Here is a 116,369-nt window from a genome sequence, read left to right on the forward strand (position 1 = left end):
TTGTCCCCGAGGCCTAGGCATGTGCGTTTTCCCAGCGAGGAGGTAATCCCTCGCCCCATGGGTCGCACCAGTGGCACCCGGGGTACCACCGCTGCGCGACGCGTGGGCCCCGTTCCCGAGTTCTTGGGAAGTTTTCATCCCGGGCAGCGTCTATGAGCAGCCCGGCAAACTACCAGCCCGGAAGGGTCTAGCGGGGCTTCGGGGAATATTCCCGCCTGGGCACCTCCCGGGGGAGGTTCCCGGGTGCTTCCCGGGGGTCGACTTGCCGGGACAGGGGGTTCCCGGGCGCATGCCCCCGCCTCAAGCGTGGGGCCCAGTAGCCAGATCAATAGCGCCACGCGGGCGCATGGCGGGCGTGGGATGCGCGGTCCCACCGAGGCAAGGAGTAAGGCGCGCGGCTCATTAAATGAGCCGACCGACGGGGCGTTACCCATCCGATCAAGGAAACAGTGGCTGTCCAATCCTACTCTAGGGTTTTAGACCCCTAGCGGCGGAGGTGGCATCCATGCACGCCACCAGCTCATCGAGGGGAGTTGTATGCCTCCCCGCTCGACACTTGTAGCTCATGCACGGTGGCACCTGTGACATCCCCTTGAGTATAAAAGGAGGACCCACGCCAACGGTCAAGGGGTTCGGAGGAAGTTCAGGTTTTGGTTAGTTCGGTTCAGTTGGACTCTGAGTCGACTCCAGTGGACAGTAGGGTTCGGTTGAGTTCGACTAGCTCACAGTTAGTCACCAGCGCTAGAAAAGAAGAGTAAGGAGTGTCTAGCCAAAGGAAGAGGGTACCCGGGAACTCACCCGGCAACTTGTAAACACTTGATTCTAAACCAATACAAGCTCAGACAAGCAGGACGTTGGGTTTTACACCTCCGGGTGGCCCGAACCTGGGTAAAAACGTGCGTGTATCTGTTCTTTGATTAGCGCGCACTTTCAGTACCTCATTTCGCCGGCCCCGCCGGGCCTCATCGGCCGTGCCGGCGATCGCCGGGCCGAACCCGACGCCCCTACCGAACCTAAAAGGGGGCCGTGACCGCACGCCCCCGGTGTCGGAGCACCGTGCGACGACACCATGCATGGAGAGCGAGTGGTGCATTACGATTTCATCACACGCGGTTTAGCATTCCCAGTCTATCATTTCCTTCGTAGCTTGCTTTTGGCCTACGGGCTCCAACTTCATAATCTTTCTCCAAACTCCTATCTCCACATCGCGTGCTTTGTGACGCTGTGTGAATGCTTTCTTGTTATAAACCCACACCTGGTTCTTTGGAAGAGAATGTTCACAATCCAGCGCCAGGGCAAGGATGCGATTGGATGTGTGGACATCAAAACTCAGGCAGATGCCAAATTCTTCAACCTCCGAGCGAGGGAATCACTTTCTCGATGGAAATCGAGGTGGTTTTATGTCATGGATGTGCCGGCCGAATGGCGTGGCTTCAGTCTCCCTGAATTCTCTGCGACAGCTTCGGTGAAGAAGACGACGACCTAGAGTCATAAGTTGGGAGGAAGAGAGGGCGAAGAGGCCGAGACTCTGATGGCCCAAGTCTTGTCTCTTATGGAGACTCCTCAGCTGAAGGTGACTAGAATTCACCTCATTGTTGCTTTTATTCGGAGAAGAATCCAACCTCTGCAAGCCCGTGCTCATCACATGTGGGCATATCAAGGGGTTCGTGACCCGGCCCGGATTAGTACCGTGGAATTTCGTTCGACTGAAGTGTGTCTAGGAGTTCGGCAGCTCACTGACTTGGGTGAGTCAGAGCCATGCGAGATTGACCCTCCAGTGGCTGCCTATGGACCACGCAGGCCTCGGGAAAAGATAATCATCGAGCCTTCTGACAAACTTTGCCGTCTTGACATGAATTGAGACGGCCTTTTGTTTTTAGCCGATCATCCGCTCCATGACAACTCTTATTGAAGAGTTTGAGGAGATGAAGGCAGAGCGGGAGCGATTTCGAGCAGAGCTGGATCAGTGTCGTCAAGAGCTGAAGGAAGCAGTTGTCTAAAAGAGTCATCTCCAGCAACGTATGGACTCCCGTCTTTCCGCGGAGAAAGAGCGAGAAAAGATTTGGATCGAGTGACTCGAAAGTGCTACTCGATCTGTTGCTGTTGCTGGTGAGCGTTTGTGTCTGTCACACAGGGGGCTTTACCTTCTAGTGTAAAGTTTGAATGTTGCTCTATCCTTTTGCAGGAGTCCTTGATGCCTCTGCTGAGGTTCAATTTAATAAGAAAAGCCAGAGCTTCAATGAGGCTCTAGAGAATGTCGAAGTTATCAACGTCGAAACCAAGGGCAAGCTCCGGCAGGTGACGAAGATTCTAACCACTGTAATCAGGAAGATGTTTCCTGATGGGTCAGTGCCGGAGTCGCTGAATGGGCTCATTGACTTCTTTACTGCGAGTCAAGACCCGGTAGAGAAGTACTGCCAGCATCAGTCGATGACCGACGTTGAATTATTCTTCACGCTTGCTCTTGCGCATGGCGTCGAGGAAGACACTCTCCGTCGAGTAGCCTCTCAATCGACTCGATCGAGGCAAGTGACACGATCAGCCTAGGTCCCTTTATGGGAAAAGGCAAAGAGTTGGCTGAGGTTTCGTTGCGGCAACCTCGCAGCTCAATCGAGGAGATAAACCTAGCTTCATCTGGTGGCCCAGAGGTGGGCGATCTTTCACTAGATATATTCAATTCTCTTTCTCCCTTGTGAATTTTCTTCTTCTGTTCTTTTGCTTTGTAAAGAACTGCTCTAGCTGAGCCTTTTTTTGGAAAGAAATCCAAAGTCTTTATCTCCACCCCTGAAGGAGTTTTTAGGATGAATGATGAGGTAACTTGAGTCTTTTTTCGTGCAGAGGGAAAAAGGACAATCAAGTCACCCGGTTCCAGCTGCAAAGACAGCCTCTCCCAACGATGTTCCAGCCAACCCTAGCGAAAAGGGTCAAGCGAGAAGACTCGGTCCCAGAGCAGTTGCAAGAATTTGAGGCTCGGCTCGCCAAGCTGAAGCGTGACACGCTGGGTGACGCTCAAAGTAGCAAGTCTAGCCTGAAAGCTACAACCAACCGGGAGGAGTTTGTCTTTGGAGAACTTCGTAACCTGAGTGGTCAAATCCAAGGTATAGGTTCTCAAGACTTTGCCTTTCATGTCGGTTTGTAAAGTAATCTTATCGTCTTCTGTGCAGCTGTTCGCTTTGACCTGCAATTCAAGCTCGCCGAGCTCATGACCCATCACCCTTTTGGCTGGATCAGTCGAGGAGCTATGACTTGATGCTGTTGATCGAGCGGATCAAACAGGTCAAGAGGTACTTCACTTCCTGCCGTGACATGCTACTGTCGACTCATCATGCCTTATGGCCACGGGAGAAGGTGCCTCCTGGACTGGGCAGCCTGATGGTGACGTTTCATGGCAAGGAGAAAATGAAGGAATTGGTTCGACTCCAACTGGTGAAGGGCGCCCAGATTGCCCTCGCATTTGTGCGAGTCAACTGCCCAGAGTTGGATTTCTGGCGAGTTGCTACCCTGCCAGCTGCTCTCACCCAAAGTATAGGGTCGTTCCTGGAGGCCGGGCAAGCGGCCGCGCAACAGATGATCCGACAGTGGGAAGCAGCCGAGGAGGAAACCATACCTCGTAGTAGATAGTCATGTAGTTCATATTTTTTTTGTAAAGAATATTCTACCGGGTGCGGGGTCAGCGCTCCCGGTGGGAGTAGCCCTCGAGTTCGGTTGCGACTGTGTGTAGTGGCGACCGGACTCAAGGTTGTAATTTGATATCCTTGTATTTCTTGGTGAAGTTGTTCCCCTTCTCTTTTTTTGGAAATGGAACGATATGATTTGCTAATTAGCACCGAGTCGAATTCTGACTTGTGGAAGTCGAATTTAAGTCAGAGTTCAAGTACTCCCGGTGGGAGTGTCTCGCAATTGAATATAAATAACCGAGTGCGGACTCGAGTGTACTAACCAGCGCAAAGGATTTGCCCTGCTGATTAGCATTTTAGTCTTGTGGGAAGAGATGGGTTCCTCCGACGCACACGAGGTTATGCATATCCGTTTGGGACATGTTGAATACCAACTTGCGCAAGTGTGGGAGGAGATCTCCTTGCTTAAGTCGGAGAATCGGACCGCGTCGGGCCGAGAAGATTTCCTTGTTGGGGAAATCGTCAAGCTGAGTTCTGATTTGCAAGGTAACGACTGATTCCTCCGCTTGAAATTGTTGGGTCAACTGAATTTCGACTGACTTGGACGCGCCATCTTTTGCAGATATGATGCCAGAACCATATGTTGAAGCTGAAGGCGTAAAAAGTCGTCTTGATGCTGTAGCACGGTCTGGTTCAATGACCCCATCATTCTGGTCAAACCGCAACAAGGGTTATACCCTTGCACTGCTGCAAGATCGAGTTGCAAGAGCTGCGGTCGGCCTGAAGTCCTGCGGCCACTGCTTGACTGAGGTGCACCATAACTTGTTTCCGGAGCTTCCTGTTCCCGTGGACCTGAAGGGATTGATCGAGAGATTTTGCGAAGGAGCAGTGGTGAGAGGGGCTACACATGAACAATTGGTGGAAGGGGCTATTCTAGCCCTCTCGTTTGTTCGGCTTCGCTACCCCTCATTAAATCTGAACTCCCTGCATTTGACTCCCTCTACTGTTCCAGACGATGCTCAGCTTGGACCAATTTACGACCTGATGGAGAACATGGCTCGTCAGCGGGTGACTCTTGTGGCTTTGGAATAGAGTAGTCTTTGATATCCGTTAAAGATATAGGCGTAGTTGCCGTGGTAGTATTTTTACTGGGTGCGCGACCAGCGCTCCCGGTGGGAGTAGCCCTCGGGTCTGTGCATGACTGGTTTGCAGTCATGCGGAGACCCAAATACTTTGAAATCGTTTGTAACTGGAAGCTGCTAGCATCTTTGAAAGAGGTCGCACCTTTTTGTTATGTAACTTCTTTGATCTTGTATGAGAAACAACGTGATCCCAATTTTGGATACATGGAAATTGCCGACCATTGAATGATTTTTTGCTAATGTTTGTTACGCGATAACCCGTGAATGTCGGGTGCGTCCAATGAGAAGCTTAGGGTCGATTGGACGCAGCCCCCGAGTGTCGGGTGCGTCCGATGACGAGGTTAGGGTCGATTCTTAGGTCGATTGGACGCAGCCCTCGAGTGTCGGGTGCGTCCGATGACAAGGTTAGGGTCGATTGGATGCAGCCCCGAGTGCCGGGTGCGTCCAATGACAAGCTTGCAGTCGGTTGGACGCAGCCCTCGAGTGTCGGGTGCGTCCAATGACAAGTTCAGAGTCGATTGGACGCAGCTCCTGAGTGTCAGGTGCGTCCAATGACAAGTTTTAGGGTCAATTGGACGCAGCCCCCGAGTGTCGGGTGCGTCCAATGAAAAGTTCAGGGTCGATTGGACGCAGCCTCCGAGAGTCGGGTGCGTCCAATGACAAGCTTAGGGTCGATTGGACGCAGCCTCCGAGTGTCGGGTGCGTCCAATGACATGCTTAGGGTCGATTGGACGGAGCCCCCGAGTGTCGGGTGCGTCCAATGACAAGCTTAGGGTCGATATCTCAGCTTTGAGTTTGATGCGACTGCAACAGGGTAAGTAAAAGAAAATGACTCTGAGTAGAGGAACATAAATACTTTTTATTACATACCGATGGGACAAGAAGGTACTTAGAAATGCGGAGAAAAAAGGAACATAGACGAGAAACTAAAAAAGAACCAAGCAAAAAGCCTGGCGCGTTGGCGGCGCGATTGCGTGGCATTCCGTGCCTTGCTTCTTGTGTCCCCTGCTCTGAATTGGAGTCTGAGGGGGAGGTTCTTGGTTCTCATATCCCGCGGTCGATTTGGCTGAACAGCCATGTCGAGGCGTGGATGAGCTCGCAGGTATGTGCCTGAACTGACTCACTCTTCGGCAGGCGTCTTTTGAGTTACACTGCATGGGCTGCAAAGCCTGCTTGGTGTGCTCGTTGTTTTAGTGCGCCTGCTAGAGGGGCTCCCGTTGTTGCGATTGGGGGAGCCCAGCGAGCCAGTGTTCCTTACTTGAAGAGGCTGTTGGCTGAGTCAACGTTGGTCTCCTTTGATGAAGATGCCCGCGCTTCCTCTGTCCGAGTCTATACCTCCTGTGGCCTCAAGGGCTCTTTTCTTAATGACGGAATTTTGGTCGTCGTCTGTTAAGAAGTAGGCCTGGCCATCCTGGTCCTGCGCGGCGAGTGACTCGGAATTTTTATGAAATTCGTGGTCGCAGTGGTCGGACCGCAAAAAACTCCCAGAGATAGTTATCACGCCGTTGGGTCTAGGCATTTTGAGCTTAAGATACGCGTAATGTGGGACTACCATAAAGCGTGCTAGTGCGACACGACTCAAGACCACGTGGTACTAGGATGGCCAGTCAACCACTTTGAAGTCGAGTCTTTCGCGTCTGAAGTTATCGGGTGTGCCGCACACCACGTCTAGGTTAACTTTGCCCAGTGGGGTGGCTGCTTTTCTTGGGATAATCCCGTTGAAGGTTGTCTTTGTGGGGGCTAGCTTTGTTGTTGAACGTTTCATCTTTCGTAGGGTGTCGGCGTAGATAATGTTTAGCCCACTTCCACCATCGATGAACACTTTGTTTAACATGTATCCTCTGATGTGTGCGTCGAGCACCAATGCTGCGTTCCCCGGTTGCGGGATGCAGGGTGGGTGATCTTCTCTGGAGAATGTGATCTCCACTTCAGACCAGTCGAGGTACTCTGTTGAAGGGGGAGGTGACCTCACGGCCATATGGACCTGCCGAGTTATTGACTTCTGGACCCGATTGGTGGGTTTCCCTTTTTGAATCATGCAAATGTGTCTGACCGGAGTCGGATATGAATTGGCGACCGTTGTAGGTGCTTCTGGTGGCGGTGCAAGTGCCACTGGGTGCACTGTGCCGGCAAAACTGGCTAGGCGCGGAGGAGGTGGAGGAGCACCAATGGCTAGGGCTCTTGGTATGGGAGGCGGCAAAGGCGCATTGACTCCTTCGTTAGCGTACGGGTGAGACCCAGGTAGCTGAGAGAAGCCAGCACTGGTTGCCGACTGCTGTGTCCTGGCAAACTCAGCCTGTAGTTCCTTGAAACGCCGGCATTCGGCTAGAGGGTGACTTGGCTTGATGTTGCCTTGTTCATCCCTGTATACGTGAAACGGGCAAGGGGAAGCTAGCTGTTGAGAGAGGGTAGGTTGGTTCCCTTTTCTCTGCCATTGTTGCTTGCGCTTGTCACCACCTCGAAAACCTCCACCGCGACTCCTGTTCTCCCGAGAGCCAAACTCTGACGGAGAGGCGGCTGCGATGAAGTCAGGTGGGTGTGATTCTTCGAATGCTTGGTTTTTGCGCTTTCTCCTTTGATCGTGACCATGATCGCCCTCTTTTTCTGGAGATCGGTGGCGTTTATTGCGAACTGAGTCTTCATCGTCAGCCCAGCGATTGACGATTTCCATCAGGTAATTGATGGTTGCGGGCCGGACACGACCCAATTCTTCCTTGAGTTCGACTCGTCGGAGTCCTCGTTTGAAGGCGTCTATGGCGCTTTCATCGGAGACTTCCTCAAAAGCATGTTTGGTGTTGGTTCAGCGCTGGATGTACGAACGGATGGACTCTCCCTCTTTTTGAATGCAAGCTCGGAGTTGCTCGAGGGAGACGGGTCGTTTATACGTGGACCTGAAGTTGCGGGTGAAAGCTTGGACGAGCTCATCCCACGAGCCAATGTCGTCTCGTGGTAAACCGGTTAGCCACGTGTGTGCAGGGCCTCTGAGTTGCAACTGCAGGCACTGCATGGCGGTAGTACGAGAACCACCTTGGCAGCGAATCCCGGTGAGGTAGTCTTCCAACCAAGTTTTGGGCTCTTGAGTGCCGTCATACTTGGCTAGATCGGTCGTTGGTTTGAAATTTCTAGGCATCCTAGCTTGGCGGATCCGACGGCTGAAGCAAGGCGCTCCGCATGTCTCGTCCTCGTAATCGGAGTCCGGCGAGCGGTCGCGATACCTGTCTCGCCGGTCATGGTTTGCGACCCGGGGGGGCCCCATGTTTCCCTTGGGTGCGAGTTGCGCTCCCTGCGGCCTTGAGGAGGCGGGTCGAGGTCGTGCCGGATTTCTTCTTCGCGATGGGATGCAGTCCTGTCCCGCGGCGGCCTTCGATTGTTGAAATCTTGGCTGATAGAAGAAGCCCCTGCCCTATTCAATCCTTCCAGAATCAGTTTGTGAAGCCGCGAGCGCGGGTCACTGTCGGGTGGCTGGATTGTTTGTACGTAGGTATTGGCTGCAATCAAGACAGCCTCCAGGGTTTCTGGTATCATATCGCCGTGGCCGTCAACCGACATGAAGCTTGGAGCAAGGTTTCGGTTCGTGTGGTCACGACGCGAGACGTTTCGTCTGGGAGAGCTCTAGGAGGGGTGGCCCCATTAGAATCGTTGGGTGATCCCGAGCGAGTTCTTTTGTGTGCCTGGATATCTTCATCCAGTTTATTCAACCTCTCAGCTTCAAGCTTTTGCTTCTTGACGAAATCCTCTTTCTCTTTGTTCAGGTCGCGTTGGGCCCTGGCAAGAGAATTGGCATACAATTGCAATTCAGCGGCGGTGGGATCCTTCATGAGGACTCCCGACTCAAGAGCTGCCTGGACTCGAGCCTTCTCTGCCGCTGAATATCCAGCCGGTGGATTTGCGGATGCACTCGCAGCCGGAGGAGTCAGCTTTGGTGCGATGGGATTTGTCATGAAGACTTGAGCGATGGCGCACTTGGGCACAAGATCACTGCTGCTATGGCAGCCTTCCCGCTCTAGGAAGTTGCCGGTGTCGACTAGGACGGGGCTTTCTGCAGACTGGAGTGGATGGCTCTCCGAATAAGAGGAGGTTCCAAGGGAAACCTGTTCTGTTTCGTCGGGTGAACCCGACAAGGTGAGGTCGTCATGGCAACTTCCTTGTTCCGAGCGGTCGCCAGCGTCGCTATGGACGGGGCTGTTCACACGCGGGGACGGATCTGCTTTGGAATCAGAGCAAGTCCCAGAGGAGATTTGCTCTGATTCATTGAGTGGCCCCGCCGAGCCTGTCGGCGGGTCTTTCTCTGAGGGAGAAAGGAGAAGCAACTCTTCCGGAGTCGAGACAGTCGGACACGGTAGTCGAAGGGTACCGGATCGGACGTGGAACTCACCGAATATGAGATCCAGTCGAGCATCAAACTTGTCGAGGACTGCGGGGTTTGGCTTGGAGGCGAGCGGTAGAGGACTCGAGGGTCTCCGACTCCGCCTGAGTCGATGTTGGTTTTTCTGAATCTGAAACCGCTGAGATCACGACTCTAACACACGTCTTTCCCACAGACGGCGTCAATGACGAAGATGAGACTTCGACAATTTCCATATCGATGGACTTGTATCAAGGAAAGATATCGAGTGTGAGTTGGCGAACTCGTCGGCTAACAAGAACACAGGGGACACGATTTACCCAGTTCAGGGCCCTCGATGCGGTAATACCCCTACGTCCTGCTTGTCGGATATGTATTGCTGAGTCGATTACAATGGGGTGTCGCAGAGTCTAGATGCACAGAGTCGACGAGTGCGTCTAGGCGACTTGTATCTAAGTTGGGGGTGTCCTCTTGGCTCCCCCTCCTGATTCTTTATATATGAAGGAACTCAGGTCTAAGGTAGAGTCCAAGTCGGTTACAATGAGGGAATATACTGTAATTAATCTTCCTTGTCTTGAGTCGCAAGATTTGGCATGTAGACTCCTAGAGTTGTAGTAGGCTTCCTTGTGGGCCCCCAGCTGGGCTGTACCAGGTATACTTGAGTCAAGTACGTGGTTATTCATAACCACGTCAAGGAGCTTTTCCAAGAAGCAACACATCAACTAGGAGCAAGCGCGCCTCCATGGATAACAGAGGTGTCCCTGTGATGAGGACGTCCCACCTACAGATACAATCGCCGCGCCTACGGCACCATTACAAGGACCAACTACTCGTGCTCGTGCACATCAATTAAATTATCAGGTACTTTCTCTCCTTAGTAATCTAAAAGAGAATATGATGCTCCCTAAGTCAGATGCTCTTGTGTTGATTAGGAATGAAGGACCAAATCATAGGAGCACATCATCCCCGCGCGCCCCGGCCCGGCAACGTGCATCATCCCTGGGGGCCCCGGCCCGGCAACACGCATCATCCCTGGGGGGCCCGGCCCGGCAACACGCATCTTCCCCAAGCCGCCCCAGCCTGGCAACCAACCATCCTCTGGGACAAGAATACGAGGAGGTGCAAGCCAGTTAAGTTGCAGGAAGAGAAGCGATGCTTGGGCTGCCAATTTCACGTCGTGTGGGCCCAAGACCATGTAACAGCCCAAGCCTTCGTTCACCTCCCCCTCTATATAAGAGCAGCCACCGCCCCTGTGGCTAGTGGGGTTTTGTTTAGAAAAAGTTTGACATTGCTGCAACTTACGAGATTCACTCTAGTGCTCAACAGCCTAGTGCAGAACTGGCAATCAGAACCCCACCCCGATACTCGTCTCCTTGAGGCTATTGCACCTCATATCTGTATCTGCAATGTCAGATTCCCTTATCTCGATTCTTACTTGTTCTTGATTGTTAGCAGGGATTGAAACTTCGTGGTTGACGGCGCCTTCGGTTCTGTCAATAACTACAGGGAGTTGGTGTAGCGATTGCTAAGACACATCGTCGTGTGCACGGTGTAGTCAGATTGTCGACGTCTACTTCTGCCCCAAATCGTCTTGTTGATGGTGTAGTCGGGTTGTCAACGTCTTCTTCCACCAGTTATCCTTCTCATCGAAAGATCGGGCCACCCCAAGGAGCCTAGCGGGGCCTTCACCCTGTGTTTGCGCACACGGACATGGTAACTAATGCTTGCACAAAATAAAAATTTCTACATGTGTTGTTAATATACCACGAGATAGCTGCTAGACATGCAGATTCACAGAGGAAGTATAGTTGGGGCATCGCGTTGATGTAGCGTAGTTGCTGTTTTTGAAGCTGGTCGTTCTTTGGTGGTGGCATTGTTTTCGATTCCGTCTTTCATGATAATCGTCGTTTGAAACAAACGAACATGTTCTTGCACGTTTCCACATAGCACGATACAAATTTTCCTGAAAAATGGAGAAATTTGACAAAATGACACGTCTTTCTTTGTAAGTTGCCCCGAATTCACACATTTCCTTGAACAATCTGCCATTTGGGCCATGCTGGAAAAAAGTGATTAAAAAACAAAAAATGCTATTTTGCCAAAATTTCAAAGAAAAGTATGATGTTTTGTCTAACATAAGGAAAGATATGTGTTTGGGGCAAAGTCCAAAGAAAGTTGTGATATTTTGTCAAATTTCTCCTGAAAAATGGAAGTTTTATTGGTCTCAAAGATATATAGGACGATACACCATAGCATATCACACAATCACACTCGACCAAACAAGTACGAATCAGAACTCAATAATTACAATGAAAGAACAAAAAGAACTCTAAGCTTGCTCAATCTGCATACTATCACGCAATCCATTGTCATTAAAAATACCTTTGACCATTTGCACCAGCTTATTGCACGTCATCAATGGCAGTTGACAATCCATCGGTTGAGAAGAGTAGACCAAGTACATAGCCAACATTTGACGGGTTAAGTTTTCTTTTAAAAACAATACCATTTCTGCATAGCCAAATTGTCAACAGAAAGCAATAGCCCCAAACCCGGAGAAGTGCCCTCATTCTCTTTGTTAACGTGTGTGTCTGAGGTGTCAAAACTTATTTCTGTGTCTCTGTCAGCAAGATATACTGGAAACTAGAGACCATCTCTTTTTCCACTGCCCGTTTGCCCTTGCTTGTTGGCGATACCTCTGCCCCGAGTTTATCCCCAGGGTGAATAGGATCCACAATTTGGCTGATATTAAGAGGGCAGCTTAATAACCCATTTAGCATGGATATCATCACATTGGTCTGCTGGAGCATTTGGAGGACTCGCAATGACCATATTTCCAGTAATGTCCAGCCCTCACTTTATAAATGTCGGCGCAGCTTCAGAGAGGAAATGAATCTTGTCTTCCATCGTGCTAAGAGAAAAATTCTTTCGGGCATGAATGACTGGCTTAGAAAACTTTACATAACCTTTGTACATATTCCTTTGCAAATATTTTGCAATAAAATCATAGTAGATCAATTGATCTACTGTCTTTCCCTAAAAAAAAGGTGCAAGACTTCTCTAACCTCTCATGAAGTATCAGTTATTTCGTCAATGAAATGCCTCCCATTATCAAAATAGAAAATCAAGGTATTGCATCACACCGCATAAAAATGTAATTTGAGATACTAAGAACTGCTTAAGTATCGAATGTTCTTCGGGATATTTGCTGGTTAATTTTGAGTAACATAAATTGTAACAACAAACAGGCAACATGCTATTTTATTTCAACACGTCCTTAATTGTCCCTACTTGTGGTGTGGAGCATCATTTTCACGAGGGGTAATTGCACTACTGGCCCAACAACTTCTTGTAAATTATGGGAAAATTAGTCCTAAAAAGTTAAGATGCGGATTGCTTAGAGGTCCAAACCAATCAAGCATTGAAACGTGTCTTGTTTAGTTGGCCTAGACGGTTTGTGTTTCTTTCTGAAAACCCCATGCGGTGATTATTACAAATTAGTCTCATGATCTCTCGTTCCCCTCATCTCAAATCGAGTTCGTACCCCCCATTTCCCCACGGTCAACTAAAATTCCTAACCCTAGAATTCTACCAGCGACGAAGGTCCACTGATCACCCGCGTCGTCGTCGAGGCAAACAGAGAGAAGGGGGAGACGAAGAAGTATGGGGGGCTTTTTGTGAATTTTACGGGCAGCCTCTCTGCCTTTGTACCGGGGACCTGTGTACAAACCGTTCCAGCTCGGAGGGCCTTTTGCAAAATTTCCACGGGCCCAAGGGGACTCCGTAGTTGGGCTAAAGTGCTCATGTATCTCAATGTTTAGGAGTAGTTTTCCCATTATTATAAGAAGTTGGACTTAAATGGTCCTACCTCTCAAGTTGTTGGACCGGTGGTGCAATTACCTTATTTTCATGCCGGAAGGCTGCAAGCCTACAACTGTCAGCCCGGTTGACTTTAGGGTTTGTTTATTTGTGCCATATACAACCCTACAAATGTTGGCAAGATTTGGCTTACCAATTTTTTGGTCAAGGATTCCTTGGTCCTCACTTTGCCAATTACTCCTTGCAATTCTAAATTCTTGTCGTGGTTTCAGTTCACAACAAGAATTTAGGATCGGAGGTATATACGAGATAGATGAGATAGCTAGCTCTTCTCCGTCTCTCTACCTATCTCTACATTCTCTCCTCCTTAAACCCATTCTCTTCTAAAAGAACCTACCCGCCAGCCATTTCCGGCGTACGCCTCCGCCACGCCAACTCCAGCAACCACCGGCGGCACCACGTAGACGCCCCTCCCGCGGACCCCTACCTATGTTCTCCCTCGGCTCGACGGTTCCTAGCCACCAGACCGATGTCGTTTGCTAGAAGCGCCGGCGCTCGACAGAAGACCCCTCCACCCCGTCAACTCGCAGCTCTCTGGATCTCTCCCTTTTATTGGAGTCATGAGCCGCTGCCTTATCTCTCGGGCTCCCCGCTGACCGGAGGATCGATATTGCAGTAGGCTCGGAGCAAGACGGCTTTTCCTAGAACTTTTTTTGGAACTCGAAGAACCGGTCCGGTTATCTTAGAATAACCGTGCTTTATATTAAACAAACAAAGTACCACTAGTACAAACACATGCAGAAACAAATAGACTGACCAGGAGAAGACAATAGTCCAAGAAACAATGCAGAGAAGACTCAAAAAAAAATAAAAAAAATACACATAGTATCTTAGGAGTCTCTGCACACATAAAGCCGTCGCCAAAATCCAGCGATGCCGTGGCGCGCGTTGCAAAGAAGCACAAGCTCCAGCAATGCAAGATCCAGAGCAGCACCGTTGCCAAAGAGACTTTTTGAGCCGATGAGCAAGCCCGCTGCAAACAAGGAGCCACTTATCGATGTTGTACGTCGACTGGAAAACACCTCTTTGCTGAACTGGATCTGGATCCGTCGCATCTCACCAAATAGATCGGAAGAAAGTACTGGATCTGTCACAATCGAACCACAATACCTTCTCCTGACCACCATCTTTTCCTAGCCATTGACGCCGCTACAGAATACAACAAGCACCAGCGAACAAAGAGAGTACCACTAGGACAAACACATGCGTAAACTAATAGACTGGCCAGGAGAAGACAAGACACTACTACAAAACGGTCTATATCTCACGACCCATCAGTAACGGGTCGGGCGTGACCGTGACTGATGAATAACATCAGTGTCGGTTGCGTCCGCGACCGTTACTGATGAATAACATCAGTGTCGGTCGTGGCCGCGACCGTTACTGATGAACAGAGCGGGGTCTGTCAGTCCCCACCTAGCTATACATCAGTGACGGTCACGCGAGGCGACCGCCACTGATGTACCATCATTCCTCGCGAGAGACATCAGTGGCGGTCGCTTAAGAGACGACCGTTACTGATGAGTGATACATCAATAACGGTCGCCCTAACGCGCCCGCCACTGATGCACGGAGCATATCAGTAACGGTCGCTCCCGGCCCGACCGTTACTGATGTGTGGTACATCAGTAACGGGCCGATTTACAGCGACCGTCACTGATGTATCCCCTATTATCAGTAACGGTCGCCCATGTCACGACCGACACGGATGTTAGTCGAGGTTTAAATAGGCTGGGCAGAGCCGCAGCTGGTCGCGTTGCACGTCGTAACGGACCAGCTGCGGCCCCTTCTCCTCCGGCGACGGCGCAGCGCTGCCCAAATCCGCCATGGCCGCCGCCGAGCACAGGTACCCCTTCCTCCCTCTCCCTTCCTCTTCTCTCCCCCGGCCGGCGGCACCCCCCATCTCCATATCCGGCCGCCGGCCTCCGGCGAGCTCCATTTTTGGAGCTCCGGCGGCCGGCCGGCGGTGAGCTCTCCCTCCCTCCCGAAGCTTCCCTATCACTTGCGAGCTCTCTCTCCCTCCCGATCTTTCTTGCCGGCCTCCAATTTCTCTCCGAAGTTCCCAATTTCAAATTTTTGAGCTCCGGCCACGGCCAAAATGCGGCCTCCTCGTCGTCACCCCGAGCTTCCCTCTCCCTTGCGAGCTCCCTTTCCCTCTCGATCTTTCTTGCCGGCCTCCAATTTCTCTCTGAATGTCCCCAATTTCAAATTTTTAGTTAGCCCCTTAACCCCGGTTAATTAACACCTTGATCCCCTTGTTAATTATTAGGCTAACTATTTTGCTTTGTGTTTTCTTGTGTACTGTGTTGTAGATCGAAGGACCGTTCTTGGATGTACGCCACGGAAAGAATCAATGCTCGATGGATAACCGAATGGACGGTCTTTTTTGGAGTCGCGAAAGGTGATATGGAACGAAAATGACTTGTGATGATGTGTTGTCCATGTCGCAAATGTGGAAACACATGCATGATGAAGCCTGAAGATGTTCAGATGCACGTGCTGACATCGGGTTTTGTGGAAGGTTATTCACGCTGGACTTGTCACGGGGAGGATGCGGTTGATGTCGGTAGCGGGAGCGAAGATGATCATGTCCTGCGGTATGATCTGGTGAATGATTCCGAGGAAGAAACAAGGGTCGATGAGGAGGCTAATGTGGAAGGTGAAGGAGCTTCACGTGGCAGGATTGCTGAAATGCTAGATGACCCGTACCTACGGGACCAGCTGGAGGATCCCGAAGATGAGGCAGAGTGTGCTCAGTTCAAAAAATTGTTGGAGGACGCAAACACACCCTTGTATGATGGAGCTGGCGAAAAAAACAACGTGCTCGAAGTAACGCTCGAACTTTTGAGACTGAAGGCAGCATCATGCTGGTCAGACAAGGGCTTCACAGACTTGTTGAGTTATCTTGTTTCGGTTTTTTCACATCCAAACAAGTTGCCCAAGAGCACATACGAGGCGAAGAAGATTATATGCCCGCTTGGATTAGATTGCGTGAAACATCATTCATGTCCAAACGACTGCATGCTATCTATTGGAGAGTACGAGAAGCACGAGAGCTGCCACATATGCGGCATCGAGATACAAGAAGAAAAACGCCATAGCTGGCGAAGACGATGGGGAAGAAGTGACGAAGGGTATTCATTACTAGAAGGAAGTTAGTAACGACGCCCCGCCCGTTACTGATGCTGTTTTTCGACCGTTACTGATAAACCTTTCTGTTGTAGTGAGAGTTCAAGAAATAATGCAGAGAAGACTCCAACAAAATAAAAAAAATACACAAAGTATCTTAAGAGTCTTTACACACATCGGAGACAAAAGACGCCGCTAAAGTGTAGCGATGCCGAGGCGCTGTTCGGAAGAGAAACATATCATCCAACAATTGAGGATCCAAAGCAGCAACATTGCAAAAGAAGCTTTTTGAGCCGATGAATAGGCCCGGTGCAAACAACGAGGCACTTATCGATGTAGTACGAGTGTAGAACACCTCCAGGAATTAGATCTGAATCCATCGCATCTCACAAAATAAATCAGGAGAAATTACTGGATCCATCGGCATCGAACTATAATACCAGCTCCTGGACCACCATATTTTCCTGCCAGTGACGCTGCTGCAGAATACAACATGCACCAGCGACACACGAACAACAAATCTCACCTCCAGCCGCCGGAGCGGTGGGAGAAGGGAGGCGGAAGGCAGATTGCCGGCGTTCACCAGATAGCCAGCGCCCGTCGTTTTCCTCCCGATCGCTCCTTTTTCTGGGAACCGTTGGGCGCTGGCAGACGAGCCCAATTGCCTTTTCTCCGATCCGGTTCGGTTAGATCGACCGCCCACCTTGCTGCAGCGGCGCTATTTTTTGGCTTCCCGCCCACAAACATCCGGATCGTAGACTGGCGCGAAATTTCCCTCGCTTCTTTCGTTTTCAGGCCCTTCCTCCCTCTACGCATCCCTAGACTCCTAGTACTAAGCGGAGGCAGCAACCAGCCAGACTACAGCGCCCCGACTGAGCTTCTCCTCTTCACGAGTTGAGATCCGGCGTACCGTAGCTGGCGTGGGGTCGCTGACACCTGGGGTCCGGATCCATTCGGGGAAGCCTATTAGGTTAGGTTACCAGTTCCGTTACCAAGGCCCTCACCTGCCGCCTGCCGCCGCAGCTCCTCTCCCAGCAAAACGGCCGAGGCGGCGCTCCTCTTAGGGCTTGAAGCTACCGAGGGATCTGCAGCTTTGCTTGATTCGTTCGCCTTCGCGGTGCTTCAGGTACCTCTAGGGTTCTGGATCTATGTTTATTTTCGCATTATTTGCACATCTATTTGTGGGTTGGGACGTTGGGTTGAATGCGCCATAGCTAGGAGAACTCTTGTGTTTTTTGCCTGCTGTTATTCTGGATCGGTCGATAATAGGCTATCAGGGGTATTAGAGGTGCAATTTCTTGAGCAGAGCCAGAGCTTGGTTGAGGAATTTGTGAGTGCTTCAGTATCAACAACGAGTTTCAGGGCTTCACAGCTACATAGATGCGAATCTATGTGCATTTGTTGGTGCTAGATACGGCGTCTGCAGCTTGTTCTATTCATAACAAGCTATTGTAACTCTTCTTGCAATTTTATCTATCTGACTGCTTCTGCACACTAGAAGAAATCTTATATAATTGCTGCAAGCACATGTTCTTATTAGAAGACCAGCTATTCACTTGTACACTATGTTCTAATTTTCATCCTTTTTTCACTTTTCAAGGCCGAGCTTATTTCTGATCTGCTGAAGTTTACATCTCCAATTTTTTTAATGTCCCCAGACATAGATTGATTTTGTAGTGACGGAAGATTTGCATATCCACTTCAAGGTTGTTGTTTTCATTGAATTGGTTTCCTGCTCTTGAAACATGACTTTTTATTTCTAGTGAAGTTATTGGTGTATATATGCAGCATTTACTTGATAATAGCACCTGATTTACTTTGTATTACAGGAAACCTCTGGCATTTGTTTCAATCCGTAGACTGTTACTTGAGCCACAATGTTTGGTGCTGCTCTCAGAAAGCCAGAGCAGAGTCCTAGACGAAGATCTCCAAGGCTCAAGAACATCCGTGTAGCATACGCTGAAGACTGTAAAACTGAGATCGTTTATCTTGAAGAAACTACCTCTGATTCAACCTCAGAACTTAATGTTGCTTCCCTTGGTGGCAATGATGCTGAGCAAGATTTGCATAATGTGACTCTCAAGGATTTAAGAGCCCGGTGTAAAGCTAAGAATCAGAAGGCCCAGAAAATTATTTTTGAAGGACCTGGCAGTATTATGCACCAGACTCAATGTGGGGATCTTGAGAATGAAATACCAAAAGAGGTGGTTGATCTTGATGAGCCCCTTATTGCCTTGAAACAGAAGAAGCAAAAATCATCCCCTAGCAAAGCAAAAAGAAAGATGGATGCACCAACTTCTTCAGATTCTGCAAAAGTAGAAGATACAACATCAAAAAGAGGCGGGACTAATCTTGTACAAGCTCTCTCAGTTGATGCAATATTGCTTGACTCAATGAAATCAAAGCTTGAAAGAAGGGCTACAGATCTAGAGCACTCAGAAATTGCTATCGGTGAGCCACTGGTCCAAACAAAATACAGTTTTCATGTTATAATTTTTCTTTGGTGTCTAAATGTATAATCAACTAACAGAACATCTTGCTTCGGCTTGGTACTTCATTTCTTGAAATAAGGTTTTGAGGTTCCTATTGTTTATTATATTGATAAAAAAATTGGTTCTCTAGTTTCAGATCACAATGAAGAAATTGTCGGGGTGTGTGCCGGAATGGAAAAAACAATTGTTTACAAAATCAAGGTGGAGGATATAGATACTTACCTCCACGAGGAAGCTGGTGTATCTAGTTTCTGCCAAAATAACTCCTTTGAGCATTCATCTGTTGAGATGCACCAGGTGTCAGTAGAGGATGCTGTAAGTGGACAACAGGCTGGTTTCACCCAAGCAACTGAACTTGATGTTTCTGATCATTCATGTGAACCTACTCACAGTGTCGAAGCTTTTTTGGATGACAATGTAGTGCAACACAAGACAATAGATGATATAGCTAGTTCCGATGTGGATAATTCTTCTACTGTTAGTGATGTTTTGTTGTGTTCTCTTAATCAGTCTTGTGAGGAACTTGTAGATAATCATGAATACTGGTATCCAGGAGTTGTTCAAGGTAATACACTAGAAGACTCAAAGACAGTTGAAGATTCTTCTACTGCTAAGTTTAACACTGAGATGTGGTCTAGTTCGGTCGTCATCAGATCCGACTTATGTGGAAGCACACAGAAGAATTGTCCTTCACTTAAGGAGGTTGAGCAGATGCAGGCAGAAGGTCCCTTAGATTCACTACCCTGCCAAGGTGTTAGAATAAAGGATACATTACTGCATATGAATGTTGAACAAGAAGCAACTGACTATAATTTTACTTTTGACAAGACTCTCGACTTGGTTTATACACCCAATTTTGGCACGCAAGATGGACGCCTAGAAAGTATAGTTTTTGATGCTTTGAATAATCATGTGCAGAGGAAGAATTCTGAAACTACAACATTTGTTGGAGTTTCAGATACTGCTGTAACACATGATAACCAACTCTTATTGGCCAATGATATGGTGAGGTCATCAAATGATATGGATCAGTTGAATGGCACATTGAGTGGTGAGATCTCTACACCTTTTAATGATAAAGATTCAAGAGAAGAGTTTGGTTTTCAGCGTAAGTTATTCCAGGCTTGTGATGATGGGGACAAAACTATCCGTTTAACATCAGAAAGCTCCTCTCATCCTGAGGAAACACAGAAAATTCGAGCTGGAGCTTCAAATTCAATTGCAACCTCCCAGGGAACTGATGGACAAACAGAGCTATCAGAATTTGTTGTAGATGAAGAATCAATTGAAGAGCATACCCCGAAAAAACTGTTGTCCAAGCGAAAGGTCTGCAGGCTCATTTAACCACTTCTGAAGCATGTTCTGACTTATTTCTTACATTTTCACTTTTTTTTTCAGATTATGTCACCAACTTCTCAGGAGAAGCTTTGCAATGCTTTGACTGGTATCGATTTGTGTGGAGTCAAAAGGCTGAGTAAGCAATCTTTGCTACCTGTAGTACTCTTATAAGTTTTGCAGTAGTCACTTATTATACTATTTCTTGTTGATATATCCATTCCTTATTTCAGAGAGAAAGATCCATGTTGAAGATTGTGATCAAATTAGACAGACATTACCTCAGACAGCAAATAAGCAAGACCAATCGATTTTAAGCACAGACAGGAGACTTAAGGGTAGAACTTGTGTCTCCTATACAAGCAAAGGAGTTCTCAAGTCAACAGAATCTCAATCCCCTCCACAAACTAGTCGTGCTTGCATGAGAAGTTCACCTGTTCTCTTGGACACTAGGAAAGCTGTTGAGTTTTCGGAGAGGCAAATGCATGACATAGAGAGCATTGCAGCAAATCTTATAAGGAGTTTGAAGCACATGAGAAGTATAGTGGACGGAAGTTTGTCATCAGAAGCACATTCTTTGATTCCTAATTTTAACTCTGCTGAGGTGAGTTGTTACTGAATGGAATATATCCTTGTCATTTTGAAGTCCTAGTTAACTTGCTGCTGTGCTACCAATCGATATGAAAAAAATTAGTATATAAGAATGTTGCTTGATAAAGGTACACCATATATTTGCTCTGGAGCACATAAGGTGCTACTCACATGTCATGTGGAGACAAAAGCGGACATCGTAGAACCAAATGATATCATTTCACGTTGGTCTTTATGCTATCACTTTCTTTTTATTAGCTACGTTTATTTACTCACATAATATTAAGCTAAGCTCCTTCCATTACTATTAGTTTGATGCTAAGATCACATGGTAGTATCTTGTTGTATCGAAGATTACTGTTAATTTAAGTTTGCAGTTCTCATCCGAACCATTTGGTTGGCATGAAAACAATGTACTTTGCATAATAGCTTTAGAAATCATGGTATGTTTGGTTGGTGTGCACGTGCACACACGTCTCTGAAATTTAAGAAAATATTGTGGATTGTGCCTAATTCTCTTCAAGTAGGTTCAACAATGGTATATTGATATATTTAACTATATGGAATGTGTTGGTGCGTTGATGTATCCATGTACTTCTTCACAAGTCTGAAATCTATACAATACACCTACAGATAGATGAAAGATATGGATCAGATCCATCAATGCACGCAGACCAAAGGAAAAATAACCAATACCTGATTTGCCCTTTTCCCAAGTCCCATCTGAAACTTTGCTGGCTTGATATGGTCTAATACTCTAATAAATTAGGAGAAGTCAAAAGCCCACATAATGAAATGAAATGGGTTAAAGTAAAGTTCAAGACCAAAGTAATGATGCCATGTTGTAACAGTCCTCTGCAGGATTTGACCAAAGTGAAAACAAAGTGGAACCACTTTTTCTCTTCTTTTGCTCCCCCCTCTTTTCCGCTGTAACTATTACCTATAATCAATATATGTATGTATGTATGTGTGTGTGTGTGTGTGTGTGTGTGTCTATATATATATATATACATACATACTGTCAGAGCCTCTTCTACAGTTTTCGGTCAAAAAAAAGTGGAACAGAGGTAGTATCATTTTGTAGTGAATTATTTATGGGCGCTAATATATAGGAAGAAAATACACTATACCCAGTACACACTTTAGGGGAAGACTTGAACACAACAAAAAGAAATGAACAATGAAAATAGAGGCAGAGAAGATCATGGCTTCAGCCCAGGTGGAGTAAACCTGCAAATACTGAAAGGTGCTTTAGTGAAATAAGTATAGTTGTCTGGCTTAGCCAATTTTGGTACAAGATAGACCTGATTCTATCAGTTAGAGTAGGGAATCCTAATGCAGGTTTGCTGAGTTAAAATGCTAAATTACACAAACGACAGAAGGATCATATATTTCGCAGTGCTCATTGCATCAAACAATTTTAGCGGGCCTGGTTTTACTTCCACTTGCCATTGTAGTGACTGGAAATAGTTTATAATTTCATCAAGCATGAGTGCCTTGCTGATCACCTAAACTTACAAGAAAATTTGGCCTATATAATTATTAACCATGTGCATGGACACCTGGAACTATATTCTAACATATTCCCTACATGTAATAGCTAGCAAAATCATTTATCTCTTTCCAGCTACTCTTTAGCTTGAAGGGAGTGCTAAAAACCGCTGAAGGTATAGTTGGTGTACGGCCTTCATGATCTTTCATATCTATAGTTAGCAAGAACAATTTTTTTGGAAATGAGCACACTTAGAAAAATAAGTGCAGCAAAAGCAGCAAGATCTAACAATAAGGGGTCAACATATTCATCTCTACATCTGAGTATTTGTATCTGACAGGTTGTGGCAGAATAAAATTAAGACATCTCTCTTGATAAGCAGTAACTGTAAAGGAAGCAAACAAATTAGATAGGTAAGAAAAATGATTATGTATCACTATCAGGTGGATATCCAAAATGGAAAGAAGGCAAGTACTCAGCCAAAAATAATACTCCCTCCGATTTAGTACAAAGTTAGTAAGTATCCAAGACACTTAATATGGATCGGAGGGAGTAACAAATAGCATCAGAAGAATCTAACCACATCGGTAAAAAATAAATGTATGGCAAAGTCATATTATACAAGTCATTCAAGTCCTTTGCTGCATAACACGTTTAATCTGAGAAACACTAATGCTGCTAAAAAAGATTGAAGGTACATAGTATGCATTTTCATTGCTAAAAGGGTACATAAGTGTAAAGCGGGGGAAATCGCTCCGCCGGATAAAAAAATAGCTATTTGCAATCAGTATTATTTCTCTTTAACATCAGGATTAGGTTCTCAAGCAATAATTGATCAAAAGTAATCATCACTCAACCTTGGAATCATCATTCCATAATTTTCTGAACACGCTGTAAACACCAAGATCCAAGCGCAACGAACAAACACATGGACAGAGGAGCATGGGAGGCGGATATGTACGTGGTCGCACTGGTTGCAGCAAGCAAGTGAAGAAGAGGAAATCAATCTGGTTGCAGCCACCGACGCTGCCGTGTCGCCTCAGGTTGGGGAACTCCAGCTTTCCCATCGCTTGACCTGCCATTACCTAGCACTGGGGTGGCTGGCGAGCAAGGGTAGAGAAAGGAAGCGACATAGATGTGTGAGCCAAATTATCATAGGCTACCAAAATTTGGTTACCACCAAATATACCTTGGATATGCCTAATCTGTGGCTGTTTGTCCTATTTGCTAGTAACTTTTATGTGGTAAATAAGTGGTACCTTGTTAGGTCTATCAGAGGTTAAGATACAGTAACATCATAGGAATCACCTCAGATACTATAGGAACTATTTGAAAAAGTTGATCCCTTGATACTTATTAGAGGTTAAGGTCATAGGAACTGCCTTGATACTATCTGGTCTTGTTCAGTTTTGTTCTTTACGAGAAAACGTGAGCACTAGGAGAGCATTTATAATTGTAAGTTTGCTGACGTGCTGATCCTAGCTAATGAAAACGAAGCAACTCTAATTTGCTCCGATACTTGACTGATATGTTATTTTTCTCATTCACAGATCAGAGCAGCATCAGAGGATGCATTAGAAGTGGAAAGAACTACAAGGAAATGGTTGGCGATAATGAACAAAGATTGCAACCGCTTCTGTAAAATATTGGTGTGTCTCTCGGCTTTTGATATCGATTGTTAAGTATGGGAGTTTTTCTGACCTTGTAACTTACACTGGTGTTGTTACTATATTAAATATCATTGACAGACACTAGAAGGGAAGAAGGCTGTTCCTCACTCTGAAGTGCCAAAGAAACGAAGGAAGATAGTATTTGCAGATGAAGCTGGAGGAACACTCTGCCATGTTAAGGTGTTTAATGATGAACAAACCTCTCTTTCTGAATGCCAGATAGAGTTATGAATATCTTTTGCATGGGTTGCATGAAGCAACTTTATCATAATGATATCCTTTCGTGTAAATAAAGGATAAAAAAAGCCGCACTCAATCGGACTGAAATGACTAGAGAATTCTTGTTGAAATGCTGGCAGGAATGTAAGTGTATGGTATATATAACAGCATCTATTTATTCGGGCCAGATTGGTCACATTGTTGCTGTAGCTTAAGTATTATCATTTCCCCTGTATGTTAAGATGAAAGAGTCCGGTATAAAGTTTTGTCTAAACGTGAGCGAAGATGCCAGTTATTGTAATTTGTATTCAACAGCCAACACACTGGAATTTGATTATCTGAACTGTTTATTGAAAGATGGGTTGTTTGAATGCTATTCCATGTATATTTATTGTAATTAATTCTTTTATGACACTACTATCAATATGATGGTAGATAATGATGGGCAGTCGTACTATCGATTTGATGGTAGATAATGCTGGGCAGTCGTACTACAGTATACTAGAAGTGTACTTATAGTGTGTATGTCGTACAAGCGCTATATGAGCCTAGGCATGCGCATAATGCCTTGCGGGGCTACAAGAGGTCTACCAGCCTAGGTGGAATACAACTGGATAAGCCTTATAGGCACTTTTGAAAGTGGGTTTCCGCTTTTGAAAGGGGTCATCAGTCCTACTTGTACACGACAGAGTCCTACTAGGAAAGGCGATACTGTCTTAATAGTCTGTATTTAAAGGAGGCCAAGATCCCACAAGAGAACCAAGTTACATAGAAGCCTTCGATATCCAAAGAAGCCAATTGTGCCTTCAGAATCCCTAGAGATAGCACACCTGCCTAGTTTGACTACCATGGTTGTCGAGTTGCTATCGAACTCATCGGGTTTCTCTTTTGTAATTGCGATTGTACTCTGTGATCCATATTTTATAATCACATCCAATCAAGAGTAGGGCTATTACACATTCCCTGGGAGCTCAAATGTGGGTACTCGAGCGTAGTGATGCTTAGTGTCCTGAGGGTATCACATCCAAGTAATTCGACTACGGCACCTTTGTGAGGCACCGATATCTTATTCTTTGATAGCTGACACCTGATGACCCACAAGTATAGGAGATCATTTTACCTATCTACGATAAGTAAGATTATCAATTTATCGATCCCATGAGATGAGGAGCAAGAACGAATAGGCACGTGGAAATGGTTCGGAATTTGTGTAGGTGTTGATGAGAGAAACAAATCATCCAAAAGGAGCGCCGGCACCCGAGGCTCCAGAAGCTAGCTTTAACGGACCGCAAGCGCTCGTACCAACAGTCGTACCAAGTACTGCCGCCACCCCCTTGTCGAACCAAATAACTTCTGCGAAGGGAATCAAAGCCGAAACAGAACAAAGGGCTCCAGAAACCCTAAAGTGTCCATTGTTCTGTAAAAGGGAGATGCAAGGTTAAGTGATACAAAGTATTTTGCATTACTCAGGGGTGGCATTGCACCCATGACACCCTCGCTCCCTCGGTAAACGTATATGCTGGGTGTCGTCCAATGGTTGTCGATGGCGCATGCAACATTGAGCCTGTCGTCTTATGGTTCTAATCGTATGTATGGTTTGTGCCAACAGTTGCCCTACCAAAATATTGAATATTGGTCAAGAATTTGTTGGCCCTTGGATGGCTAAAATTTTGGCAAGATTTGTGAAGGGGTTGTGAGTTGAATTGGCAAGATTCCTAGGCAACCAAAATTTTTGGTAACCAACCAAACAAACACCAAATGTTCATAGGATACCAAAATTTTGGGAGGGCAAATATAGTCACAAACCAAACAGATCCTAAGTTCTTAGTGGCATGCATGCTATTTTCCTTTTTTCTACCGTTCCTCTTGACGGTAAGAAGATCACACGAAAACCACTGAAGTTGTACGGTTTTGTGAGTTAGAGCCTATGACAGGTGGAAAGCAAAGTGTAGTGTCCCAGATAGGCCGGAAACAATATGCATGTTTTATGTTTTCTAGTTGGCAACACAGTCTTTTTGTGGTGTTGGTCTGACGAGTGGACCCAACTAGTTAGAAATAGAAAGATAATAATGAGTCGAGCCAACTAGTTAGAAATAGAAAGATAATAATGTTAAATACGGTAAACTTTGACACAACAATAAAAAAGTTATGGGTAAAATGTGGCTTAAAATTTAAATCGGATAAACACAATCACAAATTTAATTACAATCAGTCGGTAAAAATTAGAAATCACCTTTTTTCAGTTCTGGCGCTGCGCGTGGTTTCGATAATATTTTTTTACTCTTAAAAGAAGTGAAGAAAATATCTAGTGGACCAAGTAATAATAGTTTATTTTCCCTTAATATAATTTGACATAAATCGAATCAGCAGTCGACCGCCATCCCGAGTCAAAATGTAACCATTCCAGCGCGATATTTTCTCTCCACCATCCGGTACCTTCCTGTGATCCTGACCTACCAAAAATGCGGCTATAAAGTCTCTCGGATCCTACGGTCCAGTATGCCACCGCTGTGCCCTAGAGCTGCCGCCGTGTGGCGCTTGCTGTTGCTCAGTATCACCGCCGACGACACACACACACACACAGAGGGAGAAATCAATCCTGCACATTTTGGTTTTCAAGGTATGAGATTTTAGTCATCCATCCATGCATGTACAATCGAAGATCGATCAGCGAGAGCAATTTAACCTCCAGGAATTTAGGATCAGGGCGTTTCCGTCCCGATCCATGTCCAGGGCTGCTGCAGGTGCGCGGCGCCAATGGAATCGGCCGAGTTAACGAAGCTGGTGTTCTCGCGGGTGCAGAAGGTGGACCCGGACAACGTGTGCAAGATCGTGGGTTGCATCCTGCTGCGGGAGCCCGACGAGGACTCCATGGTGCAGCTCGCCTACGGGCCCGACGCCACGCTCGTCGCCACCGTCGTCGACGCCAAGGCCACGCTCGCCGCCATCTACGCGCGCTGCTCCTCCTCCTCCGCCGCCCACCACCAGCAGCAGCACCACTACCGGCAGCACCATCTCTGCAGCCCCCATCCCGGCCAACTCCGCCATTTCTCCCCAGGTGCCGCCTTCAGCTTCCAGTACTGGGCCGCGGCGGACTCGGGCTCGCCTGCCGCGGCAGAGAAAGATCACTACGCGTTCGTAGATGCTGCCGCTGCCGCCGAAAGCCCCTACGGAGGCGACCACCTCGATGGAGGAGGAGGAGGAGGATACTGCTCCTACGCAGCAACTTCCCCTGGCGCCGGGGGGCCGAGGAGGCGGTCCAACAACGGGAGGAGGCCATGCCATTACTTCTTCAAGGGCATCTGCAAGAACGGCCAGAACTGCCACTACTCGCACCACCAGGTGTACGCCGACATGGACCACCAACACCACCTTCAAGGCAACGGCGGCGGGACTACGCCGGGGTCGCTGGAGAGGCTCGAGGTGGAGATCACGGAGCTGCTCCACTCGCGGCGCGGCCAGCCGGTGTCCATCGCCTCGCTGCCCACGCTCTACGGCGAGATGTATGGCAAGGGCCTCCAGGCGGACGGCTACCTCACCGAGAGCCAGCGCCATGGCAAGGCCGGATACAGCCTCACCAAGCTGCTCTCGCGCCTCAACAAGATCAGGGTCATTGAAAGGTACTGAGTTTTCTCATTCATGATGCATCGTCTTTAATTTAATTAATCCGTTTGCCCCAAAATGAATCAATGACACGCACGGACGGACATATATATATAGGCCGCACGGGCAGCACTCGGTGGTGCTGGCCGAGGACGCAGCCAAGTACACGGATTGCAGGAGCGACAGAGGAGGCGACATGCCGGCCAGCTCGAACCAGATTTACCTCACGTTTCCCTCTGACAGCTCCTTCACAGAGGACGACGTCGCCAATTACTTCGGGTATTAGGTTTTTTCATCTACTCATCCTGTTCATTCATTCATTCATTCACGCAGCTAGCTAGCTCATGTAGGAGTATGTGTTTGTGCGTTTAATTGCTCAACCCAACAGGCAGTACGGCCCGGTGCGTGACGTGAGGATCCCGTGCCAAGACCAACGAATGTTTGGGTTCGTGAGCTTCCAGAACCCGGAGACAGTCACCACCCTTCTCACGCGCCGGAACCCGCATTTCATCTGCGGGTCGCGTGTCCTCGCCAAGCCCTACAGGGAGAAAACTAAATGCATTAATGAGAGGTAATTCAGTGAAATCCCTTCTTCCATCTCAGCTGCCATTGCACAACAGGATATAACTCGGTTCATCTTAATTGTGACAAACAACGTACTGTGGTATGGTCGTCAGGACCAAGCCGATGACGCAATGCTGTCCTCAACGCTGGTTTGAGACCGATCCAGAGTTCTATCGAGGTAGTATATAAAGTTCGACCTTCATTATCTCTGCCCCAAAAAGAAGAGAAAAAGTTGCACCCACACCAGTTTTGGTTAACTGACCTGCCTGCAGAATATGATTCTCCGAGGCTGGCGAGGAAGCAACTGGTGGAGAAGCGCGACAACCGGCTTTTAGAACTCGAGAGGAGGCACCTCGCCGGTCTCAGAGTAGAGCCACACGTTGCCTACTTCGATTGTAGTATCCGGGACATCGGTCCCTTCAATTCCCAGTCTGCAGGTTTGTCTCATGCCATTTGCAATGTTGGTTACTACAGTCACCCAAGGCAGTAAGCACTACTCACAATGTCACAACACGGATTTACATTTGCTGGATTTGTTTCTATATATTTTGTGTTCAGCTGCCAAAGAATTGGGACTGATGGATCCTCTTGTAACGCCTGCTCCAATGAACATCGTCTCAACAAGCCAAGCCCCTCCCATAAAGGCAAGCAACAATTACGATGACCAAGAGAGGTACACCCTTCTCAAGTGTTGTATGGCCCAATTCTTGCATTATTTCAATTACCTGCCGTTGATTGAGCTAGCTCGTCGTCGTTATTTCATTTGATTCTCCTCCATCTCTGATTGCAGTAACCAGATTGAACTCCCCGAAAGCCCGTTTGCGTCATCAGCGCCTGCTGGAAACAGCGTATAAAATACATTGGCAGGAAAATAAACAACACGGGACCATAGGTTCGTGCTTCAGTAGGCATTTGGTATCTTATTCAGGTCCAGGGGTGACAGACAAACAGCATTATACACACAGCAGCAGCAGGAGACAGCAAAGCAACAGTTTTTGTTGTAGATAGACAAGGACAGAGTAAAGAGGAAATCTCTCCTTATTTATACTTTAGACCAAGAAAGAAGGAACAGAAGTATTACCATGCAAACACGGTGAGAACACATTGCAGAATAGACACAGATACAAGTGTGTAGCCTGAACATAAGGAATAGAGGGAAAAAAATGTGATATGTTTAGCTGTCCGAAATAAGACAGGAGATACAAGTAATTTAGAGTCTCCCTACAAGGGGATGAGCCAGTCGTACAAATAAACAGGAGCATAAGTGTGTGTGTGTTGTGTTGGTTTTAGAATATAAATAAGAACACGAGTGACCTGCTATCAATTTTAAAATGCTAGTAATAGTTACAGTATTCATGTTTGTATTGTCTCTTAGTAATGGAAGGAATATTTATTCAGAGGAAATTCGGATGACTCAGCTCATCCATGCTGCCTTTCGTGTTTATATATGGCACTGCTATTATCTTTTTTTTACAAAAAATATATCATCTTTTTTTTAACTAAAAAGCACAACTACAGAAGCCCACATCACTTGTAGGTCTTAAATCCTCACATCTAACAGGTGATGAATCCCTCAATAAAACTTAGTGTTAGTGGTGATGGGTCGATGAAGCCGTCAAGTGAGGCATTTCCAGGGCGGGCCTTGAAGAGAAGTAATTGTCACCATTGACGGGTCGTACCATGAGCCCCTTGCAATAAATTGGAACTCTAAAACTCAGCACTGATAGATACGCAACAGACTATTACAACCAGCAGCTAGGAATATATCCATTTTTAAGCAAATTTGAGACAAGAATTATGAAACGGAGGTAGTAGAATATGATACTACAGAACTAAATACAAGTTCAAAAGCTAGAATTAAGTTTAAGCTACAAGTGCGATCACACTGGATGGACAGAATAGACAACGTGAGACGATCCTCTTCCTCTTCGCTGAAGAGAAACACACATCTAGGGCTCATAGATTTTTTCCTCACCCACAACAATTCCCCAATTTGTTGTGATGATTACCTATTGAGATATGTCTCGCCATGCTCCAAAGTACTGAAATCACAAAATCGAGGTTAAATGGGCCATGTACTCTTGGTCACTTGTTTTTTTTACAGCAAAAACCCTCTTTATTGATTAAAAGGTAACAAGAGTTACATCATTAAGGATAAGATGGGTTATGCAAGGAGGGGGAGAAACAGCCCACGACCCAACCGGCGAGAATCTGGCTTGTCTAGCAAGTTCGTGAGCCACTCTGTTCACGCTATGATCATAGTGTTCGAAGGAGATTTTGACAAAGTCCTTCATGAGATAAAAGTAATCTTCAAAAATAGCAGTTTCCGGACCATAGCATCTTTCTTCCTTGTTGAGGATCTCAATCAGAGCGGCATTATCTGAGTTGAAACAGCACGCTGGGAAAAACAAGATGGCAATGATCTTAGTCAACTATCGATAGTACCACGATGTGTTCAATGATCTTAGGTTCTTACCGTTTGGAGTGAGCGACTCACGCAAAGTAAATCAAATCAGTACAATTTTGTTAAAACAAGACTCACTTGATCTTGTGGGCCATAGCAGAATAGGGTAAGGCATCATAGCGTAAGTCACTTCTGCATGCGCATATTCAAAACCTACGAGATTAATCTAACCTGCGCAAGTATAGTTTTCTGTAGTTTTATCACTGAGACATGGCAAAATATCAAGATACAAATGATGAATCTTGTGATTTTGACTTCAAAGAAACTTGATGTTTAGTTTTATCCAGGATCTTTGTTGTCTGCTTGGGTTTCAGTTTCTATTTGTTGCCCTTTGTTTATTACATTGGTAAAGCAGATGTTTCTGGAAAAATAAACCGACAGACAAGCACTCCTGTGACCATAGATTGAGAGTGGAAGTATCATAACTCGCAGACCTACTGATAAGCATTTTCGTCTGGGTACTCAAAACTAGTTCAAGGGTGAAGGAAGATACGACGCTGACAAAGCAAACTAGCGGTTCAGCCTCTGCGAATAACTGGAGAAGGTTCACGGCAAAACATCGCATTCCTCCTTGATTATACCTTCAATACATCCTGTCGACTAACACTTACAGAGGTATGGTAGGAACCGAGCGTATCTACAAGTCAGGCTATCAGGTAGAGTCTCAAAACGAGCATATACACTTGGAACAACGAAACCTCTGTCGCCTATAGTTTTTCCGTGGACTAGGGATCAATACAATTTAGAACCAATGTAAGCACAGTATCCAAGATGCAGTGCTGCAAAACAGACTGCATGCAAGCTCATGGAAGGGTATCTTCCTCTTCATTGAAGCCAAATGCAGGAGCACAGCCAGAAATTGGGCTGAGAGAACAGAATAAATTACCTGGCTACCCTCCAAATGTTTATGTTATCTCATTTTCTTCTTTTAGCTGTAGAGAAGAATCTGACGAAGCTGTACGTAATGCTGATCTGCGCAGCGATGGTTGGCTACTTGATGCCGTATTCTGCGCTCTGTGCCGTAAGCTGCTGGAAGATGACGCATTGGCATTAGAAGCATGGCTGCTGTTCCTAGCTGCTGGTACATCATGGCTGTGCTTGCCTTCATATGTAGTTATCACATCCGTCGAGTCTTGTGAACATCTTTCGATATGCTTCTTTACATCACATCCTTGGAAAGTGCATTTGTAGTAACTCCTACACAGTGCAACGAATGATATTATCTTCAGCATAAATAGATTTTCCAATAGAGTTCAACATAAGGGGTACCACTAAATAGTTCAAACTGCTAGCTAGTTATCATTTTGACAGCAGCAAACTTGCTCAAAAGAACTATGGCAAAATTTATATGTCCTTTATTGTAGAACAAGCAAAGTCAAAGAACAGACTTTACCATAAAAATATAAATAACCAAATAAATAGAATATAACAGGTAGTGACTATTCAGTCAATTCCAACTAATTAGTGCACAACCGATTGTATATAAATAGAGTTGTGCATGATGATGATTTGGACATTATCTTAAAGTATTGATAATGATTTGGAAACTGCTACTCCTGGATTATTGTTTACTTAAAAACTAAAACCTGTAGTTGTCAGTATGTGACGTTTGTCTAGCATAATCTATGTATTTGAATGCTTCCAAGTTATATGGACTTCAATTTGTTGCAAGCCCAGTGCAGAACCATAATTCTCCACCAATCAATCTAGTAAAGTAGTCATGGCATATTCACAGAATGATACAAGTATCTTCAACAATTCATTCGACTATCTCTGGTACTTCATTGCTGCCCTCCTGGCAGTCACTTCAGGGTATATTCATGAAGGTTTTCTTTCTCAGTCAAATGTTTCCAATTATTTGACACAAAGGATTGGACACAATCTATAAAAAAACTCATGTCATGCAAAAAATCATATTGTAGTAACACATGAACATTTAGCTAGTGAAGATTAAGTACTAGGTATGTGAACTATTAGGAGGGATAACTTCTTCGCAGTTAGTGTCATGTGAATTTTGGTAATGCAGTGAAGCCATGCATGAAATGACCCAGAGATAGATGCATAAACAATAATAGAACAACCAGACCATCCAAAAGCTCCATCAAAACAGTTTCAGTTCCAGTTACTGATTTCAGTGTGATCTCATTCCCTTTATCCAAAGTACTCCCTCCATCCCATATTAAGTGACGAAATATTACATGTATCTAGACGCTTTTTGGGTATAGATACATCCATATTTGGGCAACTTTGAGTCACTTAATATGGGACGGAGGGAGTATGAAATAACTATAATAAAGACAACTGATAAATTAAGAATATAGATCATTGGTATTAGCTTGAAACTCATCTGCCATTACTACAGTCCAAGTAACAGTGGAACATTGATATATAGTACTATCTAACTAGTAGTGCGTTGATAAGGATTTTTTATTTATTGCATAAGCTGAAATGTTTCTGCATATTCCCTAACTTTGTGCAAAATAAAAATATATCTCAAAATACAATTCAATCAACTAGCTAAAGATTGTGATACATATGTATACTATATAGAATGGATGCCAACTTAAGAGGTAATCCCTCTTTTCTTGAAAACAGGATGCATAATTTTTTTTCTCGCATACCATGGTGGTGAAATGCTGAGTTTTGTTCTTGAACATGCATGCAGGCTGCCAAACTGCTCGAGACAAGTGCTGCATGCAAATGCATTAACATCCCGCCAGACGCAGACTCTTTGGTTTGCACGCGCGCTCTCAGAATAGGCTCCATGCGCCCATGCTGCCTGTTGGCTTTTCCAGCGGACATGGCTAGCTAATCCCGCATGCGCCATATCGATGCAATCGTGGAGTTAAGTAGTCGAGGGCATTTTAGTCACGTTAGATGAAAAAAGAGAAGTGCGCCTTGTTTGATGGAACAAACGAGACAAACTTATGTGCCCTATTTTCAGGAACGGAGGGAGTAGTTTAGATGAGGGTGCACAGACCACACCAAGTCAGATCTTTATAAGATTAAAGATATATATCATGTCTCTACAATTCTACAGATAGGTCCAGCAAAACGTGGTGTTATTCAGCGTGGACTGTCCATGCGAGTGAGAACTTCAGGGCTGAATGGACAGGGATAGAGAACAAGTGCAAAATGACAACATAAGGATTACCTTGGATGAGGATTCCCTTTTACCACTTTCTGCCCATACTTGCGCCACCTGTAGCCATCATCCAAAAGATCAACCTCACTAGTTGTTTGCACAATGATCCTTTGAGCTGGAGCTGGAACATGCCTGTCCAATAAAACTAGCATTTATAAATTGAAGCTTGATAAAATCTTACTAAGGACATTTGTTCACTACATGAACCACCTCTTCTTTGCATTCGTAGAACCACCATCTCCGTTGTCCGCCCCTGCTTCATCACAAGCCTTCTCCTCACTATCACTTGAGCCTGACGATTGATCATCCCCCTCTGCCCTCTTAGACATTGAAGGAACCGTGATGCCATCATTTGATACCTCAAATTTTGCAGAGTGGTCTTGAGATCCTTGCTCTGATCTATTCAAAGTGTCTCCATTCTCATGGAAATCATCCACTTCATCTAGTAAACTACCACCATCTTTAGACCTCCTTTTCGGTGGACGTTGGTGGTTATGCTGTCCTCTATAAATTATTTGAGTAATCTCTCCACATGCTGAGCGCTCCACTTTCTTCTTAACTGGACAGCCCGCCTGGGTGCATTTATAGTAGCTCCTTGGATACTCCCCACCTTTAACTGCCTTCTGGCCATACTTCCGCCAATTGTAGCCATCATCAGCAGGTTTATCCACAGTGAGAGCGGATGTTTGGAATCCTTGTGAAACCTCATTTGGTTTGAAGTTGCTATTACCTGTAAGTGATGGTGGGGTTGGTGTCTCCTCCGTTGATGTAATGTTTGCAGAAGAGTTTACATGCTGTGATGTGAAAGCTGAAGTTGTCGACGAGAAAGGGAGCGGGTAGTCTGCTTGATTAACAATAGTGTACTGAGAATGGACTGCTTGCGCTGTTACTTGTGCTAAGGCTTGTCGATGGGACATTTCAAAATTCCCCTGCAGAAATAAATACATATCCATATGTCAAGACATGGACAGATCTCTGTTTCCCAATGTACTATATCAAGTGAGTAGCACAAGAAATAAACATAGCAAATAGATGTTCAAGAAAACTCAAGAGAAAGAACTCTAAAACAAGAATCTTTGTATTTTATGCTATTTATTTTTCAAACATACTATTTTCCGAAACATAGCTTTGTGCATTCTACTGCCACTGATCTGAATTACTTGTCATCTTAGCTTCACGTACACAGAACGAAAGAGTTTAGTTTTTGACATAGCTTGACCTGTTACCTGTATACCATCTGTCTAAATTATACATACACGCAATTATTAGCGGCCACCAAAAACAAAATGAAGTATTTGAAAGCCAAAATCAACATCAAACATTTAGAGTCCCTTTTACAACAAGGAATATAACTTCAGAATCAAGCACAGTATGGACAGCAAGACGAATTTGATGGTTTGATGGGTAGAACTCAACTCACCACTATATTTAGAAGTGCTGGTTTCGGACATTTCTCATAAAACACAAGGGGGGAATAAGGAAATGTTTTAGAAGATTAGTACACAAAATGGTCGGTTACTCTCTGCAATATGGTAGCAGTCTATTGACAAGCCAGGACTGACTCCAGAGTCCATACTGAGAACAAGAGGTGATCAGCCAGAAACTGCCAAATCTTGCCTGAATTCCAGTATACCAGTGACAACCTGGCCAGGAGTCGGTCAAGAATTGCAAATTTATGTCGAAATGCTGAAGATCGTCTAAAAGCTTGCGATTTCATAGTCTTTCCACGATGTTGACTCCATTTTCAGTAAGTATAGCCAATATAATATTAAGCTAAGGAAAAAAAAGGAAAGAAATGGAGAAACTCACCCACACAGTAGTAAATTCTCAATTTATTCTCAAACTTCTAATCAATGCAAGTTTTACTTGATCTTGTTCAGTGCAATTTGACCAGCTCTACTTGTTATTGGCAACAAGGAAATTTTGTGCCGTAAACTGTGGTGTACTTAAGACTAGACTATTCCCTACTAATGTTGGATCAGAGACAATTGAGTTTATTGGCCACTAGTAAGGTTCAATCAGAAAAAAATCATGAATATTGGGATTGATCAGCTCAAGATGAAAATGTCATGTGGTGCCTCGGAGGATACCTAGATCAGACCTGGACATAGGACATACTGGGACATACGCCCTATTTTCCATAAATGTTAAGCGGCTCAAGTTGTTGTCTGTTACAATATTTTAGCCGAGCTTTGCCAAGTGCCAAGATTGGACTTGGTCTATCCCTAGACGAAGAGACTAGGTTTGTTGTTTAATTGTGATGTGCATGAATTGGTTGTCAAACCATAAGTAAATCAATCACATCCCACACTCAGAAAACCACTTTTAAGTGCCGCTAAAGATATGTGTTTAAGTGTTTTGACTTGGCCGTTTAGAGGGTTAAGAACTTCAGAAACCACTTGAGTGGTTGCATAACCAGGTCAATTAGTGCAAACCTGCAAATTAGATTTGAAAATAATTTAAGCAGGTACTTCTTTGCTAGTCTAAACACCTTCGAACATGTATTGTACAACGTTGGATCGGTAAATCAACTCTAGGCATATAGAAGACATTCTCAATGGCCTGATTTTTTTAAAATTTTCAGCATCAATAAATGGATAATCTTTTTAAAGGTTGCATTGTCCACGTAAATACTTAACAGCTAGGTTGATGCTCACTTACCTTTACTGATTTATAGAATACTGGTCATATCACAGTAGCCCTAATAGAATCGTTTGTTATGAATCTATGACATTTTTATAATTGCATGCTGAACTCTCTTTGCAGCATCCAATTTTAAGCTTTTAATGAAAAAGGAACTGTCATGCTATGATGTGATCATGCAATCATATGAAATATGGCAGCGAACAAACATATGCTCATAATTAATTAACTACCCCAATGGCCTGCCAAGTTACAATCCTGTGTTATCCTTGCAAACCAAAAAGGAGAACCTTACCAAGACAATTGTGCAATAAGAGAAGACATGAGAGCTACATCGAAACCTATAAAGTTCAGTTTTTTTTGAACTGCAGTTGGTCCAGATTGTCAATGGCCTGTCCAGATGGAACATTGTACAATTGATTTCCTTCAACGGATGAGTTGAAATAAGCGGGTCTAGGTTACTATTTGCCTGCTAAACAACAGTAATTCCAAATTGCTTCAGGAAATATGTTCCATACATCGATCACCAAAAGAAAGAAAGTAACTCAATCTATTAGGGAAAGGCCGCACGACTCTAACCATACTACAGCATAAGACAATTCCAACTACATGAATCAACAAAAATGGGACTTCATTAGACTTCATAACACATTTCCTTGATAGAGGAAACAGAAATGCTGGGCGGTAGAGCAATCCATCACCTCGTGCATCAGACTCAACAGTCAACACTGTGAGGAACAGCACACCAAGTACTCGGTAGTCGGTACCAACAAATGGTACTGGTTACTCCCTCCGATCCTAAATTGTTGTCGAAATATTACATGTATCTAGATGCTTTTTAAGAATAGATACATCCATATTTGGATAAATTTGAGTCAAGAATTTAGGATCAGAGGGAGTAGTAAACACCCGACCCCATGTTTGATCATTCCACGCTCTATCTGCTCGCTGCCCACAGCAGGCAAATCCCCATAGGGTCCCAGACCAGGCACCATCATTGCACTAATTTGTACTAAACCCAGAAATTGGAAGCACAAGTAAGAACCAGTAGCAGTATAGTATCTGCACTGCAATCTTAACTAACTAGTGCACTTTTAACGCGCTAGGTGAAAACCTAAGCAACGGCAAGCACTGGTGCACGAGCAAGAAAGGCGCGGTTGGAGGAGTTACCGTAGGGGAGAAAAGCGAGGGAGAGCCAAGGAGAGCGGTGCGGCTGAGCCCCGGTGGCACGGGGAACGGCGAGGGAGGGGAAGGGCCGCTGGCGGAGGATGCGGCTGGGGAACCCATGGCGCCGACGAGGAGCTGGGTGAAGGAGCCGTGGAAGGCCGGGGAGGGCATGTCGGGGAAGAGCGCGGCGGCGAGGGTGAGAGGGCCGGGGCTTGACTCGGCAGCGGAGCCGGCGGCGGCGAAAAAGGATTCGGCGGCGGCACGCGGGGGCAGGGAGAGCGCGGGACGCGGCGGCGGGCGGCGCGCGCCCTCGCCTCCGCTAGCGGAGGCCTCGTGTGCCGCCATGGGGGTGGAGGTCGGGAGGAATGGAGGCGGAGCACCGGCGGAGGGGCTTTTTCGGGGTTTGTGTGGGGGGACCAAACATACGGCGAGTTCGCGGAGAAGAAAGAGAGCTGCAGCCAGGAGGGCGGAGGCGGGCAGTGAAAAGGAGACACTGCTGCCTGCTGGGCTGCTGGGGAGGACAACACGTTTTGCTTCGGGATTCTCCTACTTTACCGATCCCGGTAATAAGGGTGTGTTCCGGAATCCTCCTGATTCCTCTGACTCCTTCAATCCAGCTTCTTGGGCCCATTCCAGCTTCTTTGGCGGAGCCGAACTTGTTCGGCACTACTTCACAGTTCAGCTGGACCGAAAACCAGTTTCCCTGGGCCGTAAGCCCATTACCTTCTATCCTTTTCAGGTCGTCTTCCTCAATCGATGTCTCTCGTTCCCAATCGATTCCTCCCGTCCCTAATTTCTCCCCGTTGACCACCCTCTGCTCTGTCGATCGAGTGGGCAAGTTCCCGCATCCATGGATTGGCAGTGGCGCTCGACGAGGTGGCCCACCTGAGCGCAGCCGACGCGTCGTCGTAGCACTGTACCAGGCAGGGACGGGGTCCTCAGGCGCCGAGAGAAGGTACGCGACGCGCGCGAGGACACGCGCCTGGCCACACCAGCGGCTGAGGAAAGCGTACTCCGGCGCATCCGCGGCTGATCCGGCGAAGCAGCCAAGCCAGCGACGAGGCCGCCGCCATGGAGGTAGATCACCAGGGTGAGCTTGTCGTTTCACTGCTACAAAACACATCATAGGTGGCGGGCGGGGAAAACCTGTCACTGATGAGGGGTCATCAGTGACGGGCGCACAAAACCCGTCACTGATGACCCCTCATCAGTGGCAGGCGTATCAAGCCCGTTACTGATGAACCATCATCAGTGACGGGCCTCGCGCGTCCGTAACTGATGAACCCTAATCAGTAACGGGCACAGAGAGCCCGCCATTGACGATCACGTATGAAAAATTGTAAAAATCACAAAAACGCACATTAGTGGCGGGCTTTACATCTGTGCCCGCCACTGATGACCACTTGTGCGGCTTGGGCCCAACCCATTTGCGGCCCAAACTGTCCATCCTATATAACAACTCCTCAAACCCTAGACTTCATTCCCCTCCTCTTAGCCGCTTCTCTCCCTCTCTCTGGCCCGAGCGCCCCTCCTCCCCCTTCTCTTCTCTCCACTGGCCCGAGCGCCCCACCTCCCCCTTCTCTTCTCCACTGGCCCGAGCGCCCTCCCCCCTTCTCTTCTCCACTGGCCGCGAGCTCCCTCTCCCCATCTCTCCCCCTGGCGAACTCCCTCCTCTCCCTTGTCTCACCCGAACAGCGGCGCCCGAGCTCCCTCCTCTCCGTCGTCTCTCCTCCCCCGCCATCCTACATCATGCCGGCCATGGATCCGAGGAGGGCACCGCCGGATCCGCCTCCCTGCGCCATGGATCCGAGGAGAGCACCACCGCCCGCCACACCACCTCTCGTGGTAAGTTCTCTCTTCCTCTCTCCTTCTCTCTAACTTTCCCTCTCTAACTCTCTGCCTCGCAGGTGTCGTGGTGGCCATCTCTGCCGGATCTGGTTCCCCTGACCAGGCGAGCCACTGGTTCCCCCTCTCCTCTCTCAGTTTGTCTCTCCCTCTCTCTGATTTCTCTCTCCCTCTCTCGGATTTCTCCCTCTAACTCGCTTTCTATTTGGTTTACTCTGAGAGGAGGAGCTCATCGGAGAGGAGAGGAGAGGAGGAGCTGCTCGTCGTTGGAGAGGAGAGGAGGAGCTCGTCGTCGTCGGATTTGTTTTAGTTTTAGGTTCATTTTCATTAGTTTGGATCTGATTCTGTGATTTTTTTGACCGTATGAATTCTCATTCCGGCGACGGGAACGGATGCTTTTTTCATTCTATGAATTCTCGTTCCGGCTGGCGATTGGAACGAGGGGTGCCTGCGAAAGTGGGTGCTTTTTTTTTAAACCGTGAAAATGTTTTTAGTGTCGGTCGTGGTGTTGTTGCCCGCCACTGATGTCTTACTGATGATACCCACATTAGTGATAGGAAGTGAGTGACGGGCCCTCGGCCCGTTTACTGATGTACTTTTTCGTCTGTTACTAATGTAGATTTCTGTAGTAGTGTTTGGGGCGGAGAGGTCCGTGGGGAGGTAGAGGTGCGCCTAGATGCCGGTGGCCGGATCTATGGTGATTTCCTTTGAGGAACGTCGGTGGCTGGGGAAACTGTCAGAGGAGATGGAGATTGGAGGCAGCGGCGAGGAAGGCCCTCCCAGCAACCAAGGAATGGGGAGAAGAAACAAGAAATCGGGAGAAGAAAGAAGAGCAATGAACCGTTTTTCACTTGTCGGTGGCAGGATGGCTGTAATTTTTGCCTGCTTCACGTTTTGCTGTTCCGAGAATCCTCAAAATGGTCGCTCCATATTTTGTACACAAAAAAGGGCCAGCTTCACGGATCTAGCTCTGCGGAGCTGGGCTGTTCGGTGCTGCTCCATCGCGGATTTTAGAGAAGCTGGAAGCTGGAGGATTCCCGAACACACCCTAAACCTCTCCTTCAGTTTACAAGCTCTATTTCTAAAATCACCATAATCAAAATGTAACATCCCAGAATTTTCCCATTTTAGAATGTTAAATAAAATAATTATTTTAAATAAAATATTGCTTTTGGAAATATTTTGGTTGTGAATTTCTGAAGGATTTGAAATTTTTAGGACTTATTTAAATTATTCCACACCATGTTTGAATATTCAACAAAAGAGTGGATTAATATGACTATCCAAATTATACAGCATGGTTGGGACATTTATATAAGTTCAAAGTATTTTATTTGGAACCATTTGCATATTATGATTTTGTCCGGACTATTATTCGCATCTTAATAAATCTTATTTTTTTTGAAAGATTTATTAGCACACTAAGTTTCCAATTTGGATGCCATGACCATTTGAGAGCATCGTTGGAATATTTAAATCAATTAGAAATAATTTCCGACGTTTATTTAAATATTAAAGAAAGGGAATAATATGACTTTACCAAGTATATGGTTGGAAAACATATTTAATGGTTCACCTATGTTTTCTCGATATTTGTTTTGTTTCCGAGAGGAAACTATCAAATATTTGGGAAAAGGATAACGTGACATCCTCATGTGCAAATGTTATTCCAACATTTATTCCGTCGTTGAGAGTGGGATAACGTGACTTCCCAAATATATATATATAGTTGGAAACATCTGCGATGGTTTACATGGTTTGTGATTTGGTGTTATAAAGCTAGTTGGGAATTTAGTAAACCATACACATATTATAAGATTTTATTTGGAGTTCAACCCAATGAGGGTATTTAGCTAAGGAAGGGTTAGTGCAAAGTATGTCAACCCAATATGTTTATTGGAGTTTAAACTAATTAATGAAACAAAGGTTTCATAATAGATTTCAAAATCTATTTTATTTATTACTTATAAAGCCCTAATGACAATTATATAAGAAAAGTATTTTTACCTATTTTATTTTGGAAGAATTCAACTCCCAAAAGCTCACACTTTTAAGGATTTGAATTTACAAATTTTCTAAAATTTATTTGGACTTATTTGGAGTTACTAATCAAAAGTTATTAATAAAAACAGAAAATAGAAAAGGAAAAAAAAAGAGAGTTTGGACCGACCCAAACTGGGCCGGCCCAACTTACCTAGCGCCCCAGCCCAGCCGGCCGTCTTCCTCCTTCCGCACCCACGAGCAGGCATGCACACGCAATCTCCTCCGCAATCCCCGCCCTTCCTTATTCCGTTTCGCGTCCAGGTGCTATGAACCTAAGCCCACTACTCTCTTCTTTCCATTCCTCTCCTTAACTTCCCCGAATCATGGCTTCCAATACCATTAAGCGCTGGTGCCCCGAATGCCGCCCGTTGGCATCCCGCTCCCGATCTTCTTCCATGACCGATGAAAGATGATTCCGAGCGCTTCACTTCGAGCCCCTGCCCATTCTCCCTCGTTCTCCTATTTTGAGTTTTGCCTCTAGAGCTGTGTGGAGCCCGTAGTCGTGACGTCCGTCTCCGCCCGTCGCCACCGCCATTGTTGCCGGTGAGCTCTCTCCGAAAGTTCGTTTCACAATTTCTTTCGCCGGTAGACTTCTATGACCCTCACCTACCCCTTTGACAAGGTTTTGCGAAGAACCGTCACAAGTGGCCACGACGTCCCCGACCTCATGCCGAAGCCACGCCTGGAACTCCGTCCGTCACTGTCCGGAGATACTACGACCGCGTAAGCCGCGTCACGATGTCCGCCTTGACGCCATGCACGTCCCTAGCCTCCTCACCGACCACATCGACCCTGCCGGTGACTCCTTTGCCATTTTCTGAACTCCGGCGAACTCCGTTTCGGTGAGAAAACTTTCAGCATGATCTGTTTTGATTAGCCCTGTTTAGAAGACCATATCTTTTGACCTGTGTATCTTTTTTGGCTGAATCTTTCTGTTGTAGTTAGAACACATCATTTTCCATAGGTTAGATTACTTTGTATACCCCGTCTCAATAATATTATGTAGTACATCTTCGTTTGAAATTGCTATTCACAGCATGTTGTTTCTGGATTAGCCACATTTCGAAATTCATATAAATTGTTCCATTGATCCGTTCGGTTCCAAACCTTTTGTAGTTCATCAATTAGATCCTGTTCTACACATTAGTGTACTTGGTGCACAAGTTAGGATTTTTCTACCTAAGTGCATCTTCAATCAAAAGTCGTATCTGTTAACACTGTCACATCAGTTAGCTGTCTTCCGGAGCCTATATCTTTTGAGACATTACTTCAAATTAGATGATTCTGTCATGTCAAGATCAAATCCAAATATACATCCTAGACCTCTTTTAACACCTTTCCAAGTTCATCCACACTAGTGCATCGTTGTTGCAAAACTGTATCCTTAACAGCCTCCCATCCTCAACCGTTTCTCTGTCGCGACAGACAGTGTGCTGTTTTGAGTAGCTTCATTCCAGGCCTTGTATCTTGTGAACCATAGTTCCTTTTCGGCCGATTGTTTCTGTGTTGTGTAGAGCACACCATGATCTGTAGTTTAGACTACTTGGTGCATTTTTTACCACACAGCCACACTAGTCCATGCCCAACCAAATTTTGTATCTGTTAACACCGTCTTATTGATTAGCAATGTTCCAAAGCCCATACATGTTGATCCATAGTTTCAAACCAGTTCATTCTTTCTGTTGTGACTACGGTACACCAAACTATAATTTATGGATCACTTTTTACACCTTCTAAATTTCTTTTTCAGTATCCCATGACCCCTAGAAAGTTGTATCTGTTAACAGTCAATGACTCCACCGTTTCAACTCCGGTAGAACCCAAACCATGTTCCTACCTCTTAGGTCTATGCCTAGGATAGCCTAACAGTAATTAGGTACTGTTTAATTTAAACTTCGTATATTGCTTTGGTTCTTTATTTGGAGTTATGGTTTGGAGTTGTCAAATGGTTATTTATTATTGCTTTTCGTTCTTCGCAATAGATTATACGGAGTGCGGTAACTATGAGTATCAAAAGAAGAAGAATACAAAGACACTAATATGGCAAGTTCACTTTGATCATCATCCTATTATTTTATTATGCAGTAGTTTTTATTAGTAGCATTGTTAGGATTATTATTGTATCTATGCTAGCTATGATTTCTCCTAATAGTATAGGATACCCTTGCCATGTCCTCATGCCAACGTAGTAGTAAATGCTATGCTATGTTAGTATATGAGGGTGGTATTATTACAATGTGATGATTATTGAATTAAAGTATGGTTTTCCTAGTGTATGGCAAAACAAGTTATTCAATAAACCGTCCTGGGTGGGCTGCTTTGAGTACTTGAGATGTATGCGACGTCAGGTCCATTTCTATGGGTCCATTTCTATGAGTCGTCTCGCCATTTCTATGGGAGCGCCTGCGTTGCAAATGTGGGATGCCACCCAGGGTAACCAGAGACTGGACTAGTTTCCTATTTAGTAGCTTCTAGTACAATCACATGGTAATATGGGCTCTGCCAAGATGGATGTAAGAAATATGAACCCGGATCCGAGGTGACATCGGTATGTAGCAGTGTAGGCGGAGGCGCGTCCCTCAGGTGGTCTGGGGGATTATGTTTTGAAAATTCCTGTAGTCGATGCCGTTGCTACTCTACCCTGAGGACAGCAAGGGATTAACACGTCGATTTCTTGTGGGGAATGTGTACAACCTCTCGAGAGTGTCAAACTAAGTACTTAGCCGTGTCCCTGGTTACTGACAATTTTGAGCAACTAGATTTGGGGGTTGTAAGGAAGGTCTCACTCATTCTAATTTCTTAATAAAATGAATGGTTTGAACTGGGTAGGAGCATTGATGTGTCTACTCAATGTGCTCTAGGTTAATAGGAGCATGGGTGTGTCTACCCCGTGTCCAATAGAGATAAAATTATTTGTTTAAAAATGATAGGATGAAACATTGATGCTTTTTCGCAAAATGCCGGAACCCCACCTTGCCAAATACTGCATATACTTGTTAGGTCTATTATAACCCTTTAGTGAACTTGCCAATACATTCAATGTATTGACCTCCTAGTGGCTGCAACGTTTAAATGTTGCAGGTGAACCAGGTGAAGAGTGAGGTACGAATTGTTAGGGTTGCGAGTTTACATTCCAACATGTTTCGACTGTGGAGTTGTTATGGGACTCCTGTATCTTCTACCTTCCGCTGCAAGATTCTATTTACTTTTGAGCTAACCCATGCGGTTATGCAATATGTAAGGTATTATTAAATTCTGGATCAATGCGATGTAATATACTTTTGACCTTTGTATCTTGATATTACATCTTGAAACTGTGTGTGCTAGCGAGTCGATCCAGGGACTAGCACGGTAAGCACAGAGATCGAACCCTGTACGGGGGCGGTCGCTTCACAAAATATTATTTTTTTCAAAGTGGGATTTGTATTAGAAAACAATAGAGTTTGTATTACAATCACGCATAACGTGGCTCATCATGCAGGAAGGCAGAGTCACGCAAAACCCCACTACACCACACGCTGCGGTACCAACTTGCAATATTATGAGCGGCAGCATTATCAAAGCCTATTGATCTTACAAACTTGTATGCCAGGATCAAAGAGCATGATTTGTTTGATATCCTCATAAATACCACATATGGCCGAACGATCATTCTCCGTAGAGTTAATGGCCACGGAGATAGCAAGGTAATCCGTTTCAGGAGTGGCCGGAAGATCAGACACCGAGCGAAGAGTGTTGATGCCTTCCAAGCAAGCAAGAGCTTCGGCCGTTTCTGCACTAGGACGTTAATGATGTTTCAACCAGACACCAAGACTTTACCGGTATGATCGCGAACCACGGCTCCCTAGGTAGCGGAGTTGATCGACTCCAAGAAGCTAGCATCCACAACATGCCTTGAACCGTAGCCTCCCAGTTTTTGGTTTGGCCGGTAATCACAAGAGGCTTCGCCGGGCCAACACTACTACAGAAAACCCCATCCGTGATCTCCCTCCATTGGCGGTTAAAACGGACCAAAAAACACACCGCCACTGGAGGCCTCTCGAGGCATCCACGAGGGCTACCAGTGGCGGTGACTATCACCGCCACTGGCGCTGCTCGTGGATGCCCCATATGTTAGCAATGGCGGGCACCTGAAAAACCCGCCATTGGTGAGTTCGCACCTGATGGGTTAGCTACTCGGCCAACCGTGACCTTCCCTTGACCGCTGCAGCACCAAACTGATCACGTTTCGTACTCCAGCGGCCTGGGAAGTCACTGTTGACTGGTTAGCCACCGATAGGATGGGCGGCCGAATCCATTTTATGTTGGTCAGATCATTTGTAAACAAGCGATGTGGGACTAAATTTCTCAACAGTGGCGGTTGTTTCTTTGTCACCGCCACTGGCAGTGGCTATCTTCCAATGGCGGGTTCAAGAAAATGACCGCCACTGGTGAGTCGGCACGTTATGGGACTACCCAGTCAACAGTGATCTTCCCTTAGCTGCTGGAGCACCAAACTGATCGCGTTTGGTCCTCCAGCGTAACGGGAAGACACTGTTGACTGGGTAGCCACCGATAGGATGGGCGGCCGAATCCCTTTTATGCTGGTCAGATCGTTTGTAAACAAGCGAGGTGGGACTAAAGTTGGGGAATTGGTGGGAGATCACCAGTGGCCGGTATAATCCTACCCGCCACTGGTGAGGCCTCCAGTGGCGGTTTATTTCTCCGCCCGCCGCTGGAGGTCACCAGTGGTGGTTATTCGGTTTGCCCGCCACTGGAGACCTCCTTATATATAACCCATGTACGAGCGCTAAGCTGTTCGAGCTCGCGCGTCTGTCTTCGACCAACTGCGGCTCTGCTTCTCACCGGCGGCGAAGCCCTGCCAAAATTTGATGGCGGCGGTCGGAAGGTAGATCTCCCCCCCCCCCTCTCCTCCCTCTTCCTCTCCCTTCTTCCTCCTATTCTTCTCCAATTTTGCAAAATGGCCATTAATGTTGACTTGGCCGCCGGCGGGAAATTCGGCCCCGATCTCTCTCCGGCGGCTCTCCCGGGCTGCCCCCACTGTCTCTGGAGCTCCCCCTCACCCTAGTGATGATCTTCCCTCTCTCTCTCGCTTTAATTTTGCTCAGATGAGCTCCCTCTCTCTCTCTCTCTAGATCTCTCTCTCTAGCTCTCTCTCTCTGCAGCTCTCTCTCTAGCTCTCTCTCTAGCTCTCTCTCTATATATAGCTGGTATGGGGGAGCTTAGCCCCTGGGGGTTAGCCCTAGGGTTAAGCTTAACCTCGGGACCAGTGTACGTGCATGTTCAAACATATTAAATGTGTGTTGACACCGGCCTTCGTGCCGTGTATTTCTTATGTGATGTGATACCAGCCGTCGTGCCGATGTGGGTGGGGGTAATTTGTTTTTGATGCAGGCATCGAATTTCATAGTGCAAAATGCTATTTTTTTTAGCAAAGGTCATGCCGAAATTTTCCATTTTTCTCGAGCAAGCTGATTTGTTTATTTTTTTAAAAAATTGTGTTGTAGCTCGATGGGCCGTGCTTGGATGTACGAGGACAGGTTACGTGTTGAGTGGATAGAGCGGCTGAAGACTTTTGTCGATGCCGGCGTGGAAGATATGCATAAGAAAGGGGGTGATAAGATGTGTTGTCCCTGTGTGAGATGTCGGAACAGCAAGCTGTACGAGGCAAAGGATGTGGAGATGCACTTGCTCATGCGGGAATTTGTGTCAGGTTATTCAAGGTGGACTTCTCACGGGGAGGATGGCATTGAAGCCGATGGCAGCATTGAGATGGAAAACATGGAGTCTGACGACCAGCCTGGTGAAGAAGCATACCGTGGCCTGGATCCAGTACAGGACATTCAAACTGGCAGGATGGTTGAAATGCTGGACGATCAGCATCTGCAGAATCAGTTGGATGACCCCGAGGATGAGAGGGTGTCCCGTAAGTTCGAGAAGCTGAGGGAGGATGCCGAGACACCGTTATATGAAAATGCCGGCGTGGATAAGAGTGTGCTAGAAGTAACGCTCGAGCTTTTGCGTATAAAGGCAAAATACAACATCGTGGACTCGGGATTCATGGAATTCTGAGTTACCTACGTACGGTACTTCCTCCGGGCAACAAGTTGGCTAAGAGCACGTACGAGGCGAAGAAAGTTACATGCCCACTCGGGTTAGAGGTCATCAGATACCATGCTTATCCGCTGGGCTGCATCATATATAAGGGCGACTACAAAGACATGCACAGCTGTTCGGTATGCAAAACATCCCGATACAGGAAGAAAGACCCCAATCCTGACGGCGGCGAGGAGGAAGAATTGAAGCGTGGTGCGGCGGCAAAGATGGTCTGGTATCTCCCTTGTGGCACCAGGCTGGAGCGTTGGTTCCAGAACGAGAAGGAGGCCAGGTGGTTCATCTACCACGACGCGACTCAGGCGGATATCGATCCTGAGGGCGTGTACCGCAACGATGATGGAGTCCTCAAACACCCCACAGATGCGGCTCAATGGAGGACTCTGGACGACGAATTCCCCAAGTTCGGCGCAGAGCCCAGGAACATCAGGTTCGGGATGAGTACAGACGGGATCAATCCGTTCGGAAACTTGAGCAGCAAACACAGCACATGGCCGGTGATCCTGTTCATATACAACCTCCCCCCGTGGCTTGTTATGAAGAGAAAGTACATCCACCTATCAATGCTCATACAGGGCCCTAAGCAGCCTGGAGTTGATCTGAACGTGTATCTGGAACTGCTGAAGGATGGGCTCAAGGAGCTTTGGGAGAAGGGTCGAAAGGTTTGGGACGCTCATAAGAAGGAGGAGTTCACCCTTCGAGCAGCTCTCCTGACATGTGTGCATGACTACCTGGCGAACGGGAACTCATCGTGCCAGTCAACACATGGGTACAAAGCGTGCACAAAGTGCGGGGACGAGACAGACGGGTTGTTCCTGCAAAAATCAAAAAAGATTGTGTACATGGGACACCGTAAGTGGCTGGAGATGAAGGACCCGTGGAGGGATGATAAGAAAAGCTTCAACGGGAGGGCAGAGAGGCGGCACAAACCGAGGGAGTTGACTGGACACGATGTATACGAAATTGTCAGGGACCTCGAAGTCGTGGCCGGGAAAGCACAGCCGGCTGAAGGTCCAGATGGTGGTGGCCTTACGTACAAGAGGAGGTCCGTGTTCTGGGACCTGCCTTATTGGAGGTTCTTACAGAGCCGTCATACCATAGACGTCATGCATGTTGAGAAGAACGTGTGCGACAGCCTGTTGGGCTTGATGATGCACCACGCGGACAAGTCAAAAGATGGACCAAAGGCACGGAAGGACCTGCAGTGGATGGGGATAAGGGAGAAGCTGTGGCCGATAGAGGAAGAGGCGCCACAGGAAAGCAAGGATGGTGAACGCACGATATATACGCGATGCAAACCTGCGTGTTACAGTCTGAGCAAAGCCGAGCTGCATAGAATGTGCGAGTGTCTCCATGGCATCAAAGTTCCATCGGACTACTCATCCAGCATCAAGAAACTCATTGACATGAAGAGCCACAAGCTGGTTGGCATGAAGTCTCATGACTGCCACGTGATTCTCACGTAGCTACTTCCGGTTGCAATAAGAGGCTGCATGGAGCCATGGGTGAGAGAGACGGTCATGAAGCTCTGTGACTTCTTCGACATGATCGGCCAGAAGTCCATCACGATGGACTGTTGCCTGCAACTGAGGGACGCAATGATACAGATATTGTGCGAATGTGAGATGTTCTTTCCCCCAACGTTCTTCGACATTATGGTCCATCTGATGGTCCACGTCGCCAATGAGATCAGGAGACGGTTGGAGTGGCAGATGCACCAAGTCATGAGGAAGGGCCAGAGCACGTGGCAGTATAACTGCCGGAAGCTCATCGGCAAAGATTGGAAGACAGAGGTGAACAAGCACTGGAAGGGGATCTCGGAGGAGGACCGGGAGAGGTTCAAGGAGTGGGTCGGCTCAGATGAATTCAAGGCCAGCCAAAAATGGTACAAGGAGCTTCGTGAGAAAAGGCCCTTCGACCACCGCCTCGGCAGTCGTGGACGCCCCGAAAAGGAGAAGATGTGGGCGAAGGAGGACGCCGCATTGGACCAAGCCGGTATACAGCCGAGGGTCCCAACTTTGCTTCGCGGTGAGCGCTCCAGCAAATGGATGCGGTCGTCCATGACCGCAAATTAGTGGGCGGGCCTGGAGCCTATGTCAGGGAAGCAAGAGGCTGCACTCGTAAGGCCTCGTCCTGACATCTTCTTTTATCGGTTGGGCTTCTTATACTCACATATAACATTAACACCGAGCATGTTGTTTTTTGTATACAGGGTGCAATGGCAGAGTGGGAGTCGGATGGCTCCCACTCGTCTATCAACCAACAGTGGGATGATGCCATCAGCTACGCTCTGCAACGAAATGAGCACGGGGGCCATATGCGAGGTGTCGGTTCCGGGCCCTTTCGCAGGCAGATGGCGAAAGAGCAAGGTTCCCGCAAACGCAGAAGGACGTCCAACAAAGAACAGAGCTCAGAGGACCTAGATGAGAAGATCCGGGTGTTGGCGAGGGAGGAGCTCAGGAAGCTGATGCGGCTTGCAAGGGACCAGCGTGACGTCGACAACTTCATCGATCACGGTGTTTTCCTGGAGGCGCCCATCCAACCAACCCCACCCGCATCGGATCCATCCCCGCAAGGGAATAAGAGCACCTCATGCTCCGGCACCGAGTGCCAGCTTGACCCGCTTGGGCCACCCGACGAGAACCTCACGGTAAGCGTCTTCGCCCGCTATGAAAAATTGAGAAATACCAGTATCATGCTCCAATCCATTAATGATGTTGCCATGTTTGTCATGCGCAGAAGGGCGTCAAATGCCGGCTACACATGCCAATGGTGGGGAACCCTCTGGGCGCGCGCGGGTTGCTGCTGCCTCATACGACCGTGGTGCACCACGTGACCATGCAAGACGACATGGTCAGGGTGCAGGTGGACTCCGTGCTCAGGGGCTTCGAGGACGAACCGGTCCCTTATCCTCCGCACGAAGAGGCGACGACCCTAAGGGATTGCGTCAACTCCTACCTCATCTCGCCTAGGAGGTTGGTGGTCCTCGCTACGGAGCCGTCTCCATCTCCGTCCCCCCGCCTCGGTCCGTCTCCACCCGCCCGGCGCATGACGTCTCCGTCACCGCTTGGCGCCTCACCCGGTCCTTTCGATTACGAACCCGCGGAACGAGACTTCTCACCTACGGCGGAGTGCAGCGACGACAATGCAGGCCAAAATCCTCCGTCGCCGCCCAAACCCGATGCCCTAAAGCCATCCACACCAAGACCCGTCCCTCGGAGAGCCGCGGCACAATCGGCCCCGTTGGAGAGCCGTCCAAGTGCCCCTGCTGGGATGCAGGTCCCCCAGAAACCGGACAGTTCTGATTTCCTGAGACGCAGGAAAAACAAGAGGGGGACAGGCGGCAAGGCAAGCAAGGGCTCCTCCAAGGAGGCGAAAGAGTCATCTTCTACGGGAAGACAACCAAAGACCGCGCCGCAGATAGAAGGGATTTGGGAAGAGCGGCCAGACATTCTGAAGATGCCCACCCACCCCCATGTTGGAGATAGATTACCTGATGGGTCTTATTTCGTGGACAGGCGATTCTCCCAATTTTTGTTGTTCCACCCCGGACAACCAATGGTGACCCAGGATGACCTGTATCGCCTGCCACGGGAGATGCAAGAGCTCCCTGATAAATACATGAATGTGGCATCATGAGGCGCAGACCTCCAGAATCTGGAAATCAGGGTTCGAGTGCCAAAGCATTATGGCTTCTTCGACTCCAATACGGGGGAAATCCAGAAGGAAACGACGTTACCTTCGGCATTGACTTCCTTGACTTGTTTCACCTCTTCAACCGCAAGTGCCTCGACAACACCATATTAAGACTGTGGTGTGTACACTACACGAGGGAGGCCTGTAGGGTGAAGCAATATGGGATGGCCGTCGCCGACCCCCTACTCTTCAACGCCACTTTGCTTGGTCCAGACCCATTGTTGGCCGAAAGTAGAAGGTTGGCGATTGAATACCTCACTCAATTCATCTTGAAGCACAGAGGCCGCCATTTCGTATTGATATTGTACCATTTACAGTAAGTTGTTTTCAATTAGCGTGAATACATAAATATTTTTCCGTCGGAAGACTTCTTGTTATATTATTTGGCTAATACAATGTGCTCTTTTTGTGAAACAGCAGCCATTGGGTGACAATCGCCATCTGTCTCGATATGGGAGGGGTCACATATTTTGATCCACTAAGACGCAAGGGGAACGAACCACAACATGACTTTGGGCCCATCAAATATGTCATCGACTCAGCCTATCGCGACACGGTGAAATGGTACGGGATGACTGGCTTCAGCCGCAATCCTGATGCTCCCCTCAGGCACAATTTCAACTTCCCCTGCGAGCAACAGCCTGAAGGATCCATCTACTGCGGTTACTACTGCGCGCACACTATTCAGCAGATGATCAACGACTTCAAGCCGAAGGGGAAGAAGACCTTCGAAGAAGTGAGGAATTGGTTTCTAGCCAACGCCGAGTTAGGGCACAACTCTGAAATTCTCGTGTACGAGATCCAGAAGGACATCGGCGAAATCCTCAACAAGGAGGTCCTCAAATCGAGCGGGGATTACTACGGCGGCGGGATTGTTGCCAAAAGTGGCTAAATTGTGTGGAATACTTTTATTTGTGGCTCATTCTTTCAAACACTTTGTATACACATGCATGTGACTTGAATGTTTAACTCGTGTGGAACTTTGTAATATATTAGCTGCTATTTCTGTTTCTTTGATGTTGTATATTGTGCTGCTGTTATTATCTGTGCTGTGCTGTATTCCTGCTATTTCTATGCTACAGGAATATTTATTTTTATAAATAACTCATTTATTTTTTTCGGGAAAAAATAGTACCAATGGCGGTTAAGAATCACCGCCACTGAACACATAGCAGTGGCAGTTAGGCAGGACCGCCACTGGAAAAAGTTCTAGTGGCGGTGGCCATAGACCGCCACTGGAAAATGTCCAGTGGCGGGTATTTCGCCCGCCACTGATGTACTCCATGCACTTTTCGGGTGGTGCCGGAGGGATTTACAGTAGCGGTTTGTGGGTATTCGGTGGCGGGTATTTTACCCGCCATTGTTAATCTCGGAGCAGCAGTGGCGGGTATTTTACCCGCCACCGGTGCTAAAATCTCCAGTGACGCAGAGTTGGTGGCGGGCGTGATCACCGCCACCAACCCCATTTTTTGACCGCCACTGGAGGGGTTTTTTGGAGTAGTGCAACCAAGATTCCTTTACATTTTGCATCAATTATCCGGGAATTGGTTGTTCCAGCTGCAGCAAGAGTATCCAGGTAGTTGAATAGGAAGTGGGCAGAAGCCTCAACGGAAGCATCCCCTTTTGCAAAGATGATGTCATTACGAAGATGCCAGCCGCGCCACCATAGGAACATGACCTTAATGCGGCACTCAGAATTAACTCTATCCATTAATATTAGAACCCAATCTCTGTCGATATAAGAGAGGACGTCTATTTTAAATCTAGCGCTATTCAAGTGCTTTTGCGGCGCTATCAAGGTTTAGGCGGGCTCCCGCAACGCGATGATGAATTTTGCCGCAACACCCGCAATTCCGTGATAAGAACGCTCTTTCCCCACTATTTCCCGCGAAACTGCCTCCGCAATTTTGTCCACAATGACGCTATGGGCCTCCACTGGATCGGAATCAAACCCAAGGTAAATTATGAAAAAAAAAATCCCGTGACCAAGAACTGCAGGATGACGGGTCGTCTTCAGAATCTGCAGATGACATTGATATGCCTTCTCATGCTGTTTCTGAATAATTTGACCTTTATTCTTTTGTTTTGGTATTACCTTTTGTTGTTAAGAACTTCGTTCTGAACTTGTTTTCAAGTGTCATGAATTGTGTCATGGTTTGTTTCTTAATCTGAATTCTGAACTTGTTAATTATTATGCCGCTCATGCACTGTAGGCTGCAGCTGTCATGGTTAATTTTCATGCGAACTTGTTACATGTCTTGGTCCACAACTTATTATGGTTATATGATATTATTTTTTAATGGTTTGTGTCAAAATTATGTTGAATTTTTCTACTGAACAAAGCATATATGTCATTTCATATTCAAAATGCGAAATGCCTTAAAGGTCCGCAATCTAGCGCTTAATAGGATTTATAGGTTTTCAAAAACCTCCACGAAATGGTTTCAAGCGCGATTTAAAATCTTGGATGGGAGAGCCCATTGTTGACGAACACAATCACGGAGAGCTTTCGCTTTCGTGCAAACCATGACCGCATGGTAGCCGTCCTCAGGTGCGATGCCACATATAGAGCATGTGGGGAGGATATCCATGGCACGACGATGTCTATTTTCTTGAATCACGAGGGTATTAGTTGCTAACCTCCAAGCAAAAATTCTGATCTTCCGCGGGACGTTCACATTCCAGACATTTTCCCAAATTTTCCTTCCACCGTCGCGAGATGTACTGGCACCATTAGAATTTAAGTTCTGCTTCAGGTTTAGAGCTAGGCGGTAGGCACTCCGAACCGAGAAAATTCCAGTCATTTCATAGTGCCAAGCAATGAAATCGACCATTCCTACAGGCAACAGCTTGATCTTTAGAATATAATAATAAATTGGAATATGACACTAGCCTCTATGTTCTTATATAATTTTTATTTAACTTTCGTTAAGAAGGTTTGTAGTAGTAACTCTTTGCTATCAATATATGCCGTTTAACCAAAGAAATTAACTATTCTTGCACTTACAAATAGTTGATTATATATTTGTAAGAATTCTTCTCTAACTCATTTAAGCTAGCAAGGGAAGACAAAGGACACGAGAGTTAAAACCAAATAAAATACCTCATAGATCAATGATAGCGGAGGATGCAATTCATTCGCAAACTGACTTCCTCGGGGAAATTCACCATAAGATTAGCTATGAATAAACAATCTTATGTGGACTTATAATACTCACTTATAGGGTGTATTTTTACCGTTAAGACTAATTGACCATCAGCTACACTATTATACATAATTTATATTGCATAGACTTATTATGACTATATTCGTATTGAAGTCAATTATTGCAACAATCGTGTATAACATAAACCACGTAATAACAGAGTAATTGTCGGTCAAATTCTTATCTTAAAGAATAAAAATGTCCTTTCTAAACTTGGAGTAGAAAATAGTACATCTATTTAGGACTCATGTATTTGTATTTTCTTTTGTAGCGCGCAATACTAACATTTCTACATAAATTTTATAGGAATGTACTCTCTCCTTTTCACAAAGAATGGCCACATATATTTCGAGGTCGAACTTTTACCAATAATTAGACCACTAATATGTACATAATACTCCCTCCGTCCCATATTAAGTGACTTTCTATTACATATATCTAGATGCTTTTTAAGCATAGATACATCCATATTTGGGCAAATTTGAGTCAGTTAATATGGGACAAAGGGAGTATGTTACAAATTTTATACTGTTGGAAACGGTTTTTAAATACGAATCTAATGATATAATTTTTGTAGCACGTAGTACTCATATCATTAGTCTAATTGCTTGTCAAAATAAAATCTCGAAGTGTGTGCACGTCATTCTTTGTGAAAAGAAGAGAGTAATTGACGTCTATATGTACATATGATCTTTTTTTAGAATTTATGGAATTTGAACATTTTGATTTTTGATCTTTAAAGAAAAGCAGTCTCACTTGAGCCTAGGACCCATTCAGGGTTTCTGATTTTTAAGCGGTCTATAAAATCCGCACCAACCTGAAGTGGCATCTCTTACAGACAACTGATATTCATGTTTCTAAGAAGGTAAAAAGGATTGATTAAAGAATAAAGATCATCGTTTACAATCATCAGCTAGCTACCACAATGCCCTCTGGGAAGTTGCGCAACAAGAAGCTAGGCCTTGCGACCCTGACATCTAAACTAGCCAGAATATGACTACCAAATTCCGGTCAGCACACACAGTGACCTTAGTCTGTAGGACGTGTGAGTAATGCGAGCGAGAACGGCGCAAAACAAATACCGCCTGGCCATCTTCGTCTCGTAGCTGACTAGTCGAGAATGCTAGGATCTTACTAGTCGAGACCGCCGACCAAACCATATTGATTCACCTTCCCGTCCCAGTACCGGCCACCACTCGCCGTCGAGGACCAGTGCCGGTCCGTGATCAGCCTGACAAATCTAAGGATAGGGAATTAAATCCGGCCCGGTGGACAACTGGACACCATCTCGAATCGCTCCACTCAGCGGTTGCTTCTTTGCAGGCTGCAGCCGATGAGGACGTCCCGGGCTTGATTTCCGATTTGACAGACAGCCTTTGGGACTTGGGAGACAGGAGGACGACGCCCAGCTGCAGCCTGCTGCAGGTCTTCTTTCCCGCGCCTGTCCCCACCCACCTGCCTCTCTCTCTCTGGTCCCTAGATTTTGCTTCCGCAAATAGCAATTTTCTAACCAATTTAAAAGAGAAAGAAGCTCGCTGGACAACAGGATGGATAGCAGTGATTAAGGGCCCTGGCTTGAGGTTTTCAGGATACGATAAAAAAAATTATAAATATATAAATCAACATACCACTAACAGGGTCAATGTGAATTTAATAAAACTAATTTGTACTTGATAGATACGGAGTACTTCTATAAATCTGTTCAAACTATAAAAGTTTGGCTTCAGACAAAGTGTGGACATCTTATATTTTGGAGTGGAGCATTGGAAGCATCCCGTCGTTGTGCACGCAGGCACTACTACAAAACAGTGCATATGTGACGAGACATCAGTGATCGCGTCCGTCACTGATGACCATCATCAGTAACGGGTCTACCAAGACCGTCACTGATGACACACCATCAGTGACGGTCGCGTGCTTGCCCGTCACTGATGACCCTTCATTAGTGGCGGGAGCACACCACCCGTCAGTGATGACCCCACATCAGTGGCGGGCGTACCACGCCCGTCATTGATGAAAAATTGCAAAAATCACAAAAATACACATCAGTGGCGGGATTTACATCTAGACCCGCCACTCATGACCCCTAAAGACTATTGAAATTTGAAAAAACATAACTAACTCCTAAAAAACAGAAAAATGTGAAAAAATAATTGTTGAAGTCTTATTTTTTTCTTGTTTAACACAGTGGATATGGTAACATTTGAAAAATGACATATATAGTACAATCTTGTTATTTCCCATAGTTGAACTTTAGGTTTTAAGCCAAATGACCAAAATTTTGTCCATTCTATGTCATAGTTCATGATAATGTATTAATTTTTTGCACAAAGGTGCATCTTCTGATGACAAACAACATTGCCAAAGATCTTTACAAACGCATGGTTTAAAATACGATTTTCCATTTTTTAAATGCAAAAAATTATATTTCGGTCCATTAGTGACGACTGTTATAGTTGTGCCCGCCACTGATGTAACTTTGGGCCAAACCTGAGGCCCAACCCAACTCTTTCCCTATACAAGTTAACCCTAACCCCTCCCCACATATCTCTCTCTCCGTACCTCCCTCTCTACCGCCGCCACCCCTCCACCTCCCTATCTCCCATGATCTTCTCCCTTTCCCCATCTCCCCCGATCTCTCTCAGAGTGGTTCTCCACCATCTCCCCCGATCTCTCTCAGACTGGTTCTCCACCGTCTCCCCCGATCTCTCTCAGACTGGTTCTCCACCATCTCCCCCGATCTCCTCTCTTCCCCCATCGGCCCATCTCCTCTCTCTCCGTCTCCCCCGATCTCCTCCACCTCTCTCCCTCTCTACCCCCGCCACCACTCCACCTCCCCCTGTTCTCTCTCTGCAGCGGGCCGGCGAGGCACAGCTTGTCCCCCGCCGCCTGCCACGAGCACGGCCGCCCGCCCCGCCTTGCAGCCTGCCGCGAGCCCCGCCGACAGCCACTCGCCTCGCTGCCCTCGCACCGGATCTGAAGAGGCCGCCGCCCCCGGTACGCATCTCTCTGTCTCTCCCTCGATTCTTTCTAAAGTCTCTCTCTCTCCTAGCCGAATCTCTCTCTCATTCTCTGTCTTTGACTCTTTTCTGCAGAGCCACGTCGTCAGAGGATGGGAGATGAGGAAGTGGGAGAAGGGAGGAGGCAGCGCATGGCCCATGCTCGAGTTCCTCCTGCTGGATAAGGGAGGAGGAGGCGATGGCCGGGACTAGCTAGGATTTGAGTTTTGTTCCAATTTTTGTACTAGGGTTTCTATCAAAATTGTTGTTTAATCCATGCTCTGTTTAATCCGTGCTCTGTGTTCATTCTTACCTATTTGTTGTGATTTGTTACATCATTTGGTTAATTGGTTAGATTTATGCCAGCGCTGCTCTCAGCGTGAAGTACTCCTTCCTGTTTGCGTCCCAAACCACTCTGCCAGGGTTCCAAAGCTGCTTGAGCTAATTTTTCACTAGCTGCAGATACACATTTAGGTCAGCTCCCGGCTTCTTTGAACCCTGTATGAGCATGCACAGGAGGATATATTTCCTCTTCATGATTAACCATGGAGGAAGGTTGCAGACAAACAAGATCACTGGCCATGTGCTGTGCTTGCTGTTCATGTTTCCGAAAGGATTTATCCCATCAGTGCTGAGACCGAACCTCAGGTTTCTGGGCTCCTCACCGAAATCAGGAAATGCCTTGTCGAAGTTCCTCCACTGAGTCCCATCGGCAGGGTGTCTTAGGACCCCAGGTTGCTCCTTACGGTAGTGCCCGTCAAGATCGATTGCTGCCTGGGCCGGATCGTGATGGACGAGATACTTCGCGTCCTTAAGGTTCTGCATCCAACGCTCAAATCGGCCACCGCACAAAGATAACAAACAGTCTTTGCCGGCCGACCCTTCATTACTTCTTCCCCACCATCTTCGCCAGCTCTAGCGTTTTTCTTCTTATATCTCGATGCACCGCATATGTGGCAACTCTCATGGTTCTCGTACTCTTCAATGTATACCATGCAGTTGTTTGGACATGAATGATGTTTCACGCAATCTAATCCAAGCAGGCATGTAATTTTCTTCGCCTCGTATGTGCTCTTACGCAACTTTTTTGGAAAAAACGAAGCAAGATAACTCAACAAGTACATGAAGCACTTGTCTGACCAGCATGATGCTGCCTTCAGTCTCAGAAGTTCAAGCGTTACTTCGAGCATGTTGTTTCCTTCTCCAGCTCCATCATACAAGGGTGTGTTTGCGTCATCCACCAGTTTTTTGAACTTCAGACATTCTGCCTCATCGTCGGGGTCCTCCAGCTGGTCCTGTAGGTATGGGTCATCTAGCATTTTAGCAATCCTACCACGTGGAGCTCCGTCACCTTCCACATTCACCTCCTCATCGACCATTAGTTCCTCCTGGGGATCATATGCAGGCCATGATCATCTTCGCTGCCGCTACCGACATCCATCGCATCCTCCCCGTGAGAAGTCCAGCGTGAATAACCTTCCACAAAACCCGATGCCAGCACATGCATTTGAACATCTTCAGGCTTCATCATGGATGTGTTTCCACATTTGCGACATGGACAACACATCATCACAAGGCCTTTTCTTTCCATATCAGCTTTGGCGACTTCAAAAAAGAATGCTCATTCAGTTATCCAACCAGCATTGATTCTTTCCATGACATACATCCAAGAGCGGTCCTTCGATCTACAACATAATTCACAAAAAACACAAAGCAAGATAGTTAACCTAATAATTAAAAAGGGGATTAAGGGGTTAATTAATCGGGGGTTAAGGGGTTAACTAGAAATTTGAAATTTGAAGCTAGGGAGTTTGAAATTGGGGACATTCGAAGAGAAATTGGAGGCTGGAGAGAAAGATCAGTGGGGAGGGAGAGCTCGCAAGGGAGAGAGAAGCTTGGGGCGACGGCAAGGAGGGCACAATTTGGCCGGCGACCGGAGCTCAAAAAATAGAGCTTCATCGGCGGCCGGTGGCCGAATCTAGCTAGCTAGAGGACGGAGAGAGAGAGAGAGAGAGAGAGAGAGAGAGAGATCTGGGTGGGGAAACAGAGGAGAGGGAGGAGAAAGCTCGCGAGGCCGGAATTCATGGCGGCCGACGGCCGGCTGAGCTAGCAAAATAATGGCCGCCGCCGGCCTGCCGAGGAGATCAAGAAGAGAAGATAAGATCGAGATGGGGCCGTGGGAGAGAGGAAGTAGAGGAGAGTTACCTGCTGGGCGCCGCCGCCATGGATTTCGGCCACGGCTTCACCGGCGCCAGAGGAGAAAGTGGTCGCAGCTGGTCAGGGAAGACGTGTAGCGCGACCAGCTGCAGTTCTGTTCGATCTATTTAAATGTGCGTATCATCAGTGTGGGTCGCACATTAAGCGACCACCACTGATGAATCACCGCGTATCTCTGGCGGGCGCTCGCAGCCGACCGAGAGTGATGTATAAAACATCAGTGGCGGTCGGGGCACAAGCGACCGCCACTGATGAATCGCCGCATATCACTGGCGGACGCGTTCGGGCGACCGCAAGTGATGTACAAAACATCAGTGGCAGTTGTCCCACGAGCGACCGCCACTAATGTTTCTCGCCATGAATGATGGTACATCAGTGCGTGTCGCGACCCGTCACTGATGTTAGGCAGGTCGAAGATGGGCAGGCCCGTCTATTCATCAGTGGCGTGCGGAAATGTGACCGACAGTGATGAACATCACTAGCGGGCGTTCCGGACCCGTTACTGATAGGCAGTAAGATATACTTCGGTTTTTTTAGTGTTCTCAAGCGCGACACAGAGGTCAGCGTTTCTACTATTGTAGCTTGATTCTGGCGGGATTCGGTATTAGTTTTTTTCGCAAAAATAATTCGGTATTAGTTCTGTCTGTAATTTTTTTTTGAAAATGTTTTATTCTGTAATACTCCCTCTGATCCTATATTGTTGTCGAAATACTACATGTATCTAAACGCTTTTTATGAATGAATATATCCATATTTGAGCAAATTTGACTCAAGAATTTAGGATCAGAAGAATAACTATTATCTCTGTTTCGCCACAGCTTCAAGTGAACGTCCTGTCCTTGGAGGTGCAGCCTAAAAAGGCAAACGATGCTGCTAAAATTCGAGGCTGTTCCGTTGCTCCTCATTTTCCTGCGGGGCACAACCACGGGGATGCTACCAATGCTTCTAACGAAAATTTCTGGAAAGACTCGTTCAAAGATTGATAAGACCGTAGTTAAGCTGCCGAAGCTATCAGGATCTAGCACGGGTACAAATTTGGGTTCTTGTGAGATAGCGTGATGTCGAAAAGTTTGCTCCGTTGGTCCAAAGCTGTGCAAATATTTTTTGAGGTAACTCTGCAGATGTTTGGTCTTTGAAGAAGCTGCATGCTAGTGTTTTGGCACATGGACTTGGCTGGGATGTGATCCTTGGTTCTAAGATTCTTGGCTGCTATGCACATTTAGGTGCCCTGCCAGATTCAAGGTTTGTTTTTTTTGAATGGATATCATATTTGGGCAACCTTAAGTTACTTAATATGGGACGGAGGGAGACGATGATCTTGTCCTATGGAATTCTGCTATGGTTGATTATTTCAGAGCTGATTTTTTTTTTAATAAGAGATTAAAGTTGCGTCAGATTGAGTTGGACGGGAAAACTATTACCTTTGGTTTGAAAAGCTGCGCTCATCTCAGCAATTTGTGTTTTGGTGAAGGATTGCATGTAGATCCACTGAAGCAAGGCTGAACCCTCCCACGAGCCTGGAGATGGCGTCGAGCTCCCGGAGGTACGCCTCCTGCTGGGGGCACTTGCCGCCGAACACCGCCCTGGCGATGAGGTTGTTGCTGAGCGCAAACAGCTTCTGGGTGAGGTTGACGACCGCGTCATCAGCAAGGACGGACTGGACGAGAGGTTCGCCACCTCTTCCTGCTTGATGGACTCCATGCATGCGCTGCACCTGCCTGGCGCTGAGCACCTCCAGGACGCAGACTTTGCGCATCTGCCACCAAGATGAGGCCTTTGCCGCCGCAGCTGACGACGTCGAGCGTGGCACCGCGCGCCCAGCCGGGTCGCGAAGACGAGGTCGTTCGTCTTGAGCACCTCCATGACCGCGGGCCGCCTCGGGGCTGGACACGACCACGGTGGCCTGAGCAGCATGAGCCCTTGAGCAGCATGAGCGGGTCGTGCCGGCGTGACAGGCGGTGCGGCATGCCGGTCATCAGGTGGTGGAGGCTGCCGATGATGGGAAGGTTCCATGGACCTGGGGGGAAGCTGCTGCTTGGTTCCGGTACGGTATTCTTCTTCTTACCACCCGCCTGGAGAGCTGGAGGAACCGAGGAACAACCACAGGAGGAACGTGGCTACGGCGATCAAACCCAAGCTGCCGTAAGAGATCAAGTTGATCCATGCAACCCATTTTCGGCTGGTCCAACGGAACTGTGTGCGTGCTACTTAGAACAACCCCAGCCGTCCCCCATTTCGCATCCGGCCTGCCACTTTTTTCGGCCGTATGGAGGGGGCGCCGGCTAGATTTTGTTTTTAAGGTCCAACCGTTTCCCAGCCGGCGCCCCAAACGCCTTCCCAAAACAAATTTTACAAATATTGCAAATTGAAACAAGCACATTATTTGATAAGTTTTGAATCACATTTCAAACAAATTTAATCAAATTCAAGCAAATAAATAAGAAAAACAAGACGTTTCCTTGGAGCCTCCACAAATGCTCGACCAGATCATCTTGTAGTTGCTGATGAGTACTGGCGTCTCGAATTTCTTGCCGCCGGGTGAGGAAAGTAGCAAAGGCGGCCGGCACCTAATAATTAACATTGGCTAGAGGACCCATCCGTTCATACGGTTCAATGTCAAACACCGGACATTCCCGCTCGCTCTCAATGATCATGTTGTGCATGATCACACAGGCAGTCATGACCTCCCACATCTGATCTTTCGACCAAGTGAGAACAGGCTACCGGACGATGGCAAATCGATCCTGCAACACACCAAATGCCCGCTCGACATCCTTCCTGCATGCTTCCTGTTGCATCGCAAACCAAGATTTTGCTCCTCCTGCGGGTGCGTTTGAGATTGTCGACCATCTTGGATAGATGTCATCTACCATGTAGTATCCCTTGTTGTACACATGGCCATTTATCGCATAGTTCACCGGAGGAGCGGTGCCTTCAATGAGCTTGGCAAACACATTCGAGCATTGCAACACATTGATGTCATTGTGCGATCCTGCCATACCGAAGAAGGCATGCCAAATCCACAGATCCTGATCGGCCACCACCTCAAGCACCATACTGCATGATCCTTTGTGGCTTTTATACATGCCCTGGTGTGCAAATGAATAGTTCTTCCATGACCAATGCATACAGTTGATGCTGCCAAGCATACCTGAGTATCCTCTTTCTGCATTATGTGCCATGATCCGAGCTGTGTCTTCTGTAGTGGGTGTCCTCAAGTACTGCTCTCCAAACACTGCCACAATTGCCCTCCAGAACCTGTACATGCAATCGATGGCCGTGGACTTGGCCATGTGGAGGTAGTCGTCCTGTGTATCGGCGGAATTCCATAAGCAAGCAAATGGAGGCATACCGTGCATTTCTGAATTGATGTGAAACCGAGTGTGCCGACGGCGTCCCTCTTCAATTTGAAGTAATCATCGTACTCCCGGAGGCACTCGGCGATCTTCAAAAAGAGCTTCCGAGACATTCTAAAACGGCGCCGAAAGATCACATCGTTGTGCAATGGATCATCGGCGAAGTAGTCGGCGTACAACATGCAGTAGCCTTCTATCTTTTGCCTGGCCTTGCTCTTGCGGCGGCCCTTCCTTGATCCTCCCCTTCCCGGCCGCTTTGCATCTTCAGCGATGAGGGCAAGAAGCGACGAGACGATGAGTTGATGCTCTTGTTCGCCGCCGGAGGCAGCATCATCGGCAGCGGCGACTTCCTCGTCAAAAAGTGCAGCGAGCATCTCTTCGTCGTCCGAATCCATGGCCTTGGCAAATCGCCGAATACCTTGTGAGCAGAAAGCGAGGAGGTGGCCACTGGGTGGGCACCGACGCGGTTTTGGAACTGGCCAGCAACGGACGACGGAACTGGAACTGCGGCGGCAAAGGAAGATCTACGCGGCGGCAGGTTCGGGGGTGGAAGTCGCCAGTGAGAGGTGGTTCCGGCGGCGATTCGGGGTGGAAGTCGGCGAAGCTCACACAGAGAGGGGCAAATAGGGTTTGTTTTTGGGGTTGTGCCACTGACAGTGCTGGCCCGCGAGGTTTTGTGCCCGAGCCGGCGCCCCCCCTCGTCCCCCCGTGAGTTGGGTTCAGCCTGGGGGCGCCGGCTAACTTTCTGGGCCGCGCCAGATGAAAAAACAAATTGGGAAGGCCGGCTGGATCGGAATTTTCGTGCCGGCGCCCCCCAAGTCCTTGTAGGGGGCCTATAGGGGGGGCGGCTAGAGATGCTGTTATAGTGCAGTTTAGATCCAGAGTCTCACGGCATGTTTTCCGCACGTGACACCTCCAGCACAAGTCCAGATCCCGACATACGGAGTATATGACAACCACAACAACGGGACGGGAGTAGAAGGAGCGGTGGGGCTAGGACCACCCTAAAAAGGCCACAACGGCACAAAAGCTTAAACATGATGGCACGTAGAAGCCACTTGTTGGCAGTGGCAAATGCAGTGTTAGCCAAGGCATTCGTCAACTAATATAAGCCCTGCTTCATATCATTCAAATACTTTAAACAAGTTCTGGGAACTATTGACACGCCATGCATCTAATCTCATGAGTACACCTTCAGTTCAAATGCAGTGGTATGTGAGTAAAGTATTACTTCCTCCGATCCATTGTACTAAATCAACGATCGACACTTGTTATGATCGAAGGGAGTAACAAAGTACTAATAGATCTTTATAACTACTGTGCATAATACTACAGCATGGGCAGAGCTATGTTATAATTGTGATGTCAATTGACACCAATGACTTGTTGCAAATCCTTTAAAAAATTAGTGAAGTTTACTAAGAAATGACATGATCCCCCAAAACAGGCCGGCCCACAAAACGTGTTTCGGTTTACCCAAAAAACGAGCCGAGCGGCCGCATATATGGCTACTAGTGGTCGTTTTCGGTGTCGATCCCCCACTCCCCCGCCGCCCAAAATTGCCGCCAAACCCTGCCCCACCACCCAAATCCGCCGCCCTTTCTTCATCTTCTCCAACTCCGGCCACCCAAAACGACGCCAATGGTGGATTCCGTAGCCTCCTGGGGGTCCGCCGTTTGCCGTACCGCTTCCCGCATAGCAGCGGCCGCGGCGGAGGGGGCGACGACGAGGCAGTCCGCCGTCGCTCCATTGGGGCTTGGCGGCGCGCCGCCCGCTAGAGGGAGAAGCACCGGCATACCAGCCGCCTCACCGAGCGCCGGTACCAGCAGTACCTGTCGGAGGAAGCGGTGACGGCGGTAGGGACTAAGGGCGGCCCACGCGGTGGGCGCACGCCGCATCGGGAGGAGGCCGAGTCCTCTCATGCGGCCTTGTGCCGCCACGAGGAAGCGGCGCCGGAGGAGGAGGAGGCGGAGTAGGACCCAAAGTTCCTCCAAGCCATGGCGACAACGGTGGCTGATAGCCTCGTCAACAAAGACGAGGATCGTCATCAAAGACGAGGAGGGCCGCCGTCGCGCCATTGAGGACGCCGTGGACCCGGACATCCGTCGCACCATTGAGGACTCCAAGGGGAAGGGGAAAGTGCCGGCGCCTCCTAGGGAGCTCTCAGATGATGAGTAGGCGGCGAGGAGAAGGAAGCGGCGGCGAGGAGAAGGACAGAACTGAAGAAGGAGCTGTCGGAGTAAAAAAATGAGCCGACGAGTCCAGGGAGCACATTTTGTTTTTGTTAATTGCTCCTCCGCTAACTATCATGTAGTATATTTTGTGTAGATGTGATGATGAACTCTAATTCTAATATGTGATGTGAATGGTAGTAGATGATGAACTCAATTCGCGCGAATCACTTTTTCGGTTTTTTTTGTTCCCAATTCGGTATCTGTTCGGCACGACACAATTCGTAACTGCATAACTCGATTCAGTTCAACCGAACTCATTCTATTCGGTTCGCAGTTTTGAGGCATCTGCTAGTGTTGCTCTTATCCTTTCTCTAGTAAGACCTTGAACTGACGGGGTTGGCCACCTTCATTTCTTGGAATGCAACAAATGCGACAAATAAGGATTTTATACCTGGCAGTGGCAAGTGATCATGCTGATCTCGCTTTGAGATTAACCGAGACTAATGGAAATGGCTCTGCGCTGCCGCGGTCAACGCTCATGATGGTCATTACGACCACTTTGAAAGGTGATCTCGTGCATCACTTTGATGGTTGAGCAAGGCACTGTCGTCGTCTTTCTACTTTTGTGCTGGCGACACCGCCCTTTGCTAACCAGCAGCCTATCTACTCGGCCAATTCGTCTCTCCTCTCGGTTTCTTCTGCTGGACCCACACCATTAACCAGCGCCAAGAGCCGGGCACTGTAGTTTCTATGTGGATTGGCAAGGTTGATCTCTGGAGGGCAAGCGTCAAGCCTTCCATACATGCCGCCAGCTCAGCCTCTAACGCATCAAAGCAATTAGGCAAGTAGCGAATTGCACTGAACAGTGTAGTTCCTGCTTCATCATGCAAAGACATGTTAGCTCTGGCCTCACCTGTCGCAGCCACGAAGCTCCCATCAGTATTCAACTTGATCCATTCTGCTTCAGGAGTTCGCCAGGGGATGGCCACGGGCTGTGCCGTCACACGGCTGGGCACCAGGCGAGGAAAGCACAGGTCACTCGGCTGCTTCCATTTGCTTAAATCTGACAATGGGAATTGCTTGATAGTGATGAGAGATTCAGCATAGCTCTCAAGGAACCTCCTGGACGCTAGAATAGCAGGAGGATGCTTGTTATGGACAATCTCGTTGCGAACATACCAAGCTCTCCAGAGAATCAGGAGGATCTTCACACGCTGTACAGCATCAGCCCGATTCAGCAAGGAAAAAATCCAGTCCCTCTGAACACCTTCAACCATCGATAACTCAGTGCAAACAGTGTGCTTGCAGCCCAGAAGGGAAGGAGAAGAAGCGGCCGGCGCACGACGCCGAAGGAATGGACAACGGCAGAGGAGAAGGACATGACGAGGAAGATCCCGAGGAGCAGCTCCTCCGGAAGAGCCATCTCTGCACAGGTGCAGAGCAGAGGGCGGATCGGCGCTTGTCGAATCGGAGCAGGCGAAGCAGGGGCGGAAGTGCAGAGGAAGGGACGGCCGGGTGCGCCCTGCGGTGGAGGGTGGCTGCGGAGTCGAGCGGCTACGGCTGCCATGGCCCTCCGGCGGTTGTGGCGTTGCCGGCAAGCAGCAGCAGCTGCGGGTGCTGCCGCGTGGTGGAGCGCCAGGCGCGGCAGACGGTGGGGAGGCGGACGCGGTCGGCATGGGACGGGAGGCACGCAGGCACGAGGCCTAGAAGCTCCGACAGCAGGTCCGGCCATGGCTGGCGACGGTGGGAAGAGCCGGTCCGATGCAGAGGCGGCGGCAGTGGAGGATCGTATCAGACCGGGAGCCTTGTTCCGCTGGGCATTGTTTCTTTATTCGATGGCATATCCCACGTAATTTTGATGAAAAACCTACGGACGCGAGACATCACGACCGTTTGTAATTTAATATATAACTAGCAAAAAAATCCGTGCGATGCTACGGAACAACGAAAAGTGTATCAAGCACGAGCCGGTAGAGGCGAAGTCTGGACATTGATTTTTCGATTGGATTGATTTCCATACTGAGATTGATACCGAGATTTTTTGTTTGGGTTCGAATTGATTTCCATACTGAGATGGATACGAAGAATTTTGGATTTCATGCTAAGAAGATTGATTTATTTTAGAACTGTTCGTATTATGTTGTGACAAATTTGGACCGTACGATAATTTTCGGTAAATCTAAACCGTAGAATTTCTGCTACTGAAATCGTGAATAAGGCAGGAGGGGAAAGAAAATATAGGGCAGTGACATATTGATTGTAATTTTAACGAAGTTAACCGACCAACACCAACCAACGGCGCTCACCCATCACCACCGATTCCAATTTAATATATTGTAATAGATAATAGATACTCCCTCCGATTCTAAATTGTTGTCAAAATATTACTTGTATCTAAAAACTTTTTAAGAATAGATACATCCACATTTGGGCAAATTTAAATCAAGAATTTAGAATCAGAGGGAGTACTCCTTCCGTTTCATAATTCTTGTCGAAATATTATATGTATCTAAACACTTTTTAGGAATGGATACATTCATTTTTAGAAAAATTTGAGACAAGAATTATGAACCGGAGGAGTAATGAATAAGATGCATAACGGCAAAGGTGTGACAAGGCACATCTCTTTTCCTTGATGTACAATTAGATCTGTATGTTTGCTAAACTTAGATTTGCAGAGAGCAGTTTACAGCATTTACAAAGCATTGAGACGGGGCCAGAAGTAGGGAAGACCAGTCTAATCAACTCCGTATGGCCTGACAAATAGCTTAAAGAAATATGTTCCGCCAAAAAAAAAATGTCCATCCCAGCTCTTGGCACTTCACTCGACCATATCAGCAGCTCCATCAGGCTCCCCGATCTCGGAGTCAGCAGCCGGCCGCTTCCTTGACTGCTGGGACCTGACAAACTCATCGATACGTGACTTGAGATCCGTGTCTGGTATCAACATGTCTTGAGTGAGATGGGAGCGGTTAAAAGGATCCGTCTGTCAAAACAATATATGTCAGACAAAGGGGACTGCAAAGCCAGGAGAGTTCAAATCGACATTGTAGGAAAGCAGCACTTACACTGTCACTGAGCAAATGCCGAACAATAACTGGTCGATCTATTGTGACTCGCGATGACGGTAGTATCACAGGATCTTGCATCAGAGTATACTGCAAAAAGAAAAGAATCACAGATCATATAACAGAAGTAGCAAAATATGACAAGTTTCTCAATTAAACACATATAAGATCTTTTAACCAGTATAAATCATCAAAAATTGCAAACAGCATTGTAAATGTCACTGCCTACACAAGCTTGTTCAAACTGCATGGCTTAGATGAGTGAGTGGGAATAATTCAGATTGTATATATATATCATATGTAATTATTTCAAGAGCATGTAGGCATTTAGGAGATACGTGTACAATTTCTAAGATGAAATAATCATTAAACTGGATATATTTCATTCCTTTTTCACTTTAAAACAATAACACCACATACAGGAAAACATAACTTTTTGTTTATAAAGTAATAATACCTGAATTGGATCAAGAAATTCATCTGGTATGTCCCCAAGGATAGCCTCAGCATCCATGGCCTCAGAGGCAGCAGCTTTTGCCTTGCCCGCAAGTTGCATAAACTCCTGTATGATTTGGGGATCTACACCAATCTTCCACAAAATATTTGCTGCGCTCGCAAACAACTGCAATAGATAAACAATTGTCAGGTACCAGTACAGAGGCTACACACTCTAATGAGAGAAACAAAAAAGAAATTACCTGCTCATTGTATGATCTTCCATCTTTCGAGATTGCAGCTGGGAAGACAGCTTCCTTGTCCCCCCTTGCGATATGGACGTAGATGGTGGCAATCTACGATGAAAATACAGAAACGATGATGATAAGGAACTGTTGGAAAACACCAGATAAAAAGGTACTGAACTAAAAATATTTAAACCACTCCATTAGACCTGTTTCAATAGCTGCTTCGGTTTGAACTCGTACTTCTCTGGATCTTTAACAGTCAATGACTTCCTCTGAGGACCAGCAAGTTGCAAGAGGAAGTAATTTAGCATGCTCGCCACCCTTTCCACCTGAACAAAATAAGGATCATTTCATTGGTCAAAATGGAAAGGATAGTCTACAATTCCCTTTTTTAATATGACATGGAAAGTAGCATGTGTACTATCAACTGATAATTCTGCAGAGCAGTTCGAAGCTTCAACAGACACTGGAGTTTACAATAACATAAAGCAAACAAGGATAGATTCAACAATATGGTCTGATGACAATACCATTTCTGGAAGAAGCAAAGGTGCTGGAATTTGTTCTGACGTGAATGCAAGCATCCCAACATCCTCATTTGCTAGCTTCATGTCAAATCGAACAATCTGAAGAAATATATATATCACAAATTAACCTCCTTAGACAGTTAAACAAGGTAAGTTTCAAAAATGAAAGCTAAAGAAATATATCATATGACACAGGAAAGGTAAGTGCAGGTCAGCAAGGCTAACATTCTCTGACTGATGAAATACACGCAACCGCTCCTCTCTTTCTTGAGCAGGTCTATTATTCCATGCAACAGTGTTAGCCATCTCAGCCTCTATTTCCTTTAGTTCAAGAATTTTGTTCAAACTCTCATCAAGAAGATAGATGCTATCATTGATTAGGAAGTTGAGAAAATTTAAGTATACGCCCTTCTCCTCTTCCTTGGCTATCTGTCACATGAAAAATTGAGAAATGTTGTGAGTAACAAGTGAGCGCAGCACAAATGTGTATCAGATAGAAGAATAACTTACTTGTCTCCAAGCATTTCGATGACTGGGAACATCCCATAAATACTCAAGAAGCTCGGCAATATTATGTCGAATATTAAACTTGTCAAAGAACTGCAAAAAGAAGGCTTGGAATGTCATTACTCCGCAAGTAACGGGTGATCTGAACTTAGTGTAAGTAAATCATGTAGCTCACTTGTGTATGGGAGCCGGTGAATTCAATATCCACATAAAGCTTTAGAAGATTTTTTACAAGATAATCAAGACATAGCTGGTGCCCTTCAAATAATGAGGCTGTGGATTTCAAGCCACTGCATAGAAGGCACTGGTATTTTTAGTACACAAATTTACAATTGATAATGATATATAATGGAGGTTAACAAAATAATGGACCTTCTTTGTGGCATCCAGCAATTCAACACTTCAACCATCTTGGCTTTTAGGTAAGGATTTTTAATGTAAGAGCTCGCCATGAACATAATGTTAAAATTGAGGAAGTCATCCTGTCATGCAAAGCAAGAGTAGGAAGAAAAAACATAAGCAACTGCCATATAGCTAAGGCTGGTAATCACAAAACCAGGCCAATACTAGATATTACAAAAATAGATGGGAAGGATCCTCACCAATGGGAAGCCTTCAAGAGCCTTTGGAATTCTAGATGTTAGAGCAAGTAAATCCATTGCATCATCCAGAAAATGCTCCGGAATGCAAGAGAACTCCTTGGGGCATTGCGATGGCAGAGGCATCTTAAATCCCCCAACGAGGTCTACTGACCACAAAATCATTAATCTGTAGAAAGATAGTGCGCGTTGAAGAAATGCACCGTCCTGGTGGAACATAATTTATTAGTGCTGCATATAATTCTCAATGAAGCATCAGTTCACATGGAAAAAGAGGACATCACATCCATAAGACATTTACATGACATTTTGACAGAAGAGACTCTTAGAAGGATTCAAAATCTAGTTTTTTTTGCGGAAATTGTTGCAAGCACCCATGTTGCACATGTATGATCTGTTTTTATTCCATGAGATGCAAAAGTACACAAGCAAAAATCAACGCATACTACCTACAGGGAAAATAACACTGACAGCAAAAATAAAGTACTCCCTACGACCCATATTACTTGTCGAAATATTACATGTATCTAGACGCTTTTTAAACATAGATGCATCCATATTTGGGCAAATTTGAGACAAGTAATATGGGTCGGAGAGAGTAATTTAAACGTGTTGCGGTTGTAGAATCAAATTCGTTGTAGTTATGGTGATTTAATCCAGAGAGGATTGTAACTCCCAAATGTTCAATGTTCATTCTATTAACAGGTATATGACTACAAACGGGTTCTTGTGCTCAGAAATTTTGTTCAAAGAAAACATGCAGGAATAGGTAATTAGATGAATAATACATATCTCCAAGAAGTTGTGAGCGACTGAGCGTACTCTGAGTATCTGAGCTTCATAACAGAGCTTGTCTTGTGATAAAGACTCGACTATCTTCTCCAAGCGTTCTATATCTTGATCAAGCTGCGCTGAATTTCCTCCTTGATCCCGCATTGCTTTGTTTGACTCCAAATCATCTTCACACCTTGCAAGATCCTACAATTTGGATTAAGAGAAGACAAGTATTCAGTGGAGAGAAGAGAACATTCTGACAGAAGCTGGATCAGTGAGGGCATCCTGACACAAGCTAATCAGTAGAAGCTTGCTGGGGCTAAGGTACTGAGGATGCTGCCTTTGCATTCCAGACCCCTGACAGCTAGTCCTTCATCTTTTTGGTTTTTTTAGGCTTTTATTCTGCTTGTCATGTGGGGGCACACCTATAGGCGCAGGCCTCCCAGGTTGGACCTAGAGGCTTCAGTTCTGTTAGTCTGATACTCCCTCTATTCCTAAATTCTTGTCGTGGTTTTAGTGCAAATTTGAGCTAAAACCACAACAAGAATTTAGGAACGGAGGGAGTAGCTTTTTTCCGGTCAACTTTTGTAACTATGCACTATTTCTGTGGTCTTCTTACAAAGTGCTGCATTTTTGAGAGAAAAAAAGAGTGCTCAGTGGGGAGAGAAGAGTCCTGTTTGCATGGCGTTAGCTTATATTATAAAAAACTAGATACACCTGACATTGATTTAACCATTGGATGGACCAACAATATATCAAAGTATGATAATCAAAATATGGAGTACTAAAAGACAAAAGTAAACTGGATAAGAGCAAACAGAGTGAGGAAACGAAACAGTATCCCCAAACCTGAGAGATATGTTTGAAGTCTGCTACAGCTTTCATCACCCCCATATTAAGGACCCTTGCTGTCATGAAGAAACATTCGCAAATAAATGAGAAATTCTCTTTCTTTGAGCACCTCGCTAGTGCCCCTGCCTTAGAAGGAAGAGAAACTGAGCTATTTTTCCCCGAGCTTGTGGCTTCCTGTGACTCTACAAAGCGAGCCTCTCCACTGACATTATCTTGAGCATGCTCTTGGCTCCAGCTCTCTATCCAAGATGAGACTTCCTCTGAAGAGGCATTTATTGCTGTTAAATTCCTACAGCACAGAAGTAATGCATCAGTTACTGAAATCAAGTAAAGTATGTGTTCTACACAGTTTTGCACATTGAATTTCAGAGAAGAAACTAACTTGAAATCGATTCTGTCATTGCAGAAGAGGTACTTAACATCAATCTTGTCCTTCTTTGACTCCATTTTATCCAAAAAAGGCTCACAAAGACGGAGCATCACAGCACTAAGATTGACAAACATACCTGAACTCGCGCATTTTAAAGGGTCCACCTGTCACAGGACGCAGGATGAGTTTACTATAGAACGGAATACCAGTAACAAAGTTTGGAATGTATTTTTCATTGTAAATGTAGTTATACTGCAACTTGAGTGAATAAGCCATACAGCATGAATATATTTCGAGCACAAGAACAAGGCCAACAATCATCTGACATGCATGCGACACTTGATGTTAGTTTCATCATTCATCAAATCATCAATTTCGGATATCACTGCTCTTTCCCATGAATGTTCCTTTTCCTTAAGTGGAAGCAGGCACACCTACCTAACGCTGGCTGGTTAGTAGTAGTTATGCTTAACAATTAAGATATAATTGATCCTGCATAGTCATAAACATAGCTTGTGTTGCTTATTTGATAATGATTGCTGATTAGACACTCTTGTTAAAGGTTAACCACATCTACATGAAGAGATGAGCTGTACCATCCAGAAGACAACCAATAAGAAACGTGAGTCTTCACCTCATCTAATTTTTATTCCGCACTTATGGTCCATCCCTCCTATCCTAGTATCTCATCACCTTCAGGCCAGGCCATGAACCAACAGCATAACTTACCATTAAACAAGCTGATGCATTACTGTTAACTAAATTTGACTTCCTAAAACTTTTGCAATTGATGTGTTACCTAGCCTGAGTTAAAGTGAAAAACATGATGCAAGGTATGGAGACATAGTATAGTGGAATGATTCATCGTGCTTATGTATGCCCAGTTAATTTTTTGTAGATACCTGCATGCGAGATCTTCCTGCATTTTTATTTATCGCCTCTGCAAGATACTCAAGGACCTTTTCTCGAGTATCCAAATTTTTAAGCAGCACTAGCAGAATATCCCTTAGTCCATCCTGCAAGCTATTCATAACACTCTTGATGGTTGCGAAAGATGACAACAAATCAGCTTGCCTGCGTGAAGATGCCTCAGAGAAGCACTGTTTCCTGATCCAAAATTAAAGGAAAGGTCGTGTAAAAAAAAAGGAAATGTAAACAGCAGACTTGGATGCTAAGACCAGTGTACTAAATTTGGAGTACATGGAACTCAAAAACCTAAATCATGGTAAATCAAAGCTGAACTGACAAGATCTACACCAGAGCATGTATACTTAGGAAATGCATAAGAAAAGGTCTAAGAGCCCTTCTATTCAAGGTAAGTCTTCAATGCAACAAGTCCATATAAAGGTCATGTTCATGAACAAATTCTGTTATGAAACAAACTCAAGTTCATGCAAAATTGTAAAGGCTAATTAGAACACACACAATCAATGATGGGCTCACAGTACACTGCATAAACAAGAGCAAACCTTTGTTATGTTAAAATGTTTTTTCAAGATAACATGAGGAGTCCAGAAAACCATCCAAGAGATGACTTCATATGCTATATGTACCACAAAAAAGACTCCTTTTGGACGATGCGATTATTTTTTCATAACTTTAGTTAAGTATTAAACTCCAGGACAATGCTTGGAAATTAGAACGTATACTTCAACATTCAGAATTGAACCGACCAGCATATTTTTAGATATCAAAATTCTAACTTTCATATCTAGGTAGTCAAAAGGAAGCACAAATTGCTACGGAAAACTCTCTCGTCCTACGAAAGGACGAGTTTTTAGCACATCCTTCAAGCTAATTTGTGCATAGGACAGTTCTGGTTGACAAGAACATTACACAAAATGCAATCTTTCTAGCTAAGTAAAGAACAAGACCACACCACTGAAACAATCAATCAACAATAGGATCACTCACCCAACATCAGGCTCCCCTGAGAATTCGCGGTCGGGGATCGCACTGACGTGGAAAAAGCCCCCCAGCAAGCTGGAGATCTCCATGACTCTTCCTTCACCGATCAGCATAATTTGATTCTTGGGAATCCACTTGGGATGTTCCACTAGAGCCCTGGCGCAGTTGGGGATTCCCACCAGCCGCCTCAGCACACGGAGTGGCCGCTGGAAGTCGCCAAGTGCTGATACTTTCTCGACTCTCTGCCTCAGACGCTCGTACAGTTCGCCCATCACCGGCTCGATGGTCTCATATTCGACGTTCCCCAAGAGCTCGTCCAGAAAGCCTGGCGGCGGTGGGGCACCGGGGGACGGGGTAGGGTCGAGCGGGTCGGCAGCCTCAGCGAGGAGAAAGATGAGCAGCTCCGCGGCCGGGTGGGGCGCGTTGGGGGGCGAGGGGAAGGTGTCAGGGTTGCCGGCGACGATGCGTGCGTAGGAGAGGATAAGCCCGCGGATGTGAGCGATGGATGCCTTGAGCCGCGCTTGAAGTGCAGCATCGCGGATTGTGGAGATCTTGCGGGCCTCGTCGGCAGCGCGGCGGAAGGCGGCAGCGAGGAAGGCGAAGGGGGAAGGCGAGGAGGCGGGCGGGTCCGGGAGGGATAGCCGGTCGATGAGGATGCGCTCGGCGGCGTCGCGCAGCGCGAGCAGGGGGCGCGACTCGGACAGAAGCTCGGCGGCGGTGAGCTCGAGGTAGGCGACGGCGGGGTTGGGGGAGGACGGGGGCGTGAGGGAGACGAGGAGGATCTTGCGGAGGATGATGTCCTCGACCTCGTCTGGCGTGCGCTGCGGACGCGAGGGCGACGGCGCCGGCGTGGTTGGGGATGCCATCGGCTGCTGCTCGGATGCGGCGGTGCTCGGGTGCTACTTGTCGCCGAGGGAATCGCGTGTCCCGGTGAGTCGTGGAGTCGCTGGCTGGGGTTTGGGGGTTGTTTAAGCAGCAGAGGCTACGCCGAATCCGTAGGGGAGAGAAGTATCCATGAGTTACCCTTCGTTTCGAGAACGAGTTACACTTCGTTTCCAGAACTTAGGGCATCCTACGATCTATACAGCTTTCTTATCAACGAGTATAAAGTTATCTGGACAATAAAAAAATATAAGGTTATCGTTTATCTTTTACCATAGAGTAAATATCCACGAGACCTAAGTTGTTCATACATAAAAATAAAAAATAAAATTAGCTCCTTGCCGGCTTCCTCTCCTCCATGCCGCCGCCTACTCGTCGTCGAAGGCGACAATTCCCTCTGACATCCTCTTTTTCGCAGACTCCGCGTCGTCCTTTGACGCGTTGTTGATGGAGGCGCGACTGTCGGTGTCCTCCGCAAGAGTGTGGACTCGACACGTGACGGAGTCAATGGAAGAGCCTCGCCGCTGCCAATAGAGGTTTCCCCCGCCGTGCCGAGGAAGACGACAGGCCACCAGAGAACGAGGAACAATTCACCAGCCACATGGGGGTGGGGGGGAGAGGGGGATATGCATGATTCGATGGAAAAAACAACATGCATAACACTTAATGAGGTAGCATGCATGACCAAATGATGTATATAAAGAGAAAAACTTTCTCGAAAGAATATGATTTAATTGATTAAATGACATCGTTTGAATTTATATATTAACGCAAAAATGTAAATCAATACGTGCATGGCTTACAGACATGACTTGATGAGGTGGCATGGTTTGCATGGCATTATAGTGGACCTAATGAGGTGGCATGTTTGTATGTTGAGATAAATAGCTAGTGCGTGTCTCCTATTTATATATAGAAGATAGAAGATTGCTTTATCCCCAAAACTTCAGAATTTTATCATTTGGACCCATAACATTCTGAAAACTACTTGAGACTAATTTTCTTCTCAAGCAAATGCACCTACCGTTTTTTTTTCTTCTTTGTGTGGCTAAATGCACCTACTATTCAATAATCAAAATGTGCAAACATACAAACGGTTCTAATCTAATCACTATTAAAAATGTCCATACTATAGGGGATTGAACCATTTCAACGTATGAATAAGAAAATGAGTTTGTATGCACTATTTTAAAAGTTGAGGGAAGACAAAATGTTTGATCGAGATACAAGTACACAAAGCCGCTGGCTTAGAAACCATCATGCAACTTGCTTGTTTCCATACATTGATATAAAAAGGGAGGTGTTTGCTGTAACTACAAGTGGTTAAGTAAGTCGATGGCATCATATAGATAACAAAATTACTTGTGATTTTAAATTCCAACATTTGAGTTTCACAACTATCGCACCAGTGGTCCACAGGGTCCCACTGGCAGGACGCGTGGGTTGCAATGAACGAGGTCTCGCAAGGCCTGCTTCCCGGGAAGGGCGAACCAAGAAAGTCCACCCCCGAGATAGTAGTTACCGGGGTTACGAGAAGACACTCACTGGCAAGACCATCACATTAGAGGTTGAAAGCTTTGACATCATTGACAACGTCAAGACCGAGATCCAGAATAGGAAAGATATCCACCTCAACGGCTACCCGGAAAGCTTGGCCCTGGCAAGGTAACAGCACGCTGGGCCGCAGCAGCTTCCGTCTGGATCACATCAGACTCATTCGCAGCAGCCACAAATTCTCCATGAGAATTCCTGATCACAGCTCCCGTCGTCCCTCGCAGGTCATCCTCAAGAAAACCCGCATCCACATTTACTTTAAAGCAGTCCACCGGTGGTTTGGTCCAAGCTTCAGCCTTAATCGTCGTGTTGCATGAACTGGCAATACAGTAGTTTTCCACCATGGCCATGATTGAGAAGGCCGAGCTAGAAGCAGATAAGGGTACTCGACCAGGAATTAGGTGCCTCTGCTAACTTGGTAAGGGTACTCGACCAGGAATTGAGCTGTACGATGTACTTGTCAAGGCAAGCTGTTTAGCAACATCCTATGGTCACGGCCAAGTTCAACCATGCCAATTTACAGATCTTAGGCAAGACTGCAGATCGAAAATTCAACAGCTTTAGGCCGGACAGTATTCCCATATTATTTATGCTTAAAAAAAGGGATGCAAGCGGGCAACCCACAAAACATACAAGTACTAGTTGAGTGCCCGTGCGTTGCTACGGGACAATAAGAAAATATATTTGTATAGGCATTTCGATCACATGGTTATTTTATTTCTTAAACGTAGTGGCCAATAAAAATATGTGGAGTGAAAATCAAACCCGGTGTCATTATCTTGCTTCCTTCCTATCTCTCACCATCATTGGTTCTCTTTCTAGGCTTTTAGAAGTTTCGATTCAACACCTGTAGAGTATTGTGAGCCAAACATGGTGTACAGAATGATCAGTATAATAATGGAGAGCACCACCCAAATCACTGCACTTTGTACTGGTGTACCATCAGGAATTTGACTTATGTAATATGGTAGTAATGAAACAATCACTGTCCAAAACTGGATAACAAGCAATACTCTTGCAGCCTGAAGCCATTTCCACGATCCACCCTCAGTTTGCATTTTATCAGCACTATCCTTAGTTTTACTGCCATCCAATGGTTTTCTCTTGGTTTTACTGTCAGCAAGAGCAGCAGCAACTATTGGCAGGGGTGCCAGAAGCAGTGCAAAAGGAATCATATACACACCAACTGAAACGAATTTGCTTGGAGCTGCAAGGAAATAGAGGAAAAATGATTGATGGAACTTCTCAAGTAGGTTATTCATAGAACGTACCACCCCTTCAATTAACCTGAAACAGAAAAAATATGGTGAGATAAACATAAACTATGTGCTGACCACGTGCTTTATTAAATGCAGAACATGCATCTTTTTCTAAAAAAAATGAAAGCAATGCTTTTCAGTACAATATGCCTGTTAACAACCGAACATTATCAGCAAGCGAAGTCTTAAAATCCATAGCAGGTGTTTATAACCTCCAGGGTGCAGAGTTTTGTTGTCTCTGATTATCAAGGACATTTACCTTACTAATTTCCTCTAACTAAACTATTCAACGCATATCAATACTCTGAAGAAATTTGACACATTTTAAGAGTAATGCAACCTAAAATAACCCTGTAAGAACTGACCTTCCACCTCTTACAATAAATGAAGAATTTGCGTTCTCATTTCTCAGATCAAATGTTGGTGAAAATTCTAAAGAAACCGCATCAACTTGATAGTCACGGCATGCTCCATGAGATCCAGTGGGCACTCCAAGAGCCCGTTTTACCAAAAACTCAACAAGAAGGGATGAGTACAGTAGAAAAGCTAGCATTGCTTAAGATAAAATGGAAACTACAATGTTCAATTACCTGGTTATACATAGAGCTAGCGAGGTTTGCGGTCCCCTCCACATAATTAGGGGCTTTGATATCAAGCTTCCAGTCAGGATTTATTTTTCTCCACAAACTCCCAAGAGTTTGAATTACTTCAGCAATAACCCTAAGCCATACAGAACTCAACAGAGAATTATTTTTCTCTATATTCACACGAAAACCTTGCCTATGAACAGCTAGATAGTGCACCACATTCAGAAGGTCCAAGTTGGGCATTTGGCCGTTAGATGCCTCTGCATACATAAATATCAGAGCAGCAGCCATCGCCCCAGCACGTTTGAAATCCATACATTCTGCCTTTTCAGTGATAACATCAGGTTCATGTGTAACATCAAACAGTTTGGTATCTAACATCGCTGGGTGACCAAGAAACATAGGATTATGGTACTGGTTTAACCAGGCAGAAACTGCAGTGTATTTGCCGTATTGTGAATCTGCAGATAGCCACACAATATCCTTTGACAGCCATGCAGCTCGACTTAAGAGGGAGAAGACAGAGAAACCAAGAGCCAGTGATAATACTTCATTTGATTCAGCTCTCTGAGAATTATAAGGAGTAACCAATACTATTGCCAATAGTATTTGTTCCATAGTTGGTGTAGGTGCCATTAGGTTCAATTGGCAAATCTTTTGTCATGGAAGTGAAGAACTTCAGAGGGTGAAAATGCTTGCTATGAGGGAGGAACTCATGGTAACACACTTCTGCACCCAGATCTTTTATCTGTTGCACTATGAATTTAGGCATTCAGCTGTAACATTTGCAAGAAAACTGTACATTATAACAAACACAGATAAAACTATTTACTCCTGGCAATCACAAAATTATGGCAATTTTTTATCACATTCACTTTAATAGTAGGCTGGAAGTAGTGATCCACCCGGGTTCAATCCCTAAGATTGGATCTGAATCCATACACCTCATGCATGTTGAGTGGGGCCGGTGGAGCTCCAATATTTTTCAGTATGTTGGAGTGTGCGTATCACCTCGTACCCTTGCAGTTATTTTGTATCATCAAACACTTTAACAGCAGGCATATATTGAGCATATGGTTTAAGCAGCAACAATAAAAACAGAGAGAAACAACCTGAGATATAATAGTATGAACTATAAAGCATATATGTGCAATTTCCTTAGTTATAGTTAGATCAACAGGTCATGATTTGAAAACCCATCATCCTCGATCAGCAGTATCTATTGGTCACGGTTGTGCTGCCTAGACCATGATTAATGGAAGTGCCCATCGATGAAAAGGAAATCTCAATAAAGTCAGGGGCACATGGAGGAGGAAGACGAAGGGAGGTAGGGATAGGGTTAGCCTTAAGGTGTTGGATGATGGACGGTGATGGCGAGGCGGCGGGGGAGGAGCCAGCGTTGGAGGGTGCTCGCGACGCCGATGATGGCCAGCAACCCAGTGCTACCCCCCACTGAGAGCGGCCTCGACGGTGGCCGGAGGCACGTCCTCGAGGTGTGGAGGGGGAGAGGAGGCCGGACAGAGGGGCGGCCGCGAGGTGTGGAGGAGGGAGAGGCGCGGAGGGCGGGCCAGCGGCTCGTTGAGGAGGAGGGTTATGGCGGCTGCGGCTCGGTGAGGATAGGATCGGATCAGGCTGATAAAAAAGTCAGGGCGGGGAAGAGGGGCGGAACGTGCGTTGGCGGTGGCATCGCGAGTAATTTGTCTGAATTTGACGTACAATGAACTAACGTAACTGTGAATTAAGGAATAGTAAAGATATCTGAAGTCAACTCTATATTAAGGCTTCGCAGGTTGCCTACTTGCATCTCTTGTTTTCCAGGCAGTTTCATACTTTCATCCACCAGTCATCTCTTTCCACTTCAAACGTCAAATGTTACAAATAAAAGAGGATAAGCATAACAACCAGGATAAAAGTTACAGCACTATTATCTGACCCAGGTGCATTGCATTGCATGGCTTGGTTTCAGAAAGGAAACAATGCATCAACTGCAAAAAAAAAGAAAAAAAAAACTGAGGCGAAGGAAAGACAATGCCTTTGTGTAGGTAGAGCGCAGCACAGAATTTTCCAGCTACTTCACTGTCACAGCACTGGTTATCCCGGCTCCATAAGCTTCCAGTACTTGAGGAATTGCTTCTTGGTAATTACTGACATACTTCTCCATGAACTTCTTCTCCCCCAGCATCAGATGGCTCATCCGGATGCGCCTGATGACACCCTTCGACACCAATATGTCTAGTACCTCGCACCGTGGTACGAGCCGCTTCTCATAGCTGAGCGAGAGAATCATCGGGCTACCTGAAACATACTCTGGGCTCCAGCCAAGCTTGTTGGCGAATAAATGCCAGATACGTCTCAATTTGTCAACCGACACAGACATGCAGTAAGGGTGCCTGACGAAGGCCTGCTTCACCTGCTCCTCGGTCCACCCCAAGCTTAGGTAGTTGTCCATCCTGCGCTTCCAGCCGGATGGATGCATTCTGGCAAACAGCCCAAAGGCGTAAGGGAACATACCGGACGACAGGCTGACACCGAGCTCATTCATGGCGACCAATGTCTCAGCAAAGTGGGAGTTCCTGTGTATGAGCGCCCTGGGGTGCGTGGTGAGCAGCTTGACGATGACAGCGTCCGGTGCCCCATGGTCGCGGAGGATCTTGACCTTGGGGAGAAGCTCGGAGCGGACGTCGTCGTGGATGAGTGCAGTGGCCTGCTTGACGGCGGCTAGCACGTTCTTGTCGGTACCGAGGAGGTCCTTGAGGAGGAGGTAGTTGGGGCGGAGGCGGCGCGCGAGGCTGTAGGAGAGGACGCGGTATGGGCTGATGAGGATGATGCGGCGGATGTCGGCGTCGGTGAGGCCGATGTCGCGTCTGAAGAACTCGAGCTTGGGCGCGAGCGTGACGTCTGCGCGGTAGGTGAGCACGTCGGGGGCGGCCGCCACGACGCGGGCGAGGTCGGCGCCCGCGAGGCCGAGGTCGCGGAAGAGGGAGAGGACCGCGTGCGCGTTCTTGGTAGATCGCAGGCGGACGCGCGCGGCCGTGGCGGTCGCGGCGGGCTCCGAGAGGCCGCAGGAATTGCGGAGGAAGTGGAGCGTAAGGGAGCAGGGGTCTGCCGTGGCTTGGGAGAGGGCGACGGGGCTGCCTAGAAGGTGTTTGAGGAAATGCGCTAGAGGGGGAGAGCCGCACGAGGCAAGGGATTTGGGGGGCCTGCCGCCACCGACGAGGAGGTGACAGCGGCGAAGAAGCATTTGGGAGATGGAGGATGGGGGAGAGGTGGCGGCGGAGGGATCGGTGGGGCGAGGTCGGTGCTCGCTCCGCCGGTGGAAGCAGAAGCACGCAGGGGTTCCAAAATTCCACACTAGTTCAACTGGGCCTTCCAAAACATATGTTTGATTCGGTTGGGCTGTAAATGTTGAGAAATGTACGGAGTACGTATAATACGGTCGGTTACCTTACCTCCGTTTATGGCCCATTTACACTCACCGGGAGTGAACGATACCGGATCGCTCCTCCGCCTCTCGTCCGCAGCCCCGATCCCCTTTCCCCTCCGCCCGTGATCCTCTTCGCCGCCGCATCCTCCCGCCCCGATCCCCTCCAACGACCCCTTCTCCGCCGAAGCTGCAGCGACGGAGCCGGCCCCCATCCTCTCCTTTGCGAGGAAAGGGGCTCCGCCACGCAAGGAGTTGGCCGCCCATATCCTCCATACCCTTTCCCGCGGTCGGTCCTCCTTCGCCGTCCACCCTGGATCGCAAGGTTAGGGTTTCGGTTCCTTTTTGTTTCACGTGGTTTCGATTGGTTGGTGATGTGGGTTAGAAATGAGATTTTTTTTTTGCGAGGAGGTTAGAAATGAGAATTGATGATGTGTTCTTGGTTATTTCAACAGCTTTCCCCTCTGCCCGTCTACGATGTCCGAATCGACATCCTCGTGCTCCCGCAAGTGACGCCCGGTGAGGATCTGATTTGATAACTTCTTTGTTTCAGGAACCATTATAACTATAACTTCTTTGTCCGAATTGTAAGTAGATTTGATCGTCGGTAGTCTGGTCTGAGCCAAAAGCCCAAGAGAGGTAAAATATATTTTTTTATTCGAATTATTATAACTATTACAGTGAAAATGATTAGATTACCATTTTAAAATTCAGGAAAATTATTGACATGTTTCAGGCCAGGCCTGGCTGGGGCTTGGTGTTTTTAGGTCGGCCTTTTGCAATTGCGGTCTGGCCGACCATGTTTACAGGTGACTGAGTACTCTCTCGATTTCTGAAATGGAAATTTAATAATATGCCACTCCTTTAACTCAACTTACTTTCGCCTTCGTAATGTGGTACTCTATTGCTTGGACTCTTTTAATGAGGTATAGACATATTTTTAAAGCAAATAGACATTTATTTTCTTTGAAAAGAAATTCTGGATTTGAAGTCTGTGCCCCTACACACATGCTGCTTCAAAACCAAGTACCCAAGCCATGTGCAACCAGACCATGCCAAGCTCTTTGGTGGTTTGGTCGGAACAAGCTCCCAAGGTCACTCTGAGAATTTAGAGGGGAACCTTAATGTCTCTGCTGCTGTGTTCCTCGGCCCTCCACGCAAGCCCCTGCGTCCCCTACCCCTTCTGATCTAGCAACCTCTCTGCCCAGTGCCCACGCACCGCTCAGGTGAGTTGGGCTCGTTTTCTGTAGACCATAATGTGTTGCGCTTGTGATCTTTAAGTATTTTGTGTTTTGGATCCTGATTCGGCATTTCGTTTGGTCTGTGGACCATGAAGAACAAATCCTAAATTGAGGATTGTGAGTTTTACTCTAAAGCATTTCAAATACCACTAGTATTTCTATTTTCGTGTTGACATTGTACAGTTGGAAAAAAATACTAATTTTAGCAATCATCTATGTACAATTGGTGCCATGTTAAATTTATCAGAATTCACAGATGATAGAAGCAGTCACATAGCTGCCTATGCCATGATACATAATAAAAAATGGAAAGTCAGCAGCGTACGTAATTAGCTCAAATAACAATAGCAGGAGCAGTATAAACGTACAGCTTGGCTGTGGCACAATTATAAGACAAAGTAAATCCGATAAATTGGATGATTACACGTTTGTATCAGATAAACTATGCACCATCCTTGTAGCCCCTCTTTTAGTTATTTACTGCTTATGTTGAAGATTTTTTTTCCTGTTAACCAAAATTTTCAAAGGATATATTATTGAATCCTTTGTAGATTTTCCGGGCTTGTAGATTAGTGTGTCTGGACCTTGGAACTGTTAGGCCTTGCGCACAATTTCCATTTGCGCGACCATATACTTCCAAAAACTTGATGCTTTTTACATTGACCTAATCCACAGACACGCATGTTTAAACCCTCCCACTCTGTCAGATGTCTTGGTCTTTTTATTTGATTTCCAAGGAAATAGGCAAGCTCCACTTTGGCCTGCACCCTTGTGTGTTATTAAAGGGCCAAATAGCTCCAAATTATCTTGTTTGTTTCAGCATGTAGTATCTTAACCACCTTATTTGCTAACTCAACTAGGTGAGAACTGTTCCTCTTGCCTGGACCTGGATGGGACCTTGAGTCTACTTGGGGAAATGAATAACTCCAGCCTGATGGCCCGATGCTGCAGTTGCGACTGCAAGGTTGTTATGTGCACGTATATAGAATTGAGTAAAATTCGAATAAAATATGGAATGCTATTTAAGTAGGAATTAGAGTTACTTGATAGGAAAGAAGTAAGATTAGAGATAGAGATTGAAGCCATATCCTTTGGCTTGTTACTTAGGTGTCTAGTAAGTCTTCCTATATACTCCCTCTGTCCGGGTTTATAAGGCCTGCGCGGAATTTATGCCGAACTTTGACCAAAAATTACATTGGCAATCCGTGATTATTGTGGCACAAAAAAGATATTGTTGGATTCGCATTGGAAAACTCTTTGCAATGGTATAACTTTTATATACATATATTAAATATTATTTGTATAATTGTTGGTCAAAGTTTGGCACGACTTTCAATACAGGCCTTATAAACCCGGATGGAGGGAGTATGGAACAACATATATGTATCAATTATGAATCAAGCAATGAGAAATTAATCAATCTAGTCTCCCCCGTGTTCGTCCTGCCAAATTCCCTATGCCATGCCATCCGGCCATTTCAGTGTTAATTACCCAGTTTGTTCTCATTTCTCCTTCCCATTGAGCACAAAGGAGAAGGCATCTTCCTAGATTGTGTAGGCTTGCCAAATTACTAGATCAAACTGATTTGTTCATGCTTTTCGCTGCCCAAAAAGTACTTAGATTGGCTTTGTTTAAGTATTTTAGGTGTTGAGGGAAATGTGTAGTTTAATCGAACTAATTTCGATAATTTGTTGCTGTTTTGGACATTTCTCGCTTTCTCTTGATTCAGTCTAATGGCAGGCACGTAATAAGAGTTGGATTGAGCTGATTTGAGTACCACTTACTTCAGTTCTGCTTATTTAGCCTTGAGTTTAGTGTAATTGGGCCCGGGCACCTTTGTAAACGTGCAGATATTCATTATCTTTAAGGCTTGCTTTACAAGATAATGCACAGGAAAAGGGGCTTTTATCCTTGCCTATAGTTGGGGACAAAAAGGACATTCTTTTCCCTCTTTGTAGTATCATTGTGCTTAAACTGTATTGTTTTTCTTGGTTACTTCAGGTCCATCCGCAAGTACAATTCTTATGTGAGAGAAATCAGGGCCTTCAAGATATTCTGCGTTTTGCACTACGCAAATGTGGAGTTTTCCGTCTTTGGGGAAGAAGAACCCTCCAAATTTCACCTTTTCCAATGCTGATTGTTCAGATGACGAGGTATCTTCGTGCACAAGCAGGGAAGAAGGCCTCGAATGCCCAATATGTTGGGAGTCCTTCAACATAGTGGAGAATGTGCCTTATGTACTATGGTGTGGCCACACCATGTGCAAAAATTGCATCCTGGGCCTGCAGTGGGCTGTCACCAAAGTTCCAACAGTACCGATCCAGCTACCATTTTTCGTATCCTGCCCCTGGTGCAACCTCTTGTCGCTGCGCATAATTTACAAAGGAAATCTCACATTTCCACGCAAAAATTACTTCCTCCTTTGGATGGTTGAGGGGATGAATGGTGAGCGGGCCAGGTCACATTCTTCTACTCATAGTGAGCAACATACTCCTTGCCTCTCAAGTGGCAGCAGGGCAAGTGCAAATGCAGTTACTTCGAACCCTATTAGACGGCTGCCCCCGCCACGTGTTGAAACATCCTCCTCCACTGTGAACCATGCCAATCGTAGGGCCCCGCTCTTGAATACAGAGATGGTGCAAGCTTCGCTGCGCAAGTCACTGTCCTTCTTGGTTCACCTGACTGCCAAGTTCCCACTGGTATTTATTTTTGTCCTCGTAGTGCTTTATGCAATCCCTGCCAGTGCAGCTGTCTTGTTGCTGTACATTGTTATCACGGTGTTGTTTGCGCTGCCTTCCTTCTTGATATTGTATTTTGCTTACCCTAGCCTAGACTGGCTTGTTAGAGAAATCTTTGCTTGAGATTTCCTTTCAAAAAGGCTGTGCACAATCTCAGTATTGTTCTTGATATAATACATGTAGCTGAACTGAATATTTCTAGGTTCGTTCTTTTCTTGTCTGTCTAAGCTTGGATATATGTCGTCTGTAATTCATGGAAATGTTTGTCAGTTCTGGTGCCAATCGTTCTGTGCTTTCTGCTGGGACAGCTGTGCTTTGTATATTTTCAAGCTGGAATCAAGGGTATATCTTGAGTTTTGACAAAAGAGTCTGACTGCCAAGTTCACGTGACTGAACAAACATACACGGATATAACTGCTACTCCTGTCTAATGTGGCCTGAGCTGTTGTTTCAGTTAAGAATAGAAAATTCTGTCCTGTTCTATCTACAACTTTAAAACAGCACCCAGAAAAGTAATGATAATGGTATGCAACTCAAGGGTGGTGAACATCCAAGTGACTGAAAAATCATACTCCCTCCGTCCGGTTTTATTTATACCAATGTATTAAATTGTAGTTGGAGTTGGTGGTGATGGTACGACCGCCGTCGTACGTCATGTCATCAAAATTACGGTCAATATGCCACCGCTCGTTACTTCTCTCGACCCGGACGTCCCCAGCGCCCAACCTGCTCGATTCTGCTCCATTGCCCCCACTGCCGCAGCCCCCTTCCTCTCTGGCTACCTCCCCCCCCCCCACCCGCCTTCCTTCTCTCCCCTGACCTCCTGCTCCTTCCTTCACCTGGACATCACTACTTTTCTCCCTGCAGCTCGCGCGAGATCCACCCGACGGCCGCTGTCCGCAGTCCCAACGCGTGATCCAGAAAGTGGCCGTCGTCCGCCATCCACGCACGAGATCCAGTAGGTGGCCGGTCATAGCTCAACCATCTGGCGAGTCTTTGTTGTTTTCGTTTGTTGTGGTGCTTTGCACCAATCGACGGATAATTCGATAGCTAATTGGGATGTACTCCCAACCTGATTGATGCTAGCTGCTATGAATAATAGATAGATCAGTGTTCTACCATGCACTGAATGATTACCATGTGCATGCTGTGATTGGAAATTAGCATCTTTTTTCTATGGGTTCCAGACTTTTGGATGTATATAAATTTGCTCTATGTTTTGAACTTTTGTATTGGATCTTTTCTTGTTAGAATGTGAAAATTGGTACAGAATTTGAATGATGATTTATTAGTGCACGGGATCATCTTTTTAAGTGGTCGTGACGTGTGCGTTGGGCCGTGGCAGCGCACGGGCATTTCCACTAGTATGTCGTAAATTTTGAGTGCTTTGTACAGATTTTGCTGGCGCATTAGTACTCCGTGCGTTGCAGGACCAAAATGCCCTCCTCCGTACTGCGCTAATGCATGCAAGGGATTTAAATATTGGTTGCGCTCATGCAAGAGATTTAAATAGAGTAAAATGCACCACAGGTCCTAAAACTATTCTAGGTGTGTCAAGTGAGTCCTAATTTTATCAAAATGCATATTTGGAACCTACCTATTTGTAAGTTGTTCATGCGTGGTCCTATTCGAGCCCGAATCGCTGCTGATCGACCGGGTGGCAAGTTGTCTGCTGCCACGTCGCCCAAGGTCATTGGGCGGGAGTTTTCCCGTCGTTCCTATGGTCTAGAATTTTGCAGAAACCTCCTTATAAAGAATGGAGACTATAGTTGGTAAATTCTCTCTCATTCTTTTTTTATTCCTCCCATTGCTTGATCCGCTCGCGCCGCCACCCCTAACTTCTCCTGACGGCCTCAGCTAAATCGAAAGAATTGGCACACAGTACTTATCATATTGTGGCAGAGGATCACCAAGGAGACGTCGCGAGGCCACCGTCACGTTGGAGCATCCCTAGCAACATGACGATAAGCCGCCGCCTCACTGCCGGCCCCCTTCAAAGCTCGCCGGAAGGGAAACCCTAGAATCGCCCGATGTGTCGCCTCTGTTCCAAGTGGGGTGGGGAGAATCATGGAAAGGACCACAGAATGAGTTAAATGAAAAGGTTAGGCCTATTTACAATTTCTGGCGACCCGGCTGTTAGCTAGCGTGGCAGTCAACTTGCCACCTGGCCGGTCAGCAGCGGCTCGGGCTCGAATAGGACCACACGTGAACAACTTACAAATAGTTAGGGTCCAAATATGCACTTTCGTAGAATTAGGACTCACTTGAGACACCTCCAATAGTTTTAGGACCTGCGGTGCATTTTACTCATTTAAATATTGGCTAGGGCTCGTTCATGCGTATGGACGGATTTGACTCTCCTCTAATTGGCCGACAAAGATTGCCTCGCATCGATTGGTCCCATGCGGGCCAGCGCACGAGGGGCAATTTCCTCCTATTTAAATGGGCATCTGGGCTCCTTGGTACGGGTTGAAAAGCAAAGGCGCCTCGTAAAACCGGACGGGGTACTAACCGGACGGATGGAGTAATTCGTTCGGTTTTAGGAAAAATTTAAATAAGAATTTCGGTAGTTAACAATCTTTAGGAATATTCTTAGTAGAAGGTCCTTTTGCACAAAAGATTGGAGTTTGCAAATGCTTGTGAAAAGATTTCTATACCCAGTTTAAGAAAAAAAAAAGGTTACTACATACTTTAATATTTAACTTTGATCATCAAATAAACCAATTACTCTTGTTGGCTCGTTTGGTTGCCTGGAATCCAGAATCCCCTCCGTAGTGATTTTGACCTAATAAGATGATGCACGTGCGGTACTAACCTCGAGTGACCGACTTGTGCGTTTGGACGTCCTAAATCCACGTTATTGTTGGCCAATCATGTTGTTTCCACAGGGAAATAGTCCACACGCTTCCGACGTCTGCGTGGAAACCCCTTGCTCGCTTGGGACCTAGCGTCGATGGCGTCAGACACGACGCCTTGAGCTTCCTTCTGCCCCGAAGGAAGGCTAGTTGATGGTCATCAATGGTTGCCCTGGGCCTCAATCCGGAAACGTCTACTCGCCCGAGAGTTGTTCGATTTTGTTGGCGCCAAGTGGATTCTTAACGCCAGATGCGGTGTCGGCCTCCTCCGGGTCTTAGAAGGTATCTCCTTCCTCCTTGAAAGGTCCGGAAGCCGTGGCATTTTACCCACTGATTACGCCATACGCTCCCACAGCTGTTCGTTTCTGACCCACTGATCTATACCAATATATTAAATTGGAGTTGGTGGTGATGGTATGGACGTCGCGGTATGTAACTTTTCCGAAATTACGAATCTGGCACCGCTGTCTCTATGCGTCTTTTAATCCCGGTCCGCGTGGTTCTTAAGCGCAGAAAAAACACGTACCGCCAAAAAAAGAAAAAAACAACAACAGAGCTCTCCTCCTCTCTTACGAATCTCATCCCTACCCCCTGTCCGATCCGGATCTCGCCAGCGCCCGCCGCCGCTCTTGGTCGCGTCCACCAGCTCATGCGCGTCGGCGGCGTCCGTATGCGGAAGGCGGATGCAGACCCGCAGCTCCGTCGCGCGCCCTGACCGCCGCCTCCACCGACTCGTGCGCGCCGGTGGCTCCCCGCGGGACTTGGACGGCGATGAGATGCGCCTGAGGCCGGGATGGCGGTGGCCTCGCGCAAGGCAGCAGGGACCGCGTTGGCGCGAGACATCAGTGGCCCTCTTGACGGGCAGTGGCGCGTGGCGACCAGTGGCCGGACGCGATGTGTGGGCGGCGCGCGGGCGCGGCGAATGGGCAGACAAGGCTGCGAGAGGGCGCAGGCGGACGGCGCACGGCGTATCAGGCAGCAAGTGGGAGCGGGCGGTGCGCGAGAGCGGACGGGTGGCGGGAATCTACGGGCGGAGGCGGTACGCACAAGCGGGCAGCCGCGCATGGCGGCGCGATGTTCAGTGACGGGATGAATCGGGACGGGGAGAGAAGGAGTTTGTACTCAGAATGGATGGAGAGGATAGTGAGAGGGAGATAAACTGGGAGAAGGGATTTGAGAAATAAAATACGGAGTAGGCGTAATGGGAAAGAAGGGCAATGATCTATTAAGTAAAATTTTATACTGTCGCTTGCTTTATGTGATGGCTGCTGCTTGCTGTTTAAATCATCAGGTCGAGCGGCTTAGACGGATGGAAGTTATAAAAGCTATCATTGCTATGTTCTTCATTGTTCATGATTTGAGAATCATTTTATGAATTCAGAAAAAAAGTTGAAAAACGCTCACACGTGACTTTTCAAGTGTGGTGTATGTGAGAACATTCATAACCTGGAGGTAGAGAACAAAAAATTGAGCATATCTCACTTTCTCTTTCCACGGGAATATAGAAAATAAGACATGCGCAAAAAAGAAAAAGAACATAGTATAGCCTAAAAAAATAAACATGTCATAAACTCATAATCGTTATATATATGTGCTCATGAAACACATCAACATTTGATTTGACGTTATGATACAATTTTCCGTTGTTCCGTAGCAACGCACGGGTTTTTAATCTTTTTCTAGTATAAGGAATACCAGGGTGCTTTATTAGAAGGAAAAAAAAAAACTTATGGCCTCTTTTCTTCTCATCCACCTCTTCCTCCTGGCTTCTCTCCTCACAATTTTACCCCACCCCAGTACTTGCGGAATTCCGGCATCCACCACCACGCCGGCTCCCCGCCTCGTCCACCAAGAATAGCTCATCGCTCCGCCGGAAACCCCTCATTCACTCCCCAACGCAGTTTCTCCCGAAGCCTTTCTCCTTCCACCGACCGAAGACGCCTGGCGCCTCCCACCTACGGGGCTCTTCTCTCGTCTGCATCTTCGTCCTCGCCGGGTTCTGCTGGGCCGGCAGGGAGTGGAGATTCATCCATGATCCATCTATACGCCCGAACTTGGAGTGATTCTGCCCCTTCTGTTGGTAAGGAACTAAGGAAGCCTTAGCTCTCTCTGATTGTTCTGCTCTGCGCGCAGTTTAATATGTTCCAAATATGTGTTTACTTGAGGAAGGATTTGTTTACTGCCTATGGTGGACTCATGGGCTCGTGGCACCCTGTTAGTGGATCCATTCTACGCCATGAAATAAAAGTAACAATAGCAGTTTGTTTTCAAGGAAAATTAGTGATGGGTTAATATGTTTAATGAATAGTTAGTTAATAATGGCGTGTTAACTGAAGAACTACAATAATGCAGGATTGAGGGTCTAAGAGAGACCGTCTGAGTTCTTCAAATGCTAGAAATGCCATTGGTGGTGAAGCAGTATCGCTGCACGCATTCCGTGACCTGTGTTTGCCTCAAGGGGCACATCAGTGAGGATGCCCTTTTCTTTGTTTTCCGCCACATGAACTGGAACCCGAGGATGATCGCCCTCATCTCCTGCACGTGCAAGTGGTTCGACGAGATTGCCAGGCGTGTGCTCTGGAAGGAGTTCTGCCATGCCAGGGCACCCAAGATGATGCAGGATTTGCACTCGGATGGCAGCCATATCGTTGATGGCAACTGGAAGGCGCTAGGGAGACTTCTTATTCATTGCTCAGGGTGCACCAGGGGGGGCCTGTTTGGTAACGTCCATGTTCCAGGACATTTTGTTTTGAAGACCCGTTTTTCGAGGACTTCCGGCAAGAGCTTCTTGCCTCCGCATTGCAGAACGGATGTGCTGTATGTTTCGGATCCTTGTGAGCATGTCGACGAGGATGAGGAAGTTGACCTGGGATTTTTCCGGGGCATCTTCAAGTCATTTGCTGCTTCAAAGTTCAAAAAGGTGCTTATTGAGAAGAAAGCAGAGATCCATCCAAGGGAGGTGTGTCCTTACTGTAAAGCAAAGCTATGGGATTTGTTGCAAGCAAATCTGATACCCAGAACTGCTGCCTTAAGGCTTGATGCTTATGATGATTCTGTTGAGTATTATATATGCCTTAATGGACACATCCTTGGTTTAGGCACTCTGATGCCTGTCTCGGAATCTGAGGATGCAAGGGAGGAGTAACTGCCAAAACTTGAATCAGGTATTTGCACGTTTATGTTTTTTCCCCAGTCATTTCCTACTCTATACATATGTCCAGTTGCTAGCTTGTTCATTGCCTGGTATGAAGTTACCTTAGGGCTGCTATGACCCCAATCACCATATGTTGTCCTTCATTTTGTTTTTTCTACAGTTTGTGCACTCAGGGCTAATTTACAGTCTTCCACCGTTCTGAGCTCTTGCTATTGTAATTGATACTAGTGATATATACATGGTTCCCTAAGTGGTACCCATGTTCCCCTTCAGGAGGCTATAACTCGTTATTCTGCATGGTTTCCATCATGTAGAACTCACTAGCATCAACTGAACGAACATGTATGTAGAGCTTCTGAAGGAACGGAAGAAAATTGTTTGCACCCATTTTATCTTATTGGATATCTGCATCATTCAGATATCATTTTTTCCCGCAAACCTCGTGATGACACTTCGAAGTTCTAAAAGGTTATGTGTGTTTATTTTAAACTATTACCTTTGTCCAATCTTCGGAAAAGAAAACTAAAGTTTAGGACTGGGTTACATGTCTCTCCTATGTTACACGGTACGGGGATACAAATACGGGGATACGGATAAGACGATACGAGAAAACGGCATTTTCTAAAAGTATAGTTACGGGGATACGGCGAGTATATGTATAAAATACTAAAAATAAACACCGAGAGCTTCTTTTTCTGTAACTGCGAGGTCGTGCGTTTTGATGGTCTGGGGCCGTGTGATGTTTTTCTTGGACGTGCGTTATCCCAGGCAGTGTTCAGTTGCGATCCCAGCAGTTTTTTCTTTTGATCTTTTTTTAATTCAAAAAACGAGACAAATCACAGACTCGCGTATCCCAGGCGTTTTTGCCGTATCCCCGTTTTTGGGCCGTATTCTGCACGGATACGGCTGGTATGGGCCGTATCCGTGCAACATAGTGTCTCTCACTCTCTTGTATGTGTCCTCAATGTAAATGATAACAAACAAATTTGGCATTTACAAAACTAATGGGGGATCAAATACAGTGAGTAAATCTGTAGCCTTTTTGTCCTGCAAAGTATTGCTTGCCATGCTACCAAAACAGCTGAACCCTTTATTTACGACACATGGAATTTTCAACTTTTTTTGTTGCCCTAATCAAAAGGTTAGCATGATATAACCAGTTGATGTTTCGTTATTTTGTTCAGTTTTATGCTTTTGTAACATTGTTTACTAAGCAAAATAGCTGCCACAGAGCAATCCCCAGTACTGTTTCAATGCTGTTTGAACAGCAAGCACTTGTGAGAAGCAGCGAAACTGCACAGGGCTACCGAGCTAACATTTTTCTGTGTGTGAAGTGGTTCTACTCTTTTGTAGGAGTACTACATATGAGTATTTTCTCAGGAATAACAAGTTTATTTCACGTATCTCAAAACATATGTTAGAACGTGTTTATTTTTGCTGACAGGTTATTGCCCATATCGATGGATTGTGAATCTTGTACAGAGGATCTCCCTTTCAACATGGAGCGCCGCAACAACTTAAGGATGCTGTTGCATAGGATCAGTGTGACAACATTCCATGGTCGCTGGTAGAGAAGCCGTTTCCTTAGTTATTGACACCTCATTAAGGATATCTTGCATAGTATTTCCCTGCTTGTAGCTGGTTTGTAGCATGAAGTGACTTTCCAATGTACTAAGTTTTCTTGTATGCAATGCATGTTGCCCAGTAGGCTGAAATGACAGTTCTTCATTTCTGTTTTCGGATCGTTAGTTACCATGTTAGTTCTACAATTTGACTGGTGCTATCGCATGTACGATGGTTTTTCTGTTGGCCAGGCAACTTGCCTCATCCATAGAAAATAGGAACTACTCTCTCTGATCCATATTAATTGTCGAAATATTACATGTACCAAGACGATTTTTAGGCATAGATACATTCATATTTGGAATTGGAGAGAGTAGTAAAGTACAAGGATGATATAGCCAGGTCCCAGGAGGTCACTGCTTTGCTAGCCTAGCTTAAAAAAAAGAGGTTCCTAAAAGAATGGGCAGCAACGTTTGCCTCTCTCAAGCAGGTGCTTACACATCACGTGTCCCTATTCCAAGAGGGATTTTTGTTCCGAAACGAAAAGAGGAAAATCAAACCGGTGACCTCCACACGTTTACTACGAAAGGCGTGAAAATATGGCGAAATGTAATGCAGTGAATGCGAACATTCGACCCACTAGGTCAGAAGCGAAACAAAATTTTCAATGCCCAGCAAGTCACATGTGCTGCTAATAATGTACTGTTGGAACAAATATAAAGTGATTCCGACTGTATTACCCTGCTATGCCTAAAGGCTAAAGAGATAAAGCTAGCAGTTCATCTCCCTTATATGTACAGTTTTATTTATCCCTCATCCGCAAAAGCAGGCTATCAGACAGTCGGCAGGAACTTCTCGTCCTCAGCAGCAGCTGGCTTCGATTCCTCGCCTGTTCTCCGGAAAACAAGGTTTTGCTGCGGGAGCTGGCCGTTGGATGGCACCGTCACCTGGGTGTCTACCAAGATGCTGTCCTCATCCTTGAATTCGCCTCTAAGGATACCCTTTGCCAGCTCGTTCTCCACGTACTGCTGAAGCACGCGTTTCACTGGCCTGGCACCGTAGTTCGGGTCGTACCCAAGACTTCCCAGGAATTCGATTGCTCCAGGTGAGACTTCGAGTTTGATCTTGCGGTCGGCAATCCTCTTCTGTACTCTTGCCAACTGTACAACAGGCACATCAAAAGAAATTTTTGATCAGCATATGATCGCTACAATAGAGTGATTTTCGTTGGCATATTTATCTCCTACATTACCATCAATCTTGCAATGATGCTTCTATATATATATATATATCCTTTCTTTGTCTTTTGTTTGATTACCATAGATTTCTAAATGCAAAATGTCAGCAAGATTGACCCCAACAAAATAAGAGATGTTACCTGTAATTTGACAATGCTGTTGATCTGTTCCCTCTCAAGAGGCTTGAAAACAATGTATTCATCTACACGGTTCATGAACTCAGGGCGAAAAACAGATCTTGCAGCATCCATCACTCTCTTCTTCATATTCTCGTAGGCCAAATCAGTCGCTCCACCCACTTCATCCATATTTAGTATGTACTGTGAGCCAACATTGGATGTCATGATAATGATAGTGTTGGTGAAGCTCACCTTCCGGCCCTGCGAGTCAGTAACCCTTCCATCGTCCAATACTTGAAGGAAAACATTGAATACATCTGAATGAGCTTTCTCAATCTCATCAAACAAGACCACAGAATATGGCCTCCTACGAACTGCCTCAGTAAGCTGCCCACCCTCTTCGTACCCAACATAACCAGGCGGTGCACCAATCAGTCTCGAGACCGAGTGCTTCTCCATATACTCACTCATGTCAATCCTGACAACAGCATCCTCAGTGTTGAACATAAAAGAAGCAAGAGCTTTCGCTAATTCCGTTTTGCCAACTCCTGTAGGTCCCATGAACATGAAGCTGGCAATGGGGCGGTTTGGATCGGACAATCCAGCTCTGGATCTCTGAATGGCCTCTGCCACTGCTTTGACTGCAGGATCCTGCCCGACGACACGCTTGTGCAGCTCGTCCTCAAGATACAGCAGCTTCTCTCTATCAGATTGCTTTAATTTAGAAACTGGAATACCTGTCCACCTGCTCACAATCTCTGCAATATCATCTTGGCTCACCTCTTCTCTTAGCATGGATTTCCCAGAACTTTGATATTCGTTTAGCTCATTCTCTGTTGTTTGAAGCTGGCGCTGCAGTGCATTCAGACTGCCATACTTCAGTTCAGCAGCACGATTGAGATCATATTCACGTTCGGCCTGCTGGATCTCCACATTTAACCTATCAATCTGTTGCAACAGTTAAATGCAAGTCAGATTAGCTGGCACTAGTAACTGTGTTGATCTATAAAATACAGGAATAGATTACTTTATCAGAACTGAACTTACCTCTTCTTTAATAGATTGAATCTTTGTCATCACTGACTTTTCATGCTCCCACTGCTCAGTCAGTTTGTTCTGCCTTTCTTTCAAAAGCGACAATTCTGCTTCAATGCGAGATAGTCTGTCTTTTGAGGCTTTGTCCGTGTCATTTGTTAGTGAAAGACGCTCCATTTCAAGTTTAAGCACAGAGCGATCAATCTCGTCTAGAGCAGTCGGCTTCGATGTTATCTCCATTTTCAACTTGGCAGCTGATTCATCGACCAAATCAATGGCTGCAACAAAACAAAACACAGCTACTATTCAGAAAGGAGCAGCAGAACAAAACACATGCACTGTTTAGAAAGAGCAGAAGGGCTGCAGTATAGAGGTCACAATGCCCATGTTATTGACCAGGTTAGTAGCAGAGTAGAGAATGATCCTATATTTTAAAAAATACCTTTGTCAGGCAAAAAGCGTCCGCTGATGTAACGATCTGACAAAACAGCAGCAGCTACAAGAGCACTGTCTGATATGCGGACCCCGTGGTGCAATTCATATCTCTCACGTAATCCTCGGAGTATTGATACTGTATCTTCAACCGAAGGTTGATCCACATAAACTTGTTGAAAGCGGCGCTCTAGTGCTGGGTCTTTCTCAATATATTTACGGTACTCATCAAGGGTTGTTGCACCAATACAACGTAGCTCCCCTCTTCCAAGCATTGGTTTCAGAAGATTGCCAGCATCCATTGCACCAGACGTGGCACCTGTAGTAAGATGAAATTTTATCAACTTTCAAACAGTAGACGGTAAACTTACTCATCTTGTTCAACATTGATGGTTTGGTAAGTTAGTTTTAAGATCCAATAAGTGTCCAAGTTTGTATCCTAATGAGTTGGTGATGCAAGTTTCATACAACCTGGTCCGTCTGCCTCTTGGCTTCCAGCGATGTAATCCCTAACTCTACAAATAGAGGTTGTGGGGCTCATCAAGGACAACACAGAGAAATTGTGTGATTCTGTGTATTCTCCCCCCAAGACCCTCACACCCTTTATTCAATGTCAAGGATTACGTAAAGACTAATAGGGACTGTCACTAAACTACAAACCTGGACTCTTAAGAGTCTTAGTGGATTACTAGTAATCTTGCACGCACAATGCAAGTCTCAACTTCAACTGATAAAATTCAATAAAAACACATCATATGTCCTCGTATTCGGTGTCAAGGATTATCTAGTCTATAATAGTGACTGTAATTAATCTACAAACCTGGACTCTTAGTGGATTGCAATACTAACTTACAAACAAATACTCCCTCCGTTACATAAAGGTTGGCACGGTTTTGAACTAGAGCTAGTTCAAAACCGTGCCAACCTTTGTGTAACGGAGGGAGTAGTTGTAAATTTATCAAATGATTTGACATTAGATTGTTCTTAAGAGCAGACCTTTGTAATTTCGATTCATGATACCATTAAACAAATTAAATGTTTTTATTCTATCCAAATTTCAGTGAAAAGATGATAGCAGGCTGGTGAGAACAGACCCCACAAGCTGTTGAACTTCCTATCAATCACCATTGTGATAGAATGCATGGAACTTAATACTCCCTCTGATCCTAAATTATTGACTCAAATTTGCCCAAATATGGATGTATCTATTCTTAAAAAGCATCTAGATACATGTAATATTTCGACAACAATTTAGGATCGGAGAGAGTAATATACTATCACTTCATGTCCAAATCAGTTCACAATGAAAGTGAAAATGAACAAGATGAAACAGCTCTGCCATCTGATATGTTGGCACATGTGGGTGCTCATAACATGTTTATGAAGTTAATTTTTCGAAATTAATACTATGTGATGACTTCCAAATTTGTGTAAACAGTGATGAACTGTCAGGTTGAATTGGGAGAATGGTAGTTGGTCTAACAATCAGATATACAGACTCGTATAAAGTTGGGTTGATGCAGCTCAGTATTCCTAAATCATGTATTTCACAAACAGCCACCAAAATGAATGAAAAACTCAAATTCCTAATAGCTATTGTCCCAGAGTTTCATTAGCTAGGTGCAACTAGTGCCACGCCAAGCAATAATGGCACAATTATGTATCTACATACCTGCTCCAACAACAGTGTGAATCTCATCAATGAAAAGAATGACCTGGCCATCAGAATCTATGACTTCTTTGAGTACAGCTTTCAGCCTATCCTCAAATTCTCCTCGATATTTTGCCCCAGCAATCAAAGCACCCATGTCAAGTGTAATTAGCTGCTCAAAACATAATTAAACATCAGTGACAAGGTCCTCGTGTATCCAGGACAATATAGCACATCACTGCATGGATAACTGAACTTACCCGACGGTTTGTTAGAGCTTGTGGAACATCTCCTTGCACTATCCTCTGAGCAAGACTAAACAAGAATGTAAAACCAAGTCAGACAAACTACTTTCATACTCAGCAAAGTAAAATGATGCGCATAATATAATGTTTTCGTACCCTTCAGCTATAGCCGTTTTCCCCACACCAGGTTCACCAATCAAAACTGGGTTGTTCTTTGTTCTCCGAGATAAAATTTGAATGCACCTACGAATTTCATCATCTCTTCCTATAACCGGGTCAAGCTTCCCCTGACGTGCCATAGCTGTCAGGTCCTTTCCATACTTGTCCAAAGCTTCATACTTGCCCTCAGGATCTGAGAATAGAGAATTTGAGTTGTTTTCCAAATACTAGTTATTCAGAAGATAGAATACACATTTTTTTCGTTTCAAACAAAGGAAGCATCCAAGGTTCATGCCTACTGAAGCACATCTGTAATAAAATTCTGCAGCAATTGATCCACGGTAAAAGAATAAGACGTGTTTTGTACACTTCATATGCGATCTGTTCCATACATATAAACTTGTTTTCAATGATCGCTTGGCCATTAAATTTGATAAATTCTGCAGAATTTTACCCACTATAAAAACAAGGTTCCTTTCTACACTATCCATGGATGATTTTCTCCAATACATAGTTATTTTCAGTGAATTTCTGTTTGAAATAAGTCCATTTTACCCCCCTGAACTTATCGGAAAGTTCAAAAAACACCCTGAACTCATCGGAAAGTTCAAAAAACACCCTGAACTCCGAAACCGGGTATTTTACCCTCCTGAAGTTTAGAAACCGGACACCCAACCCCCCTCTGCCTGTATCTGGGCTGTTTTGCTGGTTTTATGTGGTTTTGACCCCGTTGACTGCCATGGTGGCATACCACGCTGTCAAGTTAGCCATTTGACCCTCTCCCACGCCTGGCCTCTACTCTCTCTCCTCTCATATTCCCAAATCGAGGAGCCTGGCCTGTGGCAGCAGCGGGGTGACACCCTTGACTCTGGCGGTGGTGGCGCGGCTGCTAATTGACGCCGGCGAACCTGATTCGGCACCTCATCTTCCTCACTGATGCCGGCGGCTGTTTGGGGAATTTGAGCCACCACGACCCCCACTTCTTCATCCTTCTCCTCCTCTTCCTCATGCCTCTTGCTGGATCTGTAACTAACCAGACGCCTCAGCGAGTTGCTCGGCAGGTGCCGGCAAGGCTTCCCCTCCCTGCCACGCTCGTTGCTGCCATGGAATTGCTTTGAACTGACGCATCCCATGGGACTGCGACACCGGCGCGGGAGTCGCGGGGATGGAGAGGAGACTCCACGACTGCAACATCTCTGCTCGCCGCCGGTGCTGGCGCCAACGCCGCCCGCGTGCTGGGAATTAGTGGACGTGGAGAGGCAGCGCCCACAACAGGGGATCTGTAGAAGACGAGAGAATAAGAGAGGAGAGAGGAATCGGGCTGCCACCGTGGCAGTCAACGGGGTCAAAACCAGCGAAACGACGCAGATACAGGCAGAAGGGGGCCAGGTGTCCGGTTTCTAAAGTTCAGGGGGGTAAAATACCCGGTATCAGAGTTTAGGGTGTTTTTTGAACTTTCTGATAAGTTCAGGGGGGTAAAACGGACTTATTTCTTTGTGTTTTTAACCCAAAAAGAAGCATGATGAACTCAAAGAAATCTAAATTGCACAACCAGCGTATGCAAAGGTATGAGCATGTCAACAAGTTACTTAAACAATAAACCACAATGTTCAGATAACAAAATGCTTGTACCTTGATCAATTACATTTTGCTTCCCTCTTATGGATTCAATAGCTGATTTCAAGGTCTTTACAGTGATCAGAAAATCCTTGAACAGCTGTCTACCAAATCTCTTATCATCTGCAAAACCAAGAACTAGATGTTCAACCGAGACAAATGAATCACCATACTCTTTCTTAAAGTCTCTTGCTCTTTGTATCAGAGCTTCCAAGTCACGTCCCAACATCGAACCAGGATCTTCACCTAACACCTGAATCATTGAAAAAATGTCTCATTATCTTGGTTTTCAAAACTGACAATAAAGCATTATACCGACTGCACAGTGCACAGTAAGATGTGTATGGTTAAAGTAAATCACCTTAGGCTGACGCTGGATGTACTTCTCTGTAGCGTCGAGAAGCTTTGTGTTATCAACTCCAGCTTTCAAAAAGATTCGACGGGCAAGCCCATTCCTTTGCTCCAGCAAGGATTTCATCAAATGCTCAGTCTCCACAATCTGGTGTTTACTTTCTTTTGCTACTTCAGGCGCCAAAACAATTGATTGCCATGCCATCTCAGTAAATTCTTGTTGTGTGATCTGAAGCCAAAGAAATAATAATAACCACATGACTTTTCTACATCTTACATTAACGGAATATCAGAAATATGCATTCCATATGAAGAATATGACAAAGAAAATCGAGTTCGTGAGCAGTTTATAACATAAAAATGATGTTTCCCGTGTAAACATAGGCTATTGAGCACTGTTGTACATATACGGCAAGTGTTGCAAATGGAGGCTAAAAACTGTATGACCAGCTAATTGCAGTGGTAGCCCAGCTGAAACTGCGGTAATAAATCAGAGTGAGGTGGCACAAGCAAAAGTTAATAAGATAAGGCAATGTGTCTAGTCCAGCCCAACCAATGAGTTTCCTACAGGTTAGGTGAAGGAAATTTTTAGGATTTTAGATAAAAAAGACTATGAGTTGTATTTTTGTAATGAAATCTAGCAACAGTAGCTAACATGAAAATAATTTTCTTTGCATATTTCAAATTAGAGTCTATAGTTACATTTCCAAAATGTGAGCTTATCATCAGAGTGATCATATATGCGTTATCAATTTAAGAAACTACAAGGTTTCAGTTTAAATAATAAATGTATCATTAATGATAGATCAGAGCCGACAAAGCGATTCAAAGAGAGCCACACTTTTGATGATGTCTAAAAAAACTTTTGATGATAACAGCATAGCAAACCCAATACAATGTGCAGCTAACTAAGATCATATAATTTCATATACAAAGAACATACTGACTGCCCCAAATGATGAATACGAGGCAATACACTGAAAAACACTGGTAACATGACGTGGAGACCACTTGTTCGTGAGAGGTTAGTAATAGATGTAAATCCGAAAAACGCGGATCAGACAAAATTGGTGACACGCCATGAGTCAGTTGCACCAAACTGAATCGTGCGCGTGCCAAATCTGACGAAATTCACATCGCAAGTAAAGTGGAGTGGGAAAAGCGAAAACAGAAGATGAGGAAACACGAGTCCTTCCTTACCCTCCCGTCCCGGGAGCTGGCGTTGCACCTGACGGAGAGCGTCCGCGGCGTCCTCCCCACCACCGGAGCCAGCCATCCCCGTCCTCTGGTTGCCCTAAGCGCCCGGCACCTCGACGAACCCGCACCTCTTCGGTTGGCCCACGCGGCGGCCACGACAGGCGCCGGAGCGGCGGCGGGGGAGGAGGATACGAGAAAGTCGGCGGTGAGCGGCGGCGCGGCGGCCATGGCCCGCTGTCCTGCCCTGGACTAGACCGGATGACGTGGAGTGGAGTGGAGTGGAGCGGAGCGGCGAGCAGCCTATCGTTCTGTGATCTGACGGTAGTTCGATCTTTGCGTCTTCGCGGTTCGGACTGGATGCGAGCGCGATAGAATGGCGAGGCCTTGTATAAGTAGACGGACGGACGGACGGACGGACGAGGGGCGTCGCGGTGTGGGGGTGTCGGGAGGTTCTGGGAGGTTCAGGGCTGAACGAGGAAGTCGTGGAAGGCGATTGAGTTGTGTGGCTTCGGGGGATTTGGGGATGAGTTCTCTGTCCCGTCGGATCACCGCGCGATCTGGTTTAGTCGCGTGCGCCGCTCGGTCTGCAGGCGAGTTTTGTTGTCGACCAACAGATATTCGGTGGATCCCGACGATGATGTTTAATTCATCAGTAAATTCAATAGGATAGTAAAACTGAGCATTTTCTGAACCCTCTCACGTTATCAATGATTTTTTTTTTGTTACACGGCTGCTCCGCTGAAAAATTGGCGTTACCTGGTTGATTTGGCCCTTTGAATCGCCTCCCTCCCTGATCTTTATGCCTGCAAGCTAAACACTCGCCTCCTTCCGTAATGTCCCCATCCTTGCACCCTCCGCATCCTCGACTTCCAAGTGTTCCCAACATCCGGCTGCTGAGGCAACAAATTGCTACACGTGATCGGGCGTTTGTGGAATTGGAGTCTGTTCTGTGAACGTCCAGCACTAGCCCCTAAATTTGCAAATATGGGCCGGTCCCAACAAATAGGGGCTAAAAAATTGCAATTGTTTCCAGAGACCCTAAATCACAGCCTCTATTTCTTCCCATTGAAACAATGCCATCCAAATTCACCTCAATTAATCTGAAATTTACCAAAAATTCATCCAAGTTCATCACAAAAGCATCCAATTTCATCATTTGTTTATCCAATTTCAACACACATCACTCGAATTCACCATCTATATATCCAATTTCAGAAAAGGAAAACAAAAAAAAACAAATACACAGAAGGAGACGGCTGCGGAGAAGCGAGGCGAGGGAGGAGGACGTCGTCTACGTGGGCGGCTGCGGGAGGAAGCGGTGGACCGGCAGGCCATGGGAGGAGGAGCCGGGCATTGACGGATTGACCCCCGCGGCCATGGGAGGAGGAGACGAGCGACGGCACGCTGGGATGCGAAGCAGGCGGCCAGGAGGAGATGAGCGATGGCGGGAAAGGGAGGAGACGAGCGGCGGCGTCGGGATGGGGAGGAGGTGGCCGGGAGGAGCAATAGGCGGCGACCGACGCCGCTATCCTTGCGCGCAGCGAGGCTAGGTCTCCAGTGGCATGGCAGCGGCTCGATTCGCGGCCGGGGTGGCTAGATTCGCCGCGGCGGCTGCACGAGGGGCGGCAGGGAGTGCGGGAGGAGGTGGGAGAGGCGACAGGGTCGCCGATGAGGCAGGCAGCGGCGAGAATCGGCACAGGCGAGCGGGCACGGGAAGGTTTCGCGGGAGAGAAAGAGAGCAGCAGGAGGGGAATCGGGAGGACAGGGGGTCCCTACTTGGCCCGTGGGGACGGGGGCCGAGGGCAAAGTTTTGGGGCTCTCGAAAATTTGGGGGCCTGTTTAGGCTTCCTGCTGGAGCAAGTTTTGGGCCTCAAGCCTCAAAATTTGGGATAGGAGCTATGTTTAGGGTTTCTATTGAACATGCTCTAACACCTTCCTCCATGCTCTGTCAAGGGGTAGGAAGTAGAACGTTGATACAAGTCATGGGACGACCAGATGGAGGATCCTCCGATAAATGCAAAATCAGATAGGATGGGTTTCTAATAATTAATTCAGGTACTAATAATTTATGTCTTCAAATCTTTTACTTGATGCAATTCAAGATTATAGCAGAAGAAGCGCCTCAAAACATGGTACGACACTCCACACTCCAGCAAGACCGGCAAAAAAGGACTTCCATAGCCAACAACCTCATTGTGGTGCTACTATTCACAATGTCGTCACATGATGACATAACCGCACTTGAAATCTTTTGCCTTCTTGGTTGCTCTTTTGTCTGCTAGCAGTTCACATAAATTGATTAATTCAAAAGATAGGCGATAAAAACGGATTAGCTTGCAATGGATAGAACACTTGCCACCAAACCGTTTGATGAGGGGAGGATATCGATTACCCCTACTATTTTACCAACTCAATATATTCTGAAGTTTGGATCTTTTTGTGTTGAAGTTCCTGCCAAAGAAGAGCCGATGCCCAATTTTAAAACATCACTAGTTTTGTTTCATTTTGGGCAAAGCGGGACCAAGCTCAATTAAAAGTTAAGTTTGCTTCGGTTTAGGGTTTGAGTTGTCCGAGTCTTTTTAAAAAGTCTGTAGTGTTTTCTTTATTTTCGTTTGATGGTTTTTGGGCATGTCCAAAACCACTTTTTAGTTCAGCCTTTTGGGCCTTAGTTGTGGCGTGGGGCCTGTTTGACGTGGTTATGACTAACCACGTACTCGACTCGAGTATACCCGTTACGGCCCAACTGGGGGCCCACAAGGAAGCCTAATATGACTCCAGAAGTCCATATGCCAAATCTTGCGACTCAAGACAAGGAATCTTAATTAGAGTATATGTCCTCGTTGTAAACCGAGTTGGACTCTACCTGAGACCTGGCCTCGTGCATATATAAAGGACCATGAGGGGGAGCCAAGGAGACACCCCAATCTAGATAGAAGTCGCCTAGACGCACTCGCCAGATCGAATCTGTGCATCTAGCCTTCCGTGACAACATTTGTAATCGACTCATCAATATAGATCAGACAAGCAGGACGTAGGGGTATTACCTTCCGAGGGCCCCAAACCTGGGTAAATCGTGTCTCTTGTGTCCTTGTTAGCCGACAAGATCGCCAACACATACACTCGAAATCTTTCCTAAATATAAGTCCACTAATATGGACATTGTCAAAGTCCCAACATCGTCATTGGCGCTGTCTGTGGGAAAGACGTGTGTTGGAGACACGACCTCGGCAGTTCCATATTCAGACGACAAGTCGTCGACTCAGGCGGAGTCGATGACCTTTGGCTCTTTCCACTTCACCACCCACTCTCCAGCCAGCTGCGCGGTCGTGGATCTCGTGTTTGGGGATTTTCATCTTCGAGCCGACCGATCCGGCATCCTTCGACTGCCGGGTCCTACTGCTCCCACTTCAGAGGAGTCACGTCCTCCATCATCTCCGGAAAAGGTCTTGTCGATGGACTCGTCGGGACCTACTCCGACCCTGAAGTCGATCAATCCATGTGTGTAGAAAGCCCCGTCCCAGGCGACGCTGGCGACTGCTCAGAACAGGAGAGCTGCCACAGCAGCGGCAATATCGCGCCCCAGAGCGCCATCGCCCAGGTCTTCATGACAAATCCAGTCGCTCCAAAGCCAACCCCGCCAACCGCGGACGCCATCCCGACACCGCAAGGCGGATGTTCTGCGGCGGAAAAAGCACGGGTCCAAACGGCCCTTGACACGGGAGTCCTCATGAAGGACCCCACCCGTGCGGAGCTGCGGTTATACGCAAATTCCCGTGCCAGGAGTTGGTGCGACCTAGTCAAAGAAAAGGAGGAGTTGTTCAAACAGCTGAAGCATGAATCCGGCAAGCTTAAAAAACTAGAGAAAGAGGTACAAGCATCTAAGAAGGCTCGGCCAGAATCATCCGACACTTCGGACAAAAGCGCCTCCCCTCTCCGAGACTCGCATCGTTGGTCTTGTTTTCATAAAGTATCCTGTCGGAGCACGGGTCTCCGGCACCGGGGATGCTGGGCACCGCCTTGTTGTTCGGTGGAGGGCGAGGCGAGCGCTCTGGCGATCTCCTCACGTGACGAAAGACACAAAGTGTGGATAGTTGGATTTACCCAGGTTCGGGCCACCCAGAGGTGTAACACCTTACGTCCTGCTCTTGGTTGTATTCACGGATTAGTATGCTTTACAGATTGCCCGGGGGTTCCCGGGTGGGCTACTTGTCCCTCTAAGGAACTTCGCTACGGGTGGATGCAATATTGCTGGTTACTGAGTAGGGTTTGAACCCTTTGATCGGTGGCATTGGTCCTCTTTTTGTAGACAAGGGGATACCACAGGTGCCGATGCATGCAACGCGACACGTTAGCTATCCGCGTGTCATTGCCACAAAACTCACGCTACTGTTGATCCATGCTGGGCGCCATGCAGCGCCCCGGCCACTATACACGGTAAATAAAATGGATTATATGGTAGCCGCTCTAGTCTTGCTGAGGAAGACTAGCCCTGCCGATGTGACTCCTGTCGGTGCATTAAATGCACTGCGTCTGCTATCTCGTCCTGTCTTCACTGTTCTACGGGCCCCACCTGCATGCCCGAGCGCGGGTTGCTGGGAGCCCCTTCCCAGCAAGCGCACCCAGCCAGTTGCCGGGCAGCGTGCCTTCCTCTTCCCGGGACCAGAGTTCCCAGGTATCCACCGGAGCGGGCACTTATCCTGTTCCAACTCTTGGCTTTGTCTTCGCCAAAAACTGTCTCTTTGGGGCGGGTTTCCCAGGTCTATCCTTCTCGGAAGGCCAACTTGGCGGGGCTTCGTCACTTGCGACCCGCGCGTCCCGTATCAGTGGGACCCCGTGGGCCACTGGTACGACATACCCGAAGGAGACAGGGCCCGCGCGACATGCGACCTCTCTTCGAGTTTCATCTCGGTTGATGACCGCAACGACATGACGCTTGGGATTACTGAGGCAGCCTTGCATGCGGCAAACACTTACCTGCAGTCAATCCAGCTACCTGACAACGATCCGCGCTGGCGCATCCACAAGCAGATTTTAAAAGGATTGGCCAAGGCAGGAGCCTCATGCGTCGACCGAGGTCTGACTAATCAGACAGCGTCTCGAGACCAAACTCCACCCCGTGCGGGCGACGAGCCTTGGCACAGTCGCCAATCACCTGCCTTGGGGCAAAATGCGCGTGAGCCCAGTCCTCGCAGAAGAAGTCGATCTCCTCTTCGAGTCGACAATCGCCATCCTGGTCACCAAGGAGGCTACCGTGAGGGCTCTCCCGAGTCAGATCACGAAACCTGCGGAGCACTATGCTTCAGCCGTCAAATTCATCGAACCAGGATGCCGAGAAACTTCAAGCCAACGGCTGACCGCCAAATATGATGGTACTCAGGAGCCTAGGACTTGGCTGGAGGATTATCTCACCGGGATTCGCTGTCAGGGCGGAACACGAACTACCGCTATGCAGTGCCTCCAGCTCCAGCTCAGGGGCCCAGCTCTCACCTGGTTGAATAGCCTACGCGATGGCGAAATCACCTCATGTGACGAGTTGGGCCAAGCCTTTACGCACAACTTCAAGGCCACGTATAAGAGACCGGTATCTCTCGAGCAGCTTCGAGCCTGCATTCAGCGCAAGGGCGAGTCCTTCCGCTCATACATTCAGTGGTGGACCAATACGAAACACGCTTCCAAGGAAATCTTTGATGAAAGCGCCATCGACGCATTCAAATGAGGTCTCCATCGAGTCGAGCTCAAGGAAGAATTGGGTCGCGTCCGACCCGCAAACATCATCTACCTAATGGAAATCGCCAACCGGTGGGCGGACGGCGAGGACTCGATCCTCAACGAGTGCCGTCAGTCCCCGGACAACGGTGGAGACCGCGTTTTTGAACGAAGAAGGAAGCGTAAGGGACGCGCGTTCGAGGAACCAACTTCTCCCGACTTCGTCGCGGCCACCTCTTAGGCGGAGAGAGACCGCAGTGGCGAGCCTTGCGGGCACAAACCGCAGTGGCAACCCAAGGGAGGCCAGCTTTCACTCTCCTAGCAGTTGGAGGCTACTTGCCAGTTTCACGTCTACAAGGACGAACAAGGCAACATTAAGCCTAGCCACCCGCTGATAGAGTGTAGGCGCTTCAAGGGGTTACAGCTCGAGTTCGCGCGAGCTCAATAGACAGTTGCGGACGTGGGTAATTCCCAATATACCAGCAACAGAGTCGTCATGGCACCACCGGCTCAACTGCCTGCGACTCTGGCCATTGGCGCCCCGCCAGTTCCTCCACTTCAAACTAACTTCGCTGAAGCCGTGAGCCAAGCTCAACCACTCCCAGAGTCGACACCCACTGCTGTCGAGACTTATCCAGCTCCGGCAGGTCAGATATGCATGATCCAGAAGGGCAGACCAACAAATCGAGTTCAGAAGTTGATAACCCGACAGGTGCATACGTGCCCACGCCACCTACCGTACCACAATATCTTGATTGGTCTGAAACATAAATAAGTTTCTCGCGAGAAGATCACCTTCCCCGAGTCTCGCAACCTGGACATGCAGCTCTGGTGCTCGACGTCTAGATTGGTGGTTACATGATGAATAAAGTGTTTATTGATGGCAGCAGCGGTGTCGCACCAGTGGCACCCGGGGTACCACCGCTGCGCGACGCGTGGGCCCCGTCCCCGAGTTCCCGGGAAGGTTTCATCCCGGGCAGCGTCTACGAGCAGCCCGGCAAGCTACCAGCCCGGAAGGGCTAGCGGGGCTTCGGGGAATTTTCCTCCCGGGAAGCCACTTCCCTGGGGGAGGTTCCCGGATATGTTAGGCCTGGGCGCTTCCCGGGCGCATGCCCCCGCCTCAAGCGTCGGGCCCAGTAGGCAGATCAACAGCGCCACGCGGGCGCGTGGCGGGCATGGGGTGCGCGGCCCCACCGGGGCAAGGAGTAAGGCGCATGGCTCATTAAATGAGCCGACCGACTGGGCGTTACCCATCCGATCAAGCGAACAGTGGCTGTCCAATCCTACTCTAGGGTTTTAGACCCCTAGCGGCGGAGGTGGCGTCCATGCGCGCCACCAGCCCACCAGGAGGGAGTTGTATGCCTCCCCGCTCGACACTTGTAGCCCATGCACCGTGGCACCTGTGGCATCCCCTTGAGTATAAAAGGAGGACCCCCGCCAACGGTCAAAGGGTTGGAATCTCAGTTGGTTCTGGTAGACGGTTGAGTTCGATAAGTCCACGGTTAGCCTCAAGCATTAGCAGAGAATAGTCAATAGTACCTAGCCAAAGGGGGAGAGTGCCCGGGAACTTACCCGGCAACCTGTAAACGCTTGATTCACAACCAATATCAGCTCAGACAAGCAGGACGTAGGGTCTTACACCTCCGGGTGGCCCGAACCTGGGTAAAAAACGTGCGTGTATCTGTTCTTTGGTTAGCGCGCACTTTTAGTACATCATTTTGCCGACCCTGCAGGGCCTCATCGGCCGAGCCGTCGATCGCCGGGGCGAACCCCAACGCCCAAAGGGGGCCGTGACCGCACGCCCCCGGTGTCGGAGCACCGTGCAACGACAAGCGGCCTTAACCTTATCTACGCAGGCACCCTCCGAGGGATAAATCGCTCCATTACAAAGCTTCCTGCCATGAATACAACCTTCCACAGCATCATCCCAGGCAAAGTAGCTACACCGATGGGCAAAGTGAGCCTAGATGTGGTGTTCGGCACACCCGACAACTTTCGACATGAAAGACTTGACTTCGAAGTGGTCGACTGGCCCTCCCAGTACCACGTGGTTTTGAGTCGAGTCGCGTTGGCCCGCTTCATGGCGGTCCCGCATTATGCTTACCTCAAGCTAAAGATGCCTGGGCCCAATGGCGTGATCACCGTTTCGGGGAACTTCACACGCTCGGATAGCTGTGACAAGGAGTTTCATAAAATCTTCGAGTCATTTGGCATGCATGAAGAGTTTGAGCAAGTCAAAGCCTCAACTGATCTTGAGCAACTCCACGTCATTAAAAAATCGGCTCATCAGCCCGAGTTCAACAAGAAGGCAGACACCAAGGAGGTCCAGATCCATCCGACTGATCCTAGCAAAACTCCTATCATCTCAACAAGCCTTTCCCCCGCATAGGAAAGCGCGCTCGTCGAGTTCCTCCGTGAGCGCTGGGAAATCTTTGCCTGGGTGCCAGCTGACATGCCAGGAATTCCCAGGGAACTTGCCGTGCACGCACTTAAAGTAGATGAGAATGCAAAGCCGGTGCGACAACCCATGCGGCGTTTCTCGGAGCCAAAGCACAAAGCCATTGGAGAAGAAGTCAAACAACTCCTCGAAGCTAAGTTCATCAGGGAGATAAAACAAGCGACCTGGGTAGGAAACCCCGTCCTTGTCCCAAAGAAGAACACCACAGTCCTGCGTATGTGCGTCGACTTTACGTCGCTTAATAAGCACTGCCCAAAGGACCACTTCCCTTTGCCGCGGATCGACCAGATCGTCGACTCGACCGCCGGCTACGAGCGACTATCCTTCCTGGATGCCCACTCAGGCTACAAACAGATTCGACTCAAGGTTGAGGACGAATAAAAGACATCATTTGTCACTCCATACGGCGTTTTCTGCTACACGACAATGCCTTTTTAGGCTCAAAAATGCAGGCGCCACCTATCAACGCTGCATGCAGGCTTGCCTGGAACCCCAGCTGGGCAACAACGTCCAGGTGTATATTGATGACATCGTCATCAAAACGAAGAAAGAAGCAACCCTCCTCGAAGACATATGAGAAACATTCAACAACCTGGACAAGCACATGATTAAACGGAACCCCACCAAGTGCATCTTCGGGGTGCCCGCTGGGCAGCTTCTCGGGTACTTCCTCTCGGCTCAGGGCATTGAAGCAAACCCAACAAAGATCAGGGCCATCCTAACCATGACTCGCTGCTCTAAGTCGGTTCATCGGCAGGCTAGGAGAAAAAGCTTTGCCCTTCTACCATCTTCAGAAAAAGAAGAAGGAGGACTTTGCATGGACTCCAGAAGCCAGTGTTGCCTCTGCAGATCTGAAGACCTGTTGTCGACTTCACCAATCCTTGTCGTTCCGCAAGAAGATGAGCAGCTCCTACTATACATCGCAGCCGCAACTCAGTGGTCCTGCCACCCGTTCTGGGGTTGCGGCAGCTCTATCGGCGACTGGACGAACTCCTGGGGGTCCTCTACTCGGACCCAGCACCAATCGCTCCGCCACTATTTTTCAATCTTCTTCCCCAACCGGACGATGAACTCGGACTTCATCTGGTCGCGAGCACGGAATACCACCCCCGACGACATCGCCTTCGCGTTGTCAATGCGGGGGTAGAAGTAGTGGCAGAAGAGCCCCACCGACGGCATCACCCCCACGAACGCCTCGCAGAGGAACTGGAAGGTAGCGAGGAGGAATAGCGACGTGGGGTGGAGCTGCACCACCCGCAACTGGTAGGACTCCATCAGTGCGTGGAGGAATAGGGAGAAAGGCGGCACCATGCCGTAGAGGAGGAAGCGCGCGAACACCCAGAAGTCGTTGTCCCGGTGCTCGACGCCCGCCGGGAAGATCCGCGTCTCCCCATGCTCGTTGAAGTTGGAGGCGACGGCGTGCCGGAGCTTCCCCAGCGCCTCGCCGTTGTAGCCGGGGCGGAAGAAGGCGACTGTGGCCCGCATCTCCCGCCTCTTCTGGTCCTTGGTGGCGGCCGCCTTGATTGCCGCCTTGCTCTTTCTTGTCGTAGCCTTCTTCGAAACCTGGACCTCCTTTTCCTTTCTGGTGGTGGGGGGCGCCATGGAGAGCGAGGGCGAAAGCTAGCAGGAGCGCAGGGATGCGAGATGCGGAAGGGGATGGAGACGAAGGCCATGGGGCAGAGTATTGTTCCCCTTTTGGCAACAGTGATAGCTTTACAACGCCCGACCGTTTGGTAACGGCCGGTTCCGTACCCTACGGGTGCGCGGGGATAACTCCTAATCATTAGGAGTAATGCGCGGTGTGCGCCCACTACTCCGTTTGTAACGGCGCCGTACACGGGGCAGCAAAGGGACACGGACCCGCGCCAGATCGGGGCCCACACGTCGGTTAAGGGCATAGCCCAGCAACCGACCAGGGGGAAGACTTTTCCGGGAACAGGTGATGCCGGCCCACGCCCGGGGGCTACTGTCGCACCAGTGACACCCGGGGTACCACCGCTGCGCGACGCGTGGGCCCCGTCCGCGAGTTCCCGGGAAGGTTTCATCCCGGGCAGCGTCTATGAGCAGCCCGGCAAGCTACCAGCCCGAAAGGGGCTAGCGGGGCTTCGGGGAATATTCCCGCCTGGGCACCTCCCGGGAGGCTGCTTCCCGGGTACGTTGGGCCCGGGTGCTTCCCGGGGGTCGACTTGCCGGGACAGGGGGTTCTCGGGCGCATGCCCCTGCCTCAAGCGTGGGGCCCAGTAGCCAGATCAACAGCGCCACACGGGCGCGTGGCGGGCGTGGGATGCGCGGTCCCACCGGGGCAAGGAGTAAGGCGCGTGGCTCATTAAATGAGCCGACCGGCGGGGCGTTACCCGTCCGATCAAGGGAACAGTGGCTGTCCAATCCTACTCTAGGGTTTTAGACCCCTAGCGGCGGAGGTGGCATCCATGCACGCCACCAGCTCACTAGGGGGAGTTGTATGCCTCCACGCTCGACACTCGTAGCTCATGCACCGTGACACCTGTGGCATCTCCTTGAGTATAAAAGGAGGACCCACGCCAACGGTCAAGGGGTGCGGAGGAAGTTGGACTCTGAGTCGACTCCAGTGGACAGTAGGGTTCGGTTGAGTTCGACTAGCTCATAGTTAGTCACCAGCGCTAGAAAAGAAGAGTAAGGAGTGTCTAGCCAAAGGAAGAGGGTACCCGGGAACTCACCCGGCAACTTGAAACACTTGATTCTAAACCAATACCAGCTCAGACAAGCAGGACGTAGGGTTTTACACCTCCGGGTGGCCCGAACCTGGGTAAAAACGTGCGTGTATCTGTTCTTTGCTTAGCGCGCACTTTCAGTACCTCATTTCGCCGGCCCCGCCGGGCCTCATCGGCCGTGCCGGCGATCGCCGGGGCGAACCCCGACGCCCCTACCGAACCTAAAAGGGGGCCGTGACCGCACGCCCCCGGTGTCGGAGCACCGTGCGACGACAAACTCCAAATAATTCCAGTAAATCAAAATAATCTTTGTGGGCTTAGTGAAATATAGTTTCCACCCAAAATGTTCCTTTATAAATACTTTTATGCTAAAATAGGTATTGAATAAAGTCCACATAAAATCTCATACGGAGTAATATTTATTTCGTTCAATAAATTCCCAAATAGATTAATAACACCAAATCACGCACTTTGAAACCATAGCGAATGTTTCCAACTATATATTTGGGAAAGTCACGTTATTCCCCCTCTCGGTGATTGAATAAGTGTTGGAAATTATTATTTTGAACGTGAGGATGTCAGGTTACCCTCTTCTCGGTTATTTGATGATTTCCTTTTTGAAATGAAATAAACATGCCAAAACAAGAATCAAGAAAACATAGGTGAACCATCAAAGATATTTTTCCAACCTTATAATTGGGAAAGTCATGTTATTCCCTCTCTTTGTCATTTAAATAGATGTTGGAAAATATTTATAATTATTCTGAAATTCAAATGATGATCAAAACTGATCATGAGCATGATATATGCTTTAGTCAACTTCCAAACAGGAAATTTGAGATTTTACAATTCCTTAATAAATCCAAGAAATGCAAACAAGAGTTGTTGAGTTCCCAAATTTCAAACAATGGCATAAAATGCAAATGGATCAAATAGAATAATTTGAACTTGTTTATATATCTCACAACCATGTTGTATAATTTTTGGATAGTCATATTAATCCACTCTTTCGTTGCAGATTCAAACATGGTGTCGAAAAATTCAAACAGAACCTGAAAGTTTTAAATCCTTCAAGAAATTCAAACAAATATCAACAAAAAGCTCTTCAACACAACAAATTCAATTAAAATAATTATTTTTATTGAACATTCCAAAATGGTAAATTTTGGGATGTTACAGGAGTCCTCATGAAAGACCCCACTCCTGCAGAATTGCAGCTATACGCAAATTCCCTAGCCAGGAACTGGTTCAACCTGATCAAAGAAAAGGAAGAGTTTGTCAAGCAGCAGAAGCACGAAGCCGACAAGCTTAAAAAGTTTGAGGAGGAACCGCAAACATCCAAGAAGGTTCGGCCAGAGTCATCCGACACTTCGGACAGAAGCGCCTCCCCTCTCCGAAACTCGCATCGCAGGTCTCGTTTTAATAAACTACCCAAGGGAGACAGAACCCACGCAACCTCTCCTCAAGCTTCATGTCGGCTGATGATCGCGACGACACGACGCTTGGGATTACTGAAGCAGCACTCCATGCAGCAAGTACTTACCTACAGTCGATCCAACTGCCCGACAATGATCCGCGCTAGCGCATCCACAGGCAGATTCTAAAAGGACTGGCTAAGGCAGGAGCTTCATGCATCGATCGAGGCCTGGCCACTCTACCCCACACGGGTAACGAGCCTCGGTGCAAGCGTTGACTGCCCGTCTCGACGCAAAACGCACGCGAGCCAGACCCTCGTAGAAGGAGTCGATCCCCTCTCTGGGTCAATGGTCAACAAGCAGACTACAGGAGGACTCTCCTGAGTCAAATCACGAAACTTGTGGAGCACCATGCTTAAGCCGTCGGATTCGTCGAACCAGGATGCCAAGGAACTTCAAGCTGCCAGCTGACCTGGCCAAATACGATGGCACTCAGGAACCCAGGACTTGGCTGGAAGACTACCTCACCGGGATTCGCAGCTAGGGCGGAACTCGAACTACCGCTATGCAATGCCTTCAGCTCTAGCTCAGGGGTCCAGCTCGCACCTGGTTGAATAGCCTACACGATGGCGAGCTCACTTCATGGGACGAGCTGGTACAAGCTTTTACACGCAATTTCAAAGCCATGTATAAGCGACCAGTATCTCTTGAGCAACTTCGAGTATGCGTTCAGCGCGAAGGAGAGTCTATCTGCTCGTATATTCAGCGATGGACCAACACAAAACATGCCTCCGAAGAAATCTCAGATGAAAGCGCCATCGACGCATTCAAACGAGGTCTTCGTCGAGTCGAACTCAAGAATTGGGTCGCGTTCGACCTGCAACCATCAGCTTCCTAATGGAAATCGCCAACTGGTGGGCCGATGTCGAGGATTCGGTCCGCAACGAGCGTGGTCAATCTCAAGTTAGTGGTGGAGACCGCGCCTTCGAACGAAGGAGGAAGCGCAAGGGACACGCGTTCGAGGAACCAACCTCACCCGACTTCGTCGGAGCCACTTCTCAAGTGGAAGGAGATCGTAGCGGCGAAACTCGTGGGCCCAAACCTCAGTGGCGACGCAAGGGAAGCCAACTTACACTCTCTCAGCAATTGGCGGCTCCTTGCCCATTTCATGTCTACACGGACGAACAAAGCAATATTAAGCCTAGCCATCCTCTGATGGAGTGTAGGCGCTTCGAGGAGTTACATCTCGAGTTCGCTAGAACACAACTGATGCGGACGCGGTTATGACGATCTTTCACGATATCAAAGAAACAACAAAAACAACTCAAGAACAGCAGAAACAACACTCAATATTCGTTGGTGGATAACTAGTTCTGTTTACGAAACACCCAACCCAAACTATAATACTTGTGAACATGGGCCAGAAGATCACTTTGAGATTCGCATTTCTGGTCTTCCCTTTTTTTTCTTTGGTTTTCCCGTTCCTTCCACCCGACCGCTTTGACTCTGGTTAGACTTTTTGAAATCCGTGCCGCACTGCCACTTCTTCCTCGTGGAACTCTCGAGAGAAAAGGTTGGGGAAGGGTGCTGGTGGCAATTTCTGTCGTCCTCGTCGCCGGCTGGAGTTTCGGTCGTGCCGCCGCCGTCCCGTGAGCTCCAACCCCTCCTCCCTTTCTCTAGCCGTGGTGGTGTGACAATCGTACATGTTTCACACTCGGGGCATGCGCCCTTTGATTGTTGTTTCTGATTTGTGTTGTTACTTTTTCCTGTTGATTCTGAAAATATGTCTCTCGTGCAAATCTGCACCGTTTTTGCTCAATCGCATGTTACCAAGCGCAATCCATCGTCTTGCCAAATGCAATTGCAGTTGTTTGCTACTGGGGAATTGCAGCCTTGTTCTTCTGAATTGTGTCCAGAACATAGCTGAAAGCGGTAGTGCAAACCAGCATCTAATCAAACAGCATCTGAATCACAAGTAGCTTAATATGCACAATCTGGGGTCTTGTCAAAAGAAATTGCAGTTGTTTATTAATTCAATTGCACTTCGTCCTCATTCTTGGAATTGCAACCTGTGTTCTATCCGGAACATAGGTGCAAATGGCATTTTGTCAATTCAACTTTGTTGTTTTTGAATTCTGAACACTCTAGCATGTGGCTGGTTTTGCTTAGATTCTGCTTCGCTCGTAGGTTGCCTGGTTTGAATCAAACGAGCAGGTAACTGTTTTAAGATCTTTTTCCAGGCGCCTGTTTTTGAATCATAAATCAGGCGCTTGCTTTGACCCCTAAAACCAGTCGCCTGCCATATAGACAGACCGTAATTTTCTGTAGCGTTAATGCAACAGAAAATTAACATAATAATTGTCACTT

General features: G+C 47.0%; 8 protein-coding genes and 1 pseudogene across 21 annotated transcripts; 4 read left to right on the forward strand and 5 right to left on the reverse strand.

Annotated features, from left to right (window-relative positions):
- The first annotated feature begins 16,611 nt into the window (after window positions 1–16,611).
- Window positions 16,612–24,287, forward strand: LOC100832087. 2 transcript variants are annotated; one of them, XM_010235087.3, is made up of 7 exons: window positions 16,612–17,238; window positions 17,942–18,563; window positions 18,741–19,930; window positions 20,003–20,078; window positions 20,173–20,543; window positions 23,573–23,671; window positions 23,771–24,287. In XM_010235087.3, exons 2-7 carry the CDS (start codon window positions 17,990–17,992, stop codon window positions 23,921–23,923), a joined length of 2,463 nt encoding a protein of 820 aa, XP_010233389.1. In that variant the 5' UTR covers window positions 16,612–17,238; window positions 17,942–17,989; the 3' UTR covers window positions 23,924–24,287. The 2 variants fall into 2 exon arrangements, with proteins under 2 accessions (XP_010233389.1, XP_003559730.1); XM_003559682.4 differs by having other exon boundaries at window positions 16,613–17,238; window positions 18,735–19,930.
- A 2,030-nt stretch (window positions 24,288–26,317) lies between these two features.
- Window positions 26,318–29,522, forward strand: LOC100832385 (zinc finger CCCH domain-containing protein 54). Its single transcript, XM_014897686.2, has 8 exons — window positions 26,318–26,531; window positions 26,612–27,531; window positions 27,632–27,793; window positions 27,903–28,085; window positions 28,192–28,256; window positions 28,351–28,515; window positions 28,637–28,751; window positions 28,869–29,522. Exons 2-8 carry the CDS (start codon window positions 26,669–26,671, stop codon window positions 28,930–28,932), a joined length of 1,617 nt encoding a protein of 538 aa, XP_014753172.1. The 5' UTR covers window positions 26,318–26,531; window positions 26,612–26,668; the 3' UTR covers window positions 28,933–29,522.
- Window positions 29,523–29,834: 312 nt separating this feature from the next.
- On the reverse strand, window positions 29,835–38,010 carry LOC100832704 (probable WRKY transcription factor 4). Of its 3 annotated transcripts, none has more exons than XM_024457572.1 (5): window positions 37,501–38,010; window positions 33,898–34,616; window positions 33,697–33,819; window positions 31,429–31,739; window positions 29,835–30,120 (listed from the first exon to the last, which is right to left on the reverse strand). In XM_024457572.1, the coding sequence occupies exons 1-4, from the start codon at window positions 37,840–37,842 to the stop codon at window positions 31,448–31,450; spliced, it is 1,476 nt and encodes a 491-aa protein (XP_024313340.1). In that variant the 5' UTR covers window positions 37,843–38,010; the 3' UTR covers window positions 29,835–30,120; window positions 31,429–31,447. The 3 variants fall into 3 exon arrangements, with proteins under 3 accessions (XP_024313340.1, XP_010233399.1, XP_003559732.1); XM_010235097.3 differs by lacking the exon at window positions 29,835–30,120 and adding an exon at window positions 30,179–30,476; XM_003559684.4 differs by lacking the exon at window positions 29,835–30,120 and having other exon boundaries at window positions 31,075–31,739.
- A 29,711-nt stretch (window positions 38,011–67,721) lies between these two features.
- Window positions 67,722–75,421, reverse strand: LOC100835300 (probable ubiquitin conjugation factor E4). Its single transcript, XM_003562335.4, has 16 exons — window positions 74,442–75,421; window positions 73,430–73,634; window positions 72,540–72,691; window positions 72,155–72,446; window positions 71,354–71,509; window positions 70,535–70,738; window positions 70,305–70,414; window positions 70,108–70,222; window positions 69,936–70,025; window positions 69,651–69,854; window positions 69,429–69,524; window positions 69,105–69,227; window positions 68,914–69,006; window positions 68,673–68,837; window positions 68,216–68,305; window positions 67,722–68,133 (listed from the first exon to the last, which is right to left on the reverse strand). Exons 1-16 carry the CDS (start codon window positions 75,299–75,301, stop codon window positions 67,969–67,971), a joined length of 3,120 nt encoding a protein of 1,039 aa, XP_003562383.1. The 5' UTR covers window positions 75,302–75,421; the 3' UTR covers window positions 67,722–67,968.
- A 2,133-nt stretch (window positions 75,422–77,554) lies between these two features.
- Window positions 77,555–80,345, reverse strand: LOC100833326 (annotated as a pseudogene).
- A 222-nt stretch (window positions 80,346–80,567) lies between these two features.
- Window positions 80,568–82,082, reverse strand: LOC100833632. Its single transcript, XM_003559685.4, has one exon. It carries the CDS (start codon window positions 81,956–81,958, stop codon window positions 80,786–80,788), a length of 1,173 nt encoding a protein of 390 aa, XP_003559733.1. The 5' UTR covers window positions 81,959–82,082; the 3' UTR covers window positions 80,568–80,785.
- A 124-nt stretch (window positions 82,083–82,206) lies between these two features.
- On the forward strand, window positions 82,207–86,399 carry LOC100833943. 11 transcript variants are annotated; one of them, XM_024457924.1, is made up of 7 exons: window positions 82,207–82,463; window positions 82,594–82,657; window positions 82,734–82,777; window positions 82,853–82,947; window positions 83,113–83,364; window positions 84,240–84,343; window positions 85,381–86,399. In XM_024457924.1, exon 7 carries the CDS (start codon window positions 85,455–85,457, stop codon window positions 86,238–86,240), a length of 786 nt encoding a protein of 261 aa, XP_024313692.1. In that variant the 5' UTR covers window positions 82,207–82,463; window positions 82,594–82,657; window positions 82,734–82,777; window positions 82,853–82,947; window positions 83,113–83,364; window positions 84,240–84,343; window positions 85,381–85,454; the 3' UTR covers window positions 86,241–86,399. The 11 variants fall into 11 exon arrangements, with proteins under 11 accessions (XP_024313692.1, XP_024313693.1, XP_010233415.1 ...); XM_024457925.1 differs by lacking the exon at window positions 84,240–84,343; XM_010235113.3 differs by lacking the exon at window positions 83,113–83,364.
- Window positions 86,400–90,701: 4,302 nt separating this feature from the next.
- LOC100835914 (EID1-like F-box protein 2) lies at window positions 90,702–93,930 on the forward strand. Its single transcript, XM_014896925.2, has 3 exons — window positions 90,702–91,052; window positions 91,324–92,136; window positions 93,571–93,930. Exon 2 carries the CDS (start codon window positions 91,362–91,364, stop codon window positions 92,115–92,117), a length of 756 nt encoding a protein of 251 aa, XP_014752411.1. The 5' UTR covers window positions 90,702–91,052; window positions 91,324–91,361; the 3' UTR covers window positions 92,118–92,136; window positions 93,571–93,930.
- A 399-nt stretch (window positions 93,931–94,329) lies between these two features.
- Window positions 94,330–102,245, reverse strand: LOC100834255 (chaperone protein ClpB2, chloroplastic). Its single transcript, XM_010235136.2, has 10 exons — window positions 101,737–102,245; window positions 100,547–100,765; window positions 100,201–100,438; window positions 98,566–98,761; window positions 98,425–98,479; window positions 98,186–98,336; window positions 96,524–96,832; window positions 96,094–96,359; window positions 95,068–95,994; window positions 94,330–94,849 (listed from the first exon to the last, which is right to left on the reverse strand). The coding sequence occupies exons 1-10, from the start codon at window positions 101,959–101,961 to the stop codon at window positions 94,523–94,525; spliced, it is 2,913 nt and encodes a 970-aa protein (XP_010233438.1). The 5' UTR covers window positions 101,962–102,245; the 3' UTR covers window positions 94,330–94,522.
- Window positions 102,246–116,369: the final 14,124 nt, after the last annotated feature.

This window comes from Brachypodium distachyon, chromosome 1 (assembly GCF_000005505.3).
Source record: "Brachypodium distachyon strain Bd21 chromosome 1, Brachypodium_distachyon_v3.0, whole genome shotgun sequence".
In the NCBI taxonomy this organism is placed as follows: Eukaryota; Viridiplantae; Streptophyta; class Magnoliopsida; order Poales; family Poaceae; genus Brachypodium; species Brachypodium distachyon.

Excerpts from the sequence above, each read along its gene's own strand:
- LOC100832087 (XM_003559682.4), top strand. The coding sequence starts at position 17,990 with ATGTTTGGTGCTGCTCTCAGAAAGCCAGAGCAGAGTCCTAGACGAAGA. Across the intron at positions 19,931-20,002 it reads AACTGTTGTCCAAGCGAAAG|ATTATGTCACCAACTTCTCA; the intron begins GTCTGCAGGCTC and ends TTTTTTTTTCAG. Across the intron at positions 23,672-23,770 it reads ACCGCTTCTGTAAAATATTG|ACACTAGAAGGGAAGAAGGC; the intron begins GTGTGTCTCTCG and ends TATCATTGACAG.
- LOC100832385 (XM_014897686.2), top strand. The coding sequence starts at position 26,669 with ATGGAATCGGCCGAGTTAACGAAGCTGGTGTTCTCGCGGGTGCAGAAG. Across the intron at positions 27,532-27,631 it reads AAGATCAGGGTCATTGAAAG|GCCGCACGGGCAGCACTCGG; the intron begins GTACTGAGTTTT and ends ATATATATATAG. Across the intron at positions 28,516-28,636 it reads CTTCAATTCCCAGTCTGCAG|CTGCCAAAGAATTGGGACTG; the intron begins GTTTGTCTCATG and ends TTTTGTGTTCAG.
- LOC100832704 (XM_024457572.1), bottom strand. The coding sequence starts at position 37,842 with ATGGCGGCACACGAGGCCTCCGCTAGCGGAGGCGAGGGCGCGCGCCGC. Across the intron at positions 34,617-37,500 it reads CCTCGCTTTTCTCCCCTACG|GGGAATTTTGAAATGTCCCA; the intron begins GTAACTCCTCCA and ends TTATTTCTGCAG. Across the intron at positions 33,820-33,897 it reads TCTACGAATGCAAAGAAGAG|GCATGTTCCAGCTCCAGCTC; the intron begins GTGGTTCATGTA and ends TTTATTGGACAG.
- LOC100835300 (XM_003562335.4), bottom strand. The coding sequence starts at position 75,301 with ATGGCATCCCCAACCACGCCGGCGCCGTCGCCCTCGCGTCCGCAGCGC. Across the intron at positions 73,635-74,441 it reads TCAGGGGAGCCTGATGTTGG|GAAACAGTGCTTCTCTGAGG; the intron begins GTGAGTGATCCT and ends ATTTTGGATCAG. Across the intron at positions 68,306-68,672 it reads AATTTCTTGATCCAATTCAG|TATACTCTGATGCAAGATCC; the intron begins GTATTATTACTT and ends TTCTTTTTGCAG.
- LOC100833632 (XM_003559685.4), bottom strand. The coding sequence starts at position 81,958 with ATGCTTCTTCGCCGCTGTCACCTCCTCGTCGGTGGCGGCAGGCCCCCC.
- LOC100833943 (XM_024457924.1), top strand. The coding sequence starts at position 85,455 with ATGTGGAGTTTTCCGTCTTTGGGGAAGAAGAACCCTCCAAATTTCACC.
- LOC100835914 (XM_014896925.2), top strand. The coding sequence starts at position 91,362 with ATGCTAGAAATGCCATTGGTGGTGAAGCAGTATCGCTGCACGCATTCC.
- LOC100834255 (XM_010235136.2), bottom strand. The coding sequence starts at position 101,961 with ATGGCCGCCGCGCCGCCGCTCACCGCCGACTTTCTCGTATCCTCCTCC. Across the intron at positions 96,833-98,185 it reads TCACACTGTTGTTGGAGCAG|GTGCCACGTCTGGTGCAATG; the intron begins GTATGTAGATAC and ends ATCTTACTACAG. Across the intron at positions 94,850-95,067 it reads ACAGCATTGTCAAATTACAG|TTGGCAAGAGTACAGAAGAG; the intron begins GTAACATCTCTT and ends CCTGTTGTACAG.